Source organism: Manis pentadactyla, chromosome 8 (assembly GCF_030020395.1).
Source record: "Manis pentadactyla isolate mManPen7 chromosome 8, mManPen7.hap1, whole genome shotgun sequence".
Classification (NCBI taxonomy): Eukaryota; Metazoa; Chordata; class Mammalia; order Pholidota; family Manidae; genus Manis; species Manis pentadactyla.
This window is the reverse complement of record NC_080026.1, coordinates 114,799,501-114,943,679: the sequence shown is the minus strand read 5'-3', so window position 1 is coordinate 114,943,679 and position 144,179 is coordinate 114,799,501. Positions and strand designations below refer to the sequence as shown.

General features: G+C 38.9%; 1 protein-coding gene and 2 long non-coding RNA genes across 3 annotated transcripts; all 3 read left to right on the top strand.

Moving 5' to 3' along the window:
• The first annotated feature begins 23,722 nt into the window (after nt 1-23,722).
• Nucleotides 23,723-32,360, top strand: LOC130684505 (uncharacterized). Its single transcript, XR_008998782.1, has 4 exons — nt 23,723-23,760; nt 25,416-25,512; nt 30,615-30,782; nt 31,762-32,360. It is a non-coding gene; the product is annotated as an uncharacterized LOC130684505 (long non-coding RNA).
• A 7,695-nt stretch (nt 32,361-40,055) lies between these two features.
• LOC130684481 (cilia- and flagella-associated protein 43-like) lies at nt 40,056-64,887 on the top strand. The gene is made up of 13 exons (XM_057505386.1): nt 40,056-40,067; nt 40,359-40,490; nt 44,892-45,008; nt 45,704-45,784; nt 48,770-48,918; nt 51,758-51,861; nt 54,728-54,868; nt 55,662-55,834; nt 57,305-57,454; nt 59,473-59,603; nt 61,548-61,695; nt 63,773-63,874; nt 64,654-64,887. Exons 1-11 carry the CDS (start codon nt 40,056-40,058, stop codon nt 61,564-61,566), a joined length of 1,209 nt encoding a protein of 402 aa, XP_057361369.1. The 3' UTR covers nt 61,567-61,695; nt 63,773-63,874; nt 64,654-64,887.
• Nucleotides 64,888-93,939: 29,052 nt separating this feature from the next.
• LOC130684634 (uncharacterized) lies at nt 93,940-128,567 on the top strand. Its single transcript, XR_008999001.1, has 3 exons — nt 93,940-94,168; nt 114,518-114,615; nt 127,994-128,567. It is a non-coding gene; the product is annotated as an uncharacterized LOC130684634 (long non-coding RNA).
• The last annotated feature ends 15,612 nt before the right edge of the window (nt 128,568-144,179 follow it).

Below are 144,179 nucleotides of genomic sequence, written 5' to 3'. Positions count from 1 at the left end.
CATAAGAACAAGAACTGAGACTCAGTGTTTAACCTTTGTGACTGCTGTTTAACCAGAGATATCAGGAATATAACCAATGGTGTGGTGATAAATGTTTGACAACAGACTGAGTAAAAGGGGGGGAAAAGCCCTGATATGTAGCATTCACTGATTTCATGGTGCAAAGACTCCCACTGAAGGCTGGTGCTAACCTACCAATGTGATGTCTTTAAACTCAGAGTTGGGAAGATAACTCTGGAAAAACACTGAGGGAGTGAGAATGTGTGCCTTCAGTAACCAAGGCCTTCAGCTTCCAGAGGCCACAGGACCCTTTATAATTCTTGGCATTCACTAAATTCACCTGTGGCACTTGACTTTTCATTTCCATGCAAAGTTTCACACATCACCAAATTTGATTACATGCCCCTTATGTGTAGCAGTTTGCAAGAAATCAAATTTGCATAAATGGTTCATTTTATCACCCAGGAGATTCTGTAGTTAAATATCTTCAAGATTCAAAATTTTCCCTATAATCTTAGTTTTTAATCTGTCCTTTCTCCTTCCCAAAATGAATACATTTTTGCCCAATTAGATTATACTGCCTTGGTTAAGTTTTGCTATTTTTCTTTCATAAGTTTTATTACTTTCAATAATAAAATTACTTATATATTGTTTAATTGTTTCTCCTTTGATGTCATCAGGATATGAATGAAAAAAAGTTTATATCTGGCTAATTGTTGACAGAAAATAATTTTCAGTAGTAGAGCAGACTATTTACAAGCTAAATTAATTTTATTTTTATATATAACAAAAATTTATTTCTCAGTTCTAGAGGCCTGGAAGTCCAAGATCAGGGTGTAGGCATGGTCACGTTCTGGCGAGAGTCCTCTTCCCAGTTCACAGCCTGTACCTTCTTCCTTACATGGTGGAAGGGGTAAGGGAGTCCTCTGGGGTCTTTCTCAAAATTTTATTTTGGTATCATGAATCTACAATTACATGAGGAACATTATGTTTACTAGACTCCCCCCATCACCAAGTTCCCCCCACATACCCCACTGCAGTCACTGTCCATCAGCGTAGTAAGATGTTGTAGAATCACTACCTGTCCTCTCCGTGCTGTACAGCCCTCCCCGTGCCCCCCCCCACATTATGCATGCTAATCGTAATGCCCCCTTTCTCCCCCTCCACTCCTTATCCCTCCCTTCCCACCCATCCTCCCCATTCCCTTTCCCTTTGGTAACTGTTAGTCCATTCTTGGGTTCTGTGAGTCTGCTGCTGTTTTGCTCCTTCAGTTTTTCCTTTGTTCTTATACTCCACATATGAGTGAAATCATTTGGTACTTGTCTTTCTCCACCTGGCTTATTTCACTGAGCATAATACCCTCTAGCTCCATCCATGTTGTTGCAAATGGTAGGATTTGTTTTCTTCTTATGGCTGAATAATATTCCATTGTGTATATGTACGCGAAATTAATTTTTTATCAACTACATTTTTATCAACTAAATTCATTGTTACTTGCTATTTTCTATACCAGCTTTATTGGGATATAATTCAGATACTATAAAATTTACCCTTTTAAAGGGTCCAATTCACTGGTTTTAAATATGTTCATAGAATTGTGTAACCATCACTATCTTATTTCAGAACATTTCATCATCCTAAAAAGAAACCCTTAACAGTCACTCCCATTTCTTCCCAATCCTGCAGCCATGGGCAACCACTAATTTACTTTTTTTTGTCTATGGATTTACCTGTTCTTGTAAGTGGAATCATACAATGTTATGGAATCAAAAATGCTAGCCTTTCATGAGCTTCTTTTACTTAGCGTAGTGTTTTCAAGGGTCATCTTTTATTCCTTTTCATGGCTGAATAGTATTCCATTGAATAGATATACCAATTTTGTTTATCCATTCATTGGTGGATGGACACATGGGTTCCCACTTTTTGACTATTACCAATAATGCTGGTGTGAACATTTGTATACAAGTTTTTGGACATATGTTGCCAGTTCCTTTGGATTTGCTACCTACGTTAACTGTCTACCTACGCGCCATATTTAGTTGAAACCACCATTCTTTCACATTAGGGAGCTGATTATTCTCTATTCATGTCGGCTAGTTGAGTGGTCTAAATGCTGTTGCTAGTTTGGTAACTTCATTTGTTGTTCAATTCTGACAGCTGCTTTCTAAATAAACCAATACTCTGTTTCTTTCAATAACCTTCAGCTCTACCATCTACCATCATGTAAGTAACAGAATAAGAATGATTATTATTTAGAAATTAATTTTACTCTTCTCCCATTATAATGTAATACTTTTTCACTAGAGAGGATTTGGAAAATACAGAAAAATTTAGTAACTGACAGAAAAACATCTATAATCCCACTACTCAGAAATAACTACTGTTGTTATTTTAGACTTTTTGTTTGTTTTCTGTCCTTTTATATACAAAATATATTTTTGTATAGTTGAAATTATACTGTATGTAGAACTTGGTTACCATTGTGATGTAAGGATTTTCCCTGTATTTTCATAAACTCTATAAATGCTTATATATATACACACATATATATATGTGTATACATATAAGGGTGTTTATTAGAGCAACATTATTGTGATGGTGACAAGTTATAAACCTTACTGTACATCAGACAGGGAATGGTTAAATTATATTCATCCTGTGGGATTCCAGAGAGCAGTTAAAAATGAATGAGATAGACCTATGTGTACTGACCTAGAAATATTTAAGTGAATTACACAGTCTTACAGATGGTGTGAGCCCATTTTTATAGAAGAAAACAAGACTATGTATATGCACATATACATGTAAATAAATGCCTAGAAAAACGTCTAGAGAGGATCCACATCAAACTTCAAATAGTGGATCCTCCTGGGAAAGGAATTAGATTTGGGAAAGGAAAGGAAAGTGGTAAGGGCAGGGATGGGATGGGAGGGTCTTTGCCTTTTATGCTGCTTTCTGTGTTTGAATTTTTTAAAATAATGAGAGTGTATTTCTGTATTATATTTGTAATTTTTTAAAAATACAGAAAAAAATCATTCTACATAACTTGCCATGTGTATAAACCATAGTTATTTATCCAGCACACTCATTAGGGGTGTTTAGATTATTCCCAGTCATTCACCACTGTGAATGGTGCGGCAGAGAATAACAGCTTCTTCGCATTAAAAAAGCACTTTCTTTATTTTAGAGTATGTCCATAAGCTAGACTTCCAGGAATGGAACTACCAGACCAGAGGGGATGAACACTTTGGAGGCCTCAGCTGTATGTTGCTAAATTGTTTCCCCAAAGACTTGGGCTGTTTGCCTTCCACCAGCAGTACATGAAAATGCTCTTTGCACTATCTCAGTGTTGGGAGATTTCATTTAAAAAGTTATTTGCCTGTTTTGGAGAGAAACATAGTTTCTCATTGTTGATTTTAATACATATTCCTTTGGTTGCTGTGCAACAGAAGATTTTCCTCGAAGTATACCATCTCTCTATGTTTATGAAAATGGCCTGTTATCCACCCGTATGTCAAGGACTTAACTGCTTTTCCTTGTTGATTTGTAAAAGTTCCTTTTAAAGAAGTTCCTATATATAAAGGATATTTGCCTGTTTTTTAAAGCATTTTTTTGGGTTCTCTTCTGTTTTTCCTTTAAGTTTGGTGTATCTGTGTATCTTTTTTGTACATATAGAAATATAACATTTAAAAATACTGCCCTATAAAGTGTTCCTGTTGTGATTTCTTCCACAGCTTTTATGCGTGGCAGGTCCTCTCCCCCTTGGGAGATCTGATAAATACTCACTCACCAGTCACTTTGAAGATATTTACCTTACCAAGCGTTGCCCTCCTAGCGTTCCCCCTACTGTCCTATAGGCACATTTTGACATGAGAATTATGGCCATTAAACGGATTTCATCATGGAGTTTTCAGGATGGTCCTTTAATCCTCAAATATTGACAAGTTGCGTTGGAATATTCATAGGGAACTCTGGGATGTGATTGGTCAGCAGCAGGAGAGGGCTTGTGCCGCAGACCCTACTTCTAAGGCTTCTTACTAGAGAAGAAATGGATTTGTATGGTTTGTTATATATCCTTGGTTTGTTTTATAGGAAATCGGTTCACCGTCGCTACCTCAAGCCTCAGCTATGGATCGGTGTAGCAGGGACCCGAAATTTGAAAACTTGAGAACCTCCCTTTATCTTTTAGGAACTCCGAAGAGCCTCCTAGGGGAGCGGCGGCGGGTGAGCCTCACCACAGCTGGCCACAAGGGGGAGCCCCGTGCGCCTCTTCCTTCTGCTGATGCTCTAGCGTGCATCTGCTTTCCGCCCCCAGGGTGAGCCCAAGAGATCCTCCCAGAGGATGAAGGGGCACTTCACCCAGGCTTTTCACGTCCAGGGGATAGAAATAGTGTCTCCTCCTCGTGCCAGATAGTCCCTCCCTCTTCTTTTGCATGCTCACTCCTTATCCCTTATCACATCTAAAAAAAGCAGGGGAAGGCTCTGTAGTCATTTTTCAGTGAACTGGAGAACAGAACATTTTAAAGATAGATTTTTCTAATAGTCCAGGACATCGAATAGCTTTTCCCACAATATCAATGCTTAAGCCTGAATGCAAGCTGTGTTAATACTTCTAGGAAACCTCAGGGCTAGAAGCTAGAGCCTCATTCCCCTCCCCTGGTGGTGTGTGGCCTAGTGGGGGACGTCAGGGGCCTCCTCTCTAAGCTGTTTTGCCTTGCTTGTTGATACCAAGGACGATGGTCCTGAAAGTGGGGGATTCCACTGTGAGAGCAGCTATTTGACAGTAAGAATGGCCATCATTACATGTGGCTAGTGGGTGACAGAAAGAACTCAAAATTGAGTTTAAAAATGATGCTGGGAATTAACCACTAGGTGGGTGGAGGTATAACAGCAGCTTCCTATTCCATTTTGATGATAAAACACTTAGTAAAGACAAGACTTTGGAAATTATGACTGTCAGTTTACTTTACTTCTGACTGTCCTAAAATCTTTCAAGTAGCTAATAGGCTGTAAGCAAAGGCCCTAGTCTGAGAACACGGAGAACTACTTTAGTGAAATTGCCTGAAGGCCTTCCTATCAATGGAATAAAAGAGGAAGCAGAGAATTTGCTAAGCCCTTTTACCATTATTGTGTCTCACCTCCCTGTTAGGTGCTCTGGCAGAGCCCCTGATTGAGAGAAAGGGAGAAAAGCAGACAGAGTTCTCACAGGGAAGCTCAGAGCTGGGCCAACCCTTGGCTGTAGAGCAGCAGAAGCGTTCAGAGTTTGCTGATTGTAAGCTTTTGTCTGATACTTAAATTTAAAGAACAAGTAAAGAATTCACAAGAGACTTCCGTGATTGAAGTCCTCGTGCGTATGTATTTGAAGTTGAGTGACACAAGGGTTGACACTACTCTGGGAATTAGGAGAATGGTGTTTTTGTCTTAGCTCTGGCACAACCAGAGCCCCTTTACGTCCCTGGGACTGAGTGTCCTGCTCCATAAAGTGAGTCTCTTGTGCTTCCATGAGAGAGACAGGGACCAGGAACCCAACATGTTTTCCTCTCCACTTCAGCTGCCAGGAAGCTCAAGTCAAATTCAAAGCTGTATTTAAGGAATTCTGCAGGACCCTTGGCTTGATATCTTGATGTTATTTTTCTTCCTGGTTTTGACCTTCTGTTCTTCTATTTTCCCTAATCTTAGCACTTTATTACTTTTCATATTTAATATTTTGTTGTACACTTTTTTTTTTTTTACTGCACTTGTAATCCTTTTGTGTAGTGATCATGGTGTAGATCAATAGCAAATGGGAGGGCAGTCATGCTAGATGAGTTCCAGCCGCCCTCCCAGTACTGATGGCCTAGGATTCTAAGGGGATGAGTCAGTTCACAGGTCTGAAAGGTATCAGGTCTACATCGCAGGGAGCTCTCCTACTGAGGGCCCTGAAGACTTCGATAAGCCTCTAAGGAGGTCTAACTAAGAAGTCCTCATACATCCCCGGGATGTGTCTGTAAACAAGCCAGTGCTTTGTGCTGATTTATAGGAAGACAGCTTTTTTTTTTTCTCTTTTCCATCTTTTAGTACTCTTTATTTTTTCTATACTTCAAGATCCCATAAACTTCATTCTGTATTCCTTAAAAGAACCTATTTATAAAGCATTTTCAGAATTCTTACAGTATTTAAAACATTTACAGTTTGAATAAAGATGAAGTGTAGTAGAAATTGTGGGTATTTTAAGGGTCAAGGAAGAATTCTTACTAATTTGTGTTGATACTGTGTTAGAGGTTGAGCTCCTAAAGATAGTTTAAGTAAAGAAACAATGGCTATGGGGCTTAGAAAAGGGAAGTTATATGTGTTTAGTTTAAACTGAAGTCAAAGATATGACAGTTGAATTGGAGGACCGTTCAATGATTCAGTCTTAACCATGCTATTTTATATGCTCGTTGGCTCAGAAACTATGCATAGCTCAACATTTTTGGAGGCATTAAATTTAAAAATTGGAGTTATCATACCTAAAAAGTTAGTTTTTTTTTTCTTGGTATCATTAATCTACAATTACATGAAGAACATTATGTTTACTAGGCTCCCCCCTAGTCCCCTTCAGCAAGTCCCCCCCACATACCCCTTCACAGTCATTGTCCATCAGCATAGTAAGATGCTGTAAAATCACTGCTTGTCTTCTCTGTGTTGTACAGCCCTCCCCGTATCCCCCACACACTATACATGCTAATCGTAAAGACCCCTTTCTTCTCCGCCCTTGTTCCTCCCTTCCCACCCATCCTCCCCAGTCCCTTTCCCTTTGATATCTATTAGTCCATACTTGGGTTCTGTTATTCTGCTGTTTTATTCCTTCAGTTTTCCTTTGTTCTTATATTCCACGTATGAGTGAAATCATTTGGTACTTGTCTTTCTCCGCCTGGCTTATTTCACTGAGCATAATATCCTCTAGCTCCATCCATGTTGTTGCAAATGGTAGGATCTGTTTTTTTCTTATGGCTGAATAATATTCCATTGTGTATATGTACCACATCTTCTTTATCCATTCTTCTACTGATGGACATTTAGGTTGCTTCCATATCTTGGCTATTGTAAATAGTGCTGCGATAAATATACGGGCGCATCAGTCTTTTTCAATCTGCAGTGCTGCTTTCTTGGGGTAAATTCCTAGAAGTGGAATTCCTGGGTCAAATGGTATTTCTATTTTGAGCATTCTGAGGAACCTCCATACTGCTTTCCACAATGGTTGAACTAATTTACATTCCCACCAGCAGTGTTGGTTCCCCTTTTTCCACAACCTCACCAACATTTGTTGTTGTTTGTCTGTTCAATGATGGCGATCCTTACTGGTGCAAGGTGATATCTCATTGTGGTTTTAATTAGCATTTCTCTGATGACAAGTGATGTGGAGCATCTTTTCATGTGTCTGTTGGCCATCTGAATTTCTTCTTTAGAGAACTGTCTTTTCAGTTCCTCTGCCCATTTTTTAATTGGATTATTTGCTTTTTGTTTGATGAGGTGTGTGAGCTCTTTATATATTTTGGATGTAAACCCTTTATCAGACCTCTCATTTATAAATATATTCTCCCATACTGTAGGATACCTTTTTGTTCTATTGATGGTGTCCTTTGCTGTACAGAAGCTTTTTAGCTTGATACAGTCCCACTTGTTCATTTTTGCTTTTGTTTTCCTTACCCGGGGAGATATGTTCATGAAGAAGTCACTCATGTTTATGTCCATGATATTTTTGCCTATGTTTTTTTCTAAGAGTTTTATGGTTTCATGACTTACACTCAGGTCTTTGATCCATTTTGAATTTACTTTTGTGTATGGAGTTAGACTGATCCAGTTTCATTCTCTTACATGTAGCTGTCCAGTTTTGCCAATACCAGTTGTTGAAGAGGCTGCCATTTCCCCATTGTATGTCCATAGCTCCTTTATCATATATTAATTGACCATGTATGTTTGGGTTAATATCTGGAGTCTCTATTCTGTTCCACTGGTCTGTGGCTCTGTTCTTGTGCCAGTACCAAATTGTCTTGATTACTGTGGCTTTATAGTAGAGCTTGAAGTTGGATAGTGGGATCCCCCCCGCTTTATTCTTCCTTCTCAGGATTGCTTTGGCTATTCAGGGTCTTTGGTGTTTCCATATGAATTTTTGAACTATTTGTTCCAGTTCATCGAAGAATGCTCTTGGTAATTTGATGGGGATTACATCGAATCTGTATACTGCTTTGCACAGGATGGCCATTTTGACGATATTAATTCTTCCTAAGAAGGAGCATGGGACAAGTTTCCGTTTTTTAGTGTCCTCTTTAATTTCTCTTAAGAGTGTCTTGTAGTTTTCAGGGTATAGGTCTTTCACTTCCTTGGTTAGGTTTATTCCTAGGTATTTTATTCTTTTTGATGCTATTGTGAATGGAACTGTTTTCCTGATTTCTCTTTCTATTAGTTCATTGTTAGTGTATAGGAAAGCCACAGATTTCTGTGTGTTAATTTTGTATCCTGCAACGTTGCTAAATTCTGATATTAGTTCTAGTAGTTTTGGAGTGGAGTTTTTAGGGTTTTTTATGTACAATATCTTGTCATCTGCAAATAGTGACAGTTTGACTTCTTCTTTACCAATCAGGATTCCTTGTATTTCTTTGTTTTGTCTAATTGCCGTGGCTAGGACCTCTAGTACTATGTTGAGTAACAGTGGGGAGAGTGGGCATCCCTGTCTTGTTCCCGATCTCAGAGGAAAAGCTTTCAGGCTCTCTCTGTTCAGTATAATGTTAGCTGTGGGTTTATCATATACGGCCTTTATTATGTTGAGGTACTTGCCCTCTATGCCCATTTTGTTGAGAGTTTTTATCATGAATGGATGTTGAAATTTGTCAAATGCTTTTTCAGCATCTATGGAGATGATCATGTGGTTTCTGTCCTTCTTTTTGTTGATGTGGTAGATGATGTTGATGGATTTTTGAATGTTGTACCATCCTTGCATCCCTGGGATGAATCCCACTTGGTCATGGTGTATGATCCTTTTGTTGTATTTTTTTTTTTTTTGTGAGAGCATCTCTCATATTTATTGATCAAATTGTTGTTAACGACAATAAAATTCTGTATAGGGGAGTCAGTGCTCAATGCACAATCATCAATCCACCCCAAGCCTAATTTTCGTCAGTCTCCAATCTTCTGAAGCATAACGAACAAGTTCTTACATGGAGAACAAATTCTTACATAGTGAATAAGTTACATGGTGAACATTACAAGGGCATTCATCACAGAAGCTTTCGGTTTTGCTTATGCATTATGAACTATAAACAGTTCAAATATGAATACTTATTTGATTTATACTTGATTTATATGTGGATACCACATTTCTCTCTTTATTATTATTATTTTTAATAAAATGCTGAAGTGGTAGGTAGATACAAGATAAAGGTAGAAAACATAGTTTAGTGTTGTAAGGGAGCAAATGTAGATGATCAGGTGTGTGCCTGTAGACTATGTGTTAATCCAAGCTAGACAAGGGCAATAAAACATCCACGTATGCAGAAGATTTCTCTCAGAACAGGGGGGGTGAGGTTCTAAGCCTCACCTCTGTTGATCCCCAATTTCTCACCTGATGGCCCCCCTGCGACTGTGCCTGTCTTAGGTTGTTCCTCCCTTGAGGAATCTTACCCGTCTCTGGCTAACCAGTCATCTTCCGGAGCCATACAGGGAAATTTAAAGTTGGTAAGTGAGAGAGAAGCCTTATTGTTTGAAAAGGTTAGCTTTTTACTTCTTTGCATATTTATGCCCTGTGGCTTCTATGCCCAGCATTTGTCTTGAGGTATCTTTACCACTTGGAAGAAATATGATACTCTGTAAATTTGATATGAGGCACCAATTCTATTTAAGGGTTGTAATTAGGAAGGAAGAAGAAAAGCTATAGAAGTAGCAGGCGGAATAAAACATGGGAAGATTGATTATTTCTTTGACATATCTTCTTGTAGAGTAACTTCAGCATGTATAGGTTTTAAACTACTAATTAAATTGCACACACACATTAACATAATAGGAGTATAGTTACATAACCAAAGCATACCTGTAATTACCATCCATCTCCAGTGGAACCAAGAAAACCAGTTAGGCACCTTAGGCATTTGTGAAAACTTATCTATGATATGGTGGATATAGTCCAGCTGAACTTGAACAGTCTGAGAGAAATCAGAGAAATTAAAACAACCCATTCCTGGGGAATGTTCACATCCCATATGTTCTTTTAACAGTAAATAGTCTGTAGTTGTAGGATTTGGAGCGCTACAATTTGCACTTCTCCTAATTCTTGGTTGATTTCCAACAGTATACATCCAGTCAAATTTGTTGTTTTACTGTATGCACAGGCCAGCTTAGATATCTCCCTCCTCATTCCCATGGCAAGTCCAGGAACTGGTGGGATGAGTGCATCTACAGCTGTAGCAGTGCGTGGATCTTTGTTGGGGTTTTTTGATGATCATCTTCTGGCATTAGTTATCCAGAGAGTGCTGCTGTTGGAAATTCTTTTTCATATTGTATCTTAGTTGAATTTCGGGGTAGCCAAATTATGCTTTGATCCTCTGTATAAACACAAACAGGCACTTTGCTTACACTTTTATATGCCCTTTATACCCTTATGTAGGACTCCTTGGAGGTCCCCACACAGGAACTGCCTTTTTTTTTTTTTTTGGTATCATTAATCTACACTTACATGACGAATATTATGTTTACTAGACTCTCCCCTATACCAGGTCCCCCCTATAAACCCCTTTACAATCACTGTCCATCAGCATAGCAAAATGTTGTAGAATCACTACTTGCCTTCTCTGTGTTGTACAGCCCTCCCCTTTCTCCCACCCCCCCATGCATGCTAATCTTAATATACCCCTTCTTCTTCCCCACCCCTTATCCCTCCCTACCCTCCCATCCTCCCCAGTCCCTTTCCCTTTGGTACCCGTTAGTCCATTCTTGAGTTCTGTGATTCTGCTGCTGTTTTGTTCCTTCAGTTTTTCCTTAGTAGTTATATTTCACAGATGAGTGAAATCATTTGGTATTTCTCTTTCTCCGCTTGGCTCATTTCACTGAGCATAATACCCTCCAGCTCCATCCATGTTGCTGCAAATGGTAGGATTTGCCCTTTTCTTATGGCTGAGTAGTATTCCATTGTGTATATGTACCACAGCTTCTTTATCCATTCATCTATCGATGGACATTTACGTTGCTTCCAATTCTTGGCTATTGTAAATAGTGCTGCGATAAACATAGGGGTGCATTGGTCTTTCCGAAACTTGATTGCTGCATTCTTACGGTAAATTCCTAGGAGTGCAATTCCTGGGTCAAATGGTCACTCTGTTCTGAGCATTTTGATGTACCTCCATACTACTTTCCACAATGGTTGAACTAATTTACATTCCACCAGCAGTGTAGGAGGGTTCCCCTTTCTCCAAAGCCCCGCCGACATTTGTTGTTGTTTGTCTTTTGGATGGTAGCCATCCTTACTGGTGTGAGGTGATACCTCATTGTAGTTTTAATTTGCATTTCTCTGATAATTAGCGATGTGGAGCATCTTTTCATGTGTCTGTTGGCCATCTGTATTTCTTTTTGGAGAACTGTCTGTTCAGTTCCTCTGCCCATTTTTTAATTGGGTTATTTGTTTTTTGTTTGTTGAGGCGTGTGAGCTCTTTATATATTCTGGACGTCAAGCCTTTATTGGATGTGTCATTTTCAAATATATTCTCCCATACTGTAGGGTTCCTTTTTGTTCTATTGATGGTGTCTTTTGCTGTACAGAAGCTTTTCAGCTTAATATAGTCCCACTTGTTCATTTTTGCTGTTGTTTTCCTTGCCCGGGGAGATATGTTCAAGAGGAGGTCACTCATGTTTATGTCTAAGAGGTTTGTGCCTATGTTTTCTTCCAAGAGTTTAATGGTTTCGTGACTTACATTCAGGTCTTTGATCCATTTTGAGTTTACTTTTGTATATGGGGTTAGACAGTGGTCCAGTTTCATTCTCCTACATGTAGCTGTCCAGTTTTGCCAGCACCATCTGTTGAAGAGACTGTCATTTCGCCATTGTATGTCCATGGCTCCTTTATCAAATATTAATTGGCCATATATGTCTGTGTTAATGTCTGGATTCTCTAGTCTGTTCCATTGGTCTGTGGCTCTGCTCTTGTGCCAGAACCAAATTGTCTTGATTACTATGGCTTTATAGTAGAGCTTGAAGTTGGGGAGTGAGATCCCCCCTACTTTATTCTTCTTTCTCAGGATTGCTTTGGCTATTCGGGGTCTTTGGTGGTTCCATATGAATTTTTGAATTATTTGTTCCAGTTCATTGAAGAATGTTGCTGGTAGTTTCATAGGGATTGCATCAAATCTGTATATTGCTTTGCGCAGGATGGCCATTTTGACGATATTAATTCTTCCTAGCCATGAGCATGGGATCCATTTCCATCTGTTAGTGTCTCCTTTAATTTCTTTTAAGAGTGACTTGTAGTTTTCAGAGTATAAGTCTTTCACTTCTTTGGTTAGGTTTATTCCTAGGTATTTTATTTTTTTTGATGCAATTGTGAATGGAGTGGTTTTCGTGATTTCTCTTTCTGTTGGTTCATTGTTAGTGTATAGGAAAGCCACAGATTTCTTTGTGTTGATTTTGTATCCTGCAACTTTGCTGTATTCCGATATCAGTTCTACTAGTTTTGGGGTGGAGTCTTTAGGGTGTTTTATGTACAGTATATTGTCATCTGCAAATAGTGACAGTTTAACTTCTCCTTTACCAATCTGGTTTCCTTGTATTTTTTTGTTGTGTCTGATTGCCATGGCTAGGACCTCCAGTACTATGTTAAATAACAGTGGGGAGAGTGGGCATCCCTGTCTAGTTCCCGATCTCAGAGGAAATGCTTTCAGCTTCTTGCTGTTCAATATAATGTTGGCTATGGGTTTATGATATATGGCCGTTATTATGTTGAGGTACTTGCCCTCTATTCCCATTTTGCTGAGAGTTTTTATCATGAATGGATGTTGAAATTTGTCAAATGCTTTTTCAGCATCTATGGAGATGATCATGTGGTTTATGTGGTTCTTTTTGTTGATGTGGTGGATGATGTTGATGGACTTTCGAATGTTGTACCATCCTTGCATCCCTGGGATGAATCCCACTTGGTCATGGTGTATGATCCTTTTGATGTATTTTTGAATTTGGTTTGCTAATATTTTGTTGAGTATTTTTGCATCTACGTTCATCAGGGATATTGGTCTGTAATTTTCTTTTTTGCTGGGGTCTTTGCCTGGTTTTGGTATTAGGGTGATGTTAGATTCTAAAATGAGTTTGGAAATATTCCCTCCTCTTCTATATTTTGGAAAACTTTAAGGAGAATGGGTATTATATCTTCTCTGTATGTCTGATAAAATTCCGAGGTGAATCCATCTGGCATTGGGGTTTTGTTCTTTGGTAGTTTTTTGATTACCGCTTCAATTTGTTTGCTGGTAATTGTTTAGATTTTCTGTTTCTTTCTGGGTCAGTCTTGGAAGGTTGTATTTTTTAGAAAGTTCTCCATTTCTCCTAGGTTTTCCAGCTTGTTAGCATATAGGTTTTCATAGTATTCTCTAATAATTCTTTGTATTTCTGTGGGGTCCGTCGTGATTTTTTCCTTTCTCATTTCTGAATCTGTTGATGTGTGTTGATTCTCTTTTCCTCTTAATAAGTCTGGCTAGAGGCTTATTTATTTGGTTTATTTTCTCAGAGAACCAGCTCTTGGTTTCATTGATTTTTTTCTATTGTTTTATTCTTCTCAATTTTGTTTATTTCTTCTCTGATCTTTATTATGTTCCTCCTTCTGCTGACTTTAGGTCTCCTTTGTTTTTTTTTTTCCAATTTTGATAATTGTGACATTAGACTATTCATTTGGGATTGTTCCTCCTTCTTTAAATATGCCTGGTTTGCTATATTCTTTCCTCTTCAGACTGCTTTTGCTGTGTCCCACGGAAGTTGGGGCTTTGTGTTGTTGTTGTCATCTGTTTCCATATATTGCTTGATCTCTATTTTAATTTGGTCGTTGATCCATTGATTATTTAGGAGCATGTTGTTAAGTCTCCATGTGTTTGTGGGCCTTTTTGCTTTCTTTGTACAGTTTATTTCTAGTTTTATACCTTTGTTGTCTGAAAAGTTGGTTGGTAGAATTTCAATCTTTTTGAATTTACTGAGGCTCTTTTTGTTGCCTAGTATGTGGTCTATTCTGGAGAATGTTCCATGTGCACTGGAGAAGAATGTGTATCCTGCTGCTTTTGGATGTAGAGCTCTATAGATGTCTATTAGGTCCATCTGTTCTAGTGTGTTGTTCAGTGCCTCTGTGTCCTTACTTATTTTCTGTCTGGTGGATCTATCTTTTGGAGTGGGTGTTGTGCGAAGTCTTCTAAAATGAATGCATTTCATTCTATTTCCTCCCTTAATTCTGTTAGTATTTGTTTCATATATGCTGGTGCTCCTGTGTTGGGTGCATATATATTTATAATGGTAATATCCTCTTGTTGGACTGATGCCTTTATCATTGTGTAATGTCCTTCTTTATCTCTTGTTACTTTCTTTGTTTTGAAGTCTATTTTGTCTGATACTAGTACTGCCACACCTGCTTTTTTCTCCCTGTTGTTTGCATGAAATATCTTTTTCCATCCCTTGACTTTTAGTTTGTGCATGTCTTTGGGTTTGAGGTGAGTCTCTTGTAAGCAGCATATAGATGGGTCTTGCTTTTTTATCCATTCTATTACTCTGTGTCTTTTCACCCCATTTACATTTAGGGTGATTATTGAAAGATAGGTGCTTGTTGCCATTGCAGGCTTTAGGTTCATGGTTACCAAAGGTTCAAGGTTAGCTTCTTGACTATCTTACTATCTAACTTAACTTGCTTATTGAGCTATTATAAACACTGTCTGATGATTCTTTATTTCTCTCTCTTCTTATTCCTTCTCCATTCTTTATATGTTGGGTGTTTTATTCTGTGCTCTTTTGTGTTTCCTTTGCCTGCTTATGTTGGTAGTTGATTTTATGTTTTGTCTTTAGTTAGTGTTTGGTTGGTCTACTTTCTTTGCTGTGATTTTATTTTCTCTGCTGAAATCTGTTTAGCCTTAGGAATGCTCCCATCTAGAGCAGTCCCTCTAAAATACCCTGTAGAGGTGGTTTGTGGGAAGCAAATTCCCTCAACTTTTGCTTGTCTGGGAATTGTTTAATCCCTCCTTCATATTTAAATGATAATCGTGCTGGATACAGTATTCTTGGTTCAAGGCCCTTCTGTTTAATTTCATTCAATATATCATGCCATTCTCTTCTGGCCTGTGAGGTTTCTGTTGAGAAGTCTGATGATAGCCTGATGGGTTTTCCTTTGTAGGTGACCTTTTTTCTCTCTCTGGCTGCCTTTAATACTCTGTCCTTGTCGTTGATCTTTGCCATTTTAATTATTATGTGTCTTGGTGTTGCCCTCCTTGGATCCCTTTTCATGGGAGTTCTGTGTACCTCTGTGGTCTGAGAGGCCGTTTCCTACCCTAGTTTGGGGAAGTTTTCAGCAATTATTTCTTCAAAGACACTTTCTATCCCTTTTTCTCTCTTCTTCTTCTTCTGGTACCCCTATAATGTGGATATTGTTCCTTTTGGATTGGTCACACATTTCTCTTAATATTGTTTCATTCCTGGAGATACTTTTATCTCTCTCTGCATCAGCTTCTATGCGTTCCTCTTCTCTGGTTTCTATTCCGTTAACTGCCTCTTGCATCTCGTCCATTCTGCTTTTAAGTCCTTCCAGAGATTGTTTTATTTCTGTATTCTCCCTCCCTACTTTGTCCATTAGCTCTTGCATTTTTCTCTGCAGCTCCATCAGCATGGTTATGACCTTTACTTTGAATTCTTTTTCAGGAAGATTGGTTAGGTCTGTCTCCCCAAGCTACTTCTCAGGGATTTTCTCTTTTAGTCTGGTCTGGATGAAATTCTTCTGCCTTTTCATAGTGATAGAGGTAGTTGTGGGGAGTAGGCACGTGTGTCAGCTGGGAGATCGTCCCTTCTTGCTAGTTTGTGGCCTTCCTCTCCTGGAAGAACGGTGACCCCTAGCGACTTGTGCTGGGCAACTGCGCACAGATGGGGTCTCTGATTCTTGCTCGGCTGCTGTGGGCATGGCTGGCCTCAGGCTTCTGCTCTGCTATGGTGGGGCCACGCCGGAGGGGTAACAGGCGGGAGGCTGTTTAATCGCTGTGAGGGGCCTCAAAGCTGCGCTGCTGCCCAGGGGGTTAGCGCGCCCAAGTTCCCTGGGACTCCCAGCTGCTGGGCTAAGTGTCCCAAGATGTTTCCATCCAGCTGTGGGGTCCCTGTCCCTTTAAGACTTTCAAAGAGCACTCGCTTTTCTTTGTCCCAGGGGCACCGGCTGCGGGGACCCACTCAGAGATTTTACTGTCCTGTTTCCTTAGTATCCAGCGCACCATGCACTGTGTGTCTGCGCTCCGATGCGGATGGCTAGGGCTGGGTGTTTAGCAGTCCTGGGCTCCCTCTCCCTCCCCGCTCCGATTCCTCCCCTCCCGCTGGGAGCTGGGGTGACGGGCGCTCGGGCTCCGCCGGGCTGCGGCTTGTATCTCACCCTCTTCGCGAGGCGCTGGGTTCTCGCAGGTGTAGATGTAGCCTGGCTGTTGTCCTGTATCTTCTGGTCTCTCTTTTAGGAATAGTTGTATTTGTCGTATTTTCAAAAATATATATGGTTTTGGGAGGAGATTTCCACTGCTCTTCTCATGCTGCCATCTTGGCTCCTCCCTCTAAAATTACAATTTTTATATAAAATTATTTTAGAAGATTTAATTAAAATAAAAATGAAATATAAATTTTAGCTGTATTTAACCAACTCTGATTTTAATTTTCAATTTTCATTGTTGTATTTTGACTTTTGAATTCTAATAAATCATTTAAAATAGTTAGATAAATGGCATATAGGTCTCTGTTTATATCCTTGTCTTAGAATTAGGGGTGAGCTTCATTTGACAATCTTCCCTCCCCACTTTGAACTAACTTTCTCAGTGTCCTTTTTCAAAGCAGTATCTAAAGCTGGTATGTTTAGTGTGTTATTTGCTGGGATGTTGGTTACAAACCCTTTCCTTGTTTCAATCTAGTGTAGTTATTTCAGCAACAAGATCCAAGTAAGCAACTTGGGACAAGAAATGTAATCATAAAGTAGTGCTCCACACACACAATAAAAATATTTGGAATATGAAAATAAAGTCTGAATCTGTTACTTAAATGCACAAAATAATAACATTCATCCACTTTTACTATCTGGCCCAGAATCTCCATAAAAATGGAACCTCTTTCCGCATTATTTATTCTAAAACTCCTGGGAATTATGACTCCCTATTTTTCCTCTTTCAGAAAAATGCTCACTTCAAGTTAAATGCCGAATTCAACTTAAAATTCCAAGCTTTCACATCTCCTGAAAAGAAGGGTTCTTTAAGACAATTACAACTAACTGAAATCTGCTTGAAAGTTGCAAGACTCTGGGCAAAACCTTAACTTTTCTGAGATTCAATTTTCCTGTTCATGCAAGAGGGATAAAATAATTCATGTGTCATAAGTGTAAGATGCCAGGCACAGACTTAGCAGCTTAATATTAGTTAGCTATTATTAGAGCAGAAAGGAAATCTGTGCAGAACATACAGACTTCAGAGGAAGGTGGACCCAGGTTTGAATCCAACTCTGCCACTAACTGAATGTGTGAATTTTAGTCACATACTTCACGTCTCTGAGTCCCAGTTTCCTCTGTAGCATGGTCATCAGGAGGATCCAGATTTAATAGTTCTTAACACATAGTAGGAGCTCAATAAATTGTGGTGAATTGCCCTCACTACTGTAAAAGGGGTCAATTACACCAGAGAATAAGTATATGTTCCCTATTGCAAACAGTTATTCTTGTACCTTAAAAAATGTTTCTTTCTACCCAGAGAAACTGCTCCCTTCTTATTCCAACTTTTCTTAAAAACTTTGCTACCGTTCAACAAAAAGAAAACAATTAGCTAATACAGAGGAGGTCATTTATTCATCTACATAATGGAAGAATTTCTAGTATGCTATATAACCTCTGTTCATATTTAAATGATCTTAGAAAACCTAGTTGATGGGTGAAAATTCATCTTTCAGATATCATGGGGTTTGGCTGGAACCCAGGAGAAGCCAGGAGTAAAATGATTTCTTAGTGTTTTTTTGTCTGTTTATGGTTGTGTATGGGTTTGTGTTTTAGGGCTCAATGAACTTGAACTGGCCACTGTTCTTTCGGCCTTTAAGACAAGCTGAATTCTACATAGGTATAAAAAAAATCTCATAAAAATTGAGAATTAGGTTTATTGTGTCCAGGACTGATCTAGTGGTGGTAGGGTGGACATATGCAAGGAAAGATGTAGTTGAGAGGGTTAGGGCAGGTTTAGCATGTTGGGCACTTCCTAAAAATGATGGAACGTACTGGTTATCACCTTAGGAAACTCCTTGGGTCACTGATTATAAAAATCATCTGTAGGTCTTAAATTTTATTTCTAATAACGGTGAATCATTCAGAGCAAGAACTGCAACAGACTAATCCCTCCCGGCTCATTCTCTGGGATGCTCTATACTTCCTCTCCTGAGAAAGACCACTCACATGGGTAATAATAACTTAAGCCTTCTAGGAAAAGAATGCCAACAAAGAAATAGTTTCCCTACTTTATTTACATGAGTCTCTGTTTTGAGACGAGGAGAGGAAGTGGAGTTTGCATTTTGCACCTTTTTAAAAAAATTTTTTTGTCATACTAAGCTCTGTAACCAGCAGGGTGTAGAGGTCAGGGCATGTCCTGAATATCAGCCACAGATATCCCCAGACACCCAGCTGGAGTGTCCCTTTTCATCTGAACTCCAAAGTCAGGGTTACATGGAGTAAGGGATCCACATGCTTTTTCAATTAGACTTTGTCCACTTCCTCTCTTGCTTCAGCACAGGGCAAGTTCAGCTTTCCGGGTCAGGGCTGATTCCAGCCCCAGTCAGCCTCTCTGCCCACCTTACATCCTCTACCTACCATTCACTGGGAGCAGTGGCACGACTTGCCCCATCACATTCTTCTTTGGTGTTGGCTTTAAAATGCTCCGGTTGTGGTTAAATATATGTTGGAGGGGGAGGGGAAAGGGCTTGGTCAAAACACACACAGGCCGACTAGTGAGAGAGAGGCCGCAGAACCTGCGCAGCGCTTAGGAAGTACTAAGAGGGGCAAAGCCTGACTTTTCTCCAAGCCATTTCTCCCTGTGACTCAGAAATGTGGAATCATGTCAGTTTTGTGCAGTTCTTTAACATTTAGCACTGCATGTGTTTGACACCCACATCTCAGCAAAGAAACTCTTTAGGACAGAAACACATCTCCATTTCTTCCTCACCCCATCTCAGCAAAGGACACCATCATCTCTGACTGTGGTAATCATAAATCTAGGAGTGTCCTTGACTCTTCCTTCCTTCTTACCCCTTTTTATCAATCCATCATCAAATCCTATAGATTTATACCTTCTAAAATAATTTTTCAATACATTGACTCATCAGTAGTTTCAGCTGGGGGTGATTTTATCCATATGTTGTCCAGCAGCTGTCTCTGGGGAGGTCTCTCCCTGCACACTAGGTGAAACCTCAGCCTAGACAGAGGAGGGTTCTTGATGCTGATGATAAAAAAAGAATTTTCAAACAGGTCAGAGGAGTAGAGGTAAGGAAGAAATTAATTAAAGCTAGGGTAGCAGCAAATAGCAGCAGTGCAGGCAGCAGAGCACAAGGACGAGCAGAGGGGGAAAAAGGAAGCTCATTGCATTCCTGCTCAGCATAGGGCAGATCCCTTGCCAACTTCTGAAGCCAGGGTCACCTGGCATCTGGTGTCTGCTTGAATCTTCCGGGTGTGGGTACTAAGCCCCTACCACCCAAGGATTTGGGGGAGCCATAGAGCACTGGATGGAGTGAGATTAAGTTCTGAGAACTTCCCAAAGGCAAAGAAAGTAGATTTGGGGGCAGGCTACCAAAGAGCATGATCTTACAGCTGCAGTCCTATCTGAGTAACCCACGTGACAGTGAGATAGGGAGGCAGCAGGGAGTAACTCTGCCCAGTTAGAGTATAGTGTGGACCCTGAAAAAAGACAAAGTCTTGCTGAGGCTTCAGAAATGTAGAGGAAGAACAGGGTGCTTGAGATTGAAACAATGTAACAATGTACACCCCATCGGGACCCAGTGATATGGAAAAGCTTGCTGGCAATAGTCACAGTAGGCCCATTAGTTTACATTAGGGCATCCGGGTAACCTTTACAGAGATAGGATAAAACATAACTAGCATTCTGCTAAACCTATAGAAAACTAACAGCTCCCACTGTAACAAGCATAAAACCCTAGACACTGAGACCCCAAGCGGCAGCCTTGCCCCTCCCTGCACCTGTGGGGAGTTCCAAACTTTCTCTTATCCTGAATAAAACTCTCTGTAAATCTCCTACCTTGCTCATTCATGAAGTTCATTCTTCAACTCTGTGAACAAGAACCCCAGTATCAACAGGAACTTGCAAGCCCATATCAGAGATCCCTGCAGCCCTTCCATCCTTGTCTGAAATAGAACAGAGAGAGTAAAGACTTGTGCTTAAGTCTAGAAAACTGAATGAAATAGCAAAATAACAAAGATGCTTACCATTGGAAGAGTGAAGAGACAAAATGCAGTAAGTTGAGCAGCAAGAAGTCTTCATTTAAGGCAAAGTACAGACTTGAAGACAGGGCAGTGTGGGCAACCTCAGAGAGAAGGCGCACTTAAGGGCTTAGGGTTCTGTCTTTTAAGGCTCTCAAGAATGGGGCAAAGGGCCAGGGGGAAGCATAGGTTTGACATGTAGTCTCATGATGTCTGTCTCCCGTAAGAGACATTATGTCACCATCCATAGTAAGTCCTCTAGATATTCTGTAAGATAAAGTTAACACAAGGAATTTCTTGCTCCTGTTGTTCCCAAGACAGTGGTTACCCTCAAGCAGTGGGCATATACCATTTAGGACTACTTGCCCTGACGTAAGACAGGGTTAGTTATTGGTTGATTATCATATAGAAAGCTTACCTGTCAAGTCCCAGGTTTTTAAAATGGAATCTAAGCCTTAAAATGGAGTCTCTCCTTTTCTTCCTTTTCATCATAGGCAGGAAAAATTAATCCTGACGCTTGTCTCATTTCCCTGCCCTACCTCACATAGACATTTTGGTTGTCCCATCTGGAGAAGTGCTCCTGGCACCCCCGAACCCCTCTTCCAACCCCAAATGCCAGTAGTGCTGGGCTTGAAAACCCTGCTTTGCTTTGCTTCCCTTGTTAGGACCATGAAATAGGCTCCTAAAAGATCTTCCTATTTCTATTCTCCCCACTCGCCTACCCAATTGATAACCCTCTTGCAGCCAGAATGATCTTTTATAAACATAGATCTGATCATATCATTCTTCCCCTTAAAACCATTTAATGTCTTTCCATGGCTTTTAGGGTAAAGGCCAGAATTCTCAGCCTAACCTTTACCTGGCCCTTGGCTGCTTCTCCAGGCCCATCATCTCCCACTGCTCCAATCACACCGCTTTTCCCAGTTCATCCAATCTGTTGTTCTGCCTTAATACCTTTACAAAAACTCTCAGCCCATTTCCCCCTTCCCCCTTGCTGTGCCTCCAGCAATCACTCCTCTTCCTTCTGAGCACGTGTGCAGACAGACCATCTGTCACTGCCCATCCAATTAGGTGAGGACCCTAACAAAAGCGCTCATGATATCAATTGCCTTTTCTACTTACTTCAGTCTATAAATTCTATATTTGTATAATGAAGTGGGTGTCTATTCTCCTCCCTGTAACTAGTTTCTAAGTTCCAAGAAGAAAGGAATTTTATCTGTTTTGTTCGTTATTTGTTCTAAGTGACTAGCACAAGGCATGGGAGGTACTCAGTAAATATTTGTGAATGGAATGAAGGCAAGCAGGTGGCTAAACAGCCAGAAGAGACCTAAAGAAGGAAAGAGGACTGGAAGGGAGGAGTAACCGCTGCGGACCCGAGCCGGGATCCGGCGTTCGCTGCCCGCGGTCGGGCTGAGAGACACCTGGCCGATGGCGCAAAGGCCGGGAGCGAGATGAGTCCGTCTACGCAACCAGCCGCTCAGCCCTGTCCGTGAGGTCGGCGTCCACCGCCCTGCGACTGACTGCGGTCTCGAGGAAACCCTTTCTTCCGACCTGCATCCCCTTCCTGCCTTCTTCCTCCTACCATTCTTTAGATCTGCTCTTCCGGAAACTTCGACGTCTTCTCCTTCAACCCCGACGCCTTCCTACGAGCTCCTTCCCTGTGTGATCTCTTTGCTCCACCCGCTCATCCCTTATCCGACGACCACATGCCCGGCAGTCTACCCCCGCCCTGTTTCTGCGACCCCACCCCTAGCTCGCTGACCCAGTAGTGCTTTCCTCCACTTTTCATTTCTGCCTCCTCTTTCTGGCTCAGTGTTCCCTTCAGTGACTTGCTGCCCCCCGACCTTTCATACATATCCCCAGCCCATGCTTGTCCCACAGTCTTCCCCCACAGGGCCATCAATTCCTGCCTTCTAACTCCTATCCACTAATTTTGGATTTACTTGCATTTATAGTGGCCTTTGGAAAGCATAAAGTGCAGCACAGATAAAAGGGGGTATTTCCTTACACATTCTAGACTGTTACATGCACTCTGTTCCATACAGCATCGTCCTTCTGTCCTGGCTGTATACACTCAATTTCTTGAAGTTTCTCACCAAACGGGTGTCCGTCTCTTGCCCTCTCCACCATTTTTGAGCATAGCTTTAATATTTAAAAGTAGAATCTCCCTTCATCTCAGATTCTCATTCCTTGTAGAATACACCCACAACACACTCCTTATTTAAAAGTATGTTCCTCTTGTGTTCTAACTTTTCCATTCATGTTGACTTAATTCCTTTTATTTCTGCATTTATCTGTATTTTTAGATCTAAAATATAGCTACACATGCTTCATCTCTGCAAAGATGCAGTTTTCTACCCAACTCACAACCACGAAGCAGGGCTGCCCTATTCAAAGTTGTTTTTTAAAGTTTATTTTTAAAATCAAAACAAATGATGAAAGAAAAGCCTAGGATATAACCGTTTTCTATTAGGATCAAGCTCTTCTTTCACTCTGTTGTTCTCCCTTTTTCTTTTCCAAGTATACAAGACCCCACAATGCTTTCTGAGACTTTCTCAAGTTTGTTCAGAGGATTTGCTTCACTGAAAAAGTTCTCTGAAGGTGGCTCTTGAGACTTATGGAACTTTAGATCTACTTTTAAATTTCTGTAGTGCCTGGACTAAAACTGTCTCACAGCCAATATGTGTTCTTTTATGTTTTTTCTTTTTCATCTTAGAGATTGTTTTGGGCAGAGAGGGGGTGGAAACCAGATAGATGTGTTTCAGAGAACTTGATGACCTTTTGTTTGCTTTGTTAAAAAAAATAAAAAGTATTTGAAATGTATTGATGGTGAACTATCTTTTCCCAAAGATGGGTGCAAGGATTCCCTAAGCAGAATGTTCATTTTGTCAACAACAGCACCATTTGCTATCCTTGTGGGAATTTCATAATATTTATTAATATTGAAACCAAGAAAAAGACTGTCCTTCAGCGTATGAATGGAGTTGTGGGCGTCGTGGCAACTAATCCTCCTTATGAAGTTGTGGCTTTTTCTGACCGGAAGCTAAAACCTATCTTCTATATATGCAACTTCCCTGGTTTGACCAGAAGGACCAAATTAAAAGGTATCCTGCAAGCCCCTTCCTCTGCCATAACTGAAAGATTTTGTTATAAGATGTGACCAGATCTAGTTCTTATCAATGAGGGGTTTTGGGGGAAGGGTTTTGTAATATACATTTTTAAAGAAGGAATCAGGCTGATCATGGCTGATTTAATCACCTGGGCTACAGCCTTGCTACTCAAAGTGTGGTCTGCTTACCTTCAACATGGCATCACCTAGGATGGTACACATACAGAAACTGTCCCATCCCAGACCCAGTGAATCAGAATCTGCATTTTAACAAGATTCTCCAGGTAATTCATATGCACATGAAACTTGAGAAGCACTGGATCAGAAGACTATCACAGCACTTAAAGCAGTTTGAGAACCTTTTTCAGAACATTTTTTTCTTTCCTGTTGATTTATTGAAAATCTTGGTGAATTGATACTGTGTAACTTCTAAAGATAAGTCTCCGAGCCTCAATTTCCTTATCTGTGAATGGGATAATAGTAGTATCTACTGTTAAGTCTGTGTTGATTATAAGTGAAATTGTATGGATATATGTATATACATACAATTTCATTTATGTAATGTGTCAATCAATGTTACCTATTGCTTAAATTATTGCTGAATCCTTATAGAAACAGCTGACCCAGACCGGACAGCTGCATATCTACTGGAGTCTTCATCTGATTCCCTCACTTAACACATTAGGGCAGAAAGCTCCAGGGAGCTTGAGGCTGGTCCTAGTTATGTAGCCTTACAGGTCAAATACGTGTTTGGGTCAAGCCAGGGAATTCCACTATAATTAATAACATCTTATTTGTGGAGAATTAAGTTTTCCTCATTATTCAGACTACACTAAGTAAATTCAGCAAATAACAAAGTTTAGTGTTATATTATGCTCAGTTAAAGTGAGAAGAGTAAAAAAAAAAACAGAAACAGAACCATTAAAAATAAACAGAACTTGCAATAAAGATACTAACGTAAAAAAAGACAGATGTAGAGAAGTCAAAGCTCGTACCTGTCTGTGGAAGCACACTGAAGAACAGCAGAGAGGAAGACCAGAGCCCCACACAGGCAGGCAGAAGCACACACCTCCTTGTCTTAGCATCCTCATAATGCACATTTTAAATACAGTGTTGCTAAGACTTAAAGTCATGTTTCATTTCTTCAACCACAGGTACAAACGAGAGTAGAACTTTGTATAGTTCTTCCAAGAACTGGAAGATATTAAGTAAAGTGCCAGATATCGCCTAAGGTACAGAGATATGGAAGTAAGCTAAAATGATTACAACTCCCCAACTATTTAAAGTTGTTTGAATAACTTTTCTAATTACAGAGTTTCATAAGTTTATGGAATATTTTATGGTTCTTAGGTCATTTCAACTCACACTGGGACATACACACTGCAGTATGCTCAGTCCTGCATGAAAGTCTCCAGACAGTGACCTAATGGTCTTAATTTACTCTTAATATTTTTTAAAAGCAGATCTTAACTTTGCTCCTAGTTTTCTATTCCTAGTCTTAAAAATCAGCCCCAGGAGATCACTTTTTCCAAGAGCTAAATGCCTTTGAATTATGTGAAAATCTTTAGATAAAGGAAATAAACTCTGGTCTGGGCTTAAACTTAATCTGAGCATGATAATTAAATCCTTGTAATGGATTTTGTATTTCAGGCAATGTTCTTCTGGACTACACTTTGCTTTCATTCAGTTACTGTGGCACCTACCTGGCTAGTTACTCCTCTCTTCCAGAATTTGAACTGGCCCTCTGGTAAGTTGCAGCATCCTGCAGATATTCTTTCACTGAGTTAACATTTTAACCTTGTCCTTCTGGGTGTTATCAAAGGATGAAGACATGAAAAGTCTGTAACAAAGAAAAATGGAAGGAATCAAAGCCCTAATCATAAGGTTTAATATAGTTGCTACTTTCAGGCATAAAGTTTGGCAGGGCAAAAGCTATATGAGACTTAAATTGCTTACTGTCCTCCTCTTTTTATTAATATGTTGTATTTCCTTTGTCAGGTAAAGAATACATTAATAGATACATAAAAGTTTCATCTTCAAATAAATAGTAACTGAGTTGTTTGCATATTTTCCACTAATGTTGAAATTAAGGTAGTCTCTATATAGAGCTCAATTTGAAGTAATTGTTTTTAGACACATCGAAACAATTATATGTCCAGAGAGTGGAACATTCTACCACATTTGGCAGCTGCATAGGAAATACCTGTGGGCAAGTATTGTGTCTTTGCTGGATCATTTCATGTGACCAACTTCAAAGCTGCACTTACCCTTCCATCCATAATATAAACTTCTTCAGGCAGAAATATGTCTTTTAAGAAGTACAAAATGTTCCAGCAATAATTGAGGGTACACCTTACATACCAACATTTCTCATACAAAACTGTAATAATCTAGATTCAGAGAGCCACATTTAGTTTATGCAGTTTCTTCTTCTAAAAAGTTTTATTCAGGTACAACTAATATTAATAAACTGCTCATATATAAATTATGCAATTTAGTAAATTTTGACTTGTGTATACACCCCTGAAACCATCACCATAATCAAAATAATAAATATATCCATCACCCCAAGAATTTCCCTGTGCCCCTCACTGGCCTTCCTTATTGGCCCTTGCCACACATGCCCCTCCCCCACTGATGCCATTCCCCCACCCCCAGCCCCCAGATAACCACTGGTGTGCTTTCTGATGTCCTCTGCATTAGTTTAGTTTGCATTTTCTAGAATTTCATATACAGGGAGTCACACATTATATACTCTTTTTTTGTCTATCTTTCATGTGGCGGCATTATTTGGAAATTCTCTTATGTTGCTGTGTGTATCAGTAGTTCATCCCATTCCATTCCCTGGTATGGATATACCACAGCTTGTTTATCCACTCACCTGTTGGTAGATATATTATTAGTTTGCTAGGACTGCTGTTAACAAAGTACCACAAACTTAGCGCCTTAAACAACAGAAATATACTGTCTCAGTTCTGGAGGCCGGAAGTCTGAGATCAAGGTGTCAGCAGGATTGGTTCCTTCCGGGTTATGAGGGAGAATCTATTCCAGGCCTTGCTCCTTGGCTTGGAAATAGTTTTTAGAGACATTAAACATGTCTTCATCAACACGTCTTCATGTTCACATGACGTTCTCGTGCACGGGTATCGGTCTCTGTATTTCCCCCTTTTATAAGGATACTAGACGTACTGAGTAAGGCCACACTAAATGACCTCATTTAATTTAGGAAAGACTCTACTTCCAAATAAGGTCACATTTTGAGATGTTGACGATTAGGGCATCAACATATTAATTTGCCTGTGGGCAAGTAAATGGGGAGGATACACAATTCAACTCATAGAAGTACTTATGAGTAGGAATCAGCCTCTGAAGAGCAGAAAGAAGATGATTCCAAGCAGAGAAAGGCATTTGCAAAGGCCATGAGGTCAGAGAAAATATGGCAATTTTGAAGATTTAATTAAGAGGTCATAAATGGAACAAGTGCTTGGCCATGAGAGGCAAGCCTGAAGGGACAGTCTGAGGCCCGCTCATGAGCAACCTTGTAAATGAATAACCATGTAGTTTTATCATCCAAATCAGGATACTTGTGGAAGTGACAAGGGCTGTTATTAATTAATACAGAAGGATACTTTCCCTATCTACGAGCCATGCTAATGAGCACATCCTTTATCCTAAGGGCGATATTAAAGGGTTTTAAGTAGGAATGTGACATGCTCAGATCTGTGGGTAGGAAGACCCCTAGCCATACCGTGAAGGTATACTGGAGGGGATTAGTGAGAACATGAATTAGAAGGCTGTGGTGGTCCAGGTGAGAGATGATAGCAGCACAGACTAGGGCTGTGGGAGTAGGGATGGAGGGCAGTGGGGATCCTGGGAGTGTTGAGGAGGCAGCACCATGGCACTTGATTACTTGGCTGTATGTTGGGTGTGGTGCTGAGGGAGAGGAACAGTCAAGGGTCATACCCAGAGTTGTGATGGGCAACCTGGGGACATTATGGTGCTATTTAGAAAGATATCCCAGAGGGAAGTTGGGAGAGGCAGTCAGGGAAGATGAGTCGAGACAAGCTGAGTTGAAGGTGCCTGTGACAATAAACAGATGTGATCACCCTACAGAAGTGGCTTAAACAAGACAAAAGTTTCTTTCATGTGCCTAAGTCTGGGTATGAGCAGCCCATGGCTGGTATGGTGTTCCCTGGTGTCAGGGACCAGTCACCCATTATCTTGTTGCTCTCCCACGCTTAATGTGTTGCCCTCGTCTCTAGTTTAAAGTGGCCACTGCCCAAGTAGTTTTGGGAGCCAGCGGGAAGGGAAAGGGATAAGGGAAAGGGCACAAACCTTTCTTGGAATGCATAGCCTGGAAGTTGCACACATCACTGCCACATGGTTCCCACTGGCCAGCTTAGAAGCAGGCCTTGTTGAGCTACAAGGCTGGCTGGGAAACATGGCCCTCACCATGGGTGACCATGTGGCTGGCTAAAAACCAGGGGTTCTGTGACTTGGAGGGAGAAATGGAGGATAAATGTTGAGGGCCACACTAGCCTCTGCCACAGATATCCAGGGCTGGAGCTCAGCAGAGAGGGCTGGAGACAAACATTTGGGAGTTGTTAAATCAGACTGGTAATCAAAGTGCTAAAAGTGGTTAAGAACATCTAAAGGGTGGAACCAAGAGGAAAACAAATAAAAGGGACTGAAAGAGGACAGGGAACCTAATATGAGATTCAGGAGGAGCAGTTGTGGATGGAAAATGGACACTAGGCACGAGGGTTCCAGAATATGGCTGTGTTCTGTGAAAGCAGAGCCTGAGGCAGCAACTCGGGAACCCCACGTTTAGTTGGGGTTCCCCAGGAAGGAGGAAAGGAGGAGAGCTCAACATAATGAGGGCTCGTTATTTTGCTGGCCACCACTTAGCACCAATTGACGGCTTCATCTCCCAGGTGGTCTTCTGAGAGGCTGTATGAACTACGTGAACGGGGACAGTCCTCAGACAGTGGGCTGGGAAGGGCAGAGGAAGAGGTAAGAATTTACCAGTTCCTGCTGTCCCACCAGTCAGAAGTTCACTGCACAGGGTGGTAACTGCTGCATTTTCAGGTTTAGTGAGACCTTCTGTGTGTCATGCCCAGGGGCCATGCCACTAGGCATATGGAGCAGGCATGAGGGGAGGCACATGTACCCACGTGAAGTCAGTCGGAGCCTACCCAGTTGGACAGCCCCTGAGTCAGCGAGGCAGAACAGGCTCCAGAAACTGTGGAAGCTGAGAGGTTTGAGATGTCCTGTAAGAGGTGTGTGCCAGCGAGGCATTCCAAGAGTCATTCCAGAGGCAGTAGTGGTGAGCTGCATCAGATCCCACAGACGTGAAGTCAGACAAGGACCGAGAAGAGCCTGCTGGAATTAGAATGAAGCCAGATACTGCATTTGGAGAGGCTGTGTCAGTGGAATGGTGGTGGGTCCTGGGACAGGAAGAGATAGGGAGCAAGGAAGAGGAGGCAGCGAGCTTAGGACAACCCCGTCAAGAAATTAGGCTCGAGGGAAAGGGAGAAAGACATGGAAGGGTAAATTTGAAGGAGGCTTTTTTACAGTTGGTACAGATGAGCACTCAAGTGTTGACAGGAAGGAGTCAGGAAAGAGTCTAAAGATGCACAAGTGAAGGAATAACGGATGAACTAATGCTCCTAAGAAGGTGAGACCCAGCGCCCAGAGCACAGGCAGTGCGAGTGGCCTTAGGTAGGACATGCCTTCCACTGTGGTGGGAAAGGACAAGGAAAGAATGATACAGGGCCTCACAGGTTGTTATGCTTGGTAGCAGAAATTTGGGGAATCATCAGCTGACGGCCTCTATCTTCTTCATGGGACCCAAGGCCATTTAGTGGGAGTAAGAAGGAAGTGGAGGAGTTAGAGGCTTTGGGAAAATGGGCAATATTGAAAATGGCTGCTTTTGAGAATGGGAGAAAGAACTGACCAGAGAAGCAGCAGGACCAGAGGTCGTACTGAGGGTCCAGTGGAGTGATAACCGTGAATGTATAATGTCACTAACACGTGGTCCTGTGTTCTTTGTTCCTCTCTCTCCAGCAGCCTGGGCTCCCAGTGGTATGTCTCCAGGGCTGATGGGTTTTACCAGGCATCTGAGGCAGAAAGTCAAAAGATTCCGGGAATCAGCAACGCTGGTTGCTGGCTGATAAGATGGACAGGACACTTGTGATGGGGATGCAAGGACAGGAGAGCCAGAAGGGAGCTGAAAGACAGGGCAAGCTCAGTAAGCAGCAGTGCCAGGTTCTTAGTCACAACTCTGAATGGAGTGCTGGTTCCTTGCATGAGGGGGCAGCTCACATTTATTTTTTCCTCCCATTTCATTTAGCAAAAGATCTTGCCTGTGGAAGGAGTTCAGGATATTCTCTTCAATGGGTAAATGAATGAATCCATGTTAAAGTACTAATACTGTGATTTAAAGTCAGGAAATGATCAGTTGGTATCAATGTGTATAGTACACCTAGATCCACACAGAGTATTCGTATTTAGTAATTAGAGATTTAGACACCCACAATTGTTTCTCAGCAAATGCGATGATACATTCCACTTTCTAGATGTGGATGGATTAAATCCACATTTAATAAAGAGGATAAAATAGTGTTAGTAGCATATGATAGAGTGTTATTTTTAAAACACTCAGTTATTTTGCTTTTTTAGAAGGGTATACTATAATTATTTATAAATTTGATATTAATATGGAGTAAATAAATTGCATCATAAGTTAAGTCTCAATCTATGTAAATTATTTTCAAATAATTAAGTAAATGTCCTCAAGATATGAAATTCAAATGAATTATTTTTCACCAAATGCAATTTTCCTCTAAGGAACTGGGAATCAAGTGTTATTTTGTGCAAGAAGTCACAACCTGGTGTAGATATCAGCCAGATGACTTTTAACCCCATGAACTGGCACCAGCTGTGCTTGTCAAGTCCAAGTACAGTTACTGTGTGGACCATTGAAAGAAGTAACCAGGATCATTATCTCAAATCCAAGTAAGAGACTTCGTTACACACAACAGAGTTGTGGTCTTCATTTGCATTCATGTGATGTGACTGGATGCCGTGTGTGTGTGTGTGTGTGTGTGTGTGTGTGTGTGTGTGTGTGTGTGTGTGTGAGAGATACGTGATAGATCCTCTCCTGTGATGCTGGGCAGAGGCAGCCAGCTGCAGCTCCCGACCAGCCAGGTGATCCCACAGGTAAACGACCCATACAATTACAACCATTCCGTACCTGTACAGCCATTCTGTTTTCACTTTCAGTACAGTGAAATATTAAATACTTTATTGTAAAATAGGTGTTGTGTGAGGTAAGTCTGCCCAACTAAGTCCAATGTAAACGTTCTGAGCACCTTTAAGGTGGGCCAGGCTAAGCTATGATGTTTGGTAGGTTGTGTATTAAATGCATTTTTGACTTACAGTGTTTTCAGTTTATGATGGGTTTATCAGGAGGTAACCCCATTGTAAGTTGAGGAATATCTGTATATATATTTTACTCAGTGTTTTCAAACTTGCATTAATTGTCAACATTTAATATTTGGTAAGATTTCTCATAAATATCCAGATTACGATATTCTCTTGAAATTATGGAACCAAAATTCTCATGTCAATAGACCCTCTTGACTCGAACTGAGTGCCACCTACCACCTTTAGGAGGGAAGACACTTTCCTGTTTGCCACAGTCCTCACCTGGCCACACACATCACTTGCCTGACCTGTCAGTGCTCAAATTTACATTTCCTGCTTTCGATATTCACTTTGAACATTTCTGAAAATCTCTGTGTACTTAATGTATAACTGCATTACTCATCCTTTGGTGATCTAATATATAGTTTAAAATGTACTCTTTGGCTTTTATCTGTCTTTTTTCGTAAATTATAACACTTTCGTACCTTGCTTACCACCCATAAGCAGCAATTACATCAGTGACTGGTTTCTGTTAATCTGATTATTCTGATGTCTCTTATTTCTACAGGTTGGTAAAACTACCTATGGAAGATGGAACATTTTTTAATGAAACAGATGTAATTTTCCCCCAGTCATTGCCCAAGGATCTTATCCATGGACCTGTGCTCCCACTGTCAGCCATGGCCGGGCTAGTAGGCGAAGAAGCAGAAACTTTCGGGGTAATCACCCGTCGCCTCTCCCAGTTTGCTTACAGTTCTCATAGTCATCCTATGAGACATGCAGGATAGACAGGATCATCTTGGTTTAGCCCTGGACACCACAGAGAGGAAGGCTCTGGAGATTTGAGTTTGGACCTGGGCGGATGATGGCGCTGACAGCAGAAACAGGGAGCCCAGATGTGATACCCGTTTTGGACACACTGAATTTGTTGGGAAGGCCTGGTGGGAACTGGCCAAGCGGACCTAGCACTGGGGAGAAGGCAGGGCTGGAGACGCAGAGGTCAGAGTCATTCCCACGGACAGGCTGATGAGAGGGCTGGGGAGGGGACCTGTTTCGACGGAGAGGAGAGAAAGGGCATCAGGGAAGAGAGCCGGAGAGGAAACTGACTGCCAAGAGCTGGGAGGAAGAAGACGAGCCTGAGGAGGAGCAGTCACAGAAGCAGGAGCAGGTCTGGAGAGAAGAAAAAGACCATGGAAAATACGGCCTTGAAGAAAGTTTCAAAGAGAATTTGTCAACTCTCATTCATTCGTCCAGCGTATTTTTCAGGCTCCTCCTATGCAGCAGGCACTGTTTTAGGCACTGTGGTCACGTGGTGACCAGCCAGGCATAATCCCTACGCCTTGGAGCTTCACTCTATCAGGGAGACAGAGCAACACTACCACCACCACCAAGAGTAAAAAGATCCATTAAATCATTGCAAAATGCGATGGTTATAACCTGATAACTGGGGAGGGCAGGAGGTGGAGGTGAGGATGAGGTTAATATATGGTCAATGGGGAGATGACACCTATGCTACAGGCAGGGTAAAGAACGTTCAGGCAGAGGGAACTGCATGTGCAAGAGCCCTGGGGGAAGAAAAGAACTCTTATGTTTGAGAAGCTGAAAAAAGACCCATGTGGCTGCAGCAAGTAAATGAGGGGACGTGCAGAGCAGGCTGGATCAGAGAATAGCACATTCAGGGCCTTTGCGATGAACCTAAGGAGTTTGATTTAGCTAAGCTCCAAACTGCAGTATACTAATGTTTGTGTTTGAGCTCTAAAACACCAATAATGGAAGTAGAGGCTCCCAAATATCTTTGACCACTGCAGAGAAGGAAGCTATAGATACTAAAAATAAATCAGTGTGGTAAATTAGTTGATTAAAAAATCTCTGGCAAGCAAGAGAATAGGTGGTATGCTCTTAGTATTTCCTCTAAAGGATGACAACTATTCACTTTTAAAATTACAGAATATGCCTAATTCCTTCTAATAGCACAGGTCTTAGCCTTGAAATTCAGCCACAGAGCGGCAGCCAAGTAAAAAATAGATCAGTCATCAAGGTTTACAACTTGAAAAAAAAGTTTCTATGTTTATTATTTGATGCCTAGGAACCCACATTTCCAACTATTGCAGGTCTTTTTTCCTGCAGTAAATTTCTGTAGGAGTCCTCATCTTTCACATTTTGCACCAACATGATCAACTCTGCATAAAATATTTAAAATTCAGGCATTTGTCCTTGTCATTTGAAAAATGCTATGAAATTCCTGCTTTAAATAAGTGGAGTTATCTTTTTTTTTAATGCTCATAATAAACAGGCGTCTTTATTTCCTAGGACTTTCGCACTTAGGGTATTTTAAACTTTTTCTGAAAACAGAAATTTAACGTTAAAGTTTGACATCTCTAAATCATATGTGGAATATTAATGAAGTGACATAATTTAAATCTACATTAGAAATTAATTTTCCCAGTACTTTTTCATGGGATGGGTAAATAAGGTGAGAAAAATGACTAAAATGTTGATTAATGTCTGAACAATGAGTGAAATCATAACCAAAAACAGATCTCAATGTCTCAACTCTATTCCTGCAAATGACAGTTCTCATGACCTGGGTAAAATGGCAAAGAAATCAGTAATGACTTGATCTATGTAAGAGTCTTAAAAAATGTCAAGCTGTGGACTTTTACAAAATTACAAATATTAAATACTCCCATTCTCTCTCTTGTAGCTAACACTAGAAAGGTGCATTATAGGCCTTTAAATAGGCCTGCATCACACTATACAACTAATTTAAGGCCTTAGAAATGGTATCCAGTAATAGCATGGGGGAATCAAAGACAGATGTTATCTGAGCAGAAACTGGATCGAAGATAATGAATTTAATCTCAAGTGTCCACTTTTCTTTTTCTATCTACCTTTTTTTTTTTTTCAAACAGTTGCTAAATAGGAATTCCTTTTATAAACTCAGGTATTCTGAGACATATTCAGATGCTTACAATTTTTGCAGCAATATTAAGTTAGACTTAGATTTTTCATTTTTGGTGTTCAACTGATCAAAATGTTTGATTTATGATTCCAGAGGACTGAACAAGGAGGTGGTGTTACCAACAAATATTTTTAAACACTATTGAAATCTTTTAAAGTTCTCAGAATTAAAAACAGTTTGTTTATATAATCCATAATATCACATTCATTTTTAAATTGCACAGAACATGTTTATTGATGAAGGGAAATAATAGAACAGGTTTCTTTTAAAGTAAGAAAAGCCACACACAATACTACTTTAACGTACTAAGGCCAGAAAATTCCAAGTTTTAATCCTCACCTTCTGCTGCACACACACACACATTCACTGGTGGTGTAAGAACCATATACATGTGCTTTTTAAGCATTTTTTTTAGCCCATTGCCATGCCAGGTAAGAGTATGTCTTTTTGTGATTTATAGTATAAGACTAGATGGCATCAAGACAACTCAAGAAACTTTTAAATAATGGTATATAATTAAATAATGGCATTTAGAGGGTAACTCTTTTCCCTTAGAGTCAAATCTCAGACACACAAATGTCATCAATCAACAGCACTTTAATCCTCTTGGGTGGTCTCACCCTTTACCCACTGGGTGATGAAACTGTTACTCATGTATTTATTTTCTGACCATCCAAGTCTGTGAGGGCATGAAATAGACCAATCACACACCTCAAGTCAATGTGTCCTCCTAAAAGCTTATCATGATGAGTACTCCTATGTAATGCTCCTGTGGGATTTCTGCCTTAGTCATATTTCAAGGTCCATCCCAAATGATAATTCTCTTTCTCCACACTTCCTGTAGTCCACGGAGAACCAATTGCTTTCTCATCAGTGCTCACATAATATTTAAACACCCTTCTACTAAAACTTACTATGCTTCCCGATTCTGATATTTGTTGATACTATTTCTTCCCTCAATAGGTAAAATAATTACTTTGGCAAAGCCACACCTGTTCTGTGCTAACAGAAAGGGGGATGGCCCCTCCCTTCCTGGACATGAGGCTGCAGAGGGCATAACATTGAAGTATAACTGTTTAATAAGGCAGAGATCAATGAACTATGACCTGTTTTTGTATGGTCCCAAGCTAAGAATGGTTTTTACACTTTTTAAAGGGTTGTAAAAAAAAAAAAAGGGGGGGGATATGTGACAGAGACCTATGTGGTTCACAAAGCCTAAAATATTCACCATCTGGTCCTCTATAGGAAAATTTTGCCTCAAGTCCTTAGTCCATGTTATGTTTAGACTCCAGAGCCAACTTTTATTCTAGGTACCTCTCATAGATTTTGTACACTTCTTTTTGAGTTTTCCATGGAATTAAAGTTACATAGGATGTTTCATGAACCTCACTAGGGAGGCCACCAGAATCAGGCAAGGGATCCTCTTCTCATCCCCAGTGAAAGCTAACTAAGCAGAGGATGTAGGCCAGCCTCTCAGTAACCACTCAAGGAAAACCACATCCATGCCCTCTGAGGAACCAGGAGGGAGATGTGGATGCAGGTCTTCCTCCAAAAGGGCGATTTTAGCTAGACAATGGCTTTCTTAGAGATGCCAAAAAAGTCCACCAAAAAAGAGTACAGAAGTTATTACTCAAAACTTTCACAAAAATCTGTGACATTTGAACTCTTGTTCTAGAATGCCTCATTTTTTCCTGGTGATTTAAAATGTAGCGAGAGAAATGGAGCCAGGAAGTTCACTTAACTGTTGGCAAATGACAGGACCAGTGACTGTATATAGGTCCGTATGCATTTGTTCCTTTTTGGAAACTGTTTTGATGGGTATTATTTATCTGGCTCTTAAACCATGACTGTTGTCTTAACACAAGGTTTCTAATCCTTCCCTGAAGCCTAAAGATGATGTATATCCGTTGCTCCACCCGACTATGCATTGCTGGACTCCCAACAAGTGACCTTTACATTGGCTGTGAAGAGGGTCACCTTCTGATGACTAATGGAGATACCTTGAAGGTGACAGTGCTTAGTAAAACAGAAGATGGACCACCAATGGGTGAGAAACGGCTTTGCTTCGTATCCCCTTAAGTGCAACTACTTCTGGTGTTGGTTTTGCACTCAAAGATGGATGTTTTGTTCTCTGTTTTTCTCTTTCTTGGAGACAACTTTGATTCTTCATTCTCCTTTATCTGCTCATTAAGTTACCAGGTTCTGTGGGTATTCCTTGCAGCTATCTGATGTTTATTCAGTGTTCTATGCTCTAGGCATTCTGCTACCATTCTATTTGCATATTTCATATAATCCTCAAGACAACTTTATAGGAGATACATTTTTATCTCCATGATACAGATGAAGAATGGAAGTACTGTGAGGTTCTGAAACATGCCCATAGTCACATAAGTAGTAAACTGTGGAGCTGACACCTGGACCCAAGCAATAAGACTTCAGAGTCCAAGTTCTTGGCTACTACGCTGTATCCTTTCCCATACATATGCCTGTTCTGTTTAATAAGCTGATTATGCCTATTCCTGCTCTCCAACCCTTCAACTCCTTTTCTCACAGTGACCTTCTCTTTTAAGACTATCCACCATCTTTTTACATTTGCCATCAAATTACCCTTTACATTGCTTGGTGAGAATTTTTAAGAAAATCTGATCTATTCTGCTTAGATCTGGTGTCCATTCCTGGTCCCATCTGCTGTGGCCAGGGTTGTGGTGGGTCACAGGAGCCAATGTCCACCCAATAGGGGCTAGGTGGAGGTCCTTTGAGAAGGGAGCCTCACTAGGGCAATCTCCCCAAACCTGTGCAATGCACTCTCAATTCCATTTCCTGTTTTTATTTCACGCTTTGATTTCCACAGCAACCTTAGGACCCATTGCACTGGCCTTCAGCTCAGCTGACCCAAACCAGGCATGTCATCCCTGCCAAACTGCCCTCTTGAAGACTGCAACTCAAGGACAGCTCTGCATGATTTCAAGCCCTCTCTAATCTGATCCTACCTGCTCCATTAGTATTATTTCCTACCATTCTCCAGTATGAATGTTTGTGCAGCCAGTCATTGCTACCCATCATTTCAGACATCCCTCCAAGCTCATTCCCTCACTTTATTCTCTGAATCCTCAGGTTCCCTACTCCAATCCCGGCTCCTGCTGCAGTGCCCCTCATTTGCTCCCTCTCCTATTTTCTGACTCTCACTTCACTGATAAACCTGAGGCCGTTAGGTTCAACTGACCTGCCCAGCCCCTCTTGTCCCTTTGTCATCACCTGTGCTGTCTGCTTTGGTTCGCTCCAATCTTGCATCCATCCACAATGCCATCCCACAGCTGGCTAGAAAGTAAGCCTCGTTGCTGGCCTACCTTTCCAGTTTCAGCTCCTCCCATGTGGGCCTTTTACAAGTTCTCATCATTCCTGTGCTCGCTCCAAATTCTCCCTGCCTACATCTGCCGCTCCCTTTGTCTAGGTAGCTACCTGTCTCTAGGCAGCTCTAGGATGCTTTTCTCCACCTTCTCTATCTGGTGAAACTGTCATCTGTGGAGCCTTGCCTGTCCTCACCCCAACCTTCAGGCAAAATTAGCTGCCTCTGTCTGGGGTCCTGTCATGCTCGTTCCTTTGTCAGAGTCTCGCCCTGGGCTATTACAATGCTCCGTGTGCACGTCTGTCTTTCTCATCTGTCACCAACTCTTTCAAGTCAGGAACTGTTTTACTCATCCTTTGGCTCCAAAGCTGAATCCCAGAGATTGCTACAGAGTAACTCAGCACCTATATGTGTTCATAAAATGAATTATAAAACAATATTTCTCATTTCTAAACTACTCTCCCACTCATAGAATGTTATGTACAATTTAGGACTTGCTCATGTGCAGTTTTATATTGTTCACTATTTCCTTCCTGTATACCGTTTCTAATCATTTTCGTGATATATTATACATGCTTTCAAATTAATATTTACCTAGCCTCTACAATGTGTAAGGCACTAAACAAGGTGCCTCAGAATTGCCATGGATGACAAACACAGAATCTCATAATCTCCACCCTTAAGGGATTTATATTTTTTTAAAGAGAGTAAGACCAGTAGATAAATAATTACAGCTGGGTAGATTAACATAATATCATTAAGGAAGAATGTCACAAAGTGCTACAGACTTCAGGTGAGGGAAACAGACCAAGTGAAGTCATTTGGAAGGTGGCATTTGAAATGGACCTTGAAGGATAGGCTCACGGGCAGAGATGAAGGTAAGTGGATTTTTTGGGTGATGATAACTGCATAGACAAGAAAACACAGGAAAGGTTGAGATGCACGAAGTGGTCCAGTTTGGAACATGAAGTATTACAAAGGGATAGTGGGGAATGAAGGGACATCTCTGCCATGTGATCTTGAATGCCTAGCTAAGATGTTTATACTTAATTGAGCTAACAGTGGGAAGACATCAAAAACTTCTGGATGGGGATGTACCCCAAGTGGAACTGTGCTTGGGGAGATTAATTTAGCCATCATTCAGGAAAGAACAATCCCAGAGCAGGTGGCTATAAGCAGCAGGCACCTAGACTAGACAGACAAGAACTTGGACTCCAGCGGCTGTTGGATTAGAAAAGAGGCTGCTGGGAGATGAGCAGTCTTTTAAGGGAAGAACAGAATGCCTCTTAGCATCTGGCAAAATGCCAACCATGTGTGCGGTAAACAATTGGATAGATGCTGTCTGAGCCTTTGATCTTGTAGTTCTCATGTTTTATTTACATAAAAGGTAGGATGCTTTTGTTAGTTTTCCCCAAAGACAATTTTTATTAGTACCACATGTCCTTACAGCACACTTTCTCCTCTTATTTTCTTGTTGTCCACTGTTCATTATTTACTTAAGTATAGAATTTACAAATCATAAAATATACAAATCTTACATATGCAGCTTGATAATAATATAGGTTTAAGGGTTTGTTTTTGTTTGTTTGTTGCTGGCCTCTTAAAATCTCTGACAATGCCTTCCTTAAAAGGAAAATATATTTACTATATAGTTCCACAATATTTAGTTACATAGATCTGATGACAGAGAACTTTAAAAATTTCATGTGATTTTTATCAATAATCATTGCTAGGCAGCTTTTATTATTCAGTGTTTGGGAGGCCTCATAGAACATAATTCTGACATGAAGTTGGTGGTTTTTTGAAAGAGGATTACAAAGAAATGAATAGTCCAAGGAAATCAAATCAGAATTATTTCTTTTTTCCAAAAGATGGAAGAAATCTCATCAGTCCAGTCACCATGGCATATCAGAAGGGAGGCGTGCTTGCTTCTGGAATTATAATGTATTTTTTTCTTAAAAATTAATTGCTTTCAAGAAATATACAATTTCCCTTTGCTGCCAGTTACTCTTATGAGCCATAACTTGGGATGTCAGTTTCTTTCTAATAACCTTATAATTAAAGTTGTTTGCTTTCTGGATGGTATTGTAAACTTTTTATATGAAGAATTTCAAATATTATTACAAAAGTACAGAACAATATAATGATGTAGATATACTATGTTATTACAAACAAGCAAAAACAGAATTAACCCCCTTGCCAAAAAAAGGCAAAAACAAAAATCTAATATCTGTACAACCAATACCGTGCCTGTTTGTGCTTTTAATAAATTAGGTTATCAGACACAAGTGGAACCTTTTGTCTAAGCATCAGTTTAGCTTCTTGTGCACATTTAGGTTACATGTATCATATTGTTATTGCTAATATTAAAGTTAGTATTAAGGAGGATACAAAGGAAATAAACAGCATGCTCCTTACCTTTGGGTTATTTAGGGAGGTAAGAAATGCACATAATAATGATCAACATACATTACAGCTAGTGTGCTTTGAAGTAAGGAGACTGCTCTACACAAGCCACACAATAAACTGTCTTATTTGCCGTACCTTCTATATAATGAGGAATGTGGTAAGTAGATGCTAGAGATGTGAAAAAAAAAGAGAAATCAGTAAAATTTTAGGTGACTGAAAAATGTGTCACAAAAGAGATAAAGCTGAAACTCAACCAGGAAACATGGTTAAAAGTTACCTAAATAAGATAATAAGACAGGACACTCAAGATAATGTAAACATGGATGATGTTTCCAAAAATTAAGAGTAGATGATAATCAATGAGACTTAGCTTGTCTGATAAGGAAAGTACACTATGCATTGACTGAGACTGATTTTCTATCTTTATCTCATTGTTTTTGGTCTCTAGGATGGCTTTGTTTATTCTGTTATTATTAAAGATTCAAGTTACAAAGTAGAGGATTTTCTTGAGGTTGAAGGGCCTGTGGAATATATGATGTTTTCTCCCAGTTACAAAATGTTACTGATTCAAACAGACCAGGTATGCTAGCTAGATGGTGATATCTTGATATACAATTTTCAAATATTATTATCATCATTTCATGACAGGAATGAAGGACAGAGTGGGCTGCATAATGATATTCTACTCTTCAGGACTCTTCAGGTTGCAAGTGAAAAGTACCCAATTTAAAAGGCCTAAATAACAAAGAGATTTTTGTTTGTTTTTATGCACATAACTAAAAGGGCAAAGAGTTTATCTGGATCCAGGAGCACACATGTTGCCACTGGTCTTGCTTTTCTGCCATCGCTTAGCTCTGTTTCCTCTCTGCTGCCTCCCTTTCCATGCAAACTCTCTCCCCTATGATGTCAAGAGAGCCTCCCACAACTCTAGTTTATATTTCTATCCTCTTGATGATCCTGGTAGAAACATACCAGCTTGAAAAGATGTCCTGGAATCTAGACCCATTGTACTTACTTGGGTTACCTCTCTACCCCTGGGTCCATTAGTATGTCCAGGAGGATTCTAAGCTCCAACTGGCCAGGCCTAAGTCTCATGCCTATCCTTGGACTCTGGGTAGAATCACCCAGCCCAAACATGGACTGAGATTGGGATCATGGGTGGTTCTCTAAGGAAAATACAGGTTCTGAAAGAGAAGAAGGGGAAGAAATAAATGCAGGATAAAACCAAATACCCACTTCAATTATACTGTTAGGAGGACCCCTAGTTAATGGAATGACCCTCAGAGGTCAGGTTTGCAGCAGTCTATATCATTAGGCAATGATTTTGGATACAAATAAAGTTAAATGATTTTCTCCCTAAAAGAAATTTAAATGTAAATATGGAAAGACTGCATGTTCTAATAATTATCAATAGTCAAAACAACTGTGCTATGTTTTAATAAATGATAAGTAAAATGACAAACTTAAGGTATCTATAGAGAACAGGAAACCATAAAAGACTGTAACATAACAGAAGGGAAAAAGTACAAGAAAGCACCTCTAAAGAAGAAAAATATATTAACAAAGTAAAAGTTAAATGAATATGTCTGACAGAAATTGGATACAGCCAAAGAGAGAATTAATAAACTCGAAGATGGATTAGAAGAAGTTATTCAGAATGTAGCCCAGAGATGCAAAAGGATAGTGAATATAGAAAGCAGGATAAGAGACATGAATGATGTGGTGAAAAGATCTAACATACAATCCCAGAGAGGAGAAAGAGTCAGGGAGAGGCAATGTTTAAAGAGCTATTTTCCAGAACTGATTAAAGACATGAATTTACATATTGAAGAGGCTCAATGAATCCCAAACAGAAAGATACCCACAAAAAGTTACCTACAGAAAGATTACACAAAAATATATCCACTCCTAGACTTAACAAAGTGAAATTGTTGAATACTAAAGACAAAGAGAAAATCTTAATAGCAGTTGGAGAGGAAAACAGATTATTTCAAAGGAATTTAAATTAGACTAACAGCTGCTGTGGCAATAATGTAAAAAATAGCAGAACGATCTTCCATGAAGTGCAAGGGTCAGCAAACTATGGCCCCATGGGCCAAAACCAGCTTACTGCTATTTTTGTGAATAAAGTTTCATTGGATCACAGTCACACTCATTCATTTATGTTTTGTCTATGGCGGCTTTCACACTGCATGGTAGAATTAAGTAGTTGTGAGAGACCACATGGCCTGCAAAGCCTAATATTGTTACTATCTGCTCATTTATAGAAAAAGTTTGCTGACCCTGTTGTTGTGAAATAAGTTAACTACCACCTGAAATTCCATACCCAGTGAAAACACTTTTTCAATATAAGAGTAAAAAAAGACATTTTTTAGAGACTCCAGAACAGATTTTTGTCAGCAGCAGTTCATCATTAGAGAAAATTCTAATGAATGTACTTCAGGCAGAAGGAAGATTATCCTTGATGGAAAGACTGGGATGCAAGAAGACTAAAGAGCAGTGGTGAGTGCATGGAGACATGTAAGTGAGTATCACTTGTATAAAACAGCAAAACTAACAGGAAGTTGGGTTAAAAATAACATAGAATTAAAATCCAAGACAATAATAATGTAAGTTGGAGGGGGAGAAGTAAATGGAATAAAGCATTCCAAGTTATTTATATAGCCCAGGAGGGGAGTAGAGGTTTTAAGTAACTTTGTGATATTTATAAATGAAATATCCATGTTGTAATTTCTAAGGTAACCACTAAAAGAACTGAAACAGAAAATGAAATCTCTACACTATAGGGGGGGAAAGTGATACGTTAAAAAAAACGAAACACCCAAAACAAGGTAAGAAAAGAGAGAAGGAGAAACACAAAATAAGTGAGAAAAAAGCATAATTAAAATGCAATGTTTACATTAAAATATATTACTAATTATAATCAAAATAAAACAGACTAAGCTAGTTAAAAGGCAGAGATTGCCATACTAGTCAAAAAAAAAAAAAAGGCAAGCCCAACTATGCTGTTTACAAGTGACCTATCTAAAGATTGAAAGAAAACAAAAATAAAAAATACAGTAACACTGAATGTAAATGTAAAAATTGACAGTAAATAAAAAGATGGAAAAAGATAAATCATGCAAACATTAATCAAAAGAAAGCCAGGTATAGTAATATTAGACAAAATAGACTTTAAGGGAAAACAAAGATAAATGGGCTTATTTCTAAATAGTAAAAGGTTAAATTCACCAGGAATATATAAACATTTAAAATGTATATGTACTAAATAAAATAGTCTCAAAATACATAAAACAAAACATAGTAGATGACAAGGAGAAACAAAGTCATGATCTCCATGGGAAATTTTAATGATAAAATAAATTATGTACCCTCAATACAGCAGCCTAAGTGAGCAAAGCATTTCTTTTTACTAGTCATAGTCCTCCAGATTTCCTCTGTTATTCGGAGCAAAAGTCAAAATACTCACTATGCTTTACAAATTCTCACCCTTCATAGTGTGGACTCCAGTCTTCACGCTGGCCTTGTTTCCTGTTATTCTGCTTCCGGGTCACCCTGCTCCAGTCATGCTGGACATCGTGCTGTTGTCTTGAACTCATCAGTCATGCTCCTCCCCATTCTTTGCAGTGGTAGTTCCTTATGTCGGGAATACTATTCCCACAGACTCCACATGAGTCCTTTCCTCATTTCCTTCAACTCTTTTCTCTAAAGTCACCTCCTCTGTAAAGCCTTTCTTGGACACTCAGTTTAACATTTCACCCTCTTTTTTTTGTCACATCATATCCTCTTTTACTGCTTTATTTTTTTCTCCTTAAAATTATTGCTCTTTAGCTTACAATATATCTTATTTGTTATCTGAATCCCCCAGTAGAATGTAAGTTCCATAAGAGCAGAGAATATCTTTTTTTTATTGAAGTATCATCGATACATAATCTTACACTGGTTTCAAGTATACAACAGAGTGGTTCAACAGTGACCCATACTATTAGATCCTCACCCCCACCAGGGCAGTTACTCTCTGTCAACACAGGAAGATGTTACAGAATCATTGGCTATACTCTCCAAGCTGCACTACCGTCCCTGTGACCAACTTATCTTACAAGTGAGAATTTTTGTGCCCCTTTATCCTTCCCAACTATCTCAGCCCTTCCCCCATGGTAACTACCAGTCACTTCTCACTGTCTGTGAGTTTAGAGGGCAGGGAATTTTTATCTGTTTTATCCTCTGATGTAGCCCCAGCCTCCAGAGCAGTTCCTGGCAATATATGTTGAAGGAATGAATGAAAGGTAAAATAAGTAAGTACTTAAAAGTTGTAAATTTTATGTAGTTGTATGTTTTAAACGAGCAAAAATGTTTGTGTTTAGCTCAAATAAATTGAAGCACTTAGTATCAGTTGAAGGCAGACTTCTTATTCCTAGTTAAGTGGCTACACCATATTACAGTTACTTTGCAGAGATATATAACTTACAAGGTATTTTTTTTTTGAGAGGTGACTTTGGGAGCTGAGAATTATAGATATGTCATAAAGTAACAGCTTCAGCCACACCTCCACAATTTCCACAAAGGCTGACATAGTTTTCATTAGTGCCACCATGGTCTAGTATGTAATAGGATTTAGTTCATCTTAACAACTTTACTGGTTTTCTACATTTTATAAATTTTCTACATAAATAGACATTATTTTTGAAGTCAGGAAAAAGTCTTTTATTACATTTTGTTACTTTAAAAATGCATGGAATTTGAGAAAAGAAGAAAGTCCTATTTACTGATTATTTTAAATGAATGAATGACTCAATCAATTCAGCAGCTAGATTTTAAGCTTCTCAAGGTCAGAGCCTTACTGAGTTGCTCTCTAATTTTCCATTACCTATTCCCACACAGTGCCTTGCTTACAGGCATTTAATACATATTTGTTGAACTCAGGGTTGCATTACTTTTGCATTACTTTTCTTTCTTTTTTCTTTTTGGGTATATTTAACAGGGATCTGTTTATATTTACACTTTTGCTGAGGAGCCAACATTTGAAAGAGTCCTAGAATCTTGTGATGGGAAATTTCAGGCGATTGATTTGATCACACCTGGTAATGAATACTGCATGGTAAGGAATATTTTATCATTTTACAGCAGGATTTAAAAATGAGATTTTGGAAGTTTGTGTGTGACCTGATACAAACAGGAGGCACAGGGTATTCTTGAAGATGTAGAAATGCAAGCCACTTCCATCATCAAATCTATTGCCCATTTAGAATGACATCATATTGTGTCTTCATAATATTAAGTCTCTGAAAATGGCTCAAGCAGTTGAAATCTTAGGAGTCATCCTGCTTGTATTCACCATCCAAGCTTTCCAAGCCAGGTCTTTAAACACAGTCATTGCTAATGAGTTGTGAACACTCATTAAACTATTAATATTTACCATCTTTCAGAGTGATGAAGTCCCATCTGAAGATGAAAATGAAATAGTTGCCAAGCATAAAACATGAACTCAGTCTATAGAAAGGAAACACACCCTCTACATTTAGAAAGTAAACTGTTTTTCTGGTGCTTAACTGTTCACCTGTTGTTGATCTCAAGAAACGTATTTCATTTTTCATATGATTTATCAACAAATCCATTAAGATTTTGGGAATTCTAGCCAGAAAAAATATGTAGACTATGGAATAGTTAACATGTAAAGTATTTCCCAGCCTTGAGGTTCTGATTATATGATTTTTCTTCCAGGCCTTCTCTGATTAAGATTTATGTCTATTCTTACGGTTGTTTCAATGTGATATTTTTCTTTCTTTTATATAGACGCTCACACATTCAGGAGAAATTAGTGTTTGGTGTATAGAAGATGGTGCTTGTGTTAGCAGGGTTTATCTGAATACCCCAGTAAGTGTGCCTTGTAAAGGCATTTTTTAAAAATACTGTATCCTAATCTAGTCTACTCATTCAAATCCACGTCAATAGCCCACAGAAATACTTGTTATAGATGTGTTATTGCATTTTACCTTATATAGTAAGAGTAATTCTTGTGTATAAAGTATATTCTATAGCCCAGAGGATAGAAAATAAGGTATTATATTGGTGTATAGAGAGGACAAATTTTTCTGTGGTAGTGATTATTTCTGAAATCCCAGCGGTTTATATCTCACTCATGCTATAAGTTCATTGTGGTCTGGCAGCGTATGTGCTCCACATGGTCTTTCAGGAAGCCAGGCTGATGGAGGCTCTACCCAACAAGAGCTCCTCGGTGCACTGGTATGGGAAGAGAGGGCTGGAGGGTCTTAAATGAGCAATTAAGTGCTTTTACGCAAAAATGAAACATCCCCTTGGCCATAATTAGTTAAATGGCCCCATCTAACATCAAGGGATCTGTTAGAAATGAAAGAAAATTGCTCTCTAAGCAGCTTGAGCCAAAAATAAGAAATGGGAGTTATTGCCTTAATCAACTATAAAGTATAGAACTTGTCTGGCCTCAGGTATAACTTGATCCAGCAACTCAAATCCTACCAAGGATCTTGTCTTTCTGTCTGTCTGTATACCATGTCTTCAGTTTCATCTTAGGCTTCATTTAGTGATACCAAGTGCCACAGGTGCCAACCTCCTGCCAGGCCATCAGGGAATAAAGCCTTCTACAGTGAGAGGAGAAAAGAAGTTTCTCCTTTCCAGAAGACTTAGTAAACGTCTTCTAATGCCTTAATAACATCCCTGAACTAATGTCTGTGGACAGGGGAATGAGAAATGCTAACTGGCTTAAGCTTAGCCTGGAAATGGGTCAGATCTATTTCACTCAACCCTGGAAACAGGAGAGAGACAGTGTTTCCATGGATATTAAAGAAATTTTCCAGAAGGAGGGTGTGTGGATGCTGGGGGTGGCAAACCAGAATTGTTCACAACACTTGCCACAAAGTGATACCATTATTTCCACCATGTTCACAGTGGATTTTATGTAAGATAATATTTTAAAAACACAAAAGTAATAAGAAACTACGATAATGCTATTTTTCTCTTAAATTATCATTTGCTGTATTACACAGTTCTAGATGAGATATGGATCTTGGTAGTAGCTAAGGAAGTTACAATCCTTGCCTTTTATAAAATTAAAATCTCAGTTACAAAACAAGATGAAGCATCATTCCTTACATAAGAGGATTCCAAGATGTAAAAGGTACATGATTCAGTGGACAAATAAAACTTACCCCAAAAGGGAAAGATTAAAAATTCTTACCTAAAAGACTGTGAAATATAGGTAGACTCCTGTGTGAAAAGGCTTTTAGGTACTCATTTCTATTAGAATTACTAGAACTAGAAGAGATCTTAAAGTTCATCTCATCGAATCTCCTTTACAGATGAAAGACGTACAGACATTAAGCAACCCACTGCGGGGCCTGTATAATCAGGACTTACTACTTTGTTCTTCTTGGCTAAGGAGAGAAAGAGGCACCATCAGAAGGTCTGCTCTCTGCTTTAGATATATTCCCATCACCTACCAGAGAGGAGAGATTAAGACAACTTTCACGGTTAGCTCAACAAACCTTTTCTGAGCTCCTAACCAGGCATGGTGCACTCATGTACTTCAGCCCAGGTTGGGGAGAACTGGTGGTTTTTCCTCGCTGGAGGATACCACTCCCCTGTGGGGAATCAGTAAATGGACTGACACAGCCATGCTGAGGCCAGATCTTCCTGCCATACCCAAGACTGTGTCCCCATGAACACTTAGGCAGTGGTCCTCAGAGAACCCGGCCCAGCACCATGATGGCAGGAGACCTGGACACTGCAGCTGTGTGTGACGGCGCCTGCTAAGGCACGTCAGACGCCTCCAGACACTGCTGCACATTTATAGCTCAGGCCATGATTACGCTGGAATGGGTGATAATTTCAACTGATTATTCTGAGAATACATACACATACACAAATGTACAACCAACACACAAGCAAAGCTCCCATAAAAGATTTCAGTTAAAAAAAAAAAACCTTACCATTCCACTTCCATTTTCACACTGAGCTATTGATAAAGGTTCAACCTGTTTAAGCCTTGGAAAATTCACTTTTAAAAATAAAATAAAAATCTGCTCAGTTGGGAAGCTGTGCATTCTAATGAGGCAGGACACCTGATTTCTCATCTAAGCTTTGTCACCAGGTACAGAACCCTGGGGCAAAATGCTGCACTTTTCTTTTTTCTGTTTTGCAGAATGATTTCTATTTTGCCTCCATTTTATATTCTGAAAAACAATTCTCTTAAGATCTTTTCTATTTTTAATGTTCTGATTTTATTCAAAACAACCTACAAAGTGTAATTATGGAAGAATGAATCCGATTTCTTTTCTTAGACATCGTATTTTGTAAATGATTATGAGATAAGCAAGAATCTGTGATGTATTTCTTTGGTTACTGAATATATGGTCCAGTGATATGGTTATTTTCTGAAGTCTTCCTCAGTCATACCAGCATCCCAGGATCTACTGTTACCCAGCAGATGAATGATAACTTCTAAAATTCACTAACATTCTAAAAAGTTTTCCAAAAGATGCTAGAAATGTGTTTTAAATTTCTTATTTTATTTTTCATTGTTAGTGGTATAATCATTTCATGACCAATTAGGGATGAAAATGAAGCATGGCTTAAAGAAATTTTAACATATTTTTATTATTCTAATTTTAAGTTAAGAAAGTAAAATGTACAGATTCCTGTGACTTTTTATGCAATCAGTTAGCTCAGGAATATTGAGTATGGAATTTTTAATACCACACAACGCTTGCCACTCTTCTTATTCAGCAGGCTTTTCAAATAAATTCTAGAATTCTTATGTGTAGGAAAGCTGGCTTTGTTTTCTGGCACAGTGAAGTTAAGAATCTGGGGGTTTGCTTTAAACAGGCAACAGCTCTGGCTTGTTCTCCCTCCTCCCTCTCTGCAGCCGTGGGGACTGTGGATGGCTCTGTCCATTTCCTCGATGTCCGAGATGCCGAGTCCCCGCAGGCAGTTCACAAAGCCTTTCTCTCCGAAATGTCCGTGCAGCACCTCCTGTAAGTACCGCCTGCTTCTGGCAGCAAGGTTGTCAGGCTTGTCTCTTGAGAATTTCAGGAAAGCCATAATTTTTTACCCAGAGATATTCTGTCCATAAACAAGCAAAAAAATGAGTACTTCTTCTTAATTACACAAATAATTCTCAAGCGCTTAGTGTGTGCCAGGCACTTCTGTTGTATTAACTTTACCAGATAGTTACTCTTATTGTCTCCATTTTACAGTTGAGAAAGATGAGGCACAAAGAGTGTAAATAACTTGCTTAATATTACGCAGGTAGTAAATGGCAAACGTTGGGATTTGAACCTAGGCAGTTGGGGTCCAGAGTCACTGCCTTTGCTCCTAAAGGATAGCAACCATATACAATGTTCTGCACCTCATTTTTTGTTTTGTTTTTTTCACATAATGCTGTATGTTGGAGAATGTTTTCTGTTTACACATAAAGACCTTTCTCATTCTTTTTTACATCTACATAGTATTCCATTATATGAATATACCATCATTCTTTAATGGAAAAATTACATGTATTAGGTTTTTCTGTCACTTGTACAGACAGGACAACTGTTGATACCCATTTTTAAATTATTTGATTGAAGTATTGCTGATATACAGTCTTTTATTGGTTTTAAATATAAAACACAGTGACTCAACAGTTACCCATATTATTAAGTCCTCACCCCCACTAGTGCAGTTAGTCTCTGTCAACATAGGAAGATGTTACAGAATCATTGGCTATATTCTCCATGCTGTAATACTGTCCCTGTGGCCAACTGGTATTATGATTGAGAATTTTTATGCTCCTTAATCCCTCTCTTCCCACCCATCCACCCCAACCCCTCCTCCATGGTAACCACTAGTCACTTCTCAGTGTCTATGAGTCTACTGCTGTTTTGTTCATTGTTTTGCTTTGTTTTTAGATTTCACAAATACAAAAGTATTTGTATTTCTCCACCTGGCTTATTTCACTGAGCATACTCCTCTCTTGGTCCATCCATGTTGTCACAATGGCAGGATTTCTCTTTTTTATAACTGAAAAATATTCCACTGTATATATGTACCACATCTTCTTTAACTGATAATCTATTGATAGACACTTAGGTTACTAAACATAGGGGTGCATGTATCTTTTCTAATCAGGGCTTTTGTTTTCTTTGGGTAAATTCCCAGAAATGGAATTACTGAGTTGAATGGTATTTCTATTTTTATTTTTTGAGGAACCTCCATACTGCTTTCCACAGGGGCTGCACCAATTTACATTCCCACCAACAGTGTAGGAGGACTACCATTTCTCCATATCTTTGCCAACACTTGTTATATCTTGTCTTTTGGATGGTGGCCATTCTAACTGGTGTGAGGTGATATCTCATTATGGTTCGATTTGCATTTCCCTGAGATCAGCAGTGTGGAGCATCTTTTCATGTGCCTGTTGGTCATCTGTATTTCTTCTCTGGAGAAATGTCTGTTCAGGTCCTTCGTCCATTTATTAATCAGGTTATTTGTTTTTTGTGTGTGTTGAGGTATATGAGTTCTTTATATATTTTGGATGTTAACCCCTTATTGGGTAAATCATTTATGAATATATTCTGCCATACAATAGGTTGCCTTTTTGTTCTACTGATGGTGTCCTTTGCTGTACGGAAGCTTTTTAGTTTGATGTAGTCCCACTTACTCATCTTTCATTTTGTTTCCCTTACCCAAGGAGACGTGTCTAGGAGAAAACGGCTCATGCTTATGTTCAAGAGATTTTTGCCTATGTTTTCTTCTAAGAGTTTTGTGGTTTCATGTCTTACATTCAGGTCTTTGATCCATTTCAAGTTTGCTTTTGTGTATGGAGTTAGACAGTAATCCAGTTTCATTCTCTTGCATGTAGCTGTCCAGTTTTCCCAACACCAGTTACTGGAGAGGCTGTCTTTTGTCCATTGTAAGATATACCATCATTTTTAAAAGACAGTAAATTGATGAGCATTTAGAATGATTTCAAATCTTTTGAGCAATACTTTTAAGAAGACAGCATAGAGACATTGGACTTATAATAGTTAGTATATAGTTAGTATTAGTCTTTCTTTTGTTAATTTATGGTAATAGTATTAATAAGAACTAACATTTGTGCCCTGCTTTAGAGCTTGAGGTGCTGTCACACACTGTGGCTGTTGAATGTGAATGTGTCAGACAGGTATTGTTTGTCCCTCTTCCACACAGAGAATTCAGATCCAGAGAGCTTAAGAAAAGCGTTTTCCCAGTTGCCTGGAGGAGCTGGGTTTCTGCGGTCTGTGCTGTTCCTAAAAGCTCAGCTGCCGCCACTCGGTGGGAAGGGTCTGTAACTTGCCTCCATGTACACCCTGTTCCTCCATACCATATTTTTTGATGCCTCTTCTTTCCTAGATCCTTTTTTCTTATCCTAATGTGCATTTTCCCATTTTTTTCTAATTTGGGGAAAGTGTAGAAACCTTTCGCTACATTCTTCCTCCTCCTGCCAGATAGTGGTCCTGAAGGATACTGAAATGTCACACCCATCACTAATTCAAGAATTGCTTATTTCCACTTGCAGTATCAAGAAAGCGCTACTGTAATATTACATTCACTTACAATGAAGTAATTGCCCATCTTTGGTGAATCTTCTTGACTGGATACTATAACTTGCAATTTGAAAATATCATTAGCCTAGAATGTAATGATTATATTTGCATGTAATAGCTTAGCTTTTATAAGGTCTGATAGTATTAAAAAATCACAAATGATAAAATGACTGGTTTTGAATGTATTGCCATGCTGTCAGTAAATAGGTTTACCATTTATTAGTGAAATAGGTAAAATCTGATAATCATATTTTTTCTTTTCCAGTTATGACCAGCGAGGAATGTATCTATTAGTTGGAACACTGGAAGGATACATCTTTGTTATCAATGCCAACCCCTCAAGCTTATTTCAGATTCTTGGATTCATAGGTACTACATAGAATGTTTATTCGTCTTAAAATATTGGTCACTTTATTCCAAAGAATTTAAGGTTGTGAAAATTGGCCTATAGTGAAACAATTATTTTCTAAGAGAGAAACATTTAAATAACCGTTAAAAGTTACTTGGGAGAATTCCTAAAGTTTTAGGAGGTTTTGGGAAACATCTGGTGGTCCACAGTTGGTACATGTTGGTACATAGTTGATGTTAAATAAAGTTTCTTGAATTAGTTTAATGAATTAATGAAATGGCTAAATATTCCTAATGTTATTACAAAGGGAAGTTGGGTTGATTATCTTTGAAATGTATTTTAAAATAATATTTGATCTCTATTTAACAAAGATATCTAAAGAAAGTTTTATTACATGTATCTTTAATGCTTCCTCTTTAAACCAAATGATGTCCAGACTTTTCAGTAATGTTCATCCACATGCCCAGCAAAACCACAGGTCTGGTAGATGAGGTAGCACTTGTGTGATAGACAGTAAGAACTAATACTTTTCTCTCTGGCTTTAAGTACCAAATATATGTGTATGTTTTCACCCTAAATATATTTCTAAATCCATTCATTGATTTTTTAAAAAATTACTGAGTGCCTATTAGGTATAATATGTTGAACTTAGGCCTCGTGGGGGCATGGAAAGGTCAAGGAGACAACTTAGTGAAGGAAGAATAAGTAGAATGCTGTGTAGGCTTAGAGGAAGAAGCAGTTGTGCCAGGTGTGAGGAAAGGAGTGGAGGCAAAGGCAGGGGGCACAGACAAAGGGGGGTATAGGGCTGGGGAGGGTTCGCTGATGGTTTAAAGTAGTGGAGGATGGGCACCTTAGTATTCCAGCTCAAGAGAAAAGTCTGAACAAAGGCACTTGGAATGGTGGGGAGTCTGGTGTAGATGATCATGGCAGTGGAGCCTGAAAGAAAACAGCAGGTTTTGAATATCATTCCAAGTCTGGATTTTTTTCATGGTCAATAAGTTACCATCAGAGGTTTTCAAGATGGGACTGGCATAATTTGAGTTGTTTTTTAGAGGACAATGCTGGCATGAGTGTGAAGAATGGAGCAGAGAGGCAGGAGAATAGAATAAACATGATGAGTCAGGAAACCATTATAGTATTCCAGGCAAGAGGTGATATTAATCATAACAATAGCTGACAAGCTCTGTAGATTTGAAGCCAGTAAGTTCTTTATTTGAGGATAGACAGCATATGTTTGGAAATAGAGATTTGAGTTCAAGGCTTTAACAGAATTCTGACCTTGAAATCGTGCAAGCTGATGAGATGGCTTAAGACAGAGTAGAAGCAAACCCAATTGCTTAATGATGCCAAAGAGGTAACCTATGTAAATTAGATGACCTGGAGTGTGGTAGGACCTATGGCTGGCCTCAGAGTGGATGCAAGTCCTGCCTAAGGTAGGATGGGAACAGACAGAGGAAAAATACAATGAGTAGGGATAAGAAAGCTGAAGTCCAGCTTGGGTCAGATGTCCTAAGTCTTCAGAGAAAAGATCATCCACTGACCACCTGAAGGCAGAGGCTGATATTGAGGGCCTGAGAAAGTAGACACATGCTGAACAGCCCCCATGGGGAGTGGAAGTAGTGACTGTGGAAAGAATAAAGGTGGGCCCAGGCATGACACCTTGCAAAGGTCAGACTACCTGGATTCTAGAGGAGCAAACTCACTAAGTCATGTGTATATCCACCACACCCACAATACCTTGACTACAGATGCAAAGAACAGATGCCTGACTTGATGCCTGACTTTATCCTGTTATCAGGAGTGGGCAAACTGCCTGGAGTAGACATTCAAGGGGCAAAAGTGGGCAGTGCTACTGAGTTGAGTGGAATGGCAGCCCTCCTTTGCTGGGCCTCCCTTGCTGGGAAAGAAGCTGAGCCCAGCTGAGCTGGGTTGAATATGCCAACCCAGACATCTAATCAGGAGAAACCCCCATCCGTTCATCAAAAATGGCCCTATCAGGCATGAATCTGCAAAGAAGTAAAAAGCTAACCTTTTCAAACAATATTGCTTCTCTCTCACTTACCAACTTTACATTTCCCTGTATGGCCCCGGAAAATGACTGGTTAGCCAGAGACGGGTAAGATTCCTCAAGGGAGGAACAACCTAAGACAGGCACAGTCGCAGGGGGGCCATCAGGTGAGAAATTGGGGATCAACAGAGGTGAGGCTTAGAACCTCACCCCCCCTGTTCTGAGAGAAATCTTCTGCATACGTGGATGTTTTATTGCCCTGGTCTAGCTTGGATTAACACATAGTCTACAGGCACACACCTGATCATCTACATTTGCTCCCTTACAACACTAAACTATGTTTTCTACCTTTATCTTGCATCTACCTACCACTTCAGCATTTTATTAAAAAATAATAATAATAATAATAATAAGGGAGAAATGTGGGATTCACATATAAATCAAGTATAAAAATCAAACGAATATTCATATTTGACCTGATTGTTTATAGTTCATAATGCTGATCAAAACCAAAAGTTTCTGTGATGATTGCCCTTGTACTGTTCACCATGTAAGAACTTGTTCGTTATGCTTCAGAAGATTGGAGACTGATGAGAATTAGGCTTGGGATGGATTAATGATTGTGCATTGAGCATTGAGTCCCCTATACAGAATTTTATTGTTGTTAACAACCATTTGATCAATAAATATGAGAGATGCCCTCTCAAAAAAAAGAAAAATGGCCCTATCAGTTATGTTTAAAGGTCACTTTAAATGTAAATAAATTTGGATGTAAAGATTTAGTTAAGGCAGGTTTATGTGATATCTTACTTGGGAAGAAAAAAGATTCTTTAAACTTATCAGTGACCATTGTGGTGCTGATTTCTACTTGCTTTTAGAGGTGAACAAAGGCATTTTACAAATTTCCACGGTGTCTCTTTTGGAAACAGACATAGTGGAAGTGATGGTTCTTTCCCCACTTCCAGAAACAGGAAGAAGCAGGCTGGAGATATTTACTCTGCCTAAAATACTACCACACGGTAAAGAAAAAATAAGAAACCAATTCTAATCTGGGCCCAGATGAATAGTTGCTATAGTTTTTTTTTTTCCCTTGGTGACAGCAATTTTTTCCTCAACATATGAAGAGGTAAAATGGTCATGTTTTATGCATCTTACAAAGGGAATCTGTTGTGGCTGAGAAACAATGTGAAATGTGGAGTTTCCTCTAGATATTCATTCATATGAGTCTGTCATATCAGAGGAAAGAAACAGGATTGACTGGCACTTTTGTTCAACTGATTTGTCATTTTCTGATGTCTTTTGTTTTGTAGCTATAAGTATACATAGTTAAATTCAGACAGGTTAGTTTGTGGTTGTTTTCACTGATAAAACTGTAAAGAAAGCTCTCTGGATAAAGAGGTCTGATAAACTCTTTGTTTAGATAACAAATATACCTGGGTAGCTATTTTGCAAATATATAGAGTATAAATAAGAGAGCTGAAAACCTCAAAGAACTTTTATGTTTTAATTAAGAATCTCTAGACCATTTATAAGTTTATTTTAGTGATGTCTCTACTTAACTGATGAAATTAACCAAAGCCTTATAGGAGATATGTTACTCACTATTAGTCATTTAATACTCAAGTAGTTCTTATGGTTCTAACAGCTCTAATTTAAAGTTGTTTTAAATCATTTTTATCTCCTAAATAGCCTCTGCATTATTTATTGAGCATTCAGATTTTTTATTTTGCTTTTTATAGTTGCTCATAATGATTTAAAAAAGAAAATCAATATATGGTACAAGTAATCTTTCCTTTACCCCAAATCTTATAGTTTCTGCAAACTTTTCTGATGAAAGAGGAAGGCTGAATGATGAATTCATTCATAAGATCCTGTATGAGATAGAGCATACTCTGTCCTCTGCGGTGTTGGACTTTAAAAGTAACCAAATATATGGCTTCTGTAATCAAGTGCCATACATCTGCAGCTATCTTCTTCCTGAAAAAGTATGCCAAAACTTAAGGGTGTTATTATTTATCTTAGCAAAAAGATTGACAAGTTGTATTAATTAGACATGGTGTATGCTTTAACATCATAGTCCAGTTAACAAATGGCCTTATTACAGTAACATAATTTCCTTGAATTAGATATATATTAGCATTATTTGTTAACCCATCATAAAATACATTTGAACAACTTCATATTTGTGCCACAACACATCATACTTGTCAGATAAAGATACATATGACACAATATTAGTTTACTGTCTTTGAAAACAGTCTATCATTAGGAATTTCATCCACAGATGTCAGGGATTATGGGATTAGTGATTTTCATTGCAACATTGCACCTGGACACATGTAGGTCCAGGGAGAGGAAATTCCGGGTCAAAATACCTCTAAAAACCGAAATCAGTCAAAGGGAGAAATAAAGTTTAAAATCCGTTTACTGTTTACAAACTGCAGTCCAGGCCCTTCTCTTTCCTGCTCCAGCAGAAGCAAAACCTGCCTCCCCTCACCTCTCAGGTACAGATAAGCCCTCTTCACCCAGGTAATTGCCCATTGATATGGAGATGAACTTCTCTCCACCCCTGAGGAATGATGCAAATGCACTAAAGCCATACTTGTCTCCGCCCTTGGGCGCCTATTGATATGCAGATGTACAAAAGCCAGGAGAGATATTCTGGAAATGTTACAGTTTCACCCACAACACAACATTGCACAAAACAGTTAAACAATGTTTCTGCCATCCTTTTATCCACACTCTATTCAAACATTTCCCATTGTGCGTCACTCCTTCTACATACACTGACCAGATTATGTACCACTCTTCCTCTCTAAAGCCTTCAATTGAAGCCCTTCTCTCCCAGAGCAGCCAGTGTCAGCACAGTGTGAAGGAGAAATTCAGAGAAGGAAGAAATGGCTTATGGAAAGGAAGATTAAAGGAAAGTTTAATGAAGGAAGTTATATTTGAAATGGTCTCTGAAGAATAGGTCAGATTTAGACATGGAGAAGTACTCTGTACAATCTTGGTAGGCGGGGGTGGGAGGTTGCTGAGATAGGGAGGAGACAAAATAGGTGGGGATGAGGTGGGGATGCGCATTCCAGACAAAAGTCATACAATGTGCAGAGGCTTGTATGTGGAAATACAAAGGGGATTATTGACTGAGGTATTTTGACATGAGCATGGAGATAAATGAAAAGGATTAATAAAAAATAGACTGTCGGTATAGGCTGAGATCTTTAATGGGAGCTAAATATAAAGAAGACTTTTCTTAGTTGCCAAAACAAATTTTTATTTGTAAACAAAGATGAAAAATGTGGTGTAAATGCAGGTCCCCACTTTATCATATATCAGTTTATTTCCATTGGAAGTATTTGTGGATTTGAATCTGACCATATATGCATAATTGTAAACCCTAAGGTGCCTCTCCCCTAACCTTTTCTATAATTTGGTCTTTTTTTTTTGATTGGCAGGCACATAGTGGTATTTGCATTCTTAAGCTGTACAAAAAAGTGCAGAGTGGACATTATGGACCTGGAATGCTCTCTTTGTCTCCACATGGATTGTGGCTCATAACAACAGCTAAATGTGGCATTCTGTGTATCCGAGATATTCATACTTTGGTAAAAAAAAATTTTTTTTTTTTATCTTGGGATGTATATCTTGATCTCATACAAGGAACAAAAGCCCTTAGGAAAGGAATTAGAATTCTTTCTTAGGTAAATTGACCCATAACTTATTTATCACTGATTATCAAGTCAACATTTTGTGGGTGTTTTTACGTGCTAAGGTTTGAGTCTCTAAAGGAGGAAACACCAACCAGTAGACTAAGATCTGTAAATAAAGAGCACAGGCAGGGATATGAAGGGGAGCTCCAAACCAGCTCCATCATCACTTAGTTGTGTGTCTTGGAAACTCACTGAGCTTCACTGAGCTTTGGATGGTCATCTGTAATATTAAGGAAACCTTAATCGCTGTCAGTCTGTGGGATTCTGTGAGAGACAGTATGTAACATTGCTCTGGAAGAAGTGAATTGCTGTGCAAACCTAGGAATTACTGCTGCTATCTCCTTGGACGGGAGGGCCTCTGGGCTGGCTGCTGCCCCCCACCTAGCGCTCAGTGCTGGAAGAGCATAAGGGAGAAAGGTGTGGTCCTAGTGAGTCCTCCTCCATCACTTGCAGACCTCAACATCACCACTACCACCACCATTTCTGATTTCCATTGTTTCAGACCTCTGAGCAAGTGAAAATAGTTTCTTCTCCCAAAAAAGTGGAGGATACTTTTCTAGGTTTTAGACCAGGTTATACTGGTTTTCAGATAGTGCTGTCAGCAATTCTTACTCAGAGTTCTGCCCCACCTACCCGAAGCATCACAATCACCCATATGACACACTCCTGAGATCCACAGATGAACTGGGCTCTGTGCAGATCTAGGTCTCCTTGCTCACCTGTGCAAGAAAGTATATTTGGAATACAACAGGGCAAAAGTGATATTATTATACAGGAAAATCTCAAATTTTTTAGAAATTATTTTGAAGTGAACAATTTGCAAACTGCTGTACTCATTCAAATTATTTGTGATGTATGTTACAACTTACAGAGGCATGACATGACAAGACATCAAAGTTTTTCTGGGTGATTCTATGCAAAGCACCTCATATGTGAGGTTCTTCATGGCAGCACTATTTGTAAAAGCAACCTGATGTTCATCAACAGAGGACTTGATAAATAAATTCTGGTACATAAACAGTGCATAAATAAAATATGGAGCATTAGGCAGCTGTAATACAGAATGAGGAAATCGAAAGCAATAATATGGAAAGAACCCCAAGACATAGTCCTAAGGAGGAAAAGCAAGGTGCATAATATACATATTATGCTATAGTTTGTGTTAAAAATTATGTTTGTATAAAAACTTGTTTAAATGAATAAAAAAAAATCTGAAAGGATATTGAAGTTACTAATTACATTATTACCTTTAGGAGGAAATTGAGTAATAGAGAGAGGAAGGAAATTCCACTGCATACTCTTCTGTAGTTTTGAATTTTGAACTATATGAATGCATTACCTATTCAAAAAGTTAAAAAATTTAAAAAGGCATCATGGTTGAGAACCAGTGTGACATAGAAATCCCCATTTTTAGTCGGAGAGGTTAAACTGTTGCCCTATGTACCAAATTAGAGCTCTGTTTCATTTGGATTCTAATTAAACTAGTCTAAGTAGCATCCTCCATGTGGGGCATGTCACCCTCATTCTTCACAGCACCCATCAGCTCTCATCACACTCATAAATGGGGCCTGATTCTGAAGGCCTCTGAATTTGCCATCTGTGCTTGCTCAAGACCCCTTCCCTAACTTCATAGCCTTCAGCAACTGTACACACTTCTGTGTCTGATTTTCTGATTATAAATTAGTGATAATCCCTCTCCTTCCATACTACAAAAATCAGGATTGGTAACGTCTTTAGAACTAGGGATTGTCAGTGTTATGTATTACCTAAAGTCTACTTCCATACCAACTAAAATGCTTTTAACAAACAGAAAAAGATTTAGCCACAAGCAAAAGTACATGTAACCCCCTGAGAAAAGCCACATGGTAGAATTGCATGTGTAAGTTCTGCACTCTGTTTCTAAAACTATTTAGGAAACATTTGCTCAGTGTCGGAGTCATTCTCACCAGGCACACGGGATTCAATCAGTGAGAATTTCAATGGATGGACAAAACATTCTGGTGAATGGGAAAGGTGATGGCACCCTTGTTTACCTAAGATGGAGGTATGCACAATATACAATAAGCAACCCCGTGAGTTATGGTGTTTTAAAATAAAGATTTTGTTATTTAGGTATAGCAAGGCCAACATAACAGGACAGAACTGCCATTGAAAAGGTTGTTATCCCAACGCTACCAAGATGAGGGGGTATGCCGTGCTGCGGGGGACGCCATCTGGGGAAGCATCCGGGTGAGAAAGGATGCAGAGGAAACAGGGAAAATGTGGGCAAGGGCCTCTACTGTGCAAGGGAAGGAGCAGACAGGCCTCGGGGTGGCTAGTTGGGATCATTTCAGCGTGTTCTGTGGCAGAGGGGCTGCCCTAGTTGTCCGTCACTTGGCCCAGGGGTGATTAGGGCAGGGAAGTAGTGGTCCTGAGCAGGAAAGCCCAATAGAGGAGACAGTTGAGGGTGCGGGCTGGACTGATGGGTTTGCATTTGAAAAGTGGGCTCCAGGGTTACTTGTTCACTATCTCCAGCAATTGGCTGGTCCTGGCAGTCCTTCCAGGGTCAGCAAGGTCTCAGATGTCAAGGCCTCAAAATACAAAAACTACAAACACAAAGTTAATACATGTTAGATGACCAGCCCTAACTTTTATAACACCTGTTGGAGGAACATAATGAACAAGGACAATTCTGAACAGTAGAAACTTTAAAACTTAAAAGCTCCTATTTATCTGTAAAATCCTGATACACACAGACAGATTTACTTTCCTAATTAGACTTTTTTAGACAATATTAAATTATTTAGACTTTGCTTAGATTAACAAAATTCTAAATAAACAAATGTTACCCAGTCATAGAGATGAGGACCAAGGGGTACAGAGCATGAAGATGACAGCCTAGAGTTGAAATGTCACCTTGTTTAATATGCTGACGGACATCAGTAATCATTGAGCAATTCATTTCCACGAAAATAATATCTCATGGTGCCTCCTGTGATCAAAACAATCATAAAGCCTGGCCTTTCTCAATGACCTTGTGAAATATTTAATATTTGTAAATGGTAAATAAATATAAATGGAGATTTTGTATCATAGCAATTTTGTGGCCACTTATTTCAAAAACATTTGAAGACTGCATTGTCATGCCCATTTATACATGGAATAAAATTTATACATGGAATAAAATAAAATACAAATTTGTATCTCATATACAAGTCCTAACACATCCTTTACGGTAAGTGAACAAATAGCATATCAGGCAACAGCAAACAAGTGCTGGAACCTCATTTATGGAAGTAATATTTTTATCCATTCGTAGTTAATCACAAGTGGATTTCTGACTCAAAACAAAGTCAAGTTTGAACCTTGGTCCAGGACTAATTAGCTTGTGATCTTACGCAAGTGGCAACCCGTCTAAATCACCATTGAATAACGATGTGATTCAGGGTGGGGTCTGCAGGAACTGTGAACTTGTTAGAAATGCACTTTCTGAATCAGAATCTCTGTGGGGGGCGCAAGGAATCTGTTTTTGACAAACCTGCCAGGCAGTGCTAATGTGCCTAAAGTTTGAGATGCCCTGATATACTGAGTGGAGGTAATAATACTTCCTCAATGGAGGGTGGGAATTATGAGGACTGCATGTGATAGTGTGATTATGTATGTGAAACAGCATGACACCTACTTACTACATTATAAGGGCTCTACCAGAGTGGTGGCCCTTTTGTACAGTGACCAAGTCAGGTGAGTACAGAGGATATGTAGGGTAAGGTTGTGGGGACAGTGTGAGGAGACATTAGCCCAGAGAGGTCAAGAGGCTTATCGATGTCCTGGAGCCCATGAAAGGGCTCTCCCCTAAGACGTAGAGTCCTAATAACTACAGGGCACTGTGGAGCGGTGCCCACGTATCTCTTTGTGTAGAAATAGTTAGGTATCTGGAAATAATACTGCTAAATGTGACTTTTTAAAATTATGATTTTGTAGCCTGTGTGTTTTCTTTTTATTAATGTAGGCAGTTTGGAGGAAACTGAGCCAATGAAATTCCTGAATATTGCCAACAACTTTTAACTTATTTAAACAACACCATGGATGAGGAGAATAATTATTTAAATATAACCCGAGGAGATGGCTCGGATTTGGGATCAGAATCTGAACACACAGTTGAGTTTCAATAGTGTTTGTTCCTCCTCCTTCTCTTTCTCTCTTTCTCATTCTTTCTCTCTAAATAATATCATTTTCAATTTGTGGTTTTCTTTGAGCAGATAAGTAGTAATATTCCCCTTTATCCAGGTGTCCCAAGATTTTCAAAAAGAGCATAAGCTACATCTGAAAGAGCCTTTCTCAAAACCATCCCAAATATTACATCTTAGATCTTATTTAACTCATGGCACAAGATCTGGGCTTTCCTTAGAAAGATTCTTACTATCAATTTCGGTGCTTGATCAAACCAATATCTCTATATTTTATATCACATACTTTATTTAGGAAGTGTCTAGCCGAAGAACAACATTCATTCATTCAATCATTCATTCAGTCATGTAACACATATTTATAGAAAACCTACAAAGAGCCAGGCTGTGGGGAATATAAGCATAAACAAGATACAAATGTTTCTGCTTCCATGGAGCTTACATTCTAACTGGGGGTTGGGAGTGAGCAGAAAGAGATAGATAAATCAGGAAAGATTAGATAGTAGCAAGATCTATTTAGCAAATAAATATGTGTTGGTATGATAGTGTTTGGCTGGAATAGCCTCTATTTAGTAAATAAGGAGAAAACATTTTAAGCTGAGAAATGAACAAGAAGAGGGTGCCACCATGCAAAGGCGGGGGCAGGGGGCAAGAGTGCCCAAGGCAGAGGAGAAAAGAGCTTGGCATGTTTGAGGACCTAAAGGAGGCCTGTGCGGTTGAAGTGAGCAGGGCTGAGAGTGGTAGGAGATGAGATCTTCAAGGCAGGAAAAGACCAGGTAAATATGGGTTTGTAAACCAGGTAAAGAGTTTGGATTTTATGTTGTGTGTGATGAGAACCTATTAACGTGTTCTGAGCAGAGGATTTAGATCTTGTTTACATTTTGTGAATATTTACTTGTCACTGTGTAGAGAATACTTCCTGTAGGGGGCAAGAGTGGAAGCAGGGAGATTAGTTAGGAGGCTATGGCAGAGGTCCAGGGAACAATGATGGAGGTGGGGGAGTGCTGTGGAAAGGAAGTCGTAGATTCCAAGTAGGTTTCAGTAGTAGAGTTGAGAGAACGCCCTGATACATTGGACATAGAGGGAGAGAGGAAAAAGGACTCAAGGATGACTCCTAAGATTTTTACTTGAACAACTGTGTAGAAGGTGGTACCTTTCACAGAGACGGGGAAGACTGTAGGGAGGGAGAAAGAAGGGAATCTGGAATCAGCTACCTATGCTGAGCTGGAGAAGCCGGTTGGACATCCAAGCAGAGATACCAAGCAGGTCACTGGATAGCTGAGCCTTGAGATCTGGGGAGAGGCCAGGACTGGAGATGTTGATTTGAGAGTCAAGGGCATATGGTTGGGATTTAAAGCCATGAAACTAAGTAAGGTCATCATGGAAAAACAGATGGTGAGAAACAGAAGGGGACCAGGACAGAGAACTAGAGAAGTTCTTCCAGGAGCAGAGCTCAGGAAGGCAAAGGAAACTGAGAAGGGGGCTGGGGGCCAGTGAGGTCACAGGAGGGCCAGGAGAGTGTGCCGTCCTTAACTCTTTGAAGACATTTTCCTACAAAGGAGAGCACAGAAAGGGGGTGGTGCCTAAAAGGGAATGTGGTGGACAATGGAGAGTACAGGAGATACTAGAGCATGTTTGAGAAAGAGTCAGTAGAAGGGAGAAATGGATGATGTAGAAGGGCGATGGGATTTTTATAAAAAGTGTAAAGGCCTTGAGAAGGAGGAAAAGATTAAGATCCTGAGTACAAATAACATGGCAGGCCTTGACAGGCAGGAACATTCTGTCCACAGTCACAGGAAGAAGACAGAGACCAATTGGGTGACCCGTCTGATCATTTCTGCTTCTCAGTGAAAAGTATGGCTTATATAAATAAGGACAGATTGGTGGGAATTAAGTTAACAAAACATCACATCTTGGGCAGGCAAAATATTTGGTATTATTTCAAAAAATGCAACAAGTGCAAAGGGATTCAACGCAGGTATGTGAAGTAGAGTGGGCATACAAGAACTTTGTGAATTTAAAACTTAAGCATCTGTCTTCTTTTAAGATAAATAAGAATATGAGGTCAAGCATTGACTCATCGCAAGAAGAGTTAGTTCAAGTTGATAATACAAAGAAAATTTCATGGATACAACAAAAAGGCCAAGAGGTATTTGTAAGACATGGGAGAGGTTTAAAATAACATTCTATAAGTGTACCGAATCAAGCAATTTTCTTTGAAAACTCATTGGAAAGTTAGAAAGTAGAATGAGATACTACTTGGCAGAGCATCCCATCGTACAAGCATAACTTTCCTTAAACAAACAAATACCCTACACATAGCCCAATCTTTTAGAGTAAGTTGCCTGAGCTTTAAGAACTGTATTTAAGCTAATATGAAACCAACAAAAGTGTCCAGGCAAGCTAGAGCCAGGAATGAACTGTGGTACTCGTGCTGGAGTGGGTGTTGGGGAATGCTGCAGGGCCGACTTAATGAGCAGGGGTGGGCTGGGAACAGAAGGCTCGTCGTGGCTGCAGATGTGCAGGAAGGTGACAGTGGTAGTAGCTCACGCCTGGATTTTGCTTCTTATCTAGTCTCACTCAAGTTCGCAATAAAATAGAAATAGCAAACTGGTTTTCCTTTGTCAACTGTTCTCTATTTAATTTTTCACTCACTATTTTCTTTCCATTGGCCTTATAATTGCCATCAGTTCCCAGTTGCTTCAGTAGTCGCCTACATAGGAGCAGGTGACTTAAGGTTTTGCAGTGGTGTTATTTCATGTATACTTTATATCATTACTCTTTACTTTTCTTTTCCTGCTTCTAGAGAAGTGCTATCTACATGTCTACATAGCTATGTATGTATGTGTGTATGTGTGTATCTGTCTATATATCATATAAGGTATCATATCTCTTGCCTGTTAAAGTGATACGCTTGTTCTATTTCAGGCCATCAAAAAGGAGGTCAAATTGTTTTCTGAGAAAAGGAAAGAGATTAAAAAAGGAATCAAAGCCCTTGCTAAAACTGTAAGTGTTGTGATTTCATATATGCATACATTTCGTCCTCAGGCTACAATTACTTTTGAACTTTATTTTGTTCAACACAGCATGAGGAACTATACCTATTTTGTCCTCTGCCTGTAAGCTCAGTGTTCTGGGGTACTTAACAGGGTAGAATTTGGGCCATACCATACTATATAAAAACAGGTGTTGTTTCTCTGTCTTCCTCAAATACTGAGTGTTGTTTTTTAGTATTTATTTTTATCAAAGTAATATGTTTACATTTTTACAAATTCAATAACAAGTTACACAATTAAAAATAATGTTTTTAAAGCTGCAGCACTGTTGTGCTTTGTTCCTGCATTCCTGTGGTAACTTTTTTCAATTCTTTCAGCTTTTTTGTTGGGACATTTACTCCTTCTTTCTAAATAGTCCTTTTAATACTGCTATTTCTTTATATTTTTATTTTGACACTATCTATGGGCTTCCTGGTATGGAAGATGAATGTGTAGGTTCTTTTATACTACCTCCTCCCACTACAACTTACACAAAAATCCATAATCAGTATGCACACTGAGTATTTTACAGTTACGTAACTATTCTTCAAAGCTAAGCCACATGGTACGTGATGATTACATTTCCATTTTTATAACTTTTATTTGTTGCAATATGTAACGTTTGTCTCCGAGTTTTTTTTTTTTTGGTCCTCCTGGGAAGTTTTATTTTATTGTATATTTGATTATTTATTTATTTATTTATATTTTTGAGAGGGCATCTCTCATATTTATTGATCAAATGGTTGTTAACAACAATAAAATTCTGTATAGGGGACTCAATGCTCAATGCGCAATCATTAATCCACCCCAAGCCTAATTCTTGTCAGTCTCCAATCTTCTGAAGCATAACGAACAAGTTCTTACATGGTGAACAAATTCTTACATAGTGAATAAGTTCTTACATGGTGAACAGTACAAGGGCAGTCATCACAGAAACTTTCGGTTTTGATCATGCATTATGAACTATAAACAATCAGGTCAAATATGAATATTCATTTGATTTTTATACTTGATTTATATGTGAATCCCACATTTCTCCTTTAGTATTATTATTATTTTTAATAAAATGCTGAAGTGGTAGGTAGATGCAAGATAAAGGTAGAAAACATAGTTTAGTGTTGTAAGAGAGCAAATGTAGATGATCAGGTGTGAGCTGTAGACTAAGTGTTAATCCAAGGTAGACAAGGGCAATAAAACATCCACGGATGCAGAAGGTTTCTATCAAAACAGCGGAGGTGAGGTTCTAAGCCTCACCTCTGTTGATCCCCAATTTCTCACCTGATGGCCCACCTGCGACTGTACCTGTCTTAGGTTGTTCCTCCCTTGAGGAATCTTACCCGTCTCTGGCTAACCAGTCATCTTCCGGGGCCATACAGGGAAATGTAAAGTTGGTAAGTGAGAGAGAAGCAATATTGTTTGAAAAGGTTAGCTTTTTACTTCTTTGCAGATTTATGCCCTGTGGCTTTTATGCCCAGTATTTGTCTTGAGGTATCTTTACCACTTGGAAGAATTATGATACTCTGTAAATTTGATATGAGGCACCAATTCTATTTAAGGGTTGTAATTAGGAAGGAAGAAGAAAAGCTATAGAAGTAGCAGGCGGAAGAAAACATGGGAAGATTGATTATTTCTTTGACATATCTTCTTGTAGAATAACTTAAGCATGTATAGGTTTTGGACTACTAATTAAATTGCGCACACACATTAACATAATAGGAATACAGTTACATAACCAAAGCAGACCTATAATTACCAGCCATCTCCAGTGAAACCAAGAAAACCAGTTAGGCACCTTAGGCATTTGTGAAAATTTATCTATGATATGATGGATATTGTCCAACTGAACTTGAACAGACTGAGAGAAATCAGACAAATTAAAACAACCCACTCCTGGGGAATGTTCACATCCCATATGTTCTTTTAACAGTAGATAGTCTGTATTTGTAAGATTTTGGAGCACTACAACTTGCACTTCTCCTAATTCTTGTTTGAGTCCCAACAGTAGAGATCCAGTCAAATTTGTTGTTTTACTGTATGCACAGGCCAGCTTAGATATCTCCTTCTTCATTCCCATGGCAAGTCCAGGAACCAGTGGGATGAATGCAGCTACAACTGTAGCAGCACCTGGATCTTTGTTGAGGTTTTTTGATGATCATCTTCTGGTATGACTCTTCCAGAGCGTGCTGATGTTGGAAGTTCTTCTTCATATCGTATCTTAGTTCATTTTCTGGGTAGCCAAATTAGGCTTTGATCCTCTGTATAAACACAAACAGACCCTTTGCCCATACTTTGATATGCCCTTTATACCATTGTGTAGAACTCATTGGAGGTCACCACACAGGAACTGCTTTTTTTTTAAGAGAAAGGAATATTATCAGAAAAATGTACCTCCATAGCTGATCATCTGACACCCTTTAAGTGATCAAAATTAAGGATATTTAAAGCATGCACTAATCGTTGATTTACAGTTAGTTTTATCCTGTCATAGGGTAATCCCCCTTTTCTTTCTTTCTTTCTTTTTTTTTTTTTTTGTTATCATTAATCTACACTTACATGAAAAATATTATGTTTACTAGGCTCTTCCCCTATACCAGGACCCCCCTATAAACCCCTTTACAGTCACTGTCCATCAGCATAGCAAAATGTTGTAGAATCACTACTTGTCTTCTCTGTGTTGTACAGCCCTCCCCTTTCTCCCACCCCCACCATTATGCATGCTAGTCTTAATACCCCCCTTTTTCTTCCACCCCCTTATCCCTCCATACCCACCCATCCTCCCCAGTCCCTTTCCCTTTGGTACATGTTAGTCCATTCTTGGGTTCTGTGATTCCGCTGCTGTTTTGTTCCTTCAGTTTTTCTTTTGTTCTTATACTCCACAGATGAGTGAAATCATTTGGTATTTCTCTTTCTCCACTTGGCTTCTTTCACTGAGCATAATATGCCCTAGCTCCATCCATGTTGCTGCAAATGGTAGGATTTGCCCTCTTCTTATGGCTGAATAATATTCCATTGTGTATATGTACCCCATCTTCTTTATCCATTCAACTACCGATGGACATTTAGGTTGCTTCCAATTCTTGGCTATTATAAATAGTGCTGCGATAAACATAGGGGTGCATCTGTCTTTTTCAAACTTGATTGCTGCATTCTTACGGTAAATCCTAGGAGTCCAATTCCTGGGTCAAATGGTGAGTCTCTTTTGAGCATTTTGAGGAACCTCCATACTGTTTTCCACAATGGTTGAACTAATTCACATTCCCACCAGCAGTGTAGGAGGGTTCCCCTTTCTCCACAGCCTCGCCAACATTTGTTGTTGTTTGTCTTTTGGATGGTAGCCATCCTTACTGGTGTGAGGTGATACCTCATTGTAGTTTTAATTTGCATTTCTCTGATAATTAGCGATGTGGAGCATCTTTTCATGTGTCTGTTGGCCATCTGTATTTCTTTTTTAGAGAACTGTCTGTTCAGTTCCACTGCCCATTTTTTAATTGGATTATTTGTTTTTTGTTTGTTGAGGCGTGTGAGCTCTTTATATATTCTGTACGTCAAGCCTTTATCGGATGTGTCATTTACAAATATATTCTCCCATACTGTAGGGTTCCTTTTTGTTCTATTGATGGTGTCTTTTGCTGTACAGAAGCTTTTCAGCTTAATATAGTCCCACTTGTTCATTTTTACTGTTGTTTTCCTTGCCCGGGGAGATATGTTCAAGAAGTGGTCACTCATGTTTATGTCTAAGAGGTTTTGCCTATGTTTTTTTCCACGAGTTTAATGGTTTCATGATTTACATTCAGGTCTTTGATCCATTTTGAGTTTACTTTTGTATATGGGGTTAGACAATGGTCCAGTTTCATTCTCCTACATGTAGCTGTCCAGTTTTGCCAGCACCATCTGTTGAAGAGACTGTCATTTCGCCATTGTATGTCCGTGGCTCCTTTATCAAATATTAATCGACCATATATGTCTGGGTTAATGTCTTTAGTCTCTAGTCTGTTCCACTGGTCTGTGGCTCTGTTCTTGTGCCAGTACCAAATTGTCTTGATTACTATAGCTTTATAGTAGAGCTTGAAGTTAGGGAGTGAGATCCCCCCTACTTTATTCTTCTTTCTCAGGATTGCTTTGGCTATTCGGGGTCTTTGGTGTTTCCATATGAATTTTTGAATTATTTGTTCCAGTTCATTGAAGAATGTTGCTGGTAATTTGATAGGGATTGCATCAAATCTGTATATTGCTTTGGGCAGGATGGCCATTTTGATGATATTAATTCTTCCTAGCCACGAGCATGGGATGATTTTCCATTTATTAGTGTCCCCTTTAATTTCTCTTAAGAGTGACTTGTAGTTTTCAGAGTATAGGTCTTTCACTTCTTTGGTTAAGTTTATTCCTCGGTATTTTATTCTCTTTGATGCAATTGTGAATGGAATTGTTTTCCTGATTTCTCTTTCTTTTGTTTCATTGTTAGTGTTTAGGAAAGCTACAGATTTCTGTGTGTTAATTTTGTATACTGCAACTTTGCTGTATTCCGATAGCAGTTCTAGGAGTTTTGGGGTAGAGTCTTTAGGGTTTTTTATGTACAATATCATGTCATCTGCAAATAGTGACACTTTAACTTCTTCTTTACCAATCTGGATTCCTTGTATTTCTTTGTTTTGTCTGATTGCTCTAGCTAGGACCTCCAGTACTATGTTAAATAACAGTGGGGAGAGTGGGCATCCCTGTCTAGTTCCCGATCTCAGATTAAAAGTTTTCAGCTTCTCGCTGTTCAGTATAATGTTGGCTGTGGGTTTATGATATATGGCCTTTATTATGTTGAGGTACTTACCCTCTATTCCCATTTTGCTGAGAGTTTTTATCATGAATGGATATTGAATTTTGTCAAATGCTTTTTCAGCATCTATGTAGATGATCATGTGTTTTTTGTCTTTCTTTTTGTTGATGTGGTGGATGATGTTGATGGATTTTCGAATGTTGTACCATCCTTGCATCCCTGGGATGAATCCCACTTGGTCATGGTGTACGATCCTTTTGATGTATTTTTGAATTTGGTTTGCTAATATTTTGTTGAGTATTTTTGCATCTACATTCATCAGGGATATTGGTCCGTAGTTTTGTTTTTTTGGTGGGGTCTTTGCCTGTTTTTGGAATTAGGGTGATGTTGGCTTCATAGAATGTGTTTGGGAGTATTCCCTCCTCTTCTATTTTTTGGAAAACTTTAAGGAGAATGTGTATTATGTCTTCCCTGTATGTCTGATAAAATTCTGAGGTAAATCATCTGGCCCGGGGGTATTGTTCTTTTGATTACCACTTCAATTTCGTTGCTGGTAATTGGTCTGTTTAGATTTTCTGTTTCTTTCTGAGTCAGTCTTGGAAGGTTGTATTTTTCTAGGAACTTGTCCATTTCTCCTAGGTTTCCCAGCTTGTTAGCATATAGGTTTTCATAGTACTGTCTAATAATTCTTTGTATTTCTGTGGGGTCTGTCGTGATTTTTCCTTTCTCGTTTCTGATACTGTTGATTTCTGTTGACTCTCTTTTCTTCTTAATAAGTCTGGCTAGAGGCTTATCTATTTTGTTTATTTTCTCGAAGAACCAGTTCTTGGTTTCATTGATTTTTGCTATAGTTTTATTCTTTTCAATTTTATTTATTTCTTCTCTGATCTTTATTATGTCCCTCCTTCTGCTGACCTTAGGCCTCATTTGTTGTTCTTTTTCCAATTTCGATAATTGTTACATTAGACCATTCATTTGGGATTGTTCTTCCTTCTTTAAATATGCATGGATTGCTATATACTTTCCTCTTAAGACTGCTTTTGGTGTATCCCACAGTAGATGAGGCTTTGTGTTGTTGTTGTCATTTATTTTCATTTATTACTGGATCTCTATTTTGATTTGGTTATTGATCCATTGATTATTTATGAGCGTGTTTTTAAGCCGCCATGTGTTTGTGAGCCTTTTTGCTTTATTTTTACAGTTTATTTCTAGTTTTATGCCTTTGTGGTCTGAGAAGTTGGTTGGTAGGATTTCAGTCTTTTGGAATTTAGTGAGGCTCTTTTTGTGGCCTAGTATGTGGTCTATTCTGGAGAATGTTCCATGTGTACTTGAGAAGAATGTGTATCCTGTTGCTTTTGGGTGTAGTGTTCTGTAGATGTCTATTAGGTCCATCTGTTCTAGGGTGTTGTTCAGTGGCTCTGTGTCCTTACTTATTTTCTGTCTGGTGGATCTGTCCTTTGGAGTGGGTGGTGTGTTGAAGTCTCCCAGAATGAATGCACTGCATTCTGTTTCCTCCTTTAATTCTGTTAGTATTTGTTTCAGATATGTTGGTGCTCCTGTATTGGGTGCATACATATTTATAATGGTTATATCCTCTTGTTGGACTGAGCCCTTTATCATTATGTAATGTCCTTCTTTTTCTTTTGTTACTTTCTTCGTTTTTAAGTCTGTTTTATCTGATACTACTATTGCAACACCTGCTTTTTTCTCTCTGTTGTTTGCATGAAATATATTTTTCCATCCCTTGACTTTAAGTCTGTGCATGTCTTTGGGTTTGAGGTCAGTCTCTTGTAAGCAGCATATGGATGGATCTTTCTTTTTTATCCATTCTATTACTCTGTGTCTTTTGATTGGTGCATTCAGTCCATTTACATTTAGGGTGATTATTGAAAGGTATGTACTTATTGCCATTGCAGGCTTTAAGGTTGTGGTTACCAAAGGTTCAGGGTTAGCTTCTTTACTATCTTACTGTCTAACTTAACTTGCTTGTTGAGCTATTATAAACACGGTCTGATGATTCTTTATTTCTCTCCCTTCTTATTCCTCCTCCTCCATCTTCATATGTTGGGTTTTCTGTTCTGTGCTCTTTTTAGGAGTGCTCCCATCTAGAGCATTCCCTGTAAGATGCCCTGTAGAGGTGGTTTGTGGGAGGCCAATTCCCTCAACTTTTGCTTGTCTGGGAATTGTTTAATCCCTCCTTCATATTTGAATGATAATCGTGCTGGATACAGTAGTCTTGGTTTGAGGCTCTTCTGTTTCATTGCATTAAGTATATCATGCCATTCTCTTCTGGCCTTTAGGGTTTCTGTTGAGAAGTCTGTTGATAGTTTGATGGGTTTTCCTTTGTAGGTGACTTTTTTTTTTTCTCTCTGGCTGCCTTTAATACTTTGTCCTTGTCTTTGATCTTTGCCATTTTAATTATTATGTGTCTTGGTGTTGCCCTCCTTGGATCCCTTTTCATGGGAGTTCTGTGTACCTCTGTGGTCTGAGAGGCTGTTTCCTACCCTAGTTTGGGGAAGTTTTCAGCAATTATTTCTTCAGAGACACTTTCTATCCCTTTTTCTCTCTCTTCTTCTTCTGGTACCCCTATAATGCAGATGTTGTTCTGTTTCGATTGGTCACTCAGCTCTCTTATAATTCTTTCATTCCTGGAGATCCTTTTATCTCTCTCTGCATCAGCTTCTCTGCGTTCCTGTTCTGTGTTTTCTAGTCCATTAATGGTCTCTTGCATCTTGTTCATTCTGTTTTGAAGTCCTTACAGAGCTTGTTTCATTTCTGTATTCTCCTTCCTTAGTTCTTGCATATGTCTCTGCAAGTCCATCAGCATGGTTATGACTTTTGTTTTGAATTCTTTTTCAGGAAGACTGGTTAAATCTATCTCCCCAGGTTCCTTCTCAGGGGAAGATGTAGCAGATGCTGAAGCTGTCTGAGTTAGTCTTGTCTGGATCAAATTTTTTTGCCTTTTCATGTTGACAGGTGCTATTGACTGTCAGCTGGGAGAGCCAAACTTTCCACTTGCTACTGGCCTTTCTTTACTGGGACAACTGCGACCCCTAGTGGCTTGTGTTGGGCAATTGCGTGTAGACTGGGTCTTTGTGTCTTGCCCGGCCGGTGTGTAGGAAGCTCCCTTGCTGAGGGCGTGGCCAGCCTCCCGCTGCTTCTCTGCTTTGGCAGCGCCCCGGAGGGGTAATGGACAGGGGGCTGTTTGGCTTTTTACCTCTGTGAGGGGTCTCAGAGCTGTTGCCCAGGGGGTTAGCGTGCCTGGGTTTCCCTGGAGTTTCCAGCTGCTGTACTGTGACCTGGGTTATTTCTATCCAGCTTTTGCGTCCCTGTCCCTTTAAGACCTCTTTCAAAAAGCACTTGCTTTTCTTTGTCACAGGGGCATCAGCTTTGGGACCCGCTCAGAGGTCTTGCTGCCCTGTTTCCCTAGTTTCCAGCCCTCCACGCATGTACTGTGTCTGCGCTCTGGTCCGGATGGCTGGGGCTGGGTGTTTAGCAGTCCTGGGCTCCCTCTCCCTCCCCGCTCCGATTCCTCTCCTCCCGCCGGGAGCTGGGATGAGGGGACTCGGCTCCCGCCGGGCAGCGGCTTGTATCTTACCCCCTTCGCGATGCTGGGTTCTCGCAGGTGTGGATGTAGTCTGGCTGTTGTCCTGTGTCTTCTGGTCTCTCTTTTAGTAAGAGTTGTATTTGTTGTATTTTCAAAAATATATATGGTTTTGTTAGGAGATTTCCTCTGCTCTACTAATGCCGCCATCTTGGCTCTGCCCAGTGCAGAACTTTTTAACCACTTGATGAAATAAACACATGGCTAGAATTTGAATCTCATCAAAAACAGAAATTGCGGCCAGACTATGGGTGCCTAACTCAAGGCAGGTATATAAAATATTTTTTAACTTCCCTAGGGCAAGTGTATGTAGAGAGCAAACTTTTAATAACTACATGAGTACATGAAGAATGGAAGGGAAGAAGTGAAGAAATTCACAGTTTTAAGCTTTGGATTTATAAGCATGTTTTGTAACTCTGGGGCAATTATTGTGTATCAGAATTTTTGATCTTTTAAATGGTCGTATCTGGGTGAGGGGTGGAGGTATCACCCTTTTGTCTTTGAGGTTAGTTTTGTAATGAACTTCAGGATCATCTACTCTATTTCTAGTATTTACATTTTAAGAAATCTCAGGATTGGAGAAATTTAATAATTAACAAAGGTTGTAACTCTAGTCAGTGCGAAAGGTAGGATTAAAATCGGTATTTCCTGACATTCTCATAAGTGGTCATTTGGACTTGTCATTGATTTGACCCCAGAGTCAAAGTCAGTAAAATGTTTGTTATTTACAATTCCTCCTGTTCTATTCTTATTTTGTATCATCTAATTTTATTCACTTTTTTCTTATATCTGTTGAGCACTTTTTGAGTGCCAAATACCACGCCAGGCACTAGGATTCAGCAATGAAGGAGGCAAGTATGGTCTCTGCTGTCATTGAGTTTACATTCTTAAGTCAGAGAGATACATACATACTAAATAAGTATAAGTATAAACAGTGTTTGGAAAAGTGGAGTATAGTATGATCTTTATCAGGGCAAGTTTTATTATATCTCTTTTATAGATGAGGAAACAAAAAACCTTCCAGGAAATCGTTAGGCAAATGTTGTAGCAAGAAACTGGGACTTTAACTAATGGTCCAGGATTCTTGACATCTTATTCCTTACATGTTTGTATAGAGGATCTTAGACCTTTTAGAGTTTTTAACTAGTTTAAAGTTAGATTACAAAAAAAGATTACACCTGGTGGAGTTGAACAAGCAAGGAAGATTTTATTCAAGGCTTAATTGCAGTAGGGGAGAGGGATTCAACTCAACTCTATTGAAACAAAGGATAGGGGAGTTTGAGCCTCTGGGGTAAACTGTGGAAAAGGGCTTTAGGGATGAAGTTGCTGAAAGTGATTGGACCATCTGAGTTTTCTAATTGTTACTTATGGAAGTTAGGTTCCTACTCTTTCACAAAGACTCGGAGATAGGGTCACTGTCTTTCTTGATGCTTACATTTCAAATGGATGGCTTCCAGGTCCTTGAGAAAGAATGTTTTACAACATTCCTGGGTTATAAAACTGGCAGAAGGCTAGAAGAAAAGAAAGTATTTAAAATTGCAAGTTTTCTAAAGTAAATGGTCTAAGAAAAGGGAGGTTATATGTACCCAACATCATGAAAGGACCTCTCTGAAGTTAAGTGAGGCGGAGGGAAACAGTAAGTCCATCTTGGTCATAGACTATATTAAGGAGCTGATAAAGCTATGAACCCTCTTCTCCCCCAAATACACATATGAACTAGAGTAGAAATCTGATCTTTTGCTTTAACATCAATTCGCACTGCTGTTTTAGGCAGCTGAATTTCTATTTCTGAAACCTCCTACCCCTACTCTAAGTCTTTGTGGTTAGGTGGGAGACAAGAGGTACATACTCAACTCTCTGGCTACAAAGGTTGGTTAAGGAATGAGCATTTGACACAACTGGCCAAATATGGAGGTATTGTGAAAGAAAAAAATTTTTCTTACTATTGGAGAGGAAGGAGGAACAATCTAAGACTGGGTTGCTAGGATGACCATCAGGTGGAGGGAGCCCGTTTGAGAGTGAACCCAGCAGATGGGAAAGTAGACCTGGGAGACTGACAGCAACAGAGTCCTGATGACATCATTGCAGCCTCTGGATCTAGCCATGCCTTAAGCCAGCAGGTTCTGTTATGTTTTGTTTTGTTTTTAATGAAAGTGAATGTAGTCCCTACTTTAACTGAAACCAGTTTGAGTGAGTTTTCTGATATTTTCAACTTGAATGAAAGACAGGAGTGGGAATGAGCATTTTTTTCTTTAATCATCTAATTTTTTTTCTGAACCATGAAAAGATAATACATATTCAACTTATTAAATATTGTACAAGTGTGCTACTGAGTACAACACAATATGCAGGGCACTGAGATATGTTTGTCACCAGACTCTTAATACAGAGCTCAACCCAAAGTTAGGAAAGAAGTTGCTGAGGACAATGGACCTCCATGCATACTTGGAGCCACTTAAGGACATTAATCCTTTCAAATACCTTCAGGAGAATCCCTCTGCTTCCTACTTTGTGCCATTGGGCAAAGCTGATTTTTCTCCCATTACAATCACAGACCTCTAAGAAGGCTTTATAGCTGTGGGCTGGTGTGTGCTCAAGACTAAAGATGTCATTATGATGATGGGCTGTTCCTCACACCCAGCCCTACTTGTGGGAAAAAGGAGACAGTCCAGCATCAGCTAGTTCTCAGAGCTCAGTGGTCATCTGCCTGCAGCCCCATTACATTCTAACAAGACATGAATCCTCCAATATAGAATAATCAGGACAGTATTGGGTAATATTTCTCAGGGTGTTCAGTGTAGATGCATAAAGGGAGACAGTTCCATAAAAACTGCTTCCACTTGTTTAGATGGTTCTACCTAAAACCATGGGGTCTGCTTCATTCATTTTTAGGTATTATTCAAATTCTTTTAAAATATTTTACTGATCAATTTTAATCACTTATTTAGCAAGTTCCCCCCACATGATTGGGATTCCAATGCATAACTCGAGGGCTTTATTTTTCTAGATGCCTAAAATTTATTAAGCCCTCACTCTAGGCTAGAGTGTGTACTGAATGAGTTTGTATAGATCCTTATATTTAGTATTCCAGGAAACTCTGTAAGTACTGCAATCATCCCTATTCTAGAGATGAGAAAAATCAAGGTTCAGAAAATTTAAGTGCTTGATTCTGACTCAAATAATGAATAATTGGGAGCAGTGGGATTCAAGCCCTAGGCAGGATGCTTCTGGATCCATGTCTTTATCCACGATTCTTTGATGCCTGTATGAAAGTTTTAAAGATCTAGGTATTTATATTAGTTTTCTATTGCTGCTATAACAAATTACCCAAACATAGTGGCTTAAAACAACACAAATTTATCATCTTGCAATTTTGGAGGTCAGAAGTCCATAATTGGTCTCCTGGAGCTAAAATCAATGTATTGCAGTCCCTAGGGAGACTTTGAAGGAAAGTCCATTTCTCTTTTCCGGCTCCTGGAGGCTTCCCCATCCCTAGACTTGTGCCTCACTCTCATTTTCAATGCCAGCAATGGGCAGTCCATTCTTCCTCATATCACATCACTCTGACACTTCTGCTTCCCTTTCCCACATTTTTTTTCAGCTTTATTGAGGTATAATTTAGAAATAAAAATTATATATATTTGCAGTATAAAATGTGATGTTTTGATAAACCTTACATTTTGAAATAATTACAATTAAGCCGATAACATATCCATCACTGCACATAGTTATCAGTGTGTGTGTGTGTGCATGCACATGCATGTGTGTGTGTGGTGAGAACATTTAAGATCTACTCTCTTCCTCTTTCACATTTAAGGACCCTTGGGATTATGTTGAGTCCATCTGGATGATCAAAGATAATCTTCCTATCTCAAATTCAGCTGCTAGGAACTTTAATTCCATCTGCAACCTTAATTTCTCTTTGGCATGTAACTTAATACGTTCATAAATTCAAGGGACTTGGTCACCCTTGGCAGGTCATTATTCTGCCTGCCTTCAGCTCAAGGCCTAGAGATACTATAGTGATCAGTTCTTATTTCCTGGTATACCCTTGGTTCTGCAAGACACAGAACATAAAACTTTTCCTGGGACAAGAAGTGTTGGTACTCCTTGAATTACTTATTTAATGTAACTGGCCCCTAAAATGCCATGAGGCAGCATTTCTTTTTCCATCACCTGCCTACATCATCTGTTAAGTTAAACTTACTTAGCCAAGTATGAATAAATGAAATCCACAACCTTTGCTGTGTATTCCATGACAAGAACAGCACCCTCTATCATAGATAATGGCATATCTCATAGCTTCTCAAAGGGGCTAGATTAGCCAGACACACCAGCAACATCTGACCTATACCTGTCTAGGTCATGCTTTAGTCTTGCCGCTTACCAGGTGTATCATGGAAGAATAGTAGTTTCTCAGAGTGAGGAAGGAAACAGGTTAGGCAGGAACCGAGCTGGGATACAGGCCCAACAGCAGCCTTGGCTGATCCCATGGTGAGCTCTGGAGCTAGAATGGCCCTTCGGAGTTGTCCAGGTTGGGCTAGATGCTGTTTATCAGTCATTGGATATGGTCCACCTTGCAAGAAGCATGTCATGGGTGAGGCAACTGTCTCCTACCACAGCAGAGGGTCCCTCTGCTGACAGCACTCAGAACAGTTGAGCAACAAGATCTTCATTAAAGGATCTGGGTGGCATTTTAGTGTTGCTCTGCTCTCACCGAAGGGTAGTTTCATGAGGTCCAGTCACATATCTCTAGGGGCCAAATAGGTTGACCCATTTTGCCACAATGGAGAGAGGAGTTGCCTCTGAAAGTAGCTACCTAATGAGGCTAAGAAGTGCCCAGCAGATCCAGGTTGGAGTGAGATACTTGCCCTAATGGTTCTAAGGATATGTGTGGTTATGGTGGTTAATAAAAGTCACTTAAGTTGCATTAGGCTACTTTGTTGTAACTTCCCCTGTAATTATGCATTGTAATTGCACAAAAAGGACAAAGGCTTTCTCTGAATCCTTTCAGGTAAAGACTTCCTCTGCCGGAGAAAGCAACCAACATTGCAACTCCCCATTTCCTTCTCTGGGGAAGCTAATGTTTTTTAAACTCACATAAACATAACACACCCACGCATACACACTCAAGAGAACACCACCACCAATATCACATACTAACATCAATACAAAAAAGTGGATTGTTGTTACCCTGATGGCCTTTTGAGCTCAAGCCCCTAGAAGGAAGTTTCTGTCTCTCAAAGTCACATTTTTCTTGAATGAGAAATTCTCAGTTTATTTCAAGAAGACCTCAGATTATGGGATGGATTCTTCTAGAGTACCCTGTCTCAGGTCTTGTATTGAATGGTGTATCTGGGTTTTTCTTTCTTTATATTCTACCTCCCCCCCCCTTCTTATTCTAAGTGTATTCATTTGTTTATAAAAATAAATACTTTGCCAGTAACCCTAAAAGTAGGTAATATTATTGAACCTATTTTAAATATGCAGACCCCTAGACTCAGAGATATTAGGTAACTTGGCCAAAGGTTATTGAGCCTGAGATGGAGCTGGGGTTCAAACCAGGTCTGTCTGACTCCAGAGCTCATGTCCTTCACAGCTCAGATACACTGTCTTCCCTAATGAAAGGGTCACAATTGTAAAATGGGCAGCCTTGCAGAGAGGCTCCCTACCCTGTTAAAGCAACACTTAGAAAACAGCTGACTCAGCTTATAAGGGCTGATTTTTTTAAATCTTTATTTTTATTTTTATTTTTTTTATTTTTTTGTAGATAATTATTTTTTATTGAAGGGTAGTTGACACACAGTATTACATTACATTAGTTTCAGGTGTACAACATAGTGATTCAACATTTATATACATGACAATTCTAGGTACCAGCTATCACCATACCAAGCTGTTACAATATCTTCACTATATTCCTTATGCTATACATTACATCCCGGTTACTTATTTATTTTACCATTGGAAGTGTGTATTTTTTTTTTGTGTGAGGGCATCTCTCATATTTATTGATCAAATGGTCGTTAACAACAATAAAATTCTGTACAGGGGACTCAATGCTCAATGCACAATCATTAATCCACCCCAAGCCTAATTCTCGTCAGTCTCCAATCTTCTGAGGCATAACAAACACGTTCTTACATGGAGAACAAATTCTTACATAGTGAATAAGTTACATAGTGAACAGTACAAGGGCAGTCATCACAGAAACTTTCGACTGCATTATGAACTATAAACAGTCAGTTCAAATATGAATACTCATTTGATTTTTATACTTGATTTATATGTGGATACCACATTTCTCTCTTTATTATTATTATTTTGAATAAAATGCTGAAGTGGTAGGTAGATACAAGATAAAGGTAGAAAACATAGTTTAGTGTTGTAAGGGAGCAAATGTAGATGATCAGGTGTGTGCCTGTAGACTATGTGTTAATCCAAGCTAGACCAGGGCAATAAAACATCCACGTATGCAGAAGATTTCTCTCAGAACAGGGGGGGTGAGGTTCTAAGCCTCACCTCTGTTGATCCCCAATTTCTCACCTGATGGCCCCCCTGCGACTGTGCCTGTCTTAGGTTGTTCCTCCCTTGAGGAATCTTACCCATCTCTGGCTAACCAGTCATCTTCCGGGGCCATACAGGGAAATGTAAAGTTGGTAAGTGAGAGAGAAGCCTTATTGTTTGAAATGGTTAGCTTTTTACTTCTTTGCATATTTATGCCCTGTAGCTTCTATGCCCAGGATTTGTCTTGAGGTATCTTTACCACTTGGAAGAATTATGATACTCGGTAAATTTGAAATGAGGCGCGAATTCTATTTAAGGGTTGTAATTAGGAAGGAAGAAGAAAAGCTATAGAAGTAGCAGGCGGAAGAAAACATGGGAGGATTGATTATTTCTTTGACATATCTTCTTGTAGAGTAACTTCAGCATGTATAGGTTTTAAGCTACTACTTAAATTGCGCACACACATTAACATAATAGGAGTATAGTTACATAACCAAAGCATATCTGTAATTACCAGCCATCTCCAGTGAAACCAAGAAAACCAGTTAGGCACCTTAGGCATTTGTGAAAACTTATCTATGATACGGTGGATATTGTCCAACTGAACTTGAACAGTCTGAGAGAAATCAGACAAATTAAAACAACCCATTCCAGGGGGCTGTTCACATCCCATATGTTCTTTTAACAGTAAATAGTCTGTAGTTGTAAGATTTTGGAGCACTACAATTTGCACTTCTCCTAATTCTTGGTTGAGTTCCAACAGTATAGATCCAGTCAAATTTGTTGTTTTACTGTATGCACAGGCCAGCTTAGATATCTCCTTCTTCACTCACATGGCAAGTCCAGGAACTGGTGGGATGAGTGCATCTACAGCTGTAGCAGTGCGTGGATCTTTGTTGGGGTTTTTGATGATCATCTTCTGGCATGAGTCTTCCAGGGAGTGCTGATGTTGGAAGTTCTTTTTCATATCGTATTTTAGTTCATTTTCGGGGTAGCCCAATTAGGCTTTGATTCTCTGTATAAACACAAACAGACCCTTTGCCTACACTTTTATATGCCCTTTATATCCCTGTGTAGAACTCATTGGAGGTCACCACACAGGAACTGCCCTTTTTTTTTTTGTTTTGTTTTGTTTTGTTTTGTTTTGTTTTTGGTATCACAAATCTACACTTATATGACGAATATTATGTTTACTAGGCTCTCCCCTATACCAGGTCTCCCCTATAAACTATAAGGGCTGATTGAAATGTGAATGCCCCAAAGGAGGCTTTTGAAGGACCGAGGTTCATTCTGGGTCATGGCAATGCATGGGTCATCCAACTTGAAATAATGGATGTAGTGGTAATAATTCTTCTCAGGGTAGATTGTGCAGTATTTAAAACAGGGTTCAGGGAAAAAATGTGTTATTTAACAAAGCATCATTACAGCTTTAGAGAAAAATGACCCATCATTTGTCTTTAATTCTATTTTTTCCCTCTGGTCCCTAATTTGGACCCAGGGGTTCCTCATTAATTGTGTAAATGCGATTAATGACTTCATGCCAGTAGAGAACATAAAGTACTTAGGAACTCCAGCCATGTGACATATTATTGTAGTAGCAAATGGTGAAGCATTTACCATTTATATAGTACTTTATTTGCAGTGTGCCTATTCTGATGGCATAGTCACATACACATTATAACCCTAATGATCACTTTGTGCTTCTCTATTTGTTATACTTGTATGTATTTGCAGCACTTGAAATTTGTAATATTAAGCAAAATTAACGCTCATGAAAGCATGCAGCTGCCTGCCCTGTGTGGTTTGGTGATTCATGTATTCACAGACCTTTGCCTCTCCTGCTGAGGATCCTAACCCCAAGTATCCCAACCAAATGTTTGGACTGTTTGGGATCAGGGACTCTAGATCAGTTATCTTCTGTTGATGGAGATTTTCAACAATGCCCCAGGGTTATTTGGTTCACTGAGCAGCCTTTGTTTCTGAGCAGCTTCTCCATTGAGAGATCTTAATTTCTGGCTGCAAACTCCATAGCCTTTAATCCACTTAAATAGGCTTAGACTTTCCTTGAGGTGCTTTAATTCTGATTGACCAACTTCTTACTGACAACTATCTAGGAACATGCAGAATGGACATTAGTGCTTTTTCACACTTTTACCCTTGAAGGCTATTTATAATTCTTCCAGTTTCTGTAATAATAAACATTCCAGAATATTAACAACAATAATAATGTAAAAATAAAGATTGTTTAAGCAGTTGGGTAAGTACTCTATGTATACTGTTTTGCTTACTCTTCAGAAAGCCTTTTGAGTTAATGACTAGTATCATTCCCAGGTTAGAGAGGAGGAGGCTGTAACTTGGAAAGAGTTCAAGTGAGTTGCCTGTGGTTCCATATCTAGGAAGTTTTATTCTAGTGTTTAGACTCAGGCAAAATGTATTCCAAAACAATTATGAACCTTACATTTACCCCATAGCAGGGAGAGGATTTCATGCTGGTTGTGGAAAACAGTGTCATCTCTGATCTGCTTCATGTACGCAGATTGCTCTGATGCCTACAGTTAACAGTCAAGGAGTTATCCTTGGCAATACACTCCTCTTTGTCTTCCCGTTTCTCTCCTGCCCCTCATAGTCTTCCTTTAAAGAATGATTATCAGTTTCTTAGGATTGTGTTTCTCCTGTTCAGTTTTGAATTCAAGAGTTTATAAGTTTATAATTCAGCTTTTTTAATCCCATATTTTAATAAGATTCAAGGGTCTTTGTAGCATTGTTGTTTAATGACATATCTATGATACTGAGATAATATCTGGAAATGGAGTCTTATTTTTCTATAAAAAAGTGAATTTCATTGAGATTTGAGAAATTGTAACCTCTTTTTTGTTTGCTCCATCCTTTACCCTCTTACCTTACAAAACTCTAGCTTCCCCAAATCACTTCTCACCTATGATGGTGATCTGGGATACAGATTGACACTTGCTGTGGTCACATCATGAGGCCTCTCTGTATCCTTTGAGGTGGGTATGCACCTGGCTTCTGGAGCTGAGGTGGCAGAAGGTGGAGGGATTGCTGCACCCTAGCTATTGGTGACAAAGTAGTTTTCTCTTACAGTCAGGGAATCTGTAGGTGCAGCTCCTCTTTGGGAAGAACTAACTGTTCTCTTTTTCCATCCTAGTCGGTGACTATGAGGAAGGAAGATGCCTTTTTGATCAACTATTATGTGCTAGTCACATTTAGACTTATCTCATGGAAAACCCATTGCTTTTTCTCTTTTCCCTGAAACCCTGCTTTATGAGGCAGACAGATGTGAAGCAACCTAGAAAACTCAGTTTGCAGAAGTTGCCATTGGTTTTCTCATGCTCTTTTTTGTCCAGGAGGAGGTTTTAGATTGAAGCATTGCTGAACCTGTCTACTCTAGAATGCGTCAGGACACAGATCTGGGAGTTGCCAACTATTGAATAAAATATTACTCCTGCTTTTCTCCCAAGTAATATTCCCAAATTCTCAACATTTACCTAAGCCCTCTTCTTATCTATTACTGTCCCCTTTAATCTGGAGTTGAGAGGATCATATGGTTCTGAGTTTTTTTACTATCACTCCCACCCTACCCACAGAAGTCACAAAAGAAAGCAATGTGGCTGAGCAGTGTCCTCAGTGAGCTGGGGTTGCATGTCACAAGCCCATTTTATAGTGTTAACCCCTGTAAATGCTATTTGGGAAAGCCTGTGTCACTTAAAGAGCTGCTGCAACTCAGGGCCTCAGACAGCTACCATTTGTAACATAAAACCAGAATGAATAAATTCCTGTCTGACAGATTTAAAGTCTGTTGAGACCCAGGGAAAAATCATCCAAAGCACCTGAAGATTGACTGATCTTCCTGTTGTCAACAGGAAATGAGTAAAAAATTCAATGAATGAAAAGTGTCAGCATGTTGAATCTCATAAATCTGTTAGCAGTCTTAACTCTCCATGTACGTGAAATTAAGCAAATCATTTTTCCTCTAACTTGAATTATGTACTCTGAATTATAGATAGATTAACTACTTCCCAGCTTGTAGCCGTGCTTATGGAAAACATGGATATATTTTATGTTAATTTCAATGTGTTTCTGATTCAGTGGTTAGGTTGGCAATTGGCCAAGCATAAGGTTAAGAAAATTACCTGTAATAGCTAAGTGTAAACCATTTTTAAGTATGCACACTGAGATATAATTGGTGATATTGACAACACTTGAATTGCATTGATTTTCCTATCCAGCTGAAAACCTTGTTGCCACTTTTATTCTATTCCTCTTTTTTAATGAAACAATTTGTACAGTGAAAAAGAAGTACTAGTTAAAACTTCCAAATGCACTTGGATATAAGTTATCTTCAAAGATATCAGAATAGTGGTCAGTTAACGATTGCTGACTATGCAGGGCCTTCATGTACTGTTGTGCTAGTTGTACATCACACAAGGGCACCCAGCCAAGGAGAAAAACAGTGTCTGGAATCCTGCCCATACTTAATTTGCCAACTTGGCCACCCAGATGAAGGGCCTTCTTTAATTTACACAAAAACACCATATGAGCAAACACAAGTCAGCTACTATGTGCCAGGAACAGACTAGAAGTTCTATAGGCTGAATTATATATAATGTGTATGAAACCTGTAGAAAATATTTATTCATTTACCCACCTAGAGATATGGGGACTGAAGCTCAGAAAAGTGAAACAGCTAAGCCTGTTACATCGCTAGTAGGTGGACACGCTGCTTTTCAAACCTTGATCTGTGCCACTACAGAGCCCTGGGCTTATTTTCCTGGGTTCTGAGTCCACTGCTGCAATTCTGAAGTAGTTTGCCAGGGAAAGGTGCTGTGTCATACCACAGATGTAGTGGAGAAAAGGTAGCTTTCCTGAGCTGCCCCAGACAGTTACAGGCTTTTTGTTCGTTTATTTCCCCACATCACTGTCACAGCATTAACCACTGTTCACTGGCTCTTCCAAAAAAAAAAAAAAAGGTCACTTTACTGCTCAGATTCTGTTTTCAGAATGAACACAGGGCTACTCTTCTAATCAGGGCTCATTTTATACCAAGAAAGACAAGTCAGACACAGAGGGTGGCTGGAGGGATTGCAATGAGGTCTCTGGCGAAGACAAGGAATACTGAATACCAAGCCTCAGGAAGATTAAGACTTTAATTTTTCTTAGTTTAATCTCTTCTTCTCATGGCTTCTATAAATTTGTTGATTCATATGTTCCATTTTGTTTTACTTACCTGCTTCCTCAGGGAATCTAATTCTTCCTAAACCTGTGTGCATGTGTTCTGATACTAGGAGCCCCAACCGTGTCCATGTAGCACCCCTCACACTTGGCATTTGTAATTTAATTCTCTGTCTCCTGAGTTGAATTCCCAACTATGGGAATCCCACTGACTTACTGCTCTTCTCATGCTCGATATGCTGTTCAGGTATTTTCTTCTGCATTATTTAGCTGCGGCTGGTTCCTGCAGATACTTGGTTGCCAGAAGGGATTTAGAATTTGGGCACTATGTAACACGCACTCCAAGATAGGCATAGATTGGCAGTTTCCTAAACTAGATTTAATGTGCTTTCTAGAGTTTCCAGCTGATATTATATGTAGGAAGGGTCATTAACAGATGCAACACATGGCAAAGGCTACAATATCTAAAATTCTAGTCCAAGGATGGAGTTTGACAAAATAAAAGAATAAATGAATCTTAGGGTGTAAAGATGCAGAGAATGAATGGCTACCAGAATTCAGGAAAAATCTGACTATCTTTACTGTTTGTTGCCCATAATAATACCACCCCTTTAAAAACTCCAGCCCTATTAATATCAGTGGGCAGCAGACCTATAGTGCCTTCAGCCACCAGCATGTACATGTGATCTGATGCTAGGCTGTAATTCCCACACTCTGCTTAATACCTCCCTTGTCACTTGGTTCCCTCAGCTGCAGCTGTCTTTAGCTTGACTGGAGTAGCCCATTTGGATTGTACTTCTTGGGTAGTCTGTTTGGATTGGCAGTCAGATTTCAGATGATCTTTGCCCTGGTCTGGCACACTCTTAAGATGTGGTTATGCATGTGGATCCTTTACCTCCATCTGGTCATATCCAGCCTATCATTTTATAGGTCTTTATGTAACATGTATTGAACATTCACTTAAATCAGAACTAAACCTGTTTGTTCTTCACTAATTCGTTTAACCTTCAAAAAGACCCTGTGTGATAGCTAATATCGTTATCCCTATTTTGCAGAGTGAAAGAAGGTTTCGGAAAGATAAGCCGTAATATTCAAGACAAACCAGAAACTAAGAGGCTTAGGTGGGATGTAAGCCCAGACTCTGGAGCCTGTGCTCGTGCGCCGCACCGCCCTGGGTGGGGGCAGTGTGCCAGATGAGAGCACCCGCACTGAAACCTCTATACGAGGGTGCACTGCTTGTTTCTTGAGGTTTCCTTATGGAAGAGTTTCCTCTCCACTTAGACCTAAACCGTGGACCTTGGCTATTTGGAGGCACAGATCAAGTTTTCAAATATTTGTCTAATGGGACCTGTGCTATACTTCAGCTTTCATCGCCATCGAAGGAAAGTCGTCACTGTGACGTATATGCACGTGTGTTTATCTGTATGTGTATGTTTGTACGCTTTTTGCTCAGCTTCAACTCGTTTTTCCTCGGAGGAAACTTAGAGTTGTTTCTCTGAGCTTGTGCTGTCAATGATCAGCTTCCCCAAAGTCTAAATTTTATTCTGAAGCAGTTAGTACTTTATAGGTAAGTGTCATTGTGTGGCTCATTGATTTCTTTTGGTGATTAATTAACTTAAGTCATTTGATGATGGTAATGTATGTGAATAATAATAGTGTATTATTATCAAAATTTTATTTATATCAATATACTATAAATGATACAATTTAAATTTATATCATTAATTATATATACTTATTTTGATTAATGTATTTATATGATTTATTATAGTATATATTATACTTATTCATATATTAATATACAAATACATATTTGAATTATAGTGGTATATAAAATTATATAAAAATATGTTATATAATTTTTATATAATCATGTAGTTAATTTGTAGCATTACTCTTATATTTTAAAATGCCAAAAAATTTTAAATTTCTGCTTCCACTGAAATGGGGCTCTTTGTGGTAAAAAACTTGGCATCACTTTGATGATACAATATTCTTTTAAACCATCTAAATTGAAAGCAGATGTTAATAACATGCTTTTAATCACTAGTGGGTGATTTAAAATAAAAACTAGCAAACAAAAAAACAAAGCAACCTTTTCGACCTCTCCCAGCCTTCTCATCATCCCAGGTGATTTGAAAACTACTCAGGTCACTCTGGACTGTGGTGGCCAAGAGGGATGAAAGAGGAAACCACAGATGGCTCTGTACCACATTCTTAAAATGATGGTCTGTCTCCAGCCCCTTTGGGCCAATTTCTGTCACTGAGATGAAGCCATCAGGGTTACTTATATCCTGACATCCCAACACACACACACACACACACACACACACACACACTCACACTCATACATCATACACATATTGTTGCTATTACTTATTGTTGTTATGTGAAAATTTAGTAGCGTAACATGACAGCCACTTTCTTACAGCTCACACTTCTGTGGTGCACGCATTGAGGCAGAGCTCAGCTGACTGGTCCCTTTGTTCCATCTGGCATTGGTGGAAGTTACTTTTGGGTACAGCTGGCAGACAGTCTGGTCTAGAGTATCCATCCGTAATGGCTTAACCCACATGTCTGTCACCACGTAAGTATGGATACAAGGGGAGGCTCAGCTGTGCAGCAGACGGGAAAGCCTACATGTGGACATTCCAGCATGGCAGTGTCAGAGTAGTTAGAGGTACATGGTGGCTCAGAGCTCTAAGAGTTCATCAGTGAACAAGAAACACATACAGCTTCATGTGCCTAGACATGGAAGCTACATAATGTCACCTCTCATTCTCCATTGGCTGAAGCAGTTAAAAATCTACCCAGATTTCAGGACATAGACCTCACCTCTTAATGGAAGGGACATTAAAATATATATGGCTATACTTTGAACTAACATATGCTTGAATGTACTTGAAAAGACATATTCTTTTTTATTACAAATCCCAAGATCTTGATATAAGCAGGAAAGCTGTCTCATACAGAAAGGTGTCAAATTTCACATCTTTCTTCAACTTCTTGACTTCAGAGATGACTTCCTTCTTTCTGTTCCAGTTTCCTGAGCTACAACAAAAAGATCATTCACAGCCAGATATCTACTCTGGACTTGGCTCTGCTAATTTTTATATTATGTGAGACATTTACCATGCAGCCTCAGTGTCCTCCTCCTTACAATGGAGATGAAAATGCACCTTTTTTTTCATGTTTTTCTAAGAACAAAATAGGATAACATGTCAGAATGCTCAACAGTTAAACAAATACTGCTGTACTTACTATTGTTTTTATTAGAACATATTTATATGTGACTTTAAAGGAAGTTTAATATGTGTGCATGGCGGGGATTGGGGAGTATGGTTTTCCCGTAAATCAGCTGAGACAAACCTTGACCTTGAGGGAACCTGAAGAAACAAACATGCCCTTTTCGCATTGCACTTCCTTTGATGCTGTGAGTTCTGCACTTTCCCTTCCTCAGTGCTGGTTGTTTTATTTCAGACTTCTCAGGTACTATGTCAGAGAACAGTCTAAAGAAGCAGGTTATCTCTGTTGATGGTTGCGTTATCTCCCTTCCTCTACTAGTACTCCCCCATGCCATACACATCACAGGTTGAATTTGAACTTGGCCTTCCATGCTAACTCAAAGGGATCTTGGGTCCAAAGAAGACATGAAGGGTAGATTTTAGACCATTGAAATTTTGATATCTTCCAAAATCATAGTAGTAACCAGTGCTGATTTTTGTGCATAAGATAAGGGTCCTCCCACAACAACAACAACAACAAAAATGATTTATTTGATCCAAGTTCAAATATATCCCATGAATGTGGGTTAGTATGTTAGGGAACTAGCTGCCTCTCACACAATGTTGAGATCACAGGCTTTGAAATAAGACAGACGTGGGCTTTAATTCGGCTTTCATCGATTATTTGTCACATTGCCATTCTGGGTCACTAATTTTCTAACTTCAGTTTCCAAACAAATCATTATCCAACCAAACGAGGATGATAATAACATCCTTCCCACCAGCTTATCACAGGATTAAATGAAACGTATCACTTAGCACAGTGCCTGGCCCTAAGGAAGTACCCTCTAAGTTACAGCTAATATAATAACATAACTATTCATAGTAGCTGTAATTCATAATAATAACATTTATGTGGATGTTTATATCTAATGGTTTAAGATCTTTGACTGCCCAACACCCAGGTAGCTTCCCTCTTTCATTGAGTTTCATTTGAGCCTTGTCCAATTTAGTTCCTCTCACCCAATTTCCTTAGAGGCTTCCTGAAGGTCATGGCCTGCCTTTTAGGGAGCTTTCCTGGTAAGTCAGGCTGAGCATAGGAAATCGTGATTGCATTAGATTGGTGCCTGGATCAGTAAGACCGAATCTGATCACCAGCTAACTCAGAAAGGAGAGGCAGAGCCTGGCTGATCTATGCCAAGATAGAACCTGTCTTTTGCTCTCTTCAAATAGCATAACATCTTATTCATAATTGATAAGATCCAAGGATATCTCAGTTATATACCTCTGTAATTTAATGAAATATATTAAGTAAAACAGTGGTGCTCAAAATGGCTATTGATTCCAACATTCATCTGGGGACAAGCTAATTTCCTCTCAACAGGGATTTCACTGACAAAACAGGAGGGACATCCAAGAATTTCTTTTCATGGTTTATCTGAAGCATAAACTGAAGGTGTCACAATTACTTAAAACAACCAGGCTTTGATAACTTTAGCACCAGCAAATCAAGAAAATATCCCTTATGAAACTTCAGCGAAGGGGAAAATGGGCAGGTACCAAGCCCTGTGGAATCAAGCCCTAGTTGGAACCGATGTTCGCCTACCATTGGTAGTCATAATGTGCTGCTGAACAAGGAAAGAGAGGGGCAGAGTTTATCTAATTGCTGCTCAACTATCATTAGTAAAAATACTTGATTGATGTGGAGAGAAGCAAAATATAGCTTTAGTGGGTACTTAGGCAAGAAACTCAGTGAATTAGTCTATCACTGCATAATAAATTACCACAAATTTAAGCAGTTTAAAACAACACTCACTTATTAGCTCACAGTTCTGAAGGTCAGAAATTCCCTCAGAAATTCAGACACAGTGTACCTGAGTTCTGTGCTTGGGTTTTATAAGGCTGAATTCAAGGCTGCATTCTGATTTGGAGACACTTCCAATTTATACAGGCTGTTGGCAGAATTCAGTTCTTGGCATCTGTACCAGGGAGGTCCCCAGTTCCTTGTTGGCTGTCTGCAAGGTGGCACTTTTAGCTCCTAGAGGCTACCCATACTCCTTGACACATGGCACTCTCCATCTTCAAAACCATCAGGATAATTTCTCACATGTTAAATCTCTCCTACACTTGTCCCTGACCTTTAGGCTCAGATTTAAGGGACTCACATGATTTTTGTCAGACTCACCTATTTTAAGGCCAACTGATTGAAGGCCATAATTACATCCATTGAAGTCCTTGGTGTCAATACCTACATTAGTGTTTGACTGGCTATCTGGGGGATAATGTGTTTATACTAGGTGTCAGGAATCTTAGAATTCTGTCTGCCACAGATGAGATAAGGGTTACATGAATGCTGGGGTTGGAAGGCCTCACATCATGTCAGCTGGGTGAAGAAGTCCTATATGAATAGCTTGTAGAAGAGTTTTGACAATGCCTCCAGTAACTACTATTTCAGAAATTAATGTTTTTTAGTACATCTGAGTGGTTATGAAACATTTTGTATATTGAATATGTGACTCAGACATCCTTTGAACCTAATGAAGGCAAGAAAATTTCCTTCAAAACATAACTGCTTTGCACATTAGAATGTAAGCAGCATCAGAATTCAATGAAGTAGTAATAACACCACTAGTTATAATAAATAAGTGTGTGATTGCATATTTCTCTTCCATTATCTTTTCAGGTCTTCCTTCAAAAAAAATTGAACTAGAAGACATGAGATAGTTTATGGATTCTAAAAGTATTGTCCAAAAATCAATAATAGATGCCTCAGGACTAGTGAGGGGAGGTATCTGTTAAAAATACAAAGCTGTGAGCTTTAGCTTAGAATCCATCAGTGAGCATCTCTGTGGGTTTGGCATACGAATCGCAGTTTTAAAGATGCTTCAAAATGTGACAAGAGCTCAGTTAGTGTAAATTCTGTCTCTGCCGCTGTACTCCCTTTTACACAAGGAACACGGAATGATGTACCTTGGGAGGACAGTGTTTCTTGAATGAAAGAGGACCCATATTTATCTAAATTGCTATGATAATGCTTTTCCTATGAAGATAGTTACCATAAAAGAGAAAAGAGAAACAAAAAAGAACAAAATAATCCTTTTACTATAATTAATATTCCCATCAATGTGTACCCTAAAGAAAGAAAGTTTGAGGATATATTCACAAAAATATTTTAGCTGAGTCAAATACTTTTGTTTAGTACCTCTTCAGACAAGAACCAGGCAGCAAGCCACATGTGGCTTAATTGCTAGATCATATTAAATACAAGGCAATTTAATTTCAATTAGTGTTAGAGTAATTTACTCATAAAATGCCAGTACATGTATTTATTTCCTATACTCCGTTCCTTCCTGCCTGGTGCTATGTGAGCTCCATTAAATTATAAAGTACAAGGTCATTAACCTACAATTCTGCTTGTGGTCATGTTTTTAGATTGCGTTCTGTTTGCTCTTTGGTTAGGATTAAATTATTAACCCTCTTAGGTCATTTATCTTTAGCTATTTAATTTCTCTGTGATCATCTAAAGGCTCTCAGTATTGCTAATTAAACAGGTGTGACCTGCTCAGAAAACAGTTGGCTTTCTTGAACATCTGGTAGGGATCCAAAATCAAGGCAGTTCTCTAGCTTTTATTGTTCCGTCATCACTGACTCCCATCAGTAGTGATTCTGAACTGTAATACATGTCTGCGTGTTCCAGATAATTAAAGTTTTGGAGGCTGCTACAGAAAGCATTTGGCACATGGAAAAGTGCACACATGTAGGGGGTCTTCCACCCCACCACCCCTGAGTCCAGGCTGAGACTTACCTTTGGTTGGTCAGGGATGACCCGCTGATCATATGGATAATGAATCTGAAATTGTGGAGTGAGGCTTTCCAGGCAAGTAGCTTCACATAGAGAAAAACCCACATTCACCAGCACAGAATACTGGTACTCCTGGTCAAGGTCAGACTTCTGTCTCTCTCTAAGTATACCCCTCAAGTGAAAGGGCGTAGATGGTTCAGTCCAAACCCACCCACACTGTTGGTAGATTGTTAGTTAGTAGCAATAGGAGAGAAATCCAGTTTATTAAGTTCTTCCTGACAAAATAGCAGAGAATGTTGAGATAGAGATTTCCAGGTTCATGGCCCCAAGCAAATTTCCCAATTCTTTAAGGGAGGTGCTGCTACAAACACCATCTTCTGTAGAGGGAGAAATGAGACCTAGAGACAAAGTTACTTGTGCAAGATAGCTGACATGAAATTCAAACCTAGGGTTCCAGGATTCTAATGCTTGATACAATACCCCACATTCTGTGTCCTTTAGCATGGCCGTATGCAGAACGATCAGAATTCCAGAAACTAGTTAAACTGAGAAATAACCACATTTTGCTTTTCTTTCTCTCTTTCTCTTTATATTCTTCATTCTTGCTGTACTCTACTAAACAAGAGATTTCCTGAAAGCCAGATAGAGAAAATGTAAGGCATCTGTTGTGGTGTGTCACTGAGGTTACCTCTCCTGACTAAGGCATCTACTAACCCAGTTCAGGAAATGTTGCTGCTGATGGATCTCAGCTTCTCAGTTTCTCCCTAGAAAGTGTTCTTGGCCAAAAAAAGCTATTTTGCCCAAGTTTACATGCACTGTCCACAGTAGGTGCCAATGAATGACAGGTTGATATAGGGAAATAGAGACATAACCCTGGCCTTAATTAGAGGTATCTCTGGTTGTCCCTGTGTGATTAGCTAAGCCTCTAGTGTAACTGGATCCCACTTCAACATCTTCCTCTGTCTGCCATTGAATCCCTCACTCCCACAGAGGTGTTATTATTAAACACATTTCCCAATGAGACACCAGCATGCCAGTCTGCATCTCAGAGTCTATTTGAGGCATAAAAAAGGTCTATCCTGGATGATCAGGGTTAAATATTGTACCAAGCAAGAATAATGTGGAAAAAATCTTTACTCAGCAAAGAAAGGCACTCACACTACCTTCAACAAAGGACAGATACATCGATCTCTCAATGTGCTGATGTTGATGTTCATACAACATTAAATTGATCTTTTTTTTAAGTGTAAAGCTCTGGTTTTAGAATGTTTGTTTTGTTTGGTTTTCTTCCATATTTGCATTGCTGTCTTCTGACTTAGGTGAAGAGTAGGAAAAACTAAAAATTTATTTGCTCCCTGTGTTAAACTGCTCTGACCACTTCATTTTCAAATTAGACAAACGAAACATGTTGTTGTAACTATTTTAAAGATAAGAAAATAGAAATTCAGGCATATTTGAATTGTTCCAATGGCCAGTAGCTGGTAGATGGTAGAGACTCCTGGAGTCCAAGTTACAGCCTCCTTCTACCTGCTCTCAGAAGCTAGATGCTGCTTCCTCTGTTGTAACAGCAGAAGGGCTTCAAGCTCCTGCACTAACCAAACTCATTTTCTTTCTTCAGAAAGACCAGCAAATACATTTTCTATTGCATGGTGAGGGAGCCATTTTGCTGCAAGTTTTTACTTTCTTATTGAATAAAGGGAAAAAATAAAATTATCATCTAACAAAATTAAAGTCTCAACTGTTTTCTCTGGATGGGGACTTTCCTCATCATAAATAAGCAGACATATGTTTTTCATGGATGTGATGACAATTTTGTGTTTTGTTTTACCATTAACATTGCCTAATTAATACTTTTTACTTCTTTCACTTATTCAACCCTTAGTATAGGCCAGCTCTCTGTTAGTACTTGGATATATAAAGGAACATTAAACCTGCTTTTTGCCAATGTAAGTCTCACATTCTAGGGGGTAAACAGATATGGAGATCAAAAGTGACAGTATGGGCAGACAAATATTACAATTGATTATCCCTGTCTAATTAAGTCAGGAATGATTAGGATACAGGAAGCTCTCCTTGGTGGAAGTGGGTCAAGTGTGGGATGGCAATTTTAAATGGCAGGAATGACTATGGAGAAGGAGTGTCAGGTAGTACAATTAGAGGGAAGAACACAGATCAAGTCATTAAGTTGAAGATCACAGGATTTGGATTTAAACTATAAGAACTTTAACCTCTGTTCCTTGCTTTATAGCCTCCATAATTGGTAGTCCAGGAAAGCAGCCATCTTTCTCCACTGCCATGTTCTGACATCTGGAGGTAAGTCATAGCAGTACAGGCCAATAGAATGATTTACTGCAAGTGTAGGAACTTGGTGCCCATGCTCTCAGAGCAATTTTCAGTTTATGTCTGACCACAAACCATATTTTAAGTTAAAATGGTGGAAGGAATCTGGGATAATTTACTACTTTTTAATGTTTTTAAGGGGAGTAAATTGGATTGCTGTTCCCTTGTCATTCTGTCTAGCAGCTTCTGTCCTTTTCAGGTAATTTCAATCTGCATCCATCTAGCTCTAAAGCCTGAGTAAAATAATATTAATATTAGTGATGTAATATTAATAATATTGCTGCAATTCTGATATAGTGTCTAGGTCTAATATTATATGATTCTGTAGGATTGTTCTTTCCCGGCTTCTCCATTTACAAAGTATGTGTTTTCATCACCATAGTACTTGACAAACGACCTCCCTTGGGACTGTCTACAATTTTGTCTGGACATCACAATCATCTGCCACTGTTTAAAATGTTTAAGCATTTAAGACCTTGCCACCCAAGCTAAAACAATAACAAATTAAACCAGAATATCTGATATCTAGAGATGGCACCAAGGTGTGTATGTATGTGTGTGTGTGTGTGTGTGTACAAGTTATACATAAATTTTCAGGCTGTTCTAATGGGCAGTTAAAGTTGAGAATGACTACTGTGTGGTGATTAGTTATGAGTCATTTTTTTAAAATTCACACCCTAGGTGTTCACTGTGTACCTACTATGTACCTGCTAACAGGGTTAAGCAGGAATTGGAACAATAAAAGAAATAGTGTAGTATCTGTTCTCTAGAACCTGACATTTTTAGATTGAAGCTCAAGTTAAGCATGTATGAAATAGTTAATGAAAACTCAAGAGATCATAGTAATAAGTTGCCACATATATATGCCTGCATATATGTGCCTTTTCTGTGAAAAGAGGGTGATGATACATTTAAGTTTGCCCAGAGACAATAACAGCTTATAGCTGTTTTCCTTGGAATAAGTATTAATAACACTCCATGCACTCTAAAGTTTCCGAGTATAGCAGGTCAATTATATGCTCATCCTGAATATTAAATAATGAAGCAATGGGAAATTATGGGGTGGACATGTGTAAGAGGCAACATTGTGGAGGAATTGGCCAGGAGAGAAAGAGAAAGAGGAAAAGTGAAAAAGTAAGAAAGTACGTAGAGTTAGGAGTGATCATGGCCAGTGGAAAGACAGTGCAGGGAAATGCCAGCCAGTCCAAAGGACAGTTGTATAAATAGATCATTCTCCAAATAATTGAACATATTGGAAGTCAAAGAATTTTGTAAGGACTTCTCCTTAAGTGGAGAAAGTTATTGAGAGGAGTCCGTTTTCCCTGCGTCCTCTTTCCCTGAACATGGAGTTCCCACAATTAGCCTCTCACTCCATGCTTTTCCTCAATACAGTGCAAATAGCATTCTGCTCCCCAAGCCTGGGCTTACCCTCTAGTTCCTTCCCCACTCTTTCTCTCTTCCCTTTTTGTAGGCTATCTTCTATTCATCTTTTAAATATAGATTGAAATGTCACCTTGTCAGGTAGACATCACCTAGCACACAGATTAGGTCACCTCTGTGAAGGGCCAGCACTGAATCAAGACTCTGTCCTGGGAGTTGCCCTGGCCAGTGAAAAAAAAAAAAAAAAAAAATCAGGACTCACACAGAATTAATTTCCATTTTCCTTTTCTCTCACGCCTTCCTAACATGGCTTAAAGTTGGTATAGCTTCAGTTTATAGGTAAATCCCCTTGTCTAAGTACAGCTCAATTGCTACTTAAAAAAAAAAGACAACCATTAGTTAATATAAAAAAAAGAATCACTTTTTATATTCAGAGCAATAAAAATTCATTTTTCATAAATGAAATGGCAGCTTTGGCCTCTGGTTTAAGTTTTTTTTCTTTTTCTTCCTGCAATAACTGTCTTGTGATGAGCCTGTCACTTCTCTGAGTTCCCACAGTCTACTGTAGATTCCTGTTCGGTTAGCTCAGCATCGATTGTCCCACCAAGGCTCTTAGAAGACTTTTGTATAATACTATTGTCAACCCCAAAATAATGTGATTTGTTGAGAGATTTTTCAGCTCTATCACTAACAATAAAATGGCCACTGGTAATCCAGTGACATCAAGTATAATGTTGGTATTTGTGGGTTGAAGAAGCAGGTGGGTAAGATATTAATCAGGTATTAAAACATGACAATTTTTACAGGGCCAATACCTTTTTCATAGAGTCAAGACCAACACAGCAGTTTAATTAATTCAACTTATAATTATTAAATATCCCCAGAGTGCCCAGCTCTGTGCTCAATCCTAAGCACACAGCATGGACCTAGTGGGAGGCATTACATATCTAAACACACAGTCCCTGTTGGATTTCATGGTCTGGTTGCCTCATGTTCTGCCTAGAGGTCTACACTGAGTTGTTAAATAACTCATGAAACGGAAATAATTATTTCCTAACTGTTATGCCATACTTGTTCCACTGGCTCCATGATCAACAGTCACCTGATGTGAAACAGCTAAGAGATGCTACATCCACAGCAGTAGAGCTGAATTGTATTTATATATATATATAAATCCATTCCTTAACAAATTCTGCAGCCATGGGCATGTGGAGCTGTTCAAGGACAATTTCTACGTTAACATGTCTAAGGAAGCTTAATTAAGTCACTCACTTCGGTCTGAAATTCCCCTAGGAGATTGAGGAGCTGGCAGGTTGGAAGACTCTGTAACCAGGTGGAACAAAGGAATATCCAGTATGTACCTTGCCACCGAGCTGCTTCCTCAGGGAAGGATTGTCTCTGGGGTAGGCTAGTTGGGTGTCTCTAGAAGATAATTTAGCTGAATTCTGCCAAGTCAGTGAGTAAATCATTTATCATAAACATATGCATGATGTACTGCTGTAATTTAGATGGTAGCGTCAGTTTAGTCTTTTAGCTTGTTTTGAATTATTCTTCCTTCCTTCCTTCCTTCCTTCTTCCCTTTCTTCTTTCTCTTTTTACATTAAGTAAGCCTCTCATCATCTCTTTCATTTTAGTTTTGTTTGCATTTTTAATCAAACTATTAGCTGAACAAATGATTTGTGGGCAAGCAGTCCTTGTGCGCTGAAGATAGAGATTTACTAAAAATTTAAGGCAGAGAAAAGCTGATACAATATTAGGCAAAACGTGGTAATTAGTTTACTTCTCGGAAATTCTTCCCTACGGTTGGCTGTCCTTAAACCTTGTTGCCATGGAGCTGGGTTTAAGGGCCAGTCTTATACTATAAATAACATTTGCATCAGTAGCAATTTCTTTTCTGTTAGCACCTGTTAAAAGGAACACCACCATGGTGTAAAGGGTCTGAAGAGCCCCACTCAATCAGAAATAACAGGGGCAAAAAAGTAGTATAGACATTATTTATTCAACACATATCCAATTATGCCTTCTGCCTCTTGGGCAGTAGCCTCAACAGGGATAAAGAGGCATGTGGGATACAGCACTCTGTCTCCTCAAGGAGCTCACAGAGCAGAATTGAACACAAACACACAGTTACAGAAGACACAGTGTGATGGGGAAGAGAGTGAGGATGGGAATGTAACCTCATCAAAGGCAATTGGAGACATTTTCTGGGAAGAAGTGACCTTAGAGCTCAAAGAAGAGTGATGAAGGACGAGAGGGAAGCCAGGGGCAGGGGAGGGAAAGTGTTGTAGGCAGAGGTGTGAAACAGAGACGAGAGAGACTGTGACCTAGTGGGAGGCATTACATATCTTAATGTGGCAGGAGCTTTGAGTCCAAATAGAGGAATGGGAGAGATGTAGCTAGAAAGGTCAGCAGGTCCAAATGATACAGACCGCTAGCGGGGCCTCTCTAGGCTTATTGATTGGGAACTCAGAATACCTTTATGGAATTCATGGTAATAAATGTGGACTTTTCCCAGATAGCATCTTTAGCGTATATTATAAACAGCAATGCCTGTGGTCTACCTTTCTCATCCAGTGATGAGGAATAGAGGAATGGAGGTTAAGGTTGCAGAGGTCAGGAGGTGAGGATTGCAAAGGTCAAGACTAGAGGAGGGATACCTTTTACCCAAAGCTATTGAGTTTCAGAGCATGCAGACTCAAGAACTAAGGCAGAGAGTAACTCAAGCCTGGCAAGAGAGATGCATCTAAATAAGTCATCAAAGTCAGGTTAAAATAAGAATGAGATATTGTAAAATGAAATTCCTAAGCAGGAATCAGATAGAAACAAGCAGTGGATGAAATCAGTATTTTAGAGAAATAACTGGATAATTCCTAGCTCATGGATTAATGCCTCTGCCCGATACTTTGGAATGCCTTGCTAATGTCAAAAGTTCAAGGGAAAAGGAGACCATTGGGACCCCTTGACATAACTGAGTTACATTCTACACCAGATTCTTCAATATTGTTTCACTTTGGCTCTATGCACTTGATCTCCTTGGTTTCTCTGGTGCCAGGATTTGACTAGCAAAGAAATGTACAGATCTGTTATTTCCTTGTTTTCATATCCTTCTCTTGTTAAAGATTTGTATTCCTGTACAGAGAAGACAAAAATGATACTTCCTTTTCTTGTATGTTTATATCTGCAACAGAAAAGTCTAATCAGTGCTGTAATCCCTCTGGCCTGGAAAAATACTAAATTATAAGCAGTGATATTTCTAGCTTGAATTCAAGGTCCAGTCTATTATTAGTATTCCAGCATGTCTGGCTCATGGGTAGAACAACTAGACAATTACCTGTTTATACATGGTATTAAGTTGCATGGAGAAGAGGACTCAGGAAAGAGGGTAAATTCTGAAAATAGCATGGCTTCTGCTAGGCAATTTGCCCTTAGTCCAGCCCTGTTGGACTCATATCTGGGTCCTAGAGAAAGATGTACTTTAAGCAAAAGTAAAGAGATTTGCTTATACTTAATATTTTGTAAGACATTGGAGAGTAGGACAAGATCCCACTTAATAACGAGGTGGAAAAGTTGAGCACAGATAAAATCCCTGTGCCCAGCCTGCATTATGAATCCAGAAATCCAGGAGCGCTACGATCGTGGCATATCACATATTCACTGCACGAGTGGCAGGAGAGACCATGCAGTCTGTGAGTTGCCAAGAAAACAGTATCGCATTCCTCAGTGGTCCTGGAAGCACTTTTCTTGTATGTTTATATCTGCAACAGAAAAGTCTAATCAGTGCTGTAATCCCTCTGGCCTGGAAAAATACTAAATTATAAGCAGTGATATTTCTAGCTTGAATTCAAGGTCCAGTCTATTATTAGTATTCCAGCATGTCTGGCTCATGGGTAGAACAACTAGACAATTACCTGTTTATACATGGTATTAAGTTGCATGGAGAAGAGGACTCAGGAAAGAGGGTAAATTCTGAAAATAGCATGGCTTCTGCTAGGCAATTTGCCCTTAGTCCAGCCCTGTTGGACTCATATCTGGGTCCTAGAGAAAGATGTACTTTAAGCAAAAGTAAAGAGATTTGCTTATACTTAATATTTTGTAAGACATTGGAGAGTAGGACAAGATCCCACTTAATAACGAGGTGGAAAAGTTGAGCACAGATAAAATCCCTGTGCCCAGCCTGCATTATGAATCCAGAAATCCAGGAGCGCTACGATCGTGGCATATCACATATTCACTGCACGAGTGGCAGGAGAGACCATGCAGTCTGTGAGTTGCCAAGAAAACAGTATCGCATTCCTCAGTGGTCCTGGAAGCAGTGGGCCTGGCTCATGATATTGTCCTTGTGGGCAGAAGGAGATGGTCTGGCACTCAAGCAATTTCCTGGGCAGCAAAGAACCAGATGGAAGACTTGATATGGCAGAATTTGTTCAAGGGCATGTGAGGCCCCTGCTGGGGATTTCATGATGTAAATAAATGAAATTGGGAGGGGCTGACATTTTTTTCTGTATCAGTGAGAGGGGACAAGATCCAGAGAAATCTTGTTGAAGGCTATATCTTACCTAATTTTTAACCCCATCCTCAGATGATCTGGAGAAACACATACCGACCATATTAAAACTATCAATTCCTAAAATAATAAGAGAAATTAAAAACAAGATAATCTTATGCAAGGTCTTCAGATAGAATTTAGATTAGAATTTAGTTTCTATTTTTCTATAATTGTTTTGAAAGGCTAATAACCGTGATTCTGAAAGCTGTATCTTTATGAGGCCCATATATAACCAAATTATTTCATTGAAACACAAAATATGAATTAGATATGAAAAGTTCTCTTGGGTGTGGGGATATGGCTACTTCATTTGGCTACTCCAATAACCTCTTAGGGATACCCCTAATTTGTGAAAGAATCAAATGTTCCTCTCTAAATATCTGATACCTGAAGCTAGGGTAAACTATTCATTCAAAATCATAAATAGTATCAAAGTCACCTTCAAATTCTGGGAAGACTACTGTACTCTTGATTATCAGGAAATAATCTGCTATGACACAATCAGGCTTCAAAAAGTCTCCTTTTCTTTCCTTCCTCCTCAGATTCCTCCTACATGATATATTTGATGATGTCCCCCAATCTAGTGTTTCTTAAAGATCTCTTTATGTTGCCTCTTCAGTGTCAAGGGGTCTCTATCATGTCTTAGTGCACTTTTATGATGCATTCAGAATTACTTCATAAGTTAGAGTAAATAATTTTGCAGAATAAAGGAGCCTAAGATGTCAACCAAATGCTGTTTGTGACTCTGGCTTATAAACGGGACCAGAAAACCAACATGTGGACAAAATTATTGTAAAAGTTGGAAACATTTGAATACATATGGTGGACTATAATATTAGTGTATAATATTACATTTCAGTGTGCTAATTGTACTTTGCTTGCATGACAGAATGTCCTTGTTTTAATATACTCTGATGCATGTAAGGGTAAAAGGATGTATCTGCAAATTCCTGCAAAATACTTCATAAAAAATATTTGTGTATGTGAGAGAGAGAGAGAGAGAGATTGAGAGAGACAAACACACATTTCTCTCCCTGGATTTCCATGTTTTGTTATGTTTGTGCTCTAACAACTAGGCTTTATAGAATGCCAGAGGAGACTGAAATCCCCTCCGTAACACCCTGAAATTTCTTCTGGTTCCTTAAGACCAAAAAATTGCATTTTAGTCCTCTTATTGACCTACTGAAAAATGTTCCTTGGGGTCATCTAAATTTTTTACTAAACATAAATATTATCAATAAAAATAACCAGTTATCAAATGCTTCCTTTGTGTAATGCACCATATTGAGCAGTTTGCATGCTTCATCCCACTTAAACTTCCAGTAGTCCCACAAGTCCTACACACACACACATGCACATACACACATAGTTATTATACCCATGTTTTCATGAGGATCTGAAATTTTAACTTAGCCCTTGACAGTCATAGCACAAGTAGGTGTCCAAGTCAAGCTGCAAATCCAGGTTATGTTATTCCTAAATATACTCTCTGACTCACTAAACTTACTCTGAAAAGTACACATCGACATTTTAATTTTAAAGACAACTCCCAACTCCTTTGCTCTGCCAACAATACCGCATGGCTAGTGGCACACAAGGGAGAAAGCAACAGTCTTTGCATTGATGTTGGAGACATAATGATCTTACTGTCCTGCTTTTCCATGTCAGTAAGGTGAGGGACTCTGTACACTTAACAAAATGTCGGCCTTGGACTCACACTATTTCACCACTGTCCCACACACAGTGATGACTGGACATTTTGAATGCTCAAGTCTTCAGGTCCCTCTGAGTTACAAGAATTGGGATGTGACGTGATGCATCTTCCCACCCAAGTCACATGCCAAGCACACCTGAGTTAGGACACCTGCAATGTATAGTTAGATTTATTCTTTGCCTTTTCCTAGGGATATGGTGTCAGGTGCTACAAATGCAGACTTGAATGTGAATAATGACCTAGAGTCAAATGGAGAAATTCCAATCTTGCGTGGCTGGTTTTCTTTCTTTAATTTGAAATCTATTCTCATCTCTCTACTTTCTTGGCCTAACTTTGCATCAACTATTTAATTGAAGATATGGACCAGCTGCCTCCTTATGGTTGTTTACTTCTGGGTTTTGTGACTAGCAGTGTTAGCTCTTGGCAAAATATGGGAAAGAGGAATCAGGATACAGTAGAGGTGAGGTGGAGCAGCCCTGGTGAGGACTTCAAGAAAGAAGCTGGTTGGTCCTGGCTGTGGCTCTGATGAGCAGGCATTTCCAGGCCTCAGACTGCATATCTAATAGACCAGGAGATCATGCTTCTTGTTTGCTCAGGGCAGTCCTTTTTGTGCCTGTTTACCTAGTGTAGTTATTAGTAGTGCTCAGTTTCACTCTCGAAAGTATTCCCATTTGATGATAAATTATATGATCACCCAAATAGAAGAATAATTGGGTTGCTAGAGGGATCAGATGGAATAATGCAACATGCGGTAGGGATTACCAGCACAGAGCCTGTAGACCCAGACTGCTGAGGCTTAAATAATGACTTGGCCACTTATTAGCTATGCGGCTGTGAGACATATAGCATGGTAAGTTGGGCCACCCCCTCCAGGAACGGTGAGCAGGTCATGAAAGGATACGCGTGTATAAAGCAGTGTACTTTCTGAGATGGCCCCTTTATAACATTCTTCATGAATCTGTGGGAGCCAGGTATTAGGATACCCTGATGCTCATTAATATATGACTATTGATTAATAGATTAACCAATTCCTGTCAAAAGTCATGAAACCATCATTTCTACTTAAAGGGTACTACATACATAAATGTATGCTAGCATACATACGTGGGCTTAAGCAGCTCTAGGGAAGAGGCCTGCCTGGGATGGAAGTACAGCATAGAGAATATAGTCAGCGGTTCTGTAACATCTTTTTTTATGTTGACAGATACTAACTGCACTAGTTGGGGTAAAGATTTAATAATGTGTGTAACTGTTGAATCACTGTGTTTATACTTGAAACCAATATAATGCTATATATCAACTGTACTTCAATTAAAAATAAATAAATAAATAAATGAAAAAGGATGCTATTGCCTCACTGCCAGTCGATGTTTCCCTTGAAGATTTCCCCTTATAGTGGGGACAGGTTTGCCCTGAATATTCTGTACTTTCTGGCCTAGGTGTCTCCATAAGGGAGCTGGGCTGGGCACTATCTGTGTTTATTCCCAAGCTTAATCCCTCTGCCCCTTGACTTGACCTTGTTGGTTCTCTCGTGGCCCTGTGAGATGTAGCATGCCCCCTCCCCCTGGGATCTGTGAGTAACAAAACTATTTTTTAATGGCAATTTTCTTCTTATCTATTGACCTCACCATACCTAAATAATTATAAAAAATTATACATTTTAAAAACAGGTGCTGAGGCTCAGAGTCTCTCATCTGCCTGGCCTTTGACACTTGACTTTGGTTCTTTACGGAGCCATTTGTCCTCTCCTGGTGAGACATTCAATCATAGTGACTGTTTGCTTTCCTAATCCATGAACTTTTTCTCGCCTTTAGAAGACCCCATTCATATTCATAACATATTTGCAACAGTTAAAAAGAAAGGAAGAGTAGTTAACAAAAATTATCTTAACATTAATCTGTGAAACAATCTCCTGTACTGTTGTTTAAAATAACTTTGGAAGGAACACCTATGTCATAACGAGTGTCATACGATTTTTACTTTTTAAAGCACATCATGTACATTTCCTCATTTGATCATTGTGGTCACAGGCTTATTATTTCCTCTTTCTAGATGAAGGACATTAAGTTCAGAGAGACTGACTTACTAGCAGCAAAGCTAACATTAGAAATGATTGACTTGGTCCCAGCCTTGAGTTCCTTCCTTTGTATCGTGTTGTTTCCCATCAATGAGTTACTTTTCATTGTAGAGATAATGGTGATAATGAGATTTATAAAAAGTGTTTCATGTCTGACATTTTTATTTTTATTTCTACTAAAGTAGCCTTTCCTTTATGCCCAAACATAAATAAGAAGTCATATTTCATGACCTAGAAGAAAGAAATTGGTCTCCCAGTTTTTCCCTAGGCTTTTTCCTCTATGCTAAGAAATATTTTCCAATGCTGTTTTCTTAACAGTAAACAAGGTTACAAGAAAGAGTACTCAGCTGAAACAATTATAATTGGCTACAAACATAATCTAATAACCTCATTTCACCTGTACTGTTGAAAGAGTTAATTGTACCTGCACATACAGCCACCAGCTAAATATACTGCTCTATGCAAACTGTGCATTCAATTTCTTCTGTAAACATCCCTCTGCAAAAGTGATGTACATAAAAGGGGAAGGAGAGGATTCTGCAGTGTTACGTCCCAAAGTTCATCCATTTATCCATTTGGTTCCAAGCATATGATCCTGTCAATTCAGAAAGAAGAGAAAGAGAGAGCAGAGAGAGGATATGTATCTATGCATCTGTTATCTATATACATTTTCTAGTGAAACAGGTAAGCAATAAAAAGAAATAATTTTTTGAAGTATAGTTCACATACAATAATATATTAGTTTCAATTTTGCAACGTAGTGATTTGACAATTATGTGCATTATGAAATGCTCACCATGATCAGTATAGTTACCATCTGTCAGCAAAGTTTTTATATTATTGACTATATATATATATTCCCTATGCTGTACTTTTCATCACAGTAACTATTTGATCACTGGAAGTTTGTGCTTGTTAATCTCCTTCACCTGCTTTGCCCAATCCCTACCTTCCTCTCCTCTGGCAACCAGTTTGTTCTCTGTACTTATGACTCTATTTCTGTTTCGTTTGTTTGTTCATTTGTTTTGTTTTTTAGATTCCATATATAAATGAAAATGGGGTATCTTACATTGTAACCAGGCTCAGCCTAACTCAAAGGGGGCCTCCCCTTGTGTCCTGCCCAGACACCTGGTAAACATTGAACCTAACGTCTATTCACATTAATCTGGAGGAGATGAGGTCTTTTTTGTCTAGGTAATTGTTTTCCTTTAGGCACATGAGCATTGATTTTTCTCTTTGAAAACCCAAAGTATAATAAAATCTTATTTTTTTCAGACTTTACTGATTTAGAAATTACTGCTCTTCAGGTCAGTAATTACCTCATCAGAAATATTAGACGACATCCTGTGTCTGTGGATTTCTGGCCTCACCACACTCCTTATTCACACTGCAACCTGGTCAAGTCAGGAAGCATTGTAAGCCTTACTTTGCTTCTGAAAGGTAGTCATAATCATGCTTTTCTCTTACTAATGAGGTCATGAATGAATGCGAATGGATTTTTAAAATGTGGAATACATACAGATTTGGGAAGATACTCAGTAAATGAATGCAACAGACAATAATGTCAACAAGTATACGGAGAAAACTTATCTTCCAAATACAAGTTGTTTTCAGTCACTCTTAGAACATAAATTATGTCCTAACAATGAATTTGCAAGTGGCAAATATTCATGGTCAGTTCACTAAATAATGTCTGTCCCTTGAATGTTTTCTGCTAATACTTTGTTAATTCAGATTTTAGTTGTAGATTTTAAGTACACTTCATAAGTGAGGCTTTCCGCAGGTCAAACTGTGGGTCATTTCAGCCAGTACAAATTCATGAGTTTGTATGTCAGCCATTTTCTTGGTCTCAGTTGACAAGCCTCAGACTTGGAATTTTTGTTAAAGCACAAGCTCCATTTTTCTTCTAGAAAATAAATTTTTTTTCTCTAAATTTTATTAACCACCTTTGCTTCTGAGACATTCTTTAACTAAGAAGAGAAGAATACTGGTTCCACACTACAGCTTATTGCTAGAGGAGCATTTTACAAATTCTGAGTGTTTGAGTTTATTTCTTAACCTATTATTAGCTCATTTATGTCTCAAGAAAGAGACCGTGCACCTGCCACGCATCTGTTGTGCTTGCTTTGAGGATCTTCAATTGCTTTGTATAATTTGATAAATTATCTTCCCCAAATTTGTTCCTATTCATGTGTTTACCAAGATTATTCTCAGCATGGTGCTATGAAGTACAGGAGGCAAACTAAACGTAATTTTGTTACAGGTTGAATTTGTTATCCTAGGTTCTTGTCACAAACTGAAACAAAGAGTTGAAAGGCAGAACCACAGTAAGGAAGCTGAGTGAAAGTTTTATCTGAATACACTCCAAGAGAGGAGCAGGCCACACTCAAGGTAGACAAAGATTTCTAGGGGAGGATCTATTTATGATGTCCTAGCTGGGAGGTGCCTCTTTGATTGATAGGGTAAGGTCATTTGATTGACAATTGTAGTTCCACACCTACTCCTCTTGGTGTGCATGTCTTTTACCAAAATGCACACAGAAAAGGCTTGGGGTAGGAAGACGGTTGTGGGGGTTGGAGGTGCAAAATCGCTATTTTGTTTTAATGAAATTATGATGAGGGATAGTTTGGGCAGTTCTTAGTTTTGTTTGATTGCACCTGCATTGTGATCTGGTTGGGACTAGTTTGGCCTGTTTACAATAGGCAAGGAAGTTATATCCCTGCAAAACCTTTGTTGTTTTCAAGGAGGGGCCCCCTAACTGGATGGTTTCTCCTAGAACCTTATCTTTCCCTTTCCTGGCTGCTCATGTCTATTTTTCTACCTAACAATGTTAGTTGTTAGTGTATCGATAATAGTTATTATGAAAGATTTATGGAGCTTATAGTTCTGTAGGGGAGATGAACTAGGAAACAATTCATAAACAATATAAGACAGTTTATGGTTAAGGAAAGCAACTTGTGAATCTGGCAGTCAGTGTTATGGGAATGGAGAAAAGATAGACTATGATACTTGGAGAAAGCTTCTTGGAGGAGATGAGATATGAATTGAGGTTTGGTGGGTGGGAGTGGGGACTGACTAGGTATAAATAGAACAAAATGTGAGGAGAGAGATTTCAGATTGTGGTTCAAAGTGGGACTTCAGGGCCCTCACTGCCTTTGGGTGATTGAGCATAGTAGGCTACTCCTTTTCATCTTTTGCTTTAAATGAAGGTAAATCCTTGAATGCCAGTGATTTGGCCTTTACACAATTTATGTAGCCTCAGTGGCACTTATTTTGTCTGATCTTTAATCTTTCTTATGGGAACAGCAATCTACTTCTTGGAACACTCCTCCTGCACTCAAGCCACATATTTTCTAGAAAAATTTTTTTCCCATAGAACCCTGTTGGGATATACATCTGCTAGCCATGTTTGATTGGTTTAGGATGAGACCTTGACCAAAGCTTAACAAATGAGTCACCTATCCAAGATTTTTGATTTTTGAACAAGGGAAATCATTAGATCAGTTTTTCATTTACATCTGTAAGATGTGCAACTTGGGGGGCCTCATCAACTGTGTGTTTCAACAAGTGTAGAGAGCTCCCTGAGGCAGAAGAGAGGAAGGAGGAATGAGAGGATGGGGTGGGGTGGGGGGTAGGAACAGAGGGAGGGAGTGACAGAGCGAGAGAGTGATCTTCTTTAACACACTGATGGCTCTGCTTTTTTTGAGCCCCAACCACAATCTTGTTCTTAGTTTACTTTTTAGTATTTACAAGTAAAACATACTAACTTACTCTTTAGCAAATGCTATGGCCTAAACGTTTTTGCCTCTCCTATTCCCAGTTCATATGTTGAAATCTTAACCTGCAGAGCCCTCATGAATGGAATTAGTGCTTTTATAAAGAGGCACCACAGAGCTCCTTAGCCTCTTCTGCCAAGCGAGGATATGAGAAGTCTGCAACCCAGAAGAGGGTCCTCTTCCCACCATTATGGTGCCCTGATCTTGGACTTCCATCCTCTACAACTTTAAGGAATACATTTCTGTTGTTTATAAACTACCCAGTCTGAGCATTTTTTTATAGATGCCCGTACAGACTAAGACAGCAAATTAACAACTGATTTAGAAAGGCAAAGTTCAGCCTGTGGTTGTCCATAAAGCACCGTTATGCAGATTGAAATAAAGATATCCCCTCTGGTTGTCTCATAAGCATAGGACTCATCACATGGAACACAGAATGTCTTAGACTCCCCACTCACCGACACCTTGACATCTTGTCTTTGTGCAGTAAACAATCTACACAACATTCACAGCAACTCTGCAGACATCCTGGATCTTTAGCCTTGGCTGTAAGGACTATTTTGGTTTAGTGATTCCCTTCTATTTCCTAAACAGCCTATTAATTTATTTGTTTTCGGACAAAACATCCTGTGGAACTCACCAGGAACAGAGACCACTTTTGTGGCGCTTTCCAGTCATCAGAAAATCACATTCTTTTCCTAATCAACAGAAGCATTTTTTTTTCATTAGTTTGACGAGTAGCAATAGATATGACTGAAAAATATGTGTGAAGCCAGTTCTATTTGTTTTTAGTTGTATGATTTGAATACTCTAGTAGATAATTATAACTTAGTTCCTGAGCCATGAATACTTTTGACAGTTATACTAAGCTTGGGCACCAAATAATGTTCCTAGAGAAATTCACAATAGGTATGTGACATATTATATTATATTGTATTACCAAATGAAGTCATAATGCAACAGAATGAGCACAGCCAGAATAGTTATTTCTGGGCCAGTCTGCTCATGCCTCAAGGTCTCTGCAAACAGAGGAAGCCCTCCCCCAAGGGTGAAGAAAGGCCAAGACATTGTATTTTCTATGTAGGGGGATGGCCTTAGTGGGGTAAATACTTCAGCATAAATAATTGCATTTATAACTTTTTTATAAAGAATATGATTTAGCTTTTCACCTCAATAGAAGAATCCACTGTATCTATAGAGGAGATACCTTGCAGGGTAATTGAATTTGGAACTAAGAGGGAATGTCCTTACTAAGAAGAGAATTCTTCAGCAACAGATTTAAGGATAAAAAAAAAGCAATCAGATTTAAAGATAAAGAAACCAATTTCACTGGGGGGGTTGGCAGCTTGTGATTCATGAAGCAAACTGATCAACCATCCAAAGTTCATGTGACAGGAGGGTGGGAAACACAAAGATACAATTCCAACATCCTATTGAGTATAATTTCTTCCCATCCTCAGAGCAGTTGTTTAGATCTTCATGTTCTCTTATCCAGATTATGATAATAGATTTCCAATCTCTGATCTTAATGCTGTCCCCTTGAGCTCTATGGCTGGAGTTACTTTGCTCAATCGTGGGAAGCATTGTATAGCTTCGCAGTCACACTGCCTTAGTTCAAATCCTGGCTCTGTCAATCTCCAAGTATGACTTTAAGCTGCATATGTTCAGAATCTTTCTTTCTTCACCCGTAAAATGGAGGTTCAAATAGCCCTACAGGGTTGTTGTTAAGCAACAATGGGTATATATTTAAGTCACTTTGTGTGGCTCCTGGCTCAATTAATATTAGTTATTACTCTAATGTTATGCCTCCAGCTTAAAAATAAACCAAAAATTACTATTTGCTATTTAGGTTGGCATATCAAAGCTGACATAATTTCTTCACCATGACGTTATTTAAATTCTGGCTTCCGCATTTTAGATCATCCTCAGCCTCCACCACTCTCTCCTACATTTTTTCTTTCCCTTATCATTCATTCTGGGCTGAGAGACTTCCTCCCCATTCTGTCAGTATGTCCTGGTCTTTTCTATCCACTACTCTGTTTCAGCAAATCCATCCTTTTTTGCTGTACTTGGTAAATAACTGTTGGTCCTTCAAGATGGGGTCTTGAGAGCCCTGTACTTACCAGCTTTGGGAATCAAAAGATCTGAATTCGAATCTCTACTCCACCGCTTAGCCACCGCTTATATTGATAGTAACATAGCAAATTATGTTAATTTGTGTGGCTTAGTTTCCTTAGTTTTGTCATCTGCAAATTGTGTTTTATGGCTCATGGGCTAGTTATGAGGATTGCTGATAAATGGGATAACATATTCAAGACACTTAGGACAATGACTGGCATATGGCAGGAACTTTAAGTGACTGTAACTGTAATTTGTGCCTCAAACCAATTTTTATCTTCTTTGTGGAGTCTTCATTAATGCTTCATGACAGAATAAAACAAATAGGATGTATGTGATATATTTTAAGGTATTGGTTCACTTGCTTGATTGTGTAGGCTCGCAGATCCTTAGGAGAGACCAGCAGGCTAAAAGTGACAAGAGTTGATAACACAGTCTTGAGCTCTAGGCGGTCTGGAGGAGAATCCTTCCTTGGGGCCATAAGTCTTTTATGGCCGTCAACTGTTTGGAAGAGTTCTGTCCATATTATTGGTGGTAATCTGCTGTATTCAAAGTCCACTGATTTAAATGTTACTCAAATCTAAAAAAATGTCTTCACAGCAGCATTTAGTCTGATGTTTGATCAAACAGTATGGTACCATAGCCTTGCCATGCTAACTTAACTTAGCCATCATGAGTCTATAGCACTATCCATGACGCTTACTAACTTGAATAGTAACTTTATGGTTAGAGGTCTGTTTTTGACTTGGATTGTAGTCCTGGATGCAGGGGACTATGCCTTAGTCATATCTATAGTTCCTTAGAAATAGTAGGTGGAGTATCTAAATGTGATGGCATTTAAATGCTGAGTGTTTAAAGGGCAGTGTACAGACTCAATGCTATAGGTTTTAGAGGAGATAAAGAAGTGTGTGTCAGAAAGTACAGACAGTTGTTTTTTAAGAAACTTGAACATAGCGTAAAGAGAGGGCATTGTGTTATAGAAATTGTGACTCATTTGAGTAATTATTATTGTACAGATTCAGTCTACTCTCAATTAATTGGAGAGTTAGGCTGATCTGAAAATTAAAGAATAAATTCCAATCATGATTATAATAAAACTAGTAAAAATAAGATACATATATGTTTAATGCAGTGTATTTAATTAAAATAGCACACAATATTTAGGACACATTTATTACTGATCAGTTTATGCATACTTTATGCAAAGTTGCTCGGTAATCTAAGAGTTCTAGTGCAGGTCTGGCTGTATTAACTAGGTTAGGCCAATTGCTGTTAACAGCTCATATACAATGGAGGGACTTCTTGCTTAGGTAACAGTCCAAAGAATGATCACCTATAATAGAACCAAACAAACCAAGATAGATGTAGAAAATTTCCATCATAATAAAAATGTTCTGGAAAAGAAGCCTTATACCCCTTATCAGTCTATTTTTACTCTGGCACCATTATTGTCCTTTTTGTCTCTTTGGATTTGCCTATCCTGGAATTTCAAATAAATGTAATCTTACCATATGTCATATTGTGTATGGTTTATTTCAGTTAGCATACTGTTTTCTATGTTCATTCATGTTGAAACATGAATCAGCATTTCATTTCTTTTTATGGTTGGATAATATTCCATTGTACGGTTGTACCACATTTATTTAACACTTACCCAAAGATGAATGTATGTGGTATTTCTTTTTTGGCTCTTATGAATAATACTGTGATGAACATTCATGTACAGGCTTTTATGCTGATGTGTGTTTTAATTTCTTTTGAGTAAGTACCCATTAATGGAATTTTGGGGTTATAATGTAATTCTTTAACTTTTTGAGAAATCGTAAATTGCTTTCCAGTTCTAACCAGCAGTATGTGGTCCAGTTTCTCCAAAATTTCTCCAATTTCTCCAAAATTCTTACCTGTTATTGTACATTTTTAAAGTTGAGTCATGGTAGTGGGTGTGAAGTGGTATCTCATTGTAGTTTTGATTTGCATCCTACCTAACAGTACGAGCACCTTCAGGTGCTTATTCACCATTTGTACATCTTCTTTGAAGAAATATCTGTTCAAACTTCTGTCTATTTTTATTAAGTTGTAAGAATTTGTTATGTATTCTGGATGCTTGCCCCTTATTACATATTTGATTTGCAAATATTTTCAGCCATTCCATTTAATACCTTTTCATTTTCTCTGTAGTTTCCTCTAAAGCACAAAAGGTTTTGTTTTGATGACCTAGTTTTTTCCTATTGTTGAATATGCTTTTGGTGGCATATCTAAAAAATTGTTGTCTGATGCAGTGTCACTAAGATTTAGGCCTGTATTTTCCTCTAAGAGTTTTATATTTTTAGATCTTCACTTAGGATTTTGTTCAATTTGTAGTTAATTTTTATATGATGAAATGTGTGTCTGACATTATTCTTTTTTGTGTGTGTGGATATTCCATGTTCCCAATACCATTTGTTTAGTAGAGGACACTTGAATTTTCTTGGCACTGCTGCTGAAAATCAAATGATTAAGAATATAAGGATTCTTTCTGGACTCTCAATTCTATATCTGTGTATGTACCCATATATCTGTATGTCTATTCTTATGTCAGTATGAAACAATCCTGAATATACTTACAGTTGATGTAGTAAAGTCCTTCTCCATGTGCTCCATCCTGCTTCTTATTCTCAGTGGTTTTCTAATGACCAGTTTTTCTCTTTGTTATGGGTAACATTTTTTATTTCTTCTGTCTAGTCACTGTTGATTCTGTGTTACAGATTTTTGGATTTTGATCTAGAAGGCACTTAAGTTACTGGTGGAGCAACTTTATACTTTCAAGATTAATTTTTAAGTTTTAGCAGGATAAGTTTAGGGCAGCCTTTATTTGTGTGCTAGTTTGACACTGCAAACACTTCTTGGGTTTCTGTTGTATGTGCTGGATATTTAACGATGACTCCTCCCTCCGGCTGTTTAGAACTTCAAAGCCTTTGGGGCTTATGTGAACTCTAAGAATTTTTCATCCTCCAGCTGCTTGATAATTCCTTGCCCAGTATTATGGAGATTCACATAAGTTTCTGAGGTATTTAATCAAAAGCTCAAAGGGACTTGAATGTAGGACTTCTGATATTCTTTGCCAGGAGGAAACGTCTAGCACTCAGCTCCTCAAATTCTATTTGCTTCAACTACCCTGAATTCTAAACTTTACCTTAGAGTTCAACTCAGCAAACCTGCCAAACCTGCCACACCTAATGGGCCTCCCACTTGACCCCTCAAACTGTGATTTGCAAAATATTTCTATCCAGAAGAGTTGTAGGATTTACATAATTAGTTTCCCTTCTATTAGAGATCATAGCTTTGCATTGCCTGTTGTCCAATATCTGAAAAACAGTTATTTCACGTATTTTGTTCTGCTTTCTCATCGTTAAAAGTAGGAGGGTAAGTCCAGTTTCAGCTACAGAACTAAGGTGGAAACAGAAGTTCCAGTCCCTCCCAGCTGATTTTTTATTCCTTAATATTTTTGGCCTCTTTTTCTTCCAGATTTATAAATGTAATTAGTAATTTAAAAGTACACTAAAGGGTTTATTAACAAAAGTAATAGCAAAGGCATTGGTTTCTTGCTTAACCCTCCCCATTTCTCATCAACATTCCAAAAATAATTACTTTCCTCTCTTTTATCTGTTTCTTAAAACAGATTGGACGTTAGTTCCCTGGATTTTCCTTCCAATGTTGGCACTGATTTGTTACTTTTGGTTAAGAAAATTTCTTCTGTGCATTAATAAGCCAGTCTTACTCTCTATACATCAATGTTATTATATTTAAGACAAAAATACAAAGCTAATTAATCACTTCAGCGTGTACCAAGACCTCTGCATCAAAGAGTTCAGACATGCTTTCCAATGAGAGGTAGCATAGCATAATGGTACAAGACGAGGCTCTAGATTTGGAAAGACAACTCCATCACTGGCATTTGCAAACCTTTTAGCCTCCTGAAGGTATACAACTCTTTAATATTCATTTGTATAATGGCTATAGTGACAGTGCCTACTTCATAGGAATTTTTCTGAGAAGTAAATAAGATAAAGCCAGTAAAGTGCTCAGCCTAGTGCCCCTGTATATGGTGCACACTTACGTTTACCAGTATGGTAGAGAAGTAGAAGGAAGATGTAGAAAGAAGAGGAAGGAAAGAAACAGGAAGGAAAGAAGGCACGAAGTGCCAGGAACTATTAGGAGGTATTTTATGAAGGCTTGGGTGGGATCTTGCAAACTTAATTTTTAATAAGAAATTTTACCTCTGCCATTGCAATGGACATTTGTTCTGCCCATTTCTATTGAGCTATATAACTTTACTTTTCTACAGAGGAAAACTGGATCTGTCATTAGTTAATTACATTAGTAAATACCTTGAAATGTGGTAGGAGTAATTCCCTGGGGGCATTATATACCATCATTCTGACACCTTCCTGTGGGTACAGTTAATGATAGCCTCATTATAAATTTAGTCACATGTAAATATGTACTGTGGCTCTTGGGACTCCAACTAAAATTAAACCCCAGGAAAATGACAGTACAAAAAATAAAGGAGATGGGTGTTTTAAGTAGGTCTTTTAAAAATAGTTAATCTTCAGGGAGTGCAATAGGGAGATTTTGCACACCAGACTCTTCATTGGAGTCGATAAATAGCATTGATTCCAGATGCACTAGAGATTTTCTTCCTCTGTCTTCAGGCATCTCTTCTTTCCTTCAGGTGCTGTTAAGGACAAAAAAGTGTGACCCAGAGTTACCTGCTTACAGAGAACAGATATGCTTGAACATGGAAGATGCACCCCACAACCCACCTCACAGGTAAACCACAGCAACAGATGGTGATGCAGCTACATTGCTTCCAAGGCTCCCAGAAAACCTCCAGCTAATGCTTGAATCCCCTCCTGACAGAGTAAGACACTGAACCTCTCCTGGTCCCAAAACATACACACCTGGTAACAGAATCAAGGCTTCATACAGGTGAACAACTATATAATGACTCTAGGCATAGCAACTGCTAGCAACTCAGAGAAGGGTTTCAGCTCTTAACACATAATAGATTTTCAACACATGATGCTGAACTAATCTCAGTTCCCTGTAAAAGAATGTTAATTATCAGGCTCACTCCACCACCCACTCACCACCCAACGTATTCCTGGTGAAACACCATGCCGCAGTTTGGTGTTCTGAAAGTAGTGGTTCTTTCACAATAGCTGGAATAAAATTTGCTTGGGAAAATAGCCTGCTATAAATAAAGATATAAAGGTACCTAGAGATGATATCACTGAGTACAGTTGGGTTGTTGTATTTCACCGGTCAGATTTGGAGTTACTTACCCAAAGTCAGCATGCTAGTTCTGAGGCCATTTTCATAACTGAATAATTTACTTTGGTTTTCATATCACAGACGCATATTTGTGTAATATATATGGGCATGTGTGTGTATATGTATATATGTACATGTACACATATATCGGTGAGCAAAATAAAGTGCAGCATAACAGAGAGAAGACCAGTTTTATTTCAAACAGGTGTGTTGTTGACCACAAGTGTGTGACATCATATGATATTCAGGTGATAAAACAACACCCGCTCCAGACAGTCTATTTTAACACTGCATCTATTCTAATTCCAGAAAAGGCAACTTCCCATGAGCAAGACATATTTTCTTTCAATAAATCTCTGTTGTCAACATATGCCTCATTGACATGGGCAGTGCCAAAAGTTACTTATAAATAATTACATTTAGAACATGGGCCTTAGGGCACACAGTACAGTTGCTGAATAGAGAGGGGGCCTGGATCTGTTTTTTGGTATATTTTGTACCAGGACTTTTACATTTATTCTTATCAAGAGAGTTCATTTTATCAATTAAGGAAGGAAGTCTCAAAGACATTAAATAAATGATCTATGGATACATAGCTGGTGTATTACACAGCAGAGATTCCTACCAGTTCTAGATTTATTCAGAGCTTTTCCATTTACCATTGCATCAAGAGAAAAATAGAAGAAAGGTACACAAGAGTATCTTTATTATAGGTGTTAAAGCAAAAAATGCACTGGGCAATAATAAACAAGCAAGGAAGATTTTATTCAAGGTTATTGCAGTTGAGAAAATAAGCCAGAGCAGAGTCTGAACTCACCTCCACTCAAACAAGGAAATAGTGGGGAAGTAGAGCTGGAATGAGGAAGAGATCCTAGGCCACCTGTGCTTAGCAGTTGGCTTTATCCAAAGGAAATGTAACCTTCCTCCTATCCTCATAACAAGAAGTTGCCTTACTATTTGGAACCGGCACCCCCAGGGGAAGTTAGGTTCCTATACTCCCAGAAACTGGGAAGATAAGGGCACTGTCTTCCACATGATGACTTTCTCAAAGGAATGGCTCCCAGGTCTTTGAGCAAGATATTCTTGGGTTGTAACACTGGCAAGAGATTTTTCGAAAGACTTATGTCTCAAAGGGACAGAGAAAGGATTTATAATTACAGGTTTTCAGAAGGAAATGATCTAAGGAAAGAGAAATCAGGAGCCGAAAGGCAGGAAGAATCCTGTCCAAAACGCAGCCAAGCTGAGGGGAAGTGCTAAGGGAGTCTTAATCGATTACGAGTATCTATGCCTGGCTTCTTGCCTCTTCTCCTTTGCCTTTTGCACCTTTATCCATCTCCTGGGTTTCTGTCTTTGTGTACCTATCATCTCACTGTTGTAAGGGGTAATTTAAAAGATAAATGTGACTATCATGCAAATACAAACACTATTAATAGCCAAGCTGTTTTGCCTGGTGATGATAGGCACTAGTGCTGTGAGGGCCTTCTCTTCAAGCATTTCCTCCTGTCATAAACTCCTAAACCTGTTTCTTTCAGTGAATCATTGTGTCCTCCAAGGCGTGTGTTATCTCAGCAATAGGTTGTTTCTACTGTTACTCTGCATTTATCTTTAGATTTTCTATTGGTGTATTTCACTGTCTGTTGCTCCAGTGTTAGATTTAAAATCTTGTGTTGATGTGTGTTTGGATTTATTTTTATTATGCATTTTGCTTTCTATAGTTTCTAGGAAATACTTAAAAGGATAGTTGTAGTAAAAAAGAAACAGCAGCTTGGCAAGATGAGGGTCTGAAGGGTGTCCTAGAGGCCTTCCTTTACACCAGATGAACCTCTGTCTTTTTCCTCATCTCTGTCTCTCTTTCCCTGTGTCTCTCCCCAACTCTCTTTGCCCCTCTTTCTTTTTCTTCCTGTTTCTTTTTCATTCTCCCTTATTCTTTCTCCCTTGTTTCTTTATAGTTCCAAACTCTGGCCTGTCATGTCTGAGCTGTTTTTCAGGTAATGGTGAACTCACAGAAAGGTCCTACATGAGAAAAAGCAGAGTCGAAGCAGACTAACCTGAGCAGGCTGTAGTGTTTGAAACATCACACTGTTTTCACTAATCAAATAATTCTTCTGGGTAAATGCTGTTGCCCTGAAAATATGATCTTGGAAGATGGATATTTGAAAAATGAGCATGCTCTAAGGATATGAGCAGGGAAATGAACTTCAGATATAACAGAAAATTAGAAGAGAGAATAAACATATCAATAGCAGAGGAGCCTTAGGTGGCTATCCATCAAGGGATGGTGTTATCCATCCTAGCACATTAAGCAGAAGTGTAAATACTGAAATATTCATGTGGAGGATGGCTGCAAGGAAGGGTGAGTTACAACCTAGAGCTCCAATTTGATGAATGCTATGCTGCCAGGGGAAAAGGGGAAGAAGAAATGGGCATGAACAAAGACAAAGGCCCATCTTCAGTATTTTTCCTGTTACTTTCTGTAACACTCACTTATAAAATGAGAATGTCAGAACATACAAATATAAATACACATGCTTTGTATTGTACATTGAAATTTTCTGTAGACAGGAAAGAGAGTAGGTCTGAGATTTCTATCTTTCAGGAATATAGAAATATTTTTGTGAAAAATCAGTAGGGATCCTGTTCGTGGTGGACACCTGACGCGGTGGTAGCCTCACTGTCTGATGCCATCAACTCCTTGTAAATGCATGAGAGTCAGGGTTCGATTATCAAAAATGCACTTGGGCAACATTTGTCTGATGGAACCAAGGCAGATGAGGCACCTCATTCACACAAGAGGGAAGATTGGTGAAAGACTAGTCTACAGGGTTCTTAGGAGTTTGCTGATCAATATCGCAGTGACCGTCTGCATTTTTACTATTGCTAACACTCAGCAAAAGAGATTTGCTCTTCTTTCCCTTAAAATGCATTTCCAGAAAGCAAGCTGAGGGAATAGTGACTATCTAGGAAATAATGAATACCCTGATTATGTTTCCAAGAAAACTTCCCAACAGTACTGTTGAACTCTTTATTATGAAGTTACATGAAAAAAGTGTGATTGAGAATATAAATTGCCTGGAGTGCTAAAAATGCTAGTTGAGCATTTACTTAATAAAGGTGTAGCAGACATGCAAGCTGTTTTCCATTAGATACCCTTTGCTCTTGAATTCTAAAGCAGGACAATTTGAGTAACCTTCAACAACTTTTATTCAATGACAGATAATCCATTTCATCTATATTGTGATGTCACAAAACATTGAAGCTTAAGATGAAACTGTCTAGTATTTACAGTCAAAAACATTCAGTAAGTAGATGAATTAGGACCAAAAGGAATCTTCAGCAAATTAGTAAAGAAGGAGTCTGCTTATACTTCTATTGTGGAAGGTAATTTATTTTCCATATGCCCAGAGTTAATTATAGAAACAGAATTTACTGGAAGTCCTTATCTGACCTTATAAAATAAACACAGAAGTGAACACAGAAAACATTTTAATGGCCACTAATGAGTTAATTAGTGTAGACCATCACACTGTTAACATATTATTACCCTTGATGGATTGAAGTGTGCCTCATGGATTTGGCCATTATTTTCCTCTGTTCCGTAGTTGAGATAGTTATTGATCTCTGTGTATGACACATATTTATGATGCATTTGTCACCAATCTTTGTGTATCTAAACAGGCTAGGGGGTCTTGACTTGTTCTTTGTATACTCTTCTCCTGTAACTGTCCTTCAGAAGGAGAACCTGCGGTTTTAGTTGACTTTGATGCATGGGTTCCTGGTTGGCTGAAATCACTTGCTCAGAATTAACTGCCCCTTACCTCTTAATTTCATTTCAACAGGCCTGCCTATTGCAGCATTTTCTCACTTGCCTCCCATTGTGCTTCTGTGCTGTCCTGCAGACATCAGGAGCATGTAAAGTGTTCCACTCTTTCTCTATACATTGTAGCTCTTTGTTTCTAGACAAGACCAAACTTTTAAGCATAGTACCTTATACTACTGGGAATTACAAAGGTCATTATTCTTATTATTCTCATTACAAATATATTCAGAGAGGAACATTTATGCCACCACTTGCAAACATACAGAACTTTATGTCAGTCCCTTCTGAGATAGTATTTTTATTTAAGGAAAGAGATGAAGGAGGGAAAGAGGGAGAAAGGAAAGAAACAAGTAAGGAAGGAGGGCAGGCATGAAATGGAGAGGTTTCTGTTTTTCTATCGTTCTTGCCTCTTGGCTATGGCACAGTTCATAAGCAGTATGCCCTCCCCATCCCACTCCCAGCTTACCATCTAACCAAGAAGGCTTAAAAGAGTGAATATAATGGCTGCAATTTGTTTACTTTGAAGAAAGTCCCTATTTTAGGGTTGAAATTAGAAAATACATCATATTAATGGTTGAGTACAAGTGTCAGTGCTGCTTTTCAAGCATTTTGGCAAAGCTGCAAGATGACTGATGTCCCAGCTGTGGCTGAGAGACAAGAAATCTGTCCCTTCACTCTTTACCCACCATTTTTAACAATTGCAACTTTCTTCAATTATTCTCCTTCAATTTATGAGCTGCTCGTTTCCCATGGGGACTTGCTTGATTCCCTCAAGGGCTCTGTGTTTGTATTATTTGCTGGCTTTGCTCCAAATAAATTAACCCAAAAAAGATTGAAGGTGAGAGGCTGGCATGGTTTGTAATATATGCTAAGGGAGATGACTGAATTTTTTGGAGGTTTTAATGCCAACTACTGAGCTCTATCTGATTGCTGCACGAACTTCCTGATAGAGGTGCTCATCCACATTCTGCTGCTCCTTGCTTGGTAGCCATAAGAAGCCATTATGAACAATGGCACAGCTCATTATGGAGGTGCCTGCCCTTTGGGTCAATAAAAGTTATCCCAAATTCATTGCTTTCCTTTACAAAACCCTATTAATCTGAAATCCAAGGTTCTGGAGAAAATGAGATTCTAGTAAGAGGAGATCTGGTGAGAATAGGGTAGTTACTAAAAATTGTTTCACAGTCTTCAAAACCCTGGAGTCTAGACCATAGTCAAAAATATGATTTCTTCATTTGTCTGCCATTTCTCCCCTTTCCTCCTTCCACTGTGTTCCTGTTCTCTTTTTAACTTACTCTATTGTGATCCTTCCCAATTTCATGTACCTAGGCCTCTGATGCCTTGTGTCTGCTGTGATGCCTACTGCTGTTAGTAGGAAAAAATGATGGGTTTGTCTCTTAAAAGGGCACCTCTACTTGTGTTTTTAACAATCTCCTGCTCATGTTCAGTAGAAAGTCCCTTAGCTTCTTGAATAAATATGCCCTACCTGGCACTCCTCCTCTCCTTCAGGCGTCCCCTTTAGTATTCACCGTCTCAGTAAATAGCCCCACTATCTCCTTTGGCAACCAGGCTCAGGAATTTTTTTCTCTATTTTCTCCTTTTTCAGATCTCACATCTAATTGTTACCAATAGTTCTTGACATTACATTCAGTGTTATTTCCCAAGCTGTCAATGTCTTGTTAAACACAAAAGTTCCCAGTATATTCTTACAAACTGAATTACTGCAAGGTCCACAAAGCTCTTGACTCCAGTCTTGTCCCTTCTCCACAGCCCCACTGTCATCAGTACGATTTTAGTAATATGCAAATGGGATGCTGTTTCTTCCTTGTTTAAAATCCCATGGTAGTTTCCTAAATCTCAATGCGAACCTTGAAATTATATACCAGGCTCTTTATCATCTCGTCAGCTTTCTCTTATTATATATGTCAGTCTTTCCTCCCAGTGTGCTTCGGTTGTGTGTCCATTTAAAGTGTCCTGCTTCCAAATGACTCCAGTGCACATGCTGTTTCTTCCCCTTGAAAAGCTTCACCCATGCTTCTTTCCCTAGAAAAGCCTGAATTGACACTTCAAAACAAGACCCTAATGTCACCTCCTTCTCTCCTCTCCTTATTAACTTACTTTTCCTTTGTATTTTCATTACACTTATCACACTGTTTTCTAATCCAATATTGTCTAATATTTCCATATAACTGTGAGCTTATAATGACAGGGACTATATAGAACTGATAAAGTAATTTTAAAAATACATGATTATACGTCCACTTTAAGCCAAGAAAGAGTAACCAGGACAAGATTTACTTTACTGCACAAAACTAAAAAGCTGGAAAATAAAATGTAGGCATACTTCAGAGATACTACAGGTTTGGTTCCAGACCACCGCAATACAGCAAATATTGCAATTGAGATTTTTGGTTTCTTGGTACATATAAAAGTTATGTTTATACTATACTGTAGTCTATTAAGTATGCAATAGCATTATGTAAAAAGAAAAAACCCATGTACATTACTTAATTTAAAAATGCTTTATTGCTAAAATATCCTGACTGTCACCTGAGTTTTCAGCAAGTCATAGCCTTTTTACAGTGGAGGGTCCTGCCTTGATACTGATGGCTGCTGACTGACCAGGGTGGTGGTTGCTGAAGGTTGGGCTGGCTGTGGCAATTCCTTAAAATAAGACATTAGGGAAGTTTACTAAACTAATTGATTCTTCCTTTCATGAATGATTTCTCTGTAGTATGCAGTGCTGTTTCATAGCATTTTACCCACAGTAGAATTTCTTTCAAAATTGGCAACAATACTCTCAAATCTTGCTGCTGCTCTATCAACTAAGTTTATGAAATCCTTTGTGATCATTTCAACAATCTTCAGTGCTTCTTCACCAGGAATAGTTTCCATCTCAGTAAACCACTTTCTTTGCTCATCTGTAAGAAGCAATTCCTCGTCTATTAAAGTTTTATCGTGAGTTGGCAACAGTTCAGTCACATCTTCAGGCTCCACTTCTAATTCTAGTTCTTTTTCTATTTCCACCACAGTTAATTTCTGCACCAAAGTCTTGAACCACTCAATGTCACCTATGAGGTTATAATCAACTTCTTCCAAACCTCTGTTAATATTGATATTTTGACCTTTTCCTATGAATCACAAATATTCTTAATAGCATATAGAACGGTGAATCCTTTCCAGAACTTTTCAATTTACTTTGCTCAGATCCATCAGATGAATCATTGTCTACAGCTGCTCTAGCCTTAAGAGATGTGTTTCTTAAATAGTAAGACTTAAAAGTCAAAATGACCCCTTGAACCATGGGCTGCAGAATGGATGTTGTGCTAGCAGGCATGCAAACAACAGGAATTTCAGTATACATCTCCATGAGAGCTCTTGTACGACCAGGCCCATTGGCAATGAGCAGTGATATTTTGAAAGGAATCCTTCCTTCTGAGCAGTAGGTCTCAGCAGTGGGCTTAAAATATTCAGTAATTTAAATTGCAGGCTTAACTTTTGCAGGCTTAAAACATTCAGTGATTTTTAAATTGAGGAAAGGCAAGAACAATGGAAGGGGTAAGGGTGGAAATGAAAGGTAAACTTTATTCACTTCTGCTTTGCTAAAGCTGTACCTGGAATGAGCCATGATAAAGGTGGGCACATCTACGACATGAATGAAACATTGGAGGGATTTGAGAGGAGGATCCCTATTTTTCAGAGTGAGCCATAGGGCTGAGATTTGGCTCTAACAAGTGAGGAAAACTAAGGATGCAGAAATTGTTGGCCTGGGCTGAGGCTCTCACCACTGTGTGTCTCTCCGAGTGAGGCTCTTCACTTCTGAATAACCCTCTGTGAGGTTTGCTGTCCGACACAAAGCTGGTTTGGAAAAACTGTGAGGTCACTGACCACAAATGTTCTGAAATACAGGTTGACCAGAGAAAAGTTTGTCAAGCTCCCATTCTTTTCTTTTCTTTCTTTCTTTCTTTCTGTTTTTTTTCCCCCTACATATTATTAACAGCACCATGGGACACCATTATTAACTATTGGGCATTGCTATTGTTCCTAGATCCTAGAATATACAGGAGGATTTTCCTACATGGTTCCTGATGCAATTAGGGAGGAAGTTTTGCCCCAAACTCTTGATGGAGTTATGATGACTGACATAAAGGAGAATGTGCTGAATCCTTATAGTACCTAAAAATTATTGAGCACTTAAAATGCAGGCACCTATTTTTAGCACTTGACATGTCATATAAGCCTGGATTCTCACAACGGCCTTTGAAATCTTAAAAGAAATGTATATACGTTTTTTACACACATACACACATATGCATATTTATGTACACATATGTACACATATACAAGTATAATGTGTATGTACATATATACATATGTATGTGTATAACCAATTATATAAAAATGCATTCCTGAAGTTCTAGGACTCCCATCAACTATTTTGCTCTTTATTTCCTATATGTCCCCTTTAAATTTTACCTACTTCAAGGGGAATTATTACACACTGGCAGCCTTACACACTGGAAAAACTTATAATATGAATTCATTAAATTCACAGCATCCCAGGGTGTAAGGCAAAAGCAAAAAGCGGGAGTCTTCAAGATTTACACCATTTTTATAGACTATATACATAGATATGTGTTGCTATCATGTCTATCTTCATGATGTTAGCTGAAGAGTTTCTCAAAATGGGGTAGTGTATGTCAGGAGAGAGTCAGGGAGGGAGGGAGACGGGCAGGGAGAGAGAGATTTAGAGAAAGAATAATAATAAATAGATCAGGGATTATCCTACACAAAATGAAAAGAGAGAGCCCATGGACTGAGTATGCATGTATCCCCTAGCGCACAGAAATGCAGGCAGATGCACATCATGCCGTCCAATACATCTTCAATTAATAATTATCATATTATCATATTATACATTATATTAATATATTATAATTTATAATGATAAAATTAATAATTATATAATTATCTTTCTTTCCAGACTAAATGGATAAATGATATGCTGTTGAGGTACTCAATTTGCTCCCTCTATGAATTCCTACTATTTTTGCTTTCTAAGGTCACACTCAAGAGAACAATAATTGCAAGAATGTTTCTCTCATTGCATTTTTTTTTCTAGAAATGCTTGACAGCTTACATGTGAAATAACAAAATGTCACTATCTGATCAAGAGTTTATAATTTTTAAAAACATTAACTAGGAGTCCTGGCCACTGTGATTCATAAAATAATGTAGTAAGATGTTTTGAGAAAGATTGAGAAACAGAAAGAATGTGTGTGCTCCCAGCAGGCAAAACATTGCTGACATTTTCAATAATAATGAAACCCAAGAACTCAATCCATTTTGTATGTCAAAGAATACACTCACTTAATTTGTTTAGGCTATTTGGTTAAATTTTATGTTTTTTTATGGAATAGGTTCAAGGGTATTAAAAGTAAAATAAAAATCTAGTGATTGTCGAGAGACAAGTAACTGATAGTTGACTTTTATAACTAGACTGAAAAGATATTTATGCAAAAAATGACTTCTCTTTTGCTTCATCAATACTGCTTTTTTTTTCACTTTCAGAAGGCAGAAAGGAAAACCAAATATTAACAAACTTGCACTAATGTCTGTGTCCCTGTGACTGTGCATAAAATTAAGAGCTCTGTCCCTGATTTCTGTCCTAACTGGTGAGATTTAACTAGCTGTAACATTTCTAAATTTTCCTCAAGGGAAATTCTATCACATTGAGTCCTTGAGGTTTAATATGTGGAGATCATGTAACATGTTAGTGAATATTTCTCCCATGGAAGAAATAAAGGGATAAAGCTTTGATTCAAGGTGAAACACCGTTCCACAGATCAAGCTTTAGAGCTGGCACCGTATTTTATCAGTTGAACTTCAGCAAGCCTGAAAATTAATCAATCTAAGGTAAATTCTTAAAACCTTTACAGTATATTTAAAAATTATATTCTTGCATTAATATTTAGCTTGTAATTAGTCACTCAGTAAGTAAAGAGTGCCCTTCTGTGATTAAACAGCTTACATGGTTGGGTGGACAAGTTTTCTGCAGAGAGCTGAGGAAGGGAGAACTGAGTTTTACAAGATGCTTATACCTCATGGACAAATAACCCCTAAGAAGTAGACTTGTTGAACTACACCATAATGATAGGAATGTTGTATAATACTTAAGGATATTTTTAGGTACTGAAATATGCCATTTCCAAAATTTTTATTCGTCTGAAATAAGTGTCTACCTCTGAATTATCTGCCAATATGCGATGCCAGTGACTCAGACTAATTGCAATTCATGTTCAAGGCTGCTGATCTTCTAGGTGGTGACCATCCTTTATTATATAAACAAGATTTGGATCTTAATCCTGGGTTTAAATCGTCTGTATTATATCAATTTAAAATGAGGATCTAGCTGTCATTTGTCTTGTGAATTTGGTAAAAGTTTTCTTAGTATCAGAATTTCTTGTATATTTTCACAACATATTAATTTCTTGCAAATATTCATGGTTCTTCTTTATGACATTTTTCACATCCTAACCTCCTCACTCATCTCTGAACTCTCAATTCTACATGTCATTTTAAGACTTTGGAAAAATTAGCCACATTTTTCTGGTAAAAGTATATTAATTAATGAAAGGCAAAACAATACTCACCTTTAAGCTATAAAGATCAAATGAAATAATGTATGTCTAGTACAAAAAACAAGACCAGGTATATAATAATGTGATAGTACAGTTATTATTATCATCCCTAATGCAATGTAATATCCTCTCAAAGGCATACTCATAAAGGAGATAAACGAGTTTACTGTAAACTCATCTGCTCAAATGTGTTAATTCATCAATTGCTTACTTTCTTTACATAATGAAATGCCTAACCCCAGAACAATATTTTGTTTACATTTTTTTAAACACAGTTTTTGGAACTATGGGGATTGTAGTTTTCATCAGCATCTATCTCATTGCTATCTATTTTGATTTTTTACATGTAAGAAAAATTGTGTAATATAGGAATGCATGACTTTTGACATAAGCTTGTCAAACATTCCAGAAAAATGCAAAATCTACATTGATATATTTTTTAAAGAATTAAGTAACAATATAAAAAAACCACAACTTATGTGACCCAAAATTGTAGAAAATTTCAATTTTTTCTTTATTTTATAAGAAAAATTATGTTAGAGACAGTTTATTGTAATGGAAGAGTAGATTTATTATTGGAATAACTCTCCCACAGACAAGCATACAGTCTGATAAATATTATACTTAGAAAAAAAAAAGGCATGAAAGAAAAAAGTAGAAGGAAGTTGACTCTCGAAATCAGGTAATGACAATGAAGATTGCTTGCACTGATACAGAATTTCACCTGAGCATATCCTTGATGTTAGGCAGGGGAGAGTTAGAACACAAAGATAAAGCAAAAATCTTACTGGACTAAGACACTAGAGGGCTGAGTTTGAGGCCACCAGGTAGACTAGAAAATAGAGAAGAGAATTTCCAGGAAGGACAAAGACACAGGAGTGGGAGGAAGCATTGAAATCTATGTGTAAATTCAGTCTAGCTCCATGAGTGACCCTGAAATATCCTTACCTTGGCTGCCCTTCCCCTATGCTAACCATGTATATGTATGTGCGTATTCATACATATGTGTGTGCAGGTGTGTTCACACAAATGTTAGGATTTCTACAGAAATACAAGCATCCAAGCTCTGGATATCCATATTGAAAAATAATATGTTTAGTGATTAAGCAGCAAAATCTATTAATTAATTAATTAAAGGTAATTGAGTGCATGTCTCTGTAATTATTGTCAGAAATAAATCAGAGCATATAATAAGACTGTTTAAGGTTCAAGTGAATTCTGAGGATGAGCAGTTTACCTAGATGGATTGATAGTTTCTGAGACAATCACATTGTGAAGCAAATATATCTCCACCTCAAGCATGCCTTCAACAAATATTGATTGATGATTAGTGTCAGCTAGGAGTGAGCACCTTGGCGAACAAAACCACCAGAGCCTGTCCTGCCCTAAAAGAACATATTCTAGCTGGGTGTAGGGGTACATGGAAATGTAGTAAGGAACACATTTAAAAATGTGTGTGTGTGTGTGTGTGTATTATATGTATATATATATATATACATAAATTCAATCCAGATAGTAAAAAACTGCTGCTATCAAGAAAATAAGACAAGATCATGTAAGAAAGACTTACCATGGATTTATTGTTAGATTGAGTGGCCAGAGGAGACCTCTCTGAGGAGGGTGTCACTTTCACCTAGTGTCTCAGCTTTGAACTCACCCTTGTATACTCTTCCCACCTTCAAAATTACTCATCATGCCAAGAACCAGGAAGATCTTAAATTGAGTGCAAAAATCAATCAATTGATGCCAATATCAAGATGACAGAGAGAGAGAGAGAGAGAGAGAAAGAAAATAACCAATTCAGAATATTGTCCTACCCTTGGGTGTATTTTCAGACTTCTGTTGTTGATATACGGCACACAAGGTAGAGAAGAGGTAGCAAAAAAGGCATTATGATTTTTGGTTTCCTCAAGCTCGGAAATGAAGACTTCCAAATCTAGGCTGGAATACCTAACCTGAGGTTCATATGACATGTGAAAGGTGGGCAGGTGGCTTGATCAGGACATCATTGAGAGGGTTTTCCTAGGGATTGCAAGCTTAATGTGTGCAATAGAATCTCAGGAAAGACACTGCCGAATATTCCCTTTGGGGAAAATTATCCCTCAGTTAAGAAATAGTGATGTAAATAAATCTTTAGCCTAGTATTGTGGTCAGAATTCCAAATCGAAAATGGAAAGATATTTGGATGAGAGTTCTTCCACCTAGAGCAATGGTGTATGCAAGAATGATTGGCAGGACAGCTACTGAAGGTGGGAATTATGTCTATGTTCTGAGGGGGTTCAGGGCACATTGCCCCAGGTTTGACACCTTGTCATATTGAATTTAAGGGGATAGAGTTTGATGAAACAACAGAAGCAGGAAGGTCTCTCCAACTGTCCCCTCAAACCACCTCTCTTAAAGCAGGTTCTCATTTCAGAGGACCCCTGTCTACCAGGAGAAAATGAATACCGTTATCCCCAAGGAGATACCATTTCTTCAGGTCTTCATTTCCTTCTGAAGGGTCCCATGTCAGGTAAAATATATGTTATACAAATGCATATTCTTTTGTCCTGTTGATCTGTGTTATTCAGTTTAATTTTCAGACCCAGACAGGGTCTCTAAGTGGGTCAAGGAAAACTTTTTACTCCCCTACAGTTTTTATCTGTTGTATCTCCAGAGCCTAGCCCACAGTCAAGATAAGAAACTGACATGGATTAATGAATAAACCAATGAATGTCAGTGAAAATTTTTAGCTTGCAAATGGGACTTGTTGTATTCAAAGTTCTTATAGATATGTTCAATGGGAAAAAATTAGACTTGCTGTGTTTGATGTTAGAGATGTTATCCCAGAACAATGAGTATAATTTTAGGCAGGAGAGTACTGTTTCAATTAAGGAAACAGGCTATGTTATCTTGGATGATTCTATTTTATCCCTTAGTATATTCTTGCTTCTCTGGGGTAGGAATCACATATTCCTTGATCACTGTTACGTTTCCCTTGCTAGCAAAGTGAATGCTAAATAGTGAGACTTTTTAAAAAATGATACCCATTTATAAGTGAAAACGTTTAAAACTCTTCAAATAAAAAAGTAGTGAGTCCCTGATCATTGGGGCTATTTTGGCACTCCCCAAATGTCTTTACAATGGGGATCTCATAACAAGGATGCAGGGATCAGGTAGTAGTTGAGCTGTGTGATATGTGGACTATGTATCTATTTTGATACTTTAGAATTCCATCAAATTTGTGCAGCTAATTCTTTACACAATTGCTAGGAAAATCTGTCCCTCCATCTGTAAAGCATTCCTCAAAAAACAAAACTCCTTAGACCATGTGGGATGAGAGAGCTTGATTGTTTATGGGGAGACCAAGTGGTAAACTTTTTATTAAGGATTAAAAAGACCTTTCCTTTATTCTCCTTCCAGATCATCTCACCCTGTTACATGCATTTCAAAACTTTCAGCTTTCTCATATCTGTGATAGGAGCCCCCTTACTAGAGGCTATCTGAATAAAATTTTCTTCCTAAATGGTGACTGATTATGGGGTTTCTGTTGGGGAATACACTGCAGAAGCCAGGCCATCATCAATAAAACTTATGTTGTTAAATGTTCCTAAAGTGTTACTCTGAAGTGCCATACAAACATTATATATTGTGATGTGCGTGTTTTCTCTTCCTTGCGGTTGCATTAACAGAGTACCCAGAGAGCCGTAACAGGAGTGTCTTTAGGGCATTCTAGCTCCTGGAGCACCTTTTCTGGGGACAAAATCATGCTGGCTGAAATTCTTTTTCTGGTGAAAATGCTCTGTGATTCTCAGACATCCCCAGAGTAGCAATGTCTGTTGCCACAGAAGAGCGTCTTAGTTTTAAAAATAGCAGAGGCTTAACCTGCAAAGGTTTTCTTAATCTGCCTGGAAACGATTGTGTGCCATTTGGGCATTTGCCTATTTGTTTCATCTCTCATGCATATATTTGCTCAATGGAAACCTAATTTACTGTTTTCATTTTTTCTTAATTTAAAACTATCAGCTTTTGAGAGTGAATAGAAATAACAATTAGCAATAAATAATAGTTGCAGAATGCTGAAAAATTGGCAAAGGAGACTGTAGTATATTTTTAAAAAGTCACACTACTTTGCAGTACCTCTGATTGAAAAGATGAGGTTTGAGTCCCCACCCCTTTCTGCTGTGCTGTGGCTGGCGTTTTGACTTCATGGCTGAGGTGACCTGCAGGTTCTGGGCCTAGGCTTCATGATGCCTTACAGCTTCAGCCTGGCTGCTTTTGAACTCCTGCACCCGTGTGTGAAGAAACTGCAGCTTGCAGGCCCCCAGTGCTGCCATAGTGAACAACCTGCCAGATGCCAGATGTGGGAGTAAATGTGTCCTAGTTCACCCAATGGCTAACCAGTCTGTTAGCTACAGTCAAACTACAGACTTACCCCAAGCCCAGCTGAGATCAACTGACTCCCATTATTGTGAGCTCAAAAAAGGTTGTTTTAAGCTACCAAACTTGAGTATGATTTGTTACACAGCAAAAAGATAACTAATACAGAAATACTTCATAGAAATGAGATAATACAGAAACAGATCTAAACCCTGTGTCTATTTTTTAACTTCTCTTCTAAAATGTAATCTAAGTAGAAGCAGCAACTTCATCTTACTTGCTGGTGGCTATATCGTTAGTTAATGGATTCAATTTAGTGGCCAATACTTTCAGCATGAAACTGTTTTAATTTTACAAGATTCTGTCCTTCCTTATAATCTAGGAAAACGTATCAAGGGGCTTTCTATAAGATGAAAATATAATAGTGGTATAAGAGACACTGCTTTCAGTTGTGGTTTAAGATAACTATATTTTGAATAAGAGTAATACTGTGTGCACTTTAGGGGCCAAACTGCTCTTGAGTAGACTGTAGTTTGGGAGAAGAGAGGAACTAGGGATTATATTTCCTTGATTAAGTACGGCAGATAGAGACATATTATCCTGACACATTCATAGAAGGTGACAGCAATCTTATAAACTCGTAAACACAGACAATCCTGACAAGTCTCAAGCCAACATCAGATGGCTCATGTCAATGCATACTCATGGAAAAAAGACAAAGCAAAACAAAAAACAAAACTGATCTACAGTCTAAATCAGTAGGAAAAGATTAAAATGTAACTTAGATCTTAACAAAATGCCAAACTTCTTAAATGGTAGCTATTAATTTCAGGCTCAGTTCACTAATTCATATTATAAATATGTTTATATAAAAGAAAGGGGGGATCACAGGAAGATGGTGGCATGAGTAGTTCAGAGGAAATCTCCTCCCCAAAACATATATATTTATGGAAATACAATAAATACAACCATTCCTAAAAGAGACACCAGTTTATGCAGTACAACAGCCAGGATACATCTACATCTGCGAGAACACAGGATACATCAGCATCACACGAAGGGGGTAAGATACAAGCCGTGGCCAGGCGGGACCCGAACGCTCCCCCACCCCAAAACCCGGTGGGAAGAAAGGAGTCAGAATGGGGAGGGAGTGAAAGCCCAGGACTGCTAAACAACCAGCTCTAGAAATCTGCACCCAGAATGCAGACACAAGGTGCACAGGGTGCTGGATATTAGAGAAACGGAAAAGCAAAACCTGTGGGCAGGTGCCCACAACTGGCGCCCCTGAGACAATAGAAAAGCGAGTGCTTTCTGCAAGTCTTAAAGAGACAGGGACCCCATAGCTGGACAAAGTTGTCCCGGCAGCTGGGAATACCAGGGAAACCTAGGCGCCCTAAGTAGAAGCAGTGCAGCTCTGGAGCCCCTCACAGGACTAGGCAGCCTGCCAGTCATTCCTCCAACTGGTGCGGACCCCGACACATGGGCCCAGTAGCAAGAGAGTGGGAGCGCGCGTCGGGGGCAGAAGCGCTAGAAGGAACAGAGAGCAGATCCATGCGCTGCAGGGCTAGCCCGCAGTGGCGCGACCGAACAGCCCAGGGGGCAGCTCACGTGCATCGGCGGCAGTGAAGCCAGAGCCTGGTAGAAGCCTGCGCAGAAAAGCCCCATGCGCACCGGCAGTGGAGGCACAGGGAGCAGGCGTGCTCCCAGGAACCGACCAGAATCCCAGCCCAAATCACAGCTGCCTGGGCCAGACCCAAAGGCCACTGCTGTCACACAGCTGCCCGGCAGGGTCGCCGCTAGCACGGAGGAGTGCACCTGGCGTGCCTGCCACTCCCCGCAGGGTTCCGCGCTGCTCTGACGGACACCCCGTCCATAGCAGCTTAGGAGACTAACCCGATGGCTGCTCCAGGAATGCAGGTAGCCGTCATAGACAGCGGAAAAGGGCAAGGCATCCAGCAAGCAGGAAAGGACTTTCTTCTCCCAGCTGACACACCCGCAACCTGCCTACAGCCACTGCAATCACCATGAAAAGGCAAAAAAATCTGGTCCAGACCCAGATAGTTACACCTGAGAAAGGATTTGCAGAGGCAGACCTAACCAGTCTCCCTGAAAAAGAATTCAAAATAAAAATCATAAACATGCTGACAGAGCTGCAGAGAAATATGCAAGACCTAAGGGATGAAGTCTGGAGGGAGATTACAGACGTCCGGAGGGAGATCACAGATGTTCAGAGGGCGATTACAGAAGTAAAACAAACTCTGGAAGGATTTATAAGTAGAATGGATAAGATGCAAGAGGCCATTGCTGGAATTGAAACAAGAAAACAGGAACACATAGAAGCTGATGCAGAGAGAGATAAAAGGATCTCCAGGAATGAAACAATATTAAGAGAACTGTGTGACCAATCCAAAAGGAACAATATCCGCATTATAGGGGTACCAGAGGAAGAAGAGAGAGAAAAAGGGATAGAAAGTGTCTTTGAAGAAATAATTGCTGAGAACTTCCCCAAACTGGGGTGGAAATAGTTGCTCAGACTACAGAGGCACACAGAACTCCCGAGAGACGGGATCCAAAGAGGTCAACACCAAGACACATAATAATTAAAATGGCAAAGATCAAGGACAGTGACAGAGTATTAAAGGCAGCCAAAGAGAGTAAAAAGGTCACCTACAAAGGAAAACCCATCAGGCTATCATCAGACTTCTCAACAGAAACCTTACAGGCCAGAAGAGAATGGCATGATATATTTAATCCAATGAAACAGAAGGGCCTTGAACCAAGGATACTGTATCCAGCAAGATTATCATTTAAATATGAAGGAGGGATTAAACAATTTCCAGACAAGCAAAGGTTGAGGGAATTGGCCTCCCACAAACCACCTCTACAGGGTTTCTTAGAGGGACTGCTCTAGATGGGAGCACTCCTAAAAAAGAGCACAGAACAAAACACCCAACATATGAAGAATGGGGAAGGAGGAAAAAGAAGGGAAAGAAATAATCATCAGACTGTGTTTATAACAGCTCAATAAGCGAGTGAGGTCAGACAGTAAAGTAGTAAACAAGCCAACCTTGAACCTTTGGTAACCACAAATCTAAAGCCTGCAATGGCAATAAGTACATATCTTTCAATAATCACCCTAAATGTTAATGGACTGAATGCACCAATCAAAAGACACAGAGTAATAGAATGGATAAAACAGCAAGACCCATCTATATGCTGCTTACAAGAGACTGACCTCAAACCCAAGGACATGCACAGATTAAAAGTCAAGGGTTGGAGAAAGATATTTCATACAAACAAAAGAGAGAAAAAAGCAGGTGTTGCAATACTAGTATCAGACAAAATAGACCTCAAAATAAGGAAAGTAACGAGATAAAGAAGGACATTATATAATGATAAAGGGCTCAGTCCAACAAGAGGATATAACCATTATAAACATATATGCACCCAACACAGGAGTACCAATATGTGTGAAACAAATACTAACAGAATTAAAGGAGGAAATAGAATGCAATGCATTCATTCTGGGAGACTTTAACACACCACTCACCCCAAAGGACAGATCCACCAGACAGAAAATAAGTAAGGACACAGAGGCACTGAACAACACGCTGGAACAGATGGACCTAATAGACATCTATAGAACTCTACATCCAAAAGCAACAGGATACACATTCTTCTCAAGTGCACATGGAACATTCTCCAGAATAGACCACATACTAGGATACAAAAAGAACCTCAGTAAATTCCAAAAGATTGAAATTCTACCAACCAACTTTTCAGACCACAAAGGTATAAAACTAGAAATAAATTGTACAAAGAAAACAAAAAGGCTCACAAACACATGGAGGCTTAACAACAGCTCCTAAATAATCAATGGATCAATGACCAAATGAAAATGGAGATCCAGCAATATACGGAAACAAATGACAACAATAACACAAAGCCCCAACTTCTGTGGGATGCAGCAAAGGCAGTCTTAAGAGGAAAGTATATAGCAATCCAGGCGTATTTAAAGAAGGAAGAACAATCCCAAATGAATAGTCTAATGTCACAATTATCAAAATTGAAAAAAGAAGAACAAATGAGGCCTAAGGTCAGCAGAAGGAGGGACATAATAAAGATCAGAGAAGAAATAAATAAAATTGAGAAGAATAGAACAATAGCAAAAATCAATGAAACCAAGAGCTGGTTCTTCGAGAAAATAAACAAAATAGATAAGCCTCTAGCCAGACTTATTAAGAGAAAAAGAAAGTCAACACACATCAACAGAATTAGAAACAAGAAAGGAAAAAACATGGCGGACCCCACAGAAATACAAAGAATTATTAGAGAATACTATGAAAACCTATATGTTAACAAGCTGGAAAACCGAGGAGAAATGGACAACTTCTTCGAAAAATACAACCTTCCAAGACTGACCCAGAAAGAAACAGAAAACCTAAACAAACCAATTACCAGCAACAAAATTGAGTTGGTAATCAAAAAACTACCCAAGAACAAAACCCCCGGGCCAGATGGATTTACCTCGGAATTTTATCAAACATACAGAGAAGACATAACACCCATTCTCCTTAAAGTTTTCCAAAAAATAGAAGAGTAGGGAATACTCCGAAACTCATTCTATGAAGCCAACATCACCCTAATACCAAAACCAGGCAAAGACCCCACCAAAAAAGAAAACTACAGACCAATATCCCTGATGAACATAGATGCAAAAATACTCAACAAAATATTAGCAAACCGAATTCAAAAATACATCAAGAGAATCATACACCATGAGCAAGTGGGATTCATCCCAGGGATGCAAGGATGGTACAACATTCGAAAATCCATCAGCATCATCTAACACATCAACAAAAAAAAGGACAAAAACCACATGATCATCTCCATAGATGCTGAAAAAGCATTCGAAAAAATTCAACATCCATTCATGATAAAAACTCTCAACAAAATGGGCATAGAGGGCAAGTACCTCAACATAATAAAGGCCATATATGATAAACCCACAGCTAACATCATACTGAACAGTGAGAGGCTGAAAGCTTTTCCTCTGAGATCGGGAACTAGACAGGGATGTCCACTCTCCCTACTGTTATTCAACGTGTTACTGGAGGTCCTAGCCATGGCAATCAGACAAAACAAAGAAATACAAGGAATCCAGATTGGTAAAGAAGAAGTCAAACTGTCACTATTTGCAGATGACATGATATTGTACATAAAAAACCCTAAAGACTCCACTGCAAAACTACTAGAACTAATATCAAAATTCAGCAAAGTTGCAGGATACAAAATTAACACACAGAAATCTGTAGCTTTCCTATACACTAACAATGAACTAATAGAAAGAGAAATCAGGAAAACAATTCCATTCACAATTGCATCAAAAAGAATAAAATACCTAGGAATACACCTGACCAAGGAAGTGAAAGACCTATACCCCGAAAACTACAAGACACTCTTAAGAGAAATTAAAGAGGTCACTAACAAATGGAAACTCATCCCATGCTCCTCGCTAGGAAGAATTAACATCGTCAAAATGGCCATCTGCCCAAAGCAATATACAGATTTGATGCAATCCCTATCAAATTACCAACAGCATTCTTCAATGAACTGGAACAAATAGTTCAAAAATTCATATGGAACCGTCAAAGACCACAAATAGCCAACGCAATCCTGAGAAGGAAGAATAAATTGGGGGGGATCTCACTCCCCAAGTTCAAGCTTTACTACAAAGCCACAGTAATCAAGACAATTTGGTACTGGCACAAGAACAGAGCCACAGACCAGTGGAACAGAATAGAGACTCCAGACATTAACCCAAACATATATGGCCAATTAATATTTGATAAAGGAGCCATGGACATACAATGGGGAAATGACAGTCTCTTCAACAGATGGTGCTGGCAAAACTGGACAGCTACATGTAAGACAATGAAACTGGATCACTGTCTAACCCCATACACAAAAGTAAACTCCAAATGGATCAAAGACCTGAAAGTAAGTCATGAAACCATAAAACTCTTAGAATAAAACATAGGCAAAAATCTCATGGACATAAACATGAGTGACTTCTTCATGAACATATCTCCCCAGGCAAGGGAAACAAAGGGAAAAATGAACAAGTGGGTCTATATCAAGCTGAAAAGCTTCTGTACAGCAAAGGACACCATCAATAGAACAAAAAGGTATCCTACAGTATGGGAGAACATATTCATAAATGACAGATCTGATAAAGGATTGACATCCAAAATATATAAAGAGCTCACACACCTCAACAAACAAAAGGCAAGTAATCCAATTTAAAAATGGGCAGAGGAGCTGAATAGACAGTTCTCTAAAGAAGAAATCCAGATGGCCAACAGGCACATGAAAAGATGCTCCACATTGCTAATCATCAGAGAAATGCAAATTAAAACCACAATGAGATATCACCTCACACCGGTAAGGATTGCCATTATCGAAAAGACAAACAGCAATAAATGTTGGCAAAGTTGTGGAGAAAGGGGAACCCTCCTACACTGCTGGTGGGAATGTAAACTAGTTCAACCATTGTGGAAAGCAGTATGGAGGTTCCACAGAATGCTCAAAAATAGAAATACCATTTGACCCAGGAATTCCACTTCTAGGAATTTACCCTAAGAATGCAGCACTCCAGTTTGAAAAAGACAGATGCACCCCTATGTTTATTGCTACACTGTTTACAATAGCCAAGATATGGAAGCAACCTAAATGTCCATCAGTAGATGAATGGATAAAGAAGAGGTGGTACATATACACAATGGAATATTACTCAGCCATAAGAAAAAAACAGATCCTACCATTCGCAACAACATGGATGGAGCTAGAGGGTATTATGCTCAGTGAAATAAGCCAGGCGGAGAAGGACAAGTACCAAATGATTTCACTCATATGTGGAGTATAAGAACAAAGGAAAACTGAGGGAACAAAACAGCAGCAGAATCACAGAACCCAAGAATGGACTAATAGTTATCAAAGGGAAAGGGACTGGGGAGGATGGGTGGGAAGGGAGGGATAAGGGCGGGGGAAAAGAAAGGGGGCATTACAATTAGCATGTATAGTGGGGGGGGCACGGGGAGGGCTGTGCAACACAGAGAAGACAAGTAGTGATTTTACAGCATCTTACTACGCAGATGGACAGTGACTGTGAAGGGGTATGTGGGGGTTACTTGGTGAAGGGGGGAACCTAGTAAACATAATGTTCTTTCTGTAATTGTAGATTAATGATACCAAATAAAAATGAAAAAATAATAAATAATTTTAAAAAAAGAAAGGGAACAGCTGATATATGATAATATTCTGATTAGTAAGCACTACACTTATACCGCACCCTTCTGTACTTGAATCTTTAGATCAGCAGCCATTAGAGAGAAAATATTTTAAAATCAAAACTCACTATTTTACTACTACAACAAAGGCATATATAGACAGGTTTGGAAAGAGATAATCACTCTCGTCTGTTCATTTAGCACTTATTTAATGACTGATGCCATTTAATCATGGTGAGGAGGGCAGGTAGAAGGTATAGCAGCTAAGGAGTAGGAAAAAAAAGCCATTTAACCACCCACCTCCCTTTTCTTTGTGTTGTCCAGTAACAGAAACACTAGCCAGTATTTAAGTATAGCTTAAAAAATATGTTAATATACACTAAATAAAAGTAAAAGTTCAGTTCTTCAGTTGTACTAGCCACCTTTAAAGGTCTTGGTACCTGTATGTGGCTACTGTCTGCCATTTGAGACAGTCCAGATACAGAGTATTTCATCATCTCAGAAAATTCTATTGGACAACACTGTTCTAGAGTATGACTTCTCCAGTCTCTAATGTCACTCAAATGAAAAACTACATAGCATGATCAAAAATGGGCCCAATTTTTTGTTTTACATAAAGACTTTTATTCATATTGTAAATATAGATGAGCATTTCTCAAGTATTATCTAACAGAACTGTTCTATTGTGTGATTGAGAAGATTACGTATTTTGCTGTTGTTGGGTGAATTTTTCTAGAGATATCTATTAAGTCTAGTTGATTTGTAGTGTGGTTTGGGTTTTATATATCCTTTCTGGTCTTCTGCTTAGTTGTTCTTTATATTATTAAAAGTTACCTGAACTTCTGCTTTTGCTATAACATGTAGAGAGCTTGGGAGTCATCACTGGCATCCTGTAATGAGAAAAAACTGAAAATCTGAAAATCAGCAACCATGAAATCCAACTGAGAATTGAAGGCACAGGACAAAACGAATGCCATGGGATCTGGAGAGACAGATAAATATGGAGAATTAGAACATAATAGGAGCTCCAGCTACTGTAGGCTGAAACTTTTAGGAAAATGTATATTGTAACTGACAAATTTCTAGAGGTTCAGAATGGACCAGTTTGAGAGTTAGAAATTCCTAGGGGTCCAGTCTTAAGGAACTCCACACTGTTGTGAGATATACGTCTAGGCACCCTACCAGTTCTGAAACTGAAAATCAGATAAAAATCCCCTTGTGCTTCCATTAGGTACAATAAAAGTCACCATTTACAAATATTTCTGGAGTGTTCTAATCTCACCTTCCCCTAAGGGAAATAACTTCACCAAAGCCTAATTGAGATGCAGAAAAAGAAATAACTCCACACCCTCCACATCCTACTCTGTAAATTCTTAATTTTTTGTCACGTTATAACTATTGAAATCTCTGCTTGGTAAGCTTAGTGGTCAGCTCATTATTCAAAAGATATTTTCTTAGTCCTTGAACCAGTAAATCTCCCGCCCTTTGCTAAAGGCCTGTGTGTGTGTGTTGGGGCACATCTTCAACATTCCAGCAGTTTAAACCTCTACGTTAGTCTTCATTTATTTCTTGTACAGAGTCTCAGGGTCAGAGGTGAAAGATTTCGGCTTCTTAGATTTTTTCCTGGAGGAGAACACAACTCTATAATGTCTCTGGCCTTCTAGATCCCCAGAATATATCAGAGCTTTAAAAAGTTCTCTGTAGACTTCCCATTCTCCAGATTTTCATTTTAAGTTTATTATGTAGTCTTTTTGTTTGACCTAATTCACTCATCATTTCAGGTACCTGCAGTATTAAGTAAGTGTTGGTTGTTTCTAACAGACACATTAGGGTAGGGCTTTCTTCCATGGACAGGATGTGGGAACACGTAAGACTAGCCTTGTGAATGGAACTTTTCCAGTGATTTCCCCCAAAAAGTCAAATAGTGACAACTCCCTGGGGTGACACTTTTTCTTTTGGTGTGGTAAGGCACCAAATCCACTCCATCCTCTTCAGTGACTGTTAGACTGGATTTGCACAACTTCCGTGGCTCTGAGGCTACTAGTTTTCAAGTTTACCTTGGACTACTGGAGAGGGGTGGGAGTAGAGCAAGCTACAACATTGCTAATCTCATTGTTCTTTTTGATTTAGCCATTTTTCTTGAATTAGGGCTCTTTAGATTTTTTGTAAGGCTGGTTATTTTCTGGAGTTCTGAAAATATGATTTGACAAAGTTTGCGAGTGTTCTCATTGCTATTATGGAGAAGCAGGTTTTGGCAGTCCTTACTCCATTATTCTGGATGTGTTTCACTTATTTATAGCTTTTAATTGGAAAAAAAAATCTAACATTAAATAAGTATGTTTAATGTGTATTTAACTAAATAAAGTTAGTAGGTATGGCTCATACCAAAGTCTTTCATGTACATATTCATGTTCAATAGGACTTTCTAGTTAGGAAAAGGAAAAATCTTTTCTTAGTATAGGAAAATCTTCCCCAAATTACTTGACTACAAGTAACTTATTTGGAACCTTTGTTTGCTTTTTCTTTGTTAATGGGATGAATACTTTGCAGAATATATTTGGAAAATTCTGGGATAGGTAGATTTTGACTATTATCTCTAGGCACTTGTAGTCAAATTAGCGGATTCACTGAATAACAATCCAGAAATTTCACCCCTCTGAACAGACCAAGGATCTTAATATGTGCCTAGTTAAAGTTTCCTGCCCTTGATCAAGAGGATGGACTTGTATAAAAGGAGTGCCTGGATGTCTTCTCACCTTACGCCCTACAGGTTTAGTAGTTTGTTAAAAATCAAATCTCACAGTAATAGCAAAGCTTTCTTTAATCTCTTGAACTAATTGAGAGTGCAGTTAAATAGCTAAAAATCAGTAGCATTGTAATAAATTATAAAAGCTTTTAAAGGGATCTTAAATCTCCTAAAGGGGATGAAAATAATGAACACTCAGAGTTGTCTGTGTTGCCAAAGGATAATTAGGACATGCTAATAATCTATCCTCTGTTTTAGGCTAATATTTGTACATTACCTACTCTGTGAAAGACAATATGCTAGCAGGACAGGCTAAATAATTTTAGAGAATAAAAGTTAAATGTGAACTCATTTATTCAAAATTATCAAGAATTTCATGTCAGCAACAGCAGAGCTTTAAACCAAGTGTGGGACCCTTCTAAGAATGGAACCATGTTTGACAGTATGGATTGCATGTTCAAAATCTGGCCCTCTGTTCTAGCCACACTCATAGGTTGCACCATATTTAGCAAGGTAAACTTTTTAATTTAAGCCTCAAAAAATAAATTTTTGCCCAAGTTATACAACTTGTAAGTGGTGAGGTTAGGATGGGAACCCAGGGCTTCTGGTTTCAACCAGTCCCTTCCAGCCTGCCAAATCACACCACGAATCATTTCAACTTACCCTTCTTTGTGGCTAGGAGAAGGGACATAAGAGCGATACATGAAAAATAATACATTTAAAAAATAGGAAAATAAACTGCTAAAATAAAAATGTTTTATGAAACATCATGTGGTAGAAAAGCATGAGGCTTGTTAATAAAATAATAACCATTAATAAATGCATATGTTTAAAAGCATTGAGCCAAGTGCTGTCACAAGCTATTGTGTCACTTATTCAACATAATATATGATCAAGGTGCTATTATTATCATTCTGAATTTACATAGGAGTTAACTGAGGCTTTTAAAGAATGAATTACATGTGAAAAGATAACAGAGTTTGGGACTGAAATTTGAACCGCCTGATCACTGTATGTTATTCCCCTTGGGTACAGTCAGGAGGTCTAACCTCCAGGTCTGAGGCTCTTCACAGTTCTGTCAGAGACTCAGGTCATGAACTTCAGACAAATCACTGCCCCTTACTTGGCTTTTGTTTGCTCACATCTAATTAAATACATGGTGCTTGGATGCTTCCCACCTCTAAAAGGCACTGGTTCTGTAAAAACAAAAGTAGTAAGATGGGAAATGAAACAATATCCTATTTTTTTCTTAAAGTGTGTTTTTCCCATTGACAACCCCAGTTGAAATGAAAACACTTCCTATAATCAAGTATAAGCACATTTTTCTTATATCTGAGAATTCCTGTGTACCATCAGCATAGATTTTCATTTTGTGAATATTTATCTTATGATCTAATTCCTCAGAATATTACTAGATATTAATTGCAAAACGGTTTCTAGCATGAATAGTTTCCAGGTTCTAAATTCATTAAAAATGCATATAGCAAGTGTTTGTGCTCCTTGTGGTTCTTCAAGAAGGAATGTAATATATGCACTGATTCCTAAAGTTATTTAACCCAAGAAACCTATTTTTAAAAGGTTTTCACTGGGCCATTCTTATTCAGCACTCAGAGTTCTGTTGGTGACACTCAGCTTGCTTTATCAGAAAGTGCCAGCCAGCAACACATTTCCGTGACCCTCCTCAGAAGGCCGCAAACCTCTGTCCCAGGAAAGTTGTGTTTATGTCAATGACAGGACCTGCCGATTCTCTCAGATTTCCTCCTCTCCTAAGGATTTAGGATGTCATTAAAACTAAACTCCTCAGCAGTAGGCATGGTTTCTCCAGTCAATGACAAAAGCATTTACCTTGGTACTTACATTCCATAAAGAAGGGAAAGAGTGATGGAACTCCAATTAGATGTCTGTGTCACCAGAGGTTTAGTAGAATCTGACTTATGGTGCATGGTTTCCACCCCTAATTCAAGTTAATATTCACTGAATACCTACTATGTGTCAGGCAACCTGCTAAGTAGGCACATTTATGCATGGTGTCCCATTTAGACCTCCTGATAATTGCACAAGGTCTTGTTATTCCCCTTTTCAGTATGCACCAAACTGTAATTTAAATGTTTCCCTAACTTACAAGTGGTGGAGCAGAGATAGGAGCACAGAGTTTCTGATCCAAAGGCATTCTGCACTTCTTCAGCCACAGCCCTGACCAATGTAGTGGATGCTTCTTGGTGGGAGGAAAAGGAACTTTAGGCTCCTGCAAAGAATAAGAGCTGAAATAGACAATCCTGTTTAAAAAAGAGTGCAATAAAAGGTAAATAGCAGTCACTGGTCCATCGTGATTCTGGTCTATCGTGAACTGATATTGAAGTCCAGCTGGAAACATCATGCCTATTCCTTGACAGGGTCCAGTTTTACCACCTGAGAATGATTCTCTATAGCTTGTGGGTCTACTTTCTTGCTCCCTGGTTCAGTTCTCTCAATCCTTTTTTTTTTCCCCCCTTAATTGCAATTCTCTTAAAACCTTCATCAGATTCTTCTGAATAATTTGCACTTCAAGGTAGTAAAAGAAATCACACCTACGGATCTCTTCAAGACCCTGTTGCTCTCTGCTTTGGCTGGGAGCCAGAATGCAGGAGACAACCCACCAGATTCTTAAAAGTCTCTATCTTATTAAAAGGGTCTATGAAGCATAGCTTTAAATCCTTTTGAAATCTTAACAAAGGGCCTTGGTTTTACATTTTTTAAATCTTATTTATCCTGATAACATTTCTTTGAGAGGCTTTTGCCTTCTGGATAGGCTGGTAATGAAAAACAGCTTTATATTTGAATCCAGAAAAGACTGGCACATTACTTTTTTAATATAAATTTTGCCTGAAATCAGAATAGTTCTTTGTTTATATTTTGTTTCTCTTTCTAGATACATAAATCCATATCTTGTCATCAGTCACTGAAAGGGACCAGATGGTACTTTCAATGATCTGCCTAGATACTTCCTTAGCAAAATCTTCAGTTCATTAGTTATTTTTTACATTTTCCATTTTATTTTTTATATTCCCCATTTGACAGTGTTGCCGAACTTCCTGCCACCGCATTGCAAGGGTTGCCTTTTATCCACACTCCTAATAATAGTAATTTCCTCCCAGTCCTTCTGGGCTTCATCATCACTCTGCCCAAGCCTTTTGCAGCTTGTCTGCTGTCCAGTGCAGTTGCAGGGCCATATTTTGCAAGCTTTTGTTAACAGCAGCACCCCACTTCCAGGTACCAAATTCTAGTCCAATAAGATATGCTGTGTAACAAACTATTCTAAAACCTAATGGCTTAAATTACAAGCATTGGAGGTAAGGACTTTGAGCAAGGCTTGGCTATGTATACTTCTGTTTATGTAACATTAATGTAGGTCAGTGGATTGTATTCATCTGCTGAATGAGTTGTTCTGGAGGGTTCATAATGGTGTTGTCCTTCATATCCCTTGTACCTTGGTATGAATGGCTGGCGTCCTGGGCTCATATGGGAATCTCGAGCAAAACACTTGCATACTCCTTTTTCAGCATGGAGATTTCAGGTTTGGATTTCTTACTTGTGGTCTCAACATGCCCAGAGGCCTAAATGGCAGCAACAAGGTTTCTAGTGGCCTAACCTCAGATGCTTCAGAACATCAGTTCTCTCTATGGATTTGGTCAAGAAAGTCACCAATACCAAACTAGATTCAATAGTGAAGAATTAGATCTGCCTTCCTATAGGAAATGTAGCAAATGATTTTTCAGCCATCTTTAATCATAAAAGAGTTTCCTTGTAGACAGTTTTTCATGCGAATGTGCAGTGTGGGCTCACACTGGATGAAAATGTCAATTGCAGAGAAATTTTTGTTCTCCATAGAATTTTCCTTTCTCCAGTCTGTTTTTTCTCTGAAACCTCAGTGTTTCCCCAACTTTACATGTTTGTTCAATAACCAATTGGATCCTTTATGTTACAAGGGACTGAAAATCTGACTAAAATCATATTTTCAGATACAAAAGTGAAAAAAATCTTGGTCAGAAGAACAAATTTTCTGATCCAAGAAGTGGGAGGGATAGTGGTGGCTGGCTTCAGATGCAGCTCAAAGTAAGGGACCAAATGTCATCAGGTATCAGCGTGATGCAATAAGCCTCAGGTCTATGCAATAGCAAAATTTATATTTTTAGGCCTATATGTAGTCCCATGTTCAAATCCAGTGGAAA

Excerpts from the sequence above, each read along its gene's own strand:
- LOC130684481 (XM_057505386.1), top strand. Across the intron at positions 40,491-44,891 it reads TACTGATTCAAACAGACCAG|GGATCTGTTTATATTTACAC; the intron begins GTATGCTAGCTA and ends TATATTTAACAG. Across the intron at positions 45,785-48,769 it reads GGGTTTATCTGAATACCCCA|GCAACAGCTCTGGCTTGTTC; the intron begins GTAAGTGTGCCT and ends TGCTTTAAACAG.